This window comes from Eulemur rufifrons, chromosome 21, assembly GCF_041146395.1.
Source record: "Eulemur rufifrons isolate Redbay chromosome 21, OSU_ERuf_1, whole genome shotgun sequence".
NCBI classification, from domain to species: Eukaryota; Metazoa; Chordata; class Mammalia; order Primates; family Lemuridae; genus Eulemur; species Eulemur rufifrons.
The window spans coordinates 16107601-16251019 of NC_091003.1; the positions used below are offsets into that span (position 1 = coordinate 16107601).

Consider the following 143419-nt stretch of genomic DNA (forward strand, 5'->3'; position numbering starts at 1 on the left):
GCACCGCCTGCTTCCCCTCCCAGCCCCGCGCAGGGCGCGTGGGGACGCGGCGCCCTCCCCCGGGCTGTCCACGGCGACCGCCTGAGCGCAGGGGGACAGGTTTCCGCCGCCCCCACCGCGGCCTCCTCCCCGCCGCCGCCGTCGCCTCCCCGCCGCCGCCTCCCCTCTGCCGGGCCCGCGCAGGGGCTGGCGTCCGGGGAGCGCGCCGCGATGTTTCCCCTTTCCGCCCGGCACCACTGCGGCCACCTCACATCCGGGCGCGCGGCGGCAAAGGCGGTGCCGGGGCCGGGTGCGTGGAGGGAGTTATTAAGGGGGAGGGGGCCGACGAGGAGGGGCGGAGGGCTGGGCCGCAGTTACGGCGGCTGAAGAGAGACAGCCGGGGCCGGTGGGGGGGCGAGAGCGAAGGCCGCGGGGAGCAGCGCTTGGACCCGCGCGGGCGGCGGGGAGGCAGGCGGCGGCGGAGGCGAAGAGGGGCCGCCGAGCGGCAGAGGCACCGAGTAAGGGCCGACGGCGGCGGCAGCGGGGCTCGGGGCGCTGCGTGCCGGTGCCCGCGAGGATAGAAGGGGCGCGGGCGCACTGCTCCTGGGGTCGCGTGCGTGAGCGCGGGCGCTGGGGCGCGCGCGGGGGGCGGGCAGGGGCGCGAGGCCCGCAGGGCGGCCGGCGGGCAGCGGAGGGCTGGCGGGGCCCGAGCCGCCGAACCGGGGCGGACGGCGGCGGGCCTGCGCCAGCTCCAGCTCGAAGCGCCCGGGCCGGGGGATTTGGCCTCGCTGCTCCCCCCGGCCGGCCTTCCCTCAGTGAGTACCGTCCCCGCCCTTCCTCCGAAGGAGGCCGCTGGGCTAGGGCCTGCGCGAGGGGCTGGGGGGTTGAGGTCGCGGCCCGGGGAAGCCGAGTTTCAGAGCTGAAGCCAGTGCTCGCCCTTTCCTTGCTTCGGGCTCCCCTGACATGGCCACAGGTGCGGCCGGCTGGGCGAGGGGCGCTAGGGCCCGGTCCCCAGTCCTTGACCCCCGAGTAATAAGGGGCAGCTGGCGCCGTCCATTGGCAAGTGACAGGCACTTTACAACAGCCCGACTTCGTAGATCCCCAAAACCAACCAGTCTCCTACCTGCCCCCACTCCAGGAAACTTCCCCACGAATGGTCCTCAGAATGGTCCTCACGGGTGGCAGCGACTAATCTTGGTTTCTTTTTGTATTAAAAGCTGCCTAAAGGTTATACCTTCAGTTTGACACCTTCGACTTCTGCTTTTACCCTGTTGATGCTTAGAATACTAGGAGAGATAACTAATTACCAGTGGTTCTATTTACAAGTTGGTTCTGACTTACAGCATAATTTTTGGGTGGGGGCTTGTTTTTTAAAACTAGCTATTTTAAGAGAAAAGTTTCAGTTTCTTAAACAGCCAAGACGGCTGAAAACTAACTTCTCAGTGAGAATCTTGTGCTGATTTATCTTCCAGGTGCAAAGAATTGTAGATTAAGGAGCCATGGATAGGAGAAGTGTGGGTGAAACAGAAAATGGAGATGCTTTCCTTGACCTGAAGAAGCTGCCGGCCTCCAAATCCCCCCATCGCTATACAAAAGTAGGCTTTGTTACTAATGAAATAGTGTTTCTTTGTAGGTAGGGAAGTTAGTAACATTGTGTAGGTATTTTACTGGTGTTACTCTAAAGTGGTAGTTTCATTCTGACTCGCTATTTGGATTAAATATTAACTAAATTTAGTAAAGCATTGCTTTGAACATTTTTTTGGAAGTATAAATATTAAGAGTTTAAACTGGAATTTGCTTTAAGAAGCTTTTCTAGGTGAAGAGGATATCAGCTCAGATCCCATATATAAATTTGTTGATCAGTATACGTCCGGCATGTAAATTCTGTAACAGCTGTGTAATTGGTATGTTATTGACTTAGATACTGTAGGGTGAGGATTCTGTCTTTAGAATGCCTCACAAAATTGGTGTCTTCTGTATTGACGTTTCTGAGAGAGGCAAACTGCATAGGAATGTTCTTTAGTGTGCTTGGCCAGGGTAACTGAATTTTTTGTTTGTTTGTTTGTTTACTTTTTTTTTTTTTTTTTTTTAGACAGAGTCTCACTTTGTTGCCTGGGCTAGAGTGCCGTGGTATCAGCCTAGCTCACAGCAACCTCAAACTCCTGGGCTCAAGCGATCCTCCTGCCTCAGGCTCCCAAGTAGCTGGGACTACAGGCATATGCCACCATGCCCGGCTAATTTTTTCTATATATTTTTAGTGGTCCATTTTTTAGTAGAGAGGGGGTCTCACTCTTGCTCAGGCTGGTCTCAAACTCCTGAGCTCAAATGATCCACCTGCCTCGGCCTCCCAGAGTGCTAGAATTACAGGCATGAGCCACCGCGCCTGGCCTGTTTGTTTACTTTCTATCGCAGATTGGATATGGACACAGAAAAGTAAGGCTTCAGTCAAATTTCCCCTAGCTAAAAATTTATGGTGATTTTTAAACTGCTCATCTAGATATCTAATGAGGGGGTAGTCTTATACTAAAGATCTTCAGTACATATCTTATTGGCCACTAAATGTTTCTAGAGAAGTTGACAGGACTAGGTGAACTGTAAATTCATTGCTGGGTCCCTGACATGTATTGGGCTGGATTATATAAAGCCTGTTCAACAGTGTTAAAGCAATTGGACTGTTGGAAGGGTTGGGCTCATATTGATATTACTTTAGTATGGACTCAGTTATGGACTCTAACATGACTTACTGTCGCTGGCTTCCCAGGATACTGATTGGTTAATGTTTTAAAGCCAGGCTTTGTTTGTGTAATAGTGCCACCATTCTTACCTACTTGATAAAGTATCAAATGCTGTCAGATTAATACTCGTTTTCAGCATTTACACTGAACCCCTCCAGGGGGGACAAAAGTTTTCAGGTGTAAAAGGGTTCTTGGTTAATTGCTGTCTTAGCATAGTCTGTTTTGATATGACAGCATGTGAGCCGACAGCATTTTAGTTCTGCATTCAGATTTGTTTTTCTCTCAGACCTGAGAGTGCTTGAGTAGTGTTTCACAACCTAAATTCATTTCCTAAAATGTTGACAGGTAAATTCTGAATGGAGAAAAGCTTATCAAATGAAGGGAAACTGAAATCTCCCAGTACTTTTTGAATTAAAGTTGTAACTGATAGTCAAGAGTCTAGGCAGAGAGGCTTTTGAATCTCTTCACACAGTGATCAGAAGGTGGCATGTATATTTCTGTCTTTATGTTTAAGTTGTATTTAGGAAGATTTTATGGTAGGACTTATGTTTGTTCACAGTAAAGATTAAGAACCTCAATATTGTCCTTTATTTTGTAGAGACAGAGTCTTGCTCTTTGTCCAAGCTGGAGTGCAGTGGTACGATCATAGCTCATTACAGCCTTGAACTCCAGGGCTCACACAAGGCTCCTGCCTCAGCCTTCTGAGTAGCTAGGACTGCAGGCCTGTGCCACCTTGATAGGCTAATTTTTCTATTTTTTGTAGAGATGGGGTCTTGCTGGACTGCCCAGGCTGGTCTCTAACCCCTGGGCTTAAGCAATCCTCCTACCTCAGCCTGCCAAAGCAGTGGGATTACAGGTATGATCCACTGTGCCAGACCCTCATTTTTGACATTCACATGTCAGAATTCTGTCATACTTAGATAAGTGTGCCTTAAAGAACTGGTTAAAAACATTTTGTAGGTTAATGACAATGGCACTTATATTTAACCATCTTCTCTACCAAATTTAGTTGGAAATAGGTTTACTTTCCACCGTATTCAAGAAGATTTAGATAATGGCAATTTTAGGACAGTGTTTAGGCAGTGTCAGAGTAGTGCTTTCATATATACACTCTAATAATTTTATGTGGAATTTGATAACTAAGTCTTTCTCCCTTTGAAGAGAGCTTGAAATGGTCCTGCATTCCTAACACTATAATAAATGTCCTGTTAGTTCCACAATTGGAACAATATTTCAGCCATCCTACTTCCTCCCCTACATACTGAGATCAAACTATGTGAATAAATAAAGAGTTCACAAGCTAGGAGGCCCTGAAGCAGTAGAAGGAAACTGTTCTCATCAGTCTTGATTTTTTTTTTTTTTTTTCCTTTTAAAGGTACAGCACCCAGTATTCCCCAGTGGTCTCCCATCCAAGTACTGACCACACCCAACCCTGCTTAGCTTCTGAGATTGGGTGCATTCAGGGCAGTATGACCATGGACTCATCAGTGATTTTTTTTTTTTTCTTCAATAGGTGATGTAGTCTGTAGATGTGGATGTTTATTCACATGATCAAAAAAAAAAAAAAACACATTGGCCAGATGAGAGGGCCCCTTAACGTTTGACCTTTAGCATTCAGTTGCTTTCTGAGATGACATTAATAGTCTGTTCAAAATTTGAAGATTTTTTTTTTTTTTACCCATGAAGGTGGAAGGGTGCAAATATTTGGTCAGGTGCCTTTCAGGGTAACATACCAGAGTTTCCCTGTGTTGACATCCTTTAGGTCAGCTTCTCAAATGGTTTTTTTTTTTTAAACCTAATTACCTTCCAAAGGGCACATCTCCTAATGCTGCTTTTACTATTTTTTTTTTTTATTTCATCTTATTGTTATGGGGGATACAGAATTGCAGGTTACATATGTTGCCCATGTACCGCCTTTCCCCCCAAGTCAGAGCTCCAGGCGTGTCTGTTCCCCAGATAGTGCGCGTTGCACCCATCATGTAGGTATATATCCCTCCCTTCCCCACCCCCCCTTCCTGAGTCAGCACTTTCAAGCGTTACCATTCCCCAAACGGTGCTCGATGCACTCATTGTGTAGGCATACCCCCATCCCCTCCCCCACCCCCCACCTCAGTCTGATAACCGATTGGTGTCGTTCCCAGATGTGTATTTAGGTGATGATCAGGGAAACCAATTTTCTGGTGAGTACATGTGATGCTTGTTTTTCCATTCTTGGGATACTTCACTTAATATAATGGGTTCCAACTCTCTCCAGGAGAGCTTCTCAAATGTTAATGTGCCCAGGAGATCACCTATAGGCCTTGGTAAAGTATGAATTCTGAGTGGTAGGTCAGGATGAGCCTGAAGATTCTGCCTTTTAACCAGCTCCCAGATTTGAGTATCAAGGCTTTAGTATTCCTTGGAGAACTTGATAAATGGTGTTGGTGTTGTCAGGCAACTCAGATTCACTATTACTCGTCAGGGTTTGGATGGTGTTCGTTGTGCTTCCAACAATATCTTAGGAACCCAAGTTAGAGTCCCATGAGGTACTTTCGGGCCTACTCCTATGCCTCAGTGATGATTAACTGGGATGGTTATAAGTGGATTTATTATATACACCTGTTATCCTGAGGTCCTTGAGCCCCTAATTTATAAACTCGGATCTATTTTGCTAGGCCAGTTTCCAAAGACCAAAAGCTATGTTTTGGTAGTGTTTAAATATGCATTTTAAAGTGACTGGATTGTGTTAAAGGACTTTTGGAGGTTATAGAATAGGGTCTCATCTGAAAGTTGTGGATTGAAAGTGGTTTAGACAGTGGTTCTCAAAGTGTGGTTCCTGAAAAAGCATTAGTGTCATCTCATATGGTAACTTGTTAGAAATACAAATCTCAGGCCTCCTTCCAGTGGTATTGAATGAGAAACCCTGGGGGTAGGGCCTAGCCTTATGCATTTAGCAAGCTTTTCAGGGGATTCTGACTCAGGTTTGAGTTTGAGAGCCATTGGCTTAGGAAACGGGAGGCAGTGGTGCTCATTAGTGGAAAAATTTGGGGGAACTCATGCAACTTTTTCTTTATCAGAGGCCTTTTTTTTTTTTTAAAAAAAATCAGTTCTTGAGTACCTGCTATTTTGTTAGTGATGCTATCTTCTGCTTGAAATACAAAATGGAAACATTTTAGACCTCCTGACTATTCCGATCCATGTGTTTTTCTCCAAGTGAGTAGGCTGACCTTCTTAGATAAGAGTATACATACTTTGTGTTGTTCCTCCTTTGCTCCTGTATTTTGCCACTGATTCCTTATTAAAATGGCTGTCACCTGCCAGTTGGATAGGCAGTTAAACATTCAGGACATTCAGCTCTATACTGACCAGTGTCAAGCATGCTTGTTAAATCTGCCAACCAAAAAGTAGGTGTTGGATTATCTGAGTTTAACTTCATGTGGGCTCTTCATTACTTTGACTAGTTATGAATTGGCTTTGACTGGCTTTAAAAAATAATAAAAAATTTTAAAAAATTAAAAAAATGAATTGGCGCCATTTTAGTCAATGTCTCTGGGGATCTTTAAAGAACGCTACCCTGATTTGTGGCTGGTGGGCCAGTTGGTCATAGTGGTTGCTACAGCCATGTTTGTCTTTGCTTTAAAACTATCAAGAAAACAAACAACTGAAGTGGACTGATTTTAGTAATCCCCCTAGCTTTCTTTGAGAGAGTCAGTTATGAGACTTGAAGCCAGCCCTCTGCGAAAAGAGTAACTGATATAAATCCTAGGTTGAAATCAAGAATCAGATGGTTAGTTTTTCCTATGTAGAAATCTTGTTTTAACTGTATATGTATCTTTCATAAACTGAGTTGAGCAGTAACCTCTAACAGGTGGCATTTCAGTGACATACTTAGCTACAAACTTCTTTTTTTTTTTTTTTTGAGACAGAGTCTCGCTCTGTTGCCCGGGCTAGAGTGAGTGCCGTGGCGTCAGCCTAGCTCACAGCAACCTCAAACTCCTGGGCTCAAGCAATCCTCCTGCCTCAGCCTCCCGAGTAGCTGGGACTACAGGCATGTGCCACCATGCCCAGCTAATTTTTTCTATATATATATATTTAGCTGTCTATATAATTTCTTTCTATTTTTAGTAGAGATGGGGTCTCGCTCTTGCTCAGGCTGGTCTCGAACTCCTGAGCTCAAACGATCCGCCCACCTCGGCCTCCCAGAGTGCTAGGATTACAGGCGTGAGCCACCGCGCCCGGCCCAAACTTTTTAAGCTAGTATAAAAATAGGGATACATATTTATATTGGGGGAGGCAGAATTATAGTATGAAAAACCATTATTCAATCTTAATGTGTCAGCTGTCCAGAAAACCTAGCTAACTGGAAGTTCTTAGACGGAGCTGGCTGGCAAGACCATAGACACTGTCTTCTGCTCTTTCCTACCTGTTCCAATTCTAAGTCATCTTGAAAAGCCGGAATTCAGGGCCCTTGTGCCATGAGTATCTTCTCCTACTTGTTCGTAGTGGGAACTTTTAGCTAGGTAATGAGTCATACATTGCACAACTGGATCCTTTAACATAGAAATTTGTAGAAGGGGCCTACTCAGGAAAAGGTGCTATGAGAGGAGGCTGGGTTAGGCAGAACCTGCTCAAGGAGGTGGCAGTTTGGCTTAGGGTTCCAGTAGTCTCACTGGACAGGGACAAGCCCAGCACTGAGTGGCAGAGGTTCTGGAAGGAGTGATGTACCTTCCCTTGCCCTCAAGAGAAGCATTTAAGAGGAAAAGATAAGGAGCTAAGCCCCACTGCCTGGTTTAGGATTCCCATTGTACCACTTACCTGTGTGACCTTCAGCCATATACTTAGCTTCTCTGAATCTCATCCTTTTCCTCTATAACATGGGAGTGGAATAGTACTTATAGGATTCCTCGTAAGATTTTTATGGGGAATAAGAAAATGGATTTCAAGTGCTTAGAAAAGCACCTGGCACACAGTAAGTGTTAAAAACTCCTTTGGGGCTGGGTGTGGTGGCTTTTGCCTGTAATCCTAGCACTCTGGGAGGCCAAGGGGGCAGCATTGCTTGAGCTCAGGAGTTGGAGACCAGTCTGAGCAAGAGCAAGACCCTGTCTCTACTAAAAATAGAAAAAATGAGCTGGACGTTGTGGCGTGCACCTATAGTTTCAACTATGTGGGAGGCTGAGACAGGAGGATTGCTTGAGGCCAGGAGTTTGAAGTTGTGGTGAGCTGTTATGATGCCACTGCACTCTAGCTGGTGCAACAGAGTGGGGCTCTGTCTCAAAAAAAAAAAAAAAAAATGATGTAATAAGGCTAGGGGGGTACTAAATGATACACCTCCCTTAAATAGCAACTTTAGATCAAGATGCTTATTTTCTAAATGTAATGGGTAACCATCTCCATTTTATTAGGAAACTGGAAAGTCCTATTGAGGATGCAATGCCACTAACCTAAAAGTGATTTTCATAGTTTAAGTTTCCCTCTATTATTTATCTACCTACTTGCTTAATGTTTTACATTGCTTTTATTGGTATATGAACACATTTAAAAACCAAGGTTTACTTTTATTGCTTTGGCCAGATCAACAGAAAAAACATGAACCCAAAACACCAAGCTTTTCTGTTTTTTCTATCTCCATTTTTTTAGTTTCGTATAAATTCTTTCACTAGAAGAAAGTCTTTGCATTGAAATCAGCTGCTGTCGTATGCTTGCGTGAATCCAGGTGCTAAATCGTGTTTATAAACTCTGCGTGATTCCATTGAACTGCCTATGAGAACTATTCTAAATGGTGTCCTTTTAACTTTACGAATGGGGGATGATGGAATGTATCCCACATGCCCCTGTGTTGTTAGCTCGCTATTGCCCTGGCTAACAACTATGGATGCTGTTACCCCGTTGTGATCTATATTTATAGCTTTCTAATCTTTTCAGAACAATTATGTGATTTTGCAGAATGAAACGTCAGGTCAGTTTAACAACCATCTGAGAGCCTGATGAGCCAGGCCTTGATACTAGTGGGCATGTGGAGGGTAGGGACTGGGAGAGGACGTCAAAGATGGACCCAACTGAATCACTGCTCTTGGGACATTTGCCTTCTTGAGGAAGAGTCAGGCACACACGAGTAGGGTACTGGGTCACTTCTAGAGCACTTTAACCATTAACAAGGAAATTTTGGTTTTTTAAAAAACATCCACCTTAATTACAAAAAAATTGAGCTTTTTACTCTCATGAATTGAATTCAGCTCACAAAGCCAAGGAATATTTCCCCTTTAATCCCCTTCTGTGTATATTATGTGTGTGAAATTCTTTGAAGTCAGTGTCATCAGAATGCACAGCTGCTTCTGCAAGGGATTCCTGCAGAGAAACACTGGTTGAGAATTTTAACCATTGTTTGGGGCTTATGTTGAGATTCATTTGCTTCCTACTTTAATACTGATCACCAAAAGTAGGTGTCCACATTATTAATTCCCAAATAAGATGTTTTGGGAGGTTTGACAATTTTTCTTTAAGGAAAGATGCTGCAACTAAGAACACATGTTTATACTTCATTGGGTGTGTGGCTCTTGGGCAATTTGCAGCTTATTCTTGCTTAGTCAGGTTTTAGTAACCTGTGTAAAAAGTGAAATCTTAAGTATTAACTCTTCTATTATTCAGATAACTTTAGTGAATTTGTCCATGATCAGTAAGTTTCTGTGGGTTTTTAAGACTACAAAAGGGTAATATCACATTCTCTTCTGAAATACTCATAAGGAGGAGGGAGCAGCCCCAGTTAGAGAGGGCATTTTCCAAATACTTTGCCTTTAGCCAAAATTAAATTGTTTTCTTTAAAAATATCACAAAGGGGGCTGGTTGTGGTGGCTCATGCCTGTAATCCCAGGAGGATCGCTTGAGCCCAGGAGTTTGAGGTTGCCGTGAGCTATCATAATGCCACTGATAGCTCAGGCAACAGAGCGAGACCCAGTCTCAAAAAAATAAAATATAAAAAATTAGCCAGCTATGGTGGCACGTGCCTGTAGTCTAGCTACTTGGGAGACTGAGGCAGAAGAATTACTTGAGCCCGGGAGCTTAAGGCTGTAGTGAGCTATGATTGAGCCACTGCACTCCAGCCTGGTGACAGAGTGAAACCCTGTGTGTAGAAAATAAAAAGGAAAAAAAGAAGATATCCCAAAGGGGTTCCTTTCCAGGAATAATTGATGTTAAGGGCTCTTGATGAGATGGTAAATTCAGCACTTCTCTTGAGAGACTAGAAGAGCTGTAGGGGCAGGGATAAGGGACATCTGCCTATGCTAGGCATAGAACCCGGCACGCAGGAAAAGTTCTGTGGATAGTTATGAAAAGAGCACACTGTGTATTCACGTAGCTTATGCTTTCTCTCCTCCCTACTTAAGTGGGGGTTCTTCTTGTGCTGGGATGCCATCTTATGCATCTTAGGACGTTGCTGGGAGGTAGCATATTTAGCTTTCTAAACTGCTCGAGGAGGCTTTCTGTTATCTTACCCTAAACATCCCAGGCGGACCTTGGGCCACATTTTGAGAAACATGCTCAATTTAAAGGATTAATTCTTAACCTCTTTGGGATACATTGATGATCTTTTGAAGGTATGAACACTCACTGCAGAATTGTACAAGTGCATACTTTTATATATGGTTTCAAGGGTGGGGGGTCCTTATATTCCTTGAGTCCATGAAATTGGTTTTAAAAGCCCTGCTCTTAAGAGCAGTAAATAGTTTTACCTAGACGTTTATTCCCAGCAGCTTTTACAACCCCAGAGTTGTGTGTTTGTGTGTTTACCCATTTCTCAGCCTATTAGTGAAGAAAATGGCTCTTCATCTTCTACAAACAGGTAAGCCATGCTTCAGCTGTGGCGCTTGGTCAGAGGTGCCCCCTAGCACGAATGGTGCTGCTGATGTGGTTTAAGCCATGGTGCAACTGGCCTGTTACTCTGCCTCTTGTTCTCATAGGCCTTACAGGTTTGTACAGTTGGCCACTTGAGCATTTATTCATACCTTTATATACCAAGCATGTAAAGTCAACAACTACAACAAAACTGGAATAACATGGGAATGAAAGTTAGAATGTTTTTACCAACCTGAGCAACTCTTTCGTATCTGAGAGTAGTAGGCCTTTATCAGTCTGTGATTAGAGCAATAAGTCTATAAGAAGAAAAATTAAATTGAATAAAACATTAACCTCTGGTAACTGAACCTCTTCATTTACCTTTTTAAATAAACTTTTAAAATTTAGATATAATTCACATACGTAAGTGTTACCATTCAGTGGTTTTTAGTAAATTCACAAAGTTGTACGACCATCACTACTAATTCCAGAACAATTTTATCACCCCAAACAGAAACTTTGTACCCGTTAACAGTCATTATCCCCCTCCCTCTGGCCCCTCGAAACCATTAATCTACTTTCTGTCTCTCTGGATTTACCTATTCTGAACATTCTGTATAAAGAGAGTCATGCAGTGTGTAGCCTTTTGAGTCTGGCTTCTTTCACTTAGCGTAATGTTTTCAAGGTTCATCCCTGAACCTTATGGTAGCTTAAAATGAAAATACTTCAGTTCTTTTTACTGCTAAATAATAATTCCATTGTATTCTGTTCAGTGTATCAGTATTTCAATTCTTCTTATTACCAAATAGTACTCCATTAGGCCAGGCATGGTGGCTCGTGCCTATAATCCTAGCATTCTGGGAGGCCGAGGCCGGAGGATCCCTCGAGGTCAGGAGTTCAAGACCAGGCTGAGCAAGAGCGAGACCCTGTCTTTACTAAAAATAGAAAGAAATTATATGGACAGCTAAAAATATAGAGAGAGAAAAAATTAGCTGGGCATGGTGGCGCATGCCTGTAGTCCCAGCTGCCCGGGAGGTTGAGGCAGAAGGATGGCTTAAGCCCAGGAGTTTGAGGTTGCTGTGAGCTAGGCTGACGCCACGGCACTCTAGCCCGAGCAACAGAGCGAGACTCTGTCTCAAAAAAAAAAAAAAGGCAAAAAACCTCCATTGTATGGATATACTAACATTTTGTTTATGCTGATGGACCCATGGGTAGTTTCTATTTTTGGTTGCTGTGAATACTGCTAGGAGCATTTGTGTACAAGTTTCTGTGTTCAGTTCTTTTTGGTATATAACAAGGAGTGGAATTGCTGGGTCATATGGTAACTGTTTAACTTTTTGAGGAACTGCCACTGTTTTCCACAGCAACTGCGCTAGTTTACATTCCCATCAACAATGTATGAGGGTTCCAGTTTCTCTACATCCTTGCCAACACTTGTGAGTTTCCTTTTTTTTCCAGTTATAGCCAGCCTAGTGGGTGTGAATTAGTATCTTACTGCGGTTTTGATTTGCATTTCCCTAATAATGATGTCGAACAACTTTCATGTGCTTGTTGGCCATTGTGTATCTTTGGAGAAATGTCTGTTGAAATCATTTTCCTGTGTTCATTTATTGAGACTTGCTCTGTTTCTGAGGTTGGAGTACAGTGGTATGATCATAGCACACTGCAGCCTCGAACTCCTAGACTCAAGCAGTCCTCCTGCCTCAGCCTCCCAAGTAACCAGGACTACAGGCATGCACCACCATGGCCAGCTGATTTTTTAAATTTTTTGTAGAGACAAGATCTCACAACATTGCCCAGGCTGGTCTTGAACTCCTGGCCTTAAGCGATCCTCCCACCTCAGCCTTCCAAAATGCTGGAATTATAGTTGTGAACCACCATGCTGGGCCTATTTTTATTTTTTTAGAGACTGTATCTCACTTTGTTGCTCAGATTGGAGTGCAGTGGTACAATCATAGCAGCCTCGAACTCCTGGGCTTAAGTTATCCTCCCGTCTCAGCTCCCAAGTAGCTGAGACTATATATTCCGCCACACCTGGCCCCATTTGCCTGTTTTTGTTTTGTTTGGTTTTTTGAGACAGTTTCACTCTGTCGCCCTGGCTAGAGTGCAGTGGCGTCATCATAGCTTACTGCAACTCCAAAGTTCTGGGCTCAATCTTTCCTGTGCCTCAGCCTCCCAGGTACCTGGGGCTACAGGCATGCACCAACACTCTCAGCCAATTTTTCTGTCTTTTGTAGAGATGTGGTCTCGCTCTTTCTCAGGCTGGTTGAACTGATGTCAAGCAATCCTCCCACCTTGGCCTCCCAGAGTGCTAGGTTTACAGGCATGAGCCACCGCACTCAGCCTTGCCTGTTGTTAAATTGCATTGTCTTTTTGTGTTGAGTTGTAAGCATTCTCTACATATTTTGGATGCTAGACACTTATCAGATAGATGATTTGTAAATATTTTTTCCCCATTCTATGGGTTGTCTTTTCATTTTCTTTATAGTGGCCTTTGAAGCACAAAAGTTTTTAAATTTGAAATCCAGTTTATCTTCTTCTTCCATTGGTTGCTTGTACTTACAGGTGTCATTGCTTAATCCAAGGTCATGAAGATTTACATCAGCTATGTTTTCTAGTTTTAGTTTAAGCTCTTATATTTAGATATTTCCTAAATTTTGAGTTAATTTTTATGTACGCTATAAGGTAGGGCTAAACTTTATGTTTTAGAATAATTGTAGACTTATAGAAAAACTGGGAAAATAGTAGAGGGTTCCTCTATCCCTATTATTAACATTGTTAGTGTGGTACATTTGTTGCAGTTAGTGAACCAGTGTTGATATGTTGTCATGAGCTAAAGTCTATGTTCACATTTTCTTAGCTTTAAATTAAGGTCCGTTTTCTGTTCTATGATTCAGTCTAGGATACCATATTATATTTAGTTGTCCTCTCTCCTTAGGCTCCTCATTTCCCTTTTTATTAAGGCAGGATGTTACTTTTGTTATATTGTTTTGATTCCCCACCAATAGGACCAAAATTTGATTTTCCTAAATGTTTTGTGGCTGTGTTAAAGTATAAATCTTGCCCGGTTAACTCGTAAATAAATAGGTAAAAATCATTAGAGTTTCAGCAAACAGCTGTGGTAGTAACTTGGGCTCCCTGTTAACTTTTGGAGTCAGAAAACCCACTGTTTAGAAACTTGTATGTTGAGAATTTGCACATTTAAGTGTGATGGGTATTGCCCTTAGTTTAATATTAATATTTGGATGGGGGGTGGTAAGGGAATATGCAGTAATCTTTGAGTTACTTCAAACAGCAAAAAAATTGCTTTGCAGTATTTTTTCCTGTAGTGTTAAGTATAAGTATTTCCTATATTGCAAGGTCCTTCCTGTTTCTACTGGAAAATTTTTAAGCCCTCCTGTCCTAAGGATTTCTTTACTGTAATCTGATATTTTCATAACTACTATTGGTTCATTCACTGTGGCACACCCCTCAAGCTCCAAATTTGTGTCACCCCCACAGGTCTGACACCGTGTTTGCCCTGCAAATTTCACTAGATTCCTGTCTTTGTTGGTGATTTGCAGGTGGCGTCAGTGCTTTGACAGTTTTTCCAGAATTTTTTTGTCTTTTTTTTTTTTTTTTTTTTTTTTTTTTGAGACAGAGTCTCACTCTGTTGCCCGGGCTAGAGTGAGTGCCGTGGCGTTAGCCTAGCTCACAGCAACCTCAGACTCCTGGGCTCAAGCAATCCTACTGCCTCAGCCTCCTGAGTAGCTAGGACTACAGGCATGCACCACCATGCCCGGCTAAGTTTTTCTATATATATATTTTAGTTGGCCAGATAATTTCTTTCTATTTTTAGTAGAGACGGGGTCTCGCTCTTGCTCAGGCTGGTCTCGAACTCCTGACCTCGAGCAATCCACCTGTCTTGGCCTCCCAGAGTGCAAGGATTACAGGCGTGAGCCACCACGCCCAGCCTGTTTTTCCAGAATTTTGAATAGCCTCTAGATATTTTCTTATATTAGGAATTCTGTTTATCTCAGTAGTCTAAATTTTTCTAGGTATTTCTACCCAATTAATAAATTCTAAAAAAATGCAAATGCCTGACTTATATTCTGGTTTTAAAACTGTAATGTCATCTGGTTCTAGGGCATTTTCCTGTCCTGAAGAAAACATTTAGATGCTTCAGTTTTCTAAAGACACTGAGAAAATTCCTGGTATGCTTATGTGCAATGATTCCCATAGGCTGAGAGAGTAAATCTATCCCTCTGCCCTTACCCCAAGATACGGAAGCAGTAATCTGAGAGGCAGTGCATACTGGCCTATCATGAGGCCTGTGGTAGTGTTGCAGAGGTCACGGTACAGCGCTGTATGCTTTTTTGCAAGGCAGTCGCAGCATTTTACTGGTGCTGAATGTTTGGAAATTGCTTTTTTCACTTTGTCATGAAATTGTATACCAAAAGAAAGTAATCGCTTTTTTGTGTGTATGCATATATGTGAGCCAGGTGTTTGGATATTAGTATATGTGTATATATGCATATATAAATGCATATTTTCTAGTTCTCCAGAAAGGACCTTGAAGCAAAGGAGGACACTCAGTTCCCAGACCTTGGTTTTTTATGCCATTCCCCACATAAAGAGACTAAGACTTCTCAGAATTAGCTGATTCCAGAGCTGGGACAAGATGGGTACAAGATAAGCCAGAAAGTAAGGCTATGCTTTAAAACAAGAAATGATTGGGGCATGTTGAAAGGACACGTAAGCCAGCATGAAGAGGCTTCCACTGGCAAAGTCTGGGACAATTTGAGCCCCAAAATAATGAAGGATGTTAATGAATTATAGGCCACTGGAAAATCTAGGAATCTGCAAGTCTGTATCAATAATAAATAGGTAAATAGGAAAAAGAGAGGACTTGTGTTTACAGTATAATGCCAAGTGCTGGCTGATCAATATAGAGAGAGGGCTGAAGTTAGAAAATGAAGAGTGGTTTGGGGAAGAATTATCAATAGATGCTAAATTTAGGTGGTAACTTTGAAGACCAGGATATTTGGATGATTTAAAGTGTTTCCCCACAGATTGTGTACTAAATGCAAGTGGGAAAGTAGTAACTAAATAATAGAGAAACTGGAGAGCGCCTTGACCAAATTATCAAAATGAACATCTCTAATAATGGGCTGATGGGCATAATGGGCATCCAGAGGATCCAGAGGTGATGCTCTAAGAGGGATACGACATCTCTTAGATGGTTAGGTTAGCGTTCTGCTCCAGGGATGCTTAGTCTCAGTATAATCATGAGAAAACATTAAACTCCAAATGAATAACGTTCTTTTAAAGAGGCTATATTCTTTAGAAATGTCAGTGTTGTAATAGAGAAAAGTGGTAGAAATGTTCAAGATTAAAGGAGACAGAAGAGACATGACAAACAAATATCTGATTCTGGACCGGATCTGATTCTCCCCCTGGAGGGGGAGAAAAAAGTAAATATAAAGGACATTATTGGATCAGTTGACAAAATTGGAATTGGGAGGGTAAAGTATTATTGATAACTGTAGTTATAAAAAACCAACAACCCTCCTATTGTATGTGATGGATTAGCTTCTCCTGTGCATTTGTTATGATACTGGCCACGTACTATCCTTGGGAGAATGGAAAAATTGTCACTGAAATCACTTTCTGTAGGGCCATATTCTCATGGAACCAGATAAGAGGCTATAAAAGAATATCCTCATTAGGAAACAGGCACTGAAGTATTTAGGGATAAAGGATGAAGACTTAATGTAGTTTACTCTCAAATGACTCAAAAAACTCAAATGGGAAAGCTAAAAGAGTTGATCTCATGGAGATAGAGAATAGATAGATACCAGAGGCTGGGAATGGTGTTGGGACGGGGGCAGGTAAGAGAGGTTTGTTAATGGATACAAACATAAAGTTAAATAGAAGGAATAAGTTCTAATGTTTAATAGCAGAGTAGGGTGACTATAATTAACAATAGTGTATATTTCAAAATAGCTAAAAGAGAGGATTTGAAATGTTCCCAACACATAGAAATGATAATACTTGAGGTGACAGACACTCCACATACATAGACTTGATCGTTACACGGTCTATGCATGTAACAAAATGACATGTATGGCATAAATATGTACAAATATTTGTATCAGTAAAAAAATACTCTGCAAAAAGGCTGGGCATGGTGGCTCATGGCTGTAATCCTAGCACTCCAGCAGGCAGAAGTGGGAGGATCACTTGAGGTCAGGAGTTCAAGACTAGCCTGAGCAAGAGCGAAAACCCCGTCTCTACAAAAAGTTGAAAAATTAGCCAGGCATGGTGGCATGCACCTACCTGTAGTCCCAGCTACTCGGGAGGCTGAGGCAGGAGGATCACTTGAGCCCAGGAGTTTGTGGTTCTGGTGAGCTATGATGACGCTGCCACCGCACACTAGCCAGGGTGACAGAGCAGTCTCAAAAAATAACAATATTCTGCAAAAAGAGCAAATGATAAATGGGGGAGATGTTAACAGATGAATCCAGGTAAATAGCATATGGGTATTTTTTGTGCTTTTTTAGTCTTGCAACTTGAAAGAAAAACTATACCCTTGTAAATTGTTACTTAATGCATTTAAAAGTGGTAAGATGAGGTGGAGGCTTTATCTAAGGCTGAAGCTTCCATCCTTTCATGAGCATTCAGTGTTACGGAATATAATCATATCATTGGACAGCAATTATGAGAGAATGTATTTTAGCAAGAAAGTGATCACTTTTAAGTTATTTGATAAATCTGCTTGAGCTTCTTGTAAGATCTTCATCTAACTCTTGTCCTTTATGGAATAAGTCAAGGTATAAGGGTTACGTGAAATGATTAAGCTAGACACTCAGAATTATTCAGAATAGAAATAGGTTGAAAGTATGTGGCCTGAGAAATGTGATTCAAAATCACCATTTGATTTCTCTTTTCAGGAGGAGCTCTTGGATATAAAGGAACGCCCCCATTCCAAACAGAGGCCTTCATGCCTTTCCGAAAAATATGACAGGTATGGCTGTCATTGGGTGTTATTCTAGTCATTAACTTCTTCTAGTTGTTAACTTTTTGTTATACTAAACTTGGTAAATTAAGAATTCTACTGTTTTGAAGTTTTCTGGTAAATTATAAGTGGAAGAGGGATTGCAAGAGGTAATAACATGAGCTTCAACTAACTGGTAATGAAACTAAAATGAGAAATGACTTGGTCACATAGTCAGAAAGCAGAATAAAGACTTGAACCCAGGAGTCTTCACCAGTGTCTTTTCTCTCTAGCAGTGGTTTTTGCACTGTGCTTTGAGGGTACTTCCTCAAGGGCCTGCCCCAGGTGTGCTGATCCAGGAGGGCTCTGAGCCCTTAGACAGAAGAACCATTCAGCCATTCAGATTACCCTTATTGCATCCTAGATTCCTTCATAAGAGGGAGATGGCTTTGGTTTAAGAAGGCTATAGCTAAAAATGGTCTGAAAATGTCCAATAATCCTATATTGTACTATTTATGCTTTTCTTAGTCATTTCTTAAATATGGTAGATGGTTTGTGTTAGCCCACTTCTTTTTATTTATTTATTTTTTTAAGATAGGGTCTTGCTGTTCCTTAGGCTGGAGTGCAGTGGCATGATTATAGCTCAGTGCAGCCTCAAACTCCTGGGCTCAAGTGATCCTCCCGTGTCAGCCTCCCAAGTAGCTAGAACTGTAGGCATGTGCCACTGGAACTGTAGGCGTGTGCCACCACTCCTGGCTAATTTTTCTATTTTTGGTAGACGGGGGTCTTGCTGCGTTGCTCAGGCTGGTCTTGAACTCCTGGCCTCAAGTGATCCTCCCGCCTCAGTCTCCCAAAGTGCTGGGATTCCAGGCATGAGCCACTGCACCCAGCCTAGCCCAAGTTTTTTTATTTTATTTTATTTATTTATTTTATTTTTGGTTTTTTTCGAGACAGAGTCTCACTCTGTTGCCCAGGCTAGCGTGAGTGCCGTGGCATCAGCCTAGCTCACAGCAACCTCAAACTCCTGGGCTCAAGCGATCCTCCTGTCTCAGCCTCCCAAGTAGCTGGGACTATAGGCATGCACCACCATGCCCGGCTAATTTTTTCTGTATATATTTTTAGTTGGCCAGATAATTTCTTTCTATTTTTAGTAGAGACAGGGTCTCACTCTTACTCAGGCTAGTCTCGAACTCCTGACCTCGAGCAATCCACCAGCCTCGGCCTCCCAAAGTGCTAGGATTACAGGCGTGAGCCACCGCGCCCGGCCTTTATTTTAATTAGCACATTATGTTGAATTCCATGGTTGAATAGGATAGACTTTTTAAAATGAGTGTCAGAGAAGCTGGTGTTTTGCTAAAGTTTATAAAGCCTTTTTATACCTCAAGTTGAATTTTATTGTTAAAACACCATTTCTTCTTGGCATAAAATAAAGTTATCATGGGCAGACATAGAGCTTTTATTCTGAAGTGGAGACATCATGCCTAGTAATAAAAAATAAAAGAGAGAGAAGAGAAAGCTTCTCATTCTTTTGTTTCTCTTCTCTCAGAGAATTAAAATTTGTTGGGCTCTTAAACTCCAAGTAATCCTCACAATCACCCTAGAAGGTAGGTAATATCTCTTTCATTGTGAAGAGTTGAGACTGAGAGGTTGACTCACTTATCCAAGAAATGTTCAGTTGGTTCCTGCTATGTGGTAAATAAATACTGTGCCGAGTGCTCTCAAATACTCTCTGCCTTCATGGAACATTGGTCTGTGGAAGGATACAATCAAATCACTACTCGTAAGAGTTTAACATTATAAATATTGCAGTCTGCAAAGGACAAGTGTGGGATACTACACTCACACTTCACTTGTGCTAGTGTATAGCGCAGCCTGTTCTGATAAGGTTGAGGAAGTCCTTGCTGCAGAAGACGCAGCTCAGTAACTTATCCAGAATGCCCCTGGTGGTGGGTGGCAGAGCTAGAATTTGAGCCTAGATGGTTGGGCTCCAGAGCTTTTGCACTGCACACTGTACCACCTGCCACACCATTATTAGGGAATAACAAAACCTAAACTACACATTTTAAGCTCTTAAGAGCCGTCCATTCTGCTTGTTGGAAAAATTGAGACTGTGCATAGAAGTTCTAGAAAAATACACACCAAACATTCCAGGAGCTACTTCTGGTGAGAGGGTTAAGGGATTTTTTTTCTCCCTTGTATTAAACTTCAGTAAACTCAGTCATTATTTATAGAGCATCTTCCTTGCATGTTACAGGTATAGTTATTGTAATTCCTAGGCACCGCAAGGTTTATGGTCTAAATGTTTCAGTGGTGCACAAATCATTGTCCAGTAACTATTGGTATTATGTGAGCAACAACAAAGTATTAATTGATAGTTGTTTTTGTTTTCATCTTAGAAGAGGTAACCATCCTAAAGGCAACCAAGAAATTTTACATTGGAAAAAGGTTTCTATAACTTACCTGAAGAGGTTTAGAAATTAGACTAGCTACATAGTTCTTGGATATAAGTGCTAACTGTTGGTACCTCTTGACCTGTAGTGATGGCGTCTGGGACCCTGAGAAGTGGCATGCCTCTCTCTACCCAGCATCAGGACGGAGCTCACCAGTGGAAAGTCTGAAGAAAGAGTTGGATACAGACCGGCCTTCTCTGGTGCGCAGGATAGTAGGTGAGCACACAGCCACTCAGAAGTGGGGGCAGTGATATTGGGGACATGCTCTTGGCTGCTGTGAGAGTTTTATGCACTGGGTGAAAATGTCATGATAGGAAACTGATTTACCAGTTGGGTCTTTTCCTAATTACAGCAGAGAGTAGTCATAGTCTTCCTACATAACAGTGGTGAGTAAACCGTGTTAGGTTGTGTGCTCTTGCATTAAAAGTATCGATGTCTTTCATTGGCACGAATAACTGAATTAGATGTGATAGGTAGCATAAAGCTGTGCTGGAAATCTGATCATGCTTTGTCTCATATGAGTCCTCAGGTGTGAATCGGTTCTGGCAATTCTTAATTCATAATGGACTGTGATCTAAATACAGGGTTTGGATATGGTTTGAAACTGGAGTAAAGTTTGATCTTCCATGTCTTTACCCCTTTAAGCTAGAAAAGATATTTAAGGGTGAAATGGAGACCAGACAATATAAAAGCTAGTCAAGGAACTTGTTGCCAGAAATCCTTTTGAGATGATAGGAAGATCTGTCATAACAATTTGGAACTGAACAAAGACAAATGACTCTAGTTTAAGCTATTAAGACCCTTCTACACACAGTCTATTAGTATAGCTAGTGCAGTAATGTCCCTCAAGCAAATAATTTATTCTAACAGAATCATTAAAGATATACACAGCAACTTTTTAAAAATGATGAAAACTTAAAAGGAACTTAAAGATTCAATAGCAGAAATAGAAATGGTGGATTGGGAAAACTTTGGAACATTCATATGAAGGAATATTACATTGTCCAGCTGTAAAAACGTGTTACAGACATGTTTATTGGCAACTAATATACTGAGTCATAACCAAATTATACAAAACTGTCCATATTGTATGCTCTTTTTGGAAAAAACTAACTGTACAGAGAAATTCTGGAAAAGTATATACCAGAACATTCTAGGACTTGTTTCTGGTAAGAGCATTAATGCAGGTTTTTCTCACTTGCACTAACCTTCAGTTTCCTAGTTTTTCTAGGAAGAGATTTGTTTATGTGGTGATATGTTTATTTTTTCTTACACCTTTAATGAGATAATTTACATATAATAGCCTGTACATACATTGTACCATTTGATGTCTTCATGGGTATCCACCTGTGAAACCATCACCATAATCAACATCATAAGCACTTTCATCACCCCCAATTCCCTAGTATCCCTATGAGTGCCTCCCTTTCACCCCTCCTAACATTGATCTGCTTTCTGTCACTAGAGATTAATTTACATTTCTTAGAATTTTATATAAATGTAATTATTATATGTACTCTTTGTGTAGCTTCTTTCCCCCAGAATAATTTTAAGATTCATCCATATTGTTGAGCGTAGAGCTTATTCCTCTTTTTTATTTCCTAGTAGTATTCCATTGTGTGGATTCGCTGCAGTTTATCCATTTATCTTTGGTAGACATTTGGGTTGTTTCTAGTTTTTGACTGTCATAACTAAAGCTGCTATGAACATTCATGTACAACTCTATGGACATACACTTTCTTTTTTCTCTTGGGTAAAAACCTAGAAGTAGAATGGCTGGGTCATCTAGTAGATGTTTTTTTAATGTTTTGAGAAACTACCAAACTGTTTTCCAAAGTGGTTGTACCATTTTACGTTTCCACCAGCAGTGTATGAGAGTTCCACTTGCTTCACATCCTCGCCAGCACTTGGAATGGTCAGTCTTTTAAATTGTAACCATGCTCATAGGTGCATAGTGGTATCATATGGTTTAATTTGCATATCCCTAATGACTAATGATGTTGAGTATCTTTTCATAGGCTTATTTGCCATCCATATAACCTCTTTGAAGTGTCTATTCAAACCATTTGTCCATTTTTTAATTTGGCTGTTTTTTATTGAGTTTTTAAGAGTTTTTGTATGTTCTGGATATAAGTCCTTTATCAGAAATATGCTTTGGAATATTTTCTCCCAGTTTGTGGCTTGTCTTTGCATTCTCTAAATAGTTGTCTTTTAAAGAACAGAAGTTTTAAATTGTGAACAAGCCCAGTTTGTCAGTTTTTTTTAATGGATCGTGCCTTGGTGACATGCCTGAGAAAACTTTTCCTAACCCAATGCCACAAGGATTTCCTCCTGTATTTTCTTCTAGAAGTTTTATAGTATTCGATTTTATATTTAGATATGTGATCCATTTTGATTTAATTTTTGTATATAGTACCAGGTATAGATTCAAGTTCACTTTTTTGTGTATGGATATCCAACTGTTCATCATTTGTTGAAGAGACACTTTAATTTTTTAAGCAGTTATTTTTTTCAAATACTGACACCTATTGTAGTTTATTAGTTGACAAAACATTTGCTAATAATTAATAGATAAGGACTTAGTAAAAATGAAGGCATTGCACAGACTAATCATGGAAAATCATTTATTGTGAAGTACATTTGTTGCTCCAAAGAGAAAAGGCAAAAGTCTCAGCCTATTTATAAATATGTAATGTACATGTTACTCTGAATATGTTGATAAGCCCAATTTTAGTCGTGACTCTCTTCCAATCCTCCCCTCGTCAGTCATGGACATACCACCTGAAGAAGAAAAACGATGCCCCTGTTGGTTTGCTTAATTTTCTCTTTCCCGCATCTCTCCAGATCCACGAGAGCGGGTGAAAGAAGACGACTTAGATGTTGTTCTCAGCCCACAGAGACGAAGCTTTGGAGGGGGCTGCCACGTGACAGCTGCTGTTAGCTCCCGGCGCTCGGGGAGTCCATTAGAGAAAGACAGCGATGGGCTTCGTCTGCTTGGTGGACGTAGGATTGGCAGCGGGAGAATAATCTCTGCCCGGACCTTTGAGAAGGATCATCGGCTTAGCGATAAGGACCTGCGGGACTTGAGAGACAGAGACCGCGAGAGGGACTACAAGGACAAGCGTTTCAGGGTTTGTCTTCTGGACCTTTGCTTTGGTACCTCATGTGCTTGGGGACTTGATGTTCACTTCATTCATACCAGATTACCGTGAGAACCTGGATGAACACAGCAGCCAGGGAGGAGTATAGAGAGCTGGGGTGGGGGGTGTACGGGGATGGGATTCACATCTACCGCGTATCTGCATTTCACTACTGAGCATTACTTAATTCGTTAAGCCCTCAATTGAAGTAGAAATGACTAGAATTATTTTAATTTTGCTTTATGAACTTTTCTAGAGGGAGTTTGGGGATAGTAAGCGTGTCTTTGGTGAGCGTAGAAGAAATGATTCTTATACAGAAGAAGAACCAGAGTGGTTCTCAGCTGGACCCACAAGTCAATCTGAAACCATCGAACTGACTGGCTTTGATGATAAGATACTAGAAGAAGATCACAAAGGGAGAAAAAGAACAAGGCGACGGACAGCCTCTGTGAAGGAAGGTCAGTGCAGACTTTGGGAGGGAAGTTCCCTGTTTTTAAAATGAGATGTGATTATCACTGACTTAATTGTATATTTAGGAATGGGTACCAGATGTTAGGAAATGGCAAGTTTTTAATAATGCAGCCTGCTTCCTATGTGAGAATTCCCTAAGTACAGATTGTACTGTCTCCTAAAGTTGTTCTGCCATGCTAAACAGAAAAGTCTCATGTTACCTTGTAAGAGCACTGCGTACATGAAAGGGTTCCTCAGAGATAAGAAACGTGGTAGAAATGAGGAGGAGTCTCATTTATTGAGCAATTATGTACTACTCACAGTGGTGTTTTGTCTTTTCTTAACAATCCTATATGGTGTGGGTACTTTTATGCCCTTTTCATAGATGAGGAAATGGAGGCTCCAAGAGCTTAAGTGACTTAAGGTCACTGTGAAGTAAATAGTAAGGTTGGGAGTTGAACAAGATGTTTTTGGCTTCACAGCCCACCTTCTTCACCATGGTGTTAGACTTTCCCTGGTCAGTTGTTTGTGACTTCCCTCCCCACAAACTTAGTTTTCTCAGCTGTAAGATGATAAGGTCAGGGGTCTCCCTTGCTAAACTGAAGGAGCCAGAGCTAATGTGTATGAAGTGCCTGGTGCAGAGTGAGGGCCCACTGGTCGTAGCTAGTTATTTTCAGGGCAGTCACTTGGCTCTGAGGTGGCCAGCCGCAGGCTGACGGTCTGGGGAAGACGCAGTGCAAGGCCATGGTGAAGAGCAAGGTGGGCTAGCCTGGGTTTTGAGTGCTGGGGTGGCTACTTAGAAGAGGATAATCTTTGACAAAATCTTAACGGGTAGGCCTGTTTCTTTGTAAAGTGAAGCCAATGCCTGTTATAACTTGAGGGTTACTTTTAGCATTGATGATCATATCAGAACTCGGTACACATCAGAAGTCAGCCTCTAGTGGGCACTTACTTAGTAAATTCTAGTTCCTTCAATCTTTCAGGTTTAGTTGAAAAAAACTTTTGGCAGATACTAGGCAACAAAAGGAGAAAGTTATTTTAATAAATGAAAAATTAGTGCCACTTTGAAATTATGAAGTTAAGATGAATTTAAGCAGAAATAATGGGATTTATTTAGAAGGAGAAAGAAGAAATCACATTAGTCATCTTTTAATTTACGGTCTTTATAGTAGATATTACCATTATCTTTGCACTATCACATATTCTTCCCTAGGGTGGTGTAGGAAATTGATAGGTAACTGGGGAGCCTTTGCTTTTATATTGCCTTTGAAATATGTCTTTGTCTTATTCTTGATTAGACTAAAGCAGCAGCAGCAGCAAGTGTGGCTTTTCACCTAATGAGGGGAGGAGCCAGAGGAATGAGATAGATTGGTAGTGGTACCTTCTCACCTTACAGATGCAGAGAGATTGAGACCTGGAGAGAGGGGATGGGTTTCCTGGCAGATCTCGAGAAGAATCCAGGGGTCTTGGCTCACTCCATTAGTTAATTGCAAAAAGTCCCTAGGCCGTCCAACACAAAAATGAACCAGAGAAATATCAAAATTTCTTTTGTAAATGTATGAGCAAAGTACCCTCTCTTCTGGCTGTCATCCTTAAATTGGGAAACTGAATTGCAATAAAATGTCCGTTGCTTGTCCCAAAGTGGGTAGGCAGGTTCTCGTGGATAAAATGGGTTAGGGAGAAGCACTGCTCTAGTGGAAAAGGACATTAATTAGGCTATTAAGTTGTTTACTTCTTCTAGGGCACAGTTTCTTTATAAAGTGGGAATAATTACTCCACCAAAGCAGTCATTGTAGTTTAAATGTCAGTCTTTAAGGAACAGCATTTACCTTTGATTGCTGGCAGTAAGCGTGTGCTGACCCTCTGGAGATACTGCCAGTTGCCTTGTCCATGGCTTACAAATGTGTGTCCCACTGGTTGCCTTGGCCCTCTGAAGGCTTGGGGTTCTCAGGTGGCAGGCATCCCTGTGGAGGAGCAGTGCTGCCTTACCTGCACGGTGTGGTATCAAAGAGCATTGTGGCCGCCCTAGGGTTGAACTTTCTGTCGCTTGCGACTATTGACACCCTGGATAAGTAACCCACTTAATCTTACAGCTGTTGCATTCCTCTGCTTTACTGTCTAGGTTTCTGGAGCATTACTGGAATGAAAGCAGAAGTTTAGCGTTTAGTCTTTCTTGGTCTAGAATATCCTGGCTGACTAATAAGACTGCTGTAATTGTTGCAGACTTTTGGAAAGGGAAAGATCCAGGCTTTGGAGCTGCTTTTTTATCCTCAGAGGACTTCTTGTCTGCCATGATCTTGACACTACCAGCAACTTTTTTATAGATGCTTTTGCAGGGTGGAGCTTTGAGAGTTCAGTTCTTCAAATAAAAACATTAAAACTAAGATGTTAGATGCCTTAAATGTTACCATCTGGGAGCTTCACTTAGCTCTTATCTTCCTATTCTAAAAACAACTGTACATAACAGAGTTTATCTGGCACTACAGAGTAAGGCAGAGCTGATTAGAGCAGGTTACCTGCCCTCAGAGAGCTCAGTTTCATAGAGAGTTACTATAATATGGTGGGATACGTACTCTGAGAGATAAGCAAGGCTCATAGAGAAGGCAGCAATTAATTTTACTGGCTTCCCAAAGGAGATAACATTTGAACTTTGCCTTGAAGGATGAGCTACAACCAACATGTAGGCAAGTGAAAATTGCTCTCCTGCAAGGTTTCACATATGTAACTTAGGTCATTGAACCCTAACTGAAAGTGGTGGTACAGGTACATGGGCAAAGGCAGTGCCAAATTCATTTGGTTCCATTTTTAAGCAGTGAGAGACTTGCAAAGATTATCTTTTCAAAAAAAATTCCCATTGGGTAAAGAACCCATTACACTATAGAACACTTGAAGCACTTAGGAGGGGGGACCATAATTCTTCCCCCATTGTGTTGGTGTTCTGGCTTATTATTAAGGCTTTTTTCCTTCTTTATCTCCTATATGAGGAAAACTGTTTTATTCTTGCAAATGCAGTACCTGAACAAGAATTCTACTTTTAAAGTCATCTGTGGCTCTTCTGCATGTGTGTTGATGGCTAAGGTCAGAGTGAGAGCAGTTTGCTTGACCAGACTATTTTTGTCCTGGTTTTGCTTTCAGGAATAGCCGAGTGCAATGGAGGAGTGGCCGAAGAGGATGAGGTGGAGGTCATCCTTGCACAGGAGCCTGCTGCTGATCAGGAGGTGCCAAGGGATGCTGTCTTGCCTGAGCAGTCTCCAGGAGAATTTGACTTTAATGAGTTCTTTAACCTTGATAAGGTGCCAGGCTTGGCTTCGGTGAGTGTAGCAGCAGCATGCTTATAAACTGTATGATATTAAATTCGACCTACATATTTAAGACATCTCTTTTAAAGTGGTGTTTTGCTAGATGCTTTGGGGATTTTTAGCTTTATTCTTAAATATTTGAATTTTTGTTGGCTTTATTTTGAGAGGCTTAATGGACATGACTAAATGAGACTTCTCTACCAGTTAACTTTATTGCTATGCTAGTGGCATTGCACTAAAAATTCTTCAGATGTTTAAGAACATTGTCTCCTTTCACTTTTAATGAGTTAAGTGTTCGTTGTAAAGACTTACTGTGAAGGTGGCTTGTTATAGCTGGTGATTGGTGTCACACTGACCAGCATTCCTTGGGGGAGGCTGCCTGGTTAGGTAGTTAGTACTTTTGTGATGTGATGGTTCCAAAAACATTTAGTGAAAAGGAACTTGCAGTACTGTCAGTGTTGCTGTTAAACTCTTGAGGTCTAGTCTTTCTAGACTTTAAAAGTAGAAACAGTAAGCCGTCCCTAGTCTTCACTTGATACCTGCCCTTCTCCTGCCCCTTTGGCATTGATGGATTAGTATAGCCTCACCAAATTTTTGGAGAAGAGATACAAGTGTGACCTGTGCACATAGAAATGAGTTTTTTCTGTGGTTGCTGGAAAAAATGCAAAGAACTATGATAAAATAGAATTTAAAAACCATTTGGCCAAAAAAATCTGTACACTGCAGATATCCCATTTATAACACCAGATACATGAGTTTAACCAGTCCTTTTAGAATTGGTGGTTCTTGGAATTTTAACTTAAATGACTCTACTCCTAAACCATAGCTGATCCTTGTTTGATTACTGTGTGAGCAGACAAAACGAGGCATAACAGATCAGGCAACACTGGCCTGACTTCTTTGTCATTTTACATGTTCCTTCCACCCAAAAGATTACCACCAAGCAAGCAGGCACCGCATAGCACTGACAGGTACACTGTCACAGGTGAATCCCAGGGCAGTACTTCTCAAATTCTCCATGGAGAGGGGCCAGGGTTTAGTTCCACTCCACCGAGGACCAGCATTTTAGCATATAAAAGTTTCAAAGCATTTAGCCTCACTTTTTGAACTTATCTCAGTGTAGACCAGCATGGTCCACACTTACCTATGGCACTGTTCACGAGCATGTGGAGTGCAGCTCCAAATAAACAGTGGCAACTGCCTATGTGGTTTTGTTCCTAAAATTCTAGCATTAGTTTTAATTGTAAGTCTCCTAGCTAATAGTTCTTTGAGTCACATCCAGATGTGAGCTACTTTATCCAATGTAAAACTAAGTGGGCCTCTCAAATTCTTAACTTCTGAGGGTACTATAATTTTTTATGTTTACATCAACTGTTTGGTGACCTTTTTTGCATTCTCTCAGAAGACAGATGGAAATCTTATAGAAAGTTTTCAAAGAGAAGGTCAAAATTTAGCCACCTATATTTGGCTCCAAATGTGAGCACTCATGAAACTCACCTGTGGGCTTAGAGGAAGCATTCACTCTTTAATCCAAACTAAGTGCTAAACCTAAACTTTTGATAATAGGCAGCATGCATACAGAGCTGATTGTTCCAGGTTTTACATATAAGTCATTTTATCTTCACAAATCCCTTACAAGATTACTACTATTTCCATTTTACAGATGATAAAACAGGCACAGAATTTAGATAACTTGCCCGAAGTCACATAGCCAGTGAGTGGTGGAAACTGACTTCTAATTTATGCAGTGTCAGTAAGCATTTCTGTCCTTAACTCTGTACAACTATACTGCCTCTGAAGCATAAAAGGTAGGAATAGGAAAAAAAGAAAACAAAAAAAGTAAAACCAAAATTTTTAGAAAGCAAAGGAATAAAAAGAACAGGAATTAGGGACTCAACACCATCCGATCATTTGGCCCTCGCCCTCAACCAAAACTAGGTTAAGTCTGTTGCCATGTTTTTCATGGAGGTACTGCTAATTAAGGTATATATTCTATAATCCACTTAAAAGCAAAATTAGGATCATTAAAAACATGCTCTGGGCTTTATAACCAGCTGAACTCTAATGAACAATGCTCAGAAAACGACCAATTAAGAAAAATAAGAAAGGCTCTAAAAGATTTTGAATATTGGCCGGGCGCGGTGGCTCACGCCTGTAATCCTAGCTCTCTGGGAGGCCGAGGCGGGTGGATCGCTTGAGGTCAGGAGTTCGAGACCAGCCTGAGCAAGAGCGAGACCCCGTCTCTACTAAAAATAGAAAGAAATTATATGGACAACTAAAAATCTATATAGAAAAAATTAGCCGGGCATAGTGGCACATGCCTGTAGTCCCAGCTACTCAGGAGGCTGAGGCAGTAGGATCGCTTAAGCCGAGGAGTCTGAGGTTGCTGTGAGCTAAGCTGACGCCACGGCACTCACTCTAGCCTGGGCAACAAAGTGAGACTCTGTCTCAACAAAAAAAAAAAAAAAAAAGATTTTGAATATTAATTGACAAATACGTAAAATGCTTGAAACAGTATTTGACACTTAGCTCTACAAATGTGTAGGGTATTAATAGATACAAACATAATTTATTACAAAACTAAATATATTTTATATAACTTGATTACATAGGAAATCTCAATGCATAATTTGTTTCATTCAGAAATATTTATCGAGCAATTCTAGGTTCTGGACACTAAAGCTATAATAGTAAACAAAATAAAGTTCCTCATAGAACTTTTTTTTTTCTCCTGGGGGCGGCCACCTTTCTGGCCATGCCCCACTTCCCAGGACAAAGGGCTTTCAGAGGAAACAAAAAGTAATCAAAAAATATGTATACATATACATACACATGTATATATTTATAGGCTACATTCACTAGCATCATAGTACCTTAGAAATTGACAGCCACAGAAATCTATACAAACTGAAAATTTGGATCATGTATGAAAATAATTTGTAAATAAGTAACTAAAAATAAGTTTTAAAAATGATACAACTCTTACTACAGTGCCTAACACATAATAGGTGCTTAAATGTATTGAATGAAGAAAAAGGAAATCAGGCCAGGCGTGGTGATTCACACCCGTAATCCTAGCACTCTGGGAGGTTGAGGTGGGAGAATAGCTTCAGGTCAGGAGTTCAAGACCAGCCTGAGCAAGAGCGAGACCCCATTTTTACTAAAAACAGAAAAAATTAGCTGGACGTGGTGGCTCATGCCTATAGTCCCAGCTACTTGGGAGGCTGAGGCAGGAGGATTGCTTGAGCCCCCAGGAGTTTGAGGTTGCCGTGAGCTAGGCTGACACCACAGCACTCTAGCCCATGCGACAGAGCAAGACTCTGTCTCAAAAAAAAAAAAAGGAAAAAGGAAATCAAATTGGAAATCCTGAACTATTTTTTTAAATATATTTTTCTTCTGTAATGGATTTTCGTTTTTTCTATCAGTAGAGTGATGAAAGAAAGCTAACTATATTCAGAGTAATGAATAGGAACATGACATAGGAAAACCTTGGTGATGTAATCAAAAGTATGTTAAGAAGAAAATGTGTAACTTTAAATGTATTCATTAGAAATTCAGGGGGGAGGAGGGAATGGGCATATACATGCCTAAAGGGTGCGGTGCACACCGTCGGGGGTTTGGACACACTTGAAGCTCTGACTCAGATGGGGCAAAGGCAATATATGTAACCTAAAATTCCAACAAACATCTAGAGTAAAACAAATACAAAAATATAGAAATTTCTATAAAAATGAAAAGAAACCAAGCATTGATCAATAAAACCAAGTAACTGTCAAAGAGCAAAAGTATTTCACAATATTTGTTTGATCACCAGAATATTACAAATCCAAGGAAATGACTTGTCTAAACGACTTTTGTTTGAAGGACCAGATTAATAGTCATACAGGCCGCCACCTTTTTTTTTTTCCACCATAGACTTCCTCTGTGGTGAGTGTATAAGTTACCTTAAATTGCTATTAAAAATCTATTCTAATAAGGACAGCTATGAAAACACCAGAATCCAATTCCCAGGCTCCTTGTCTCAATTATCTGATGGCTGACAAGGATGTAGCAGAGCATGCCCTGACCAAAAAGGCAGAGCTGTGGGTCCAGGTCTCCATTTCCTGCAACCAAGGTACAGGAGGCAAGGCCCTGCTGTTAGAGTGTTCCAGCTTGCTCTGTGGTACTAAATTGACTGGCTAAACTCTTAGGATTCTTGTCAGGTTTAAATTCTTTAGCGGCTTGATGTTAATATTTCCACTAAATGTGTGTAAAAGAAACTTTGTTTCTACTCTTTATGCTTTAGCTATAATGAAACTTCACTTCTTCACCAGAAGCAAAGTTGGACACTGAACAAAATATGGAAATAATTTTCTCAACACTTTAATAAATCTTTAGAAAATGTCCAATTACTTTATGTCCATGTCCTTTGCTTTTTTCTGTTCTTCCTATCTTTTTTCCTATGCAAAATGATCAGGAAATAAAAGGAGTTAAAATACAAAGCCATCATTTTTGCTATTTATAAAATTTCAGTGTTGAACATTAAAACATTCTTTATAACTATATCTTTTAGTTCTTTTATAATTCCTATATTACTAAGGTGGTATAATATTTTTGATACAATCCCCATTTTTTCACAGCGAAACATCACTCCTAATGCTTCTCTTATACTTTAATTAATGCAAAATTAGTGCACTTGAAAGTCAGCATTATTTAAGGTAAGATATTCTACAGGTGGAATGTGATTTAAACTGTGGATAAATCCTCTCAAAACAGAAGCTCTGGAAATAATGATTGAATTAGAGTCTTGGATTAAAATCCCTTCAAGGGAAGTATTTTGTGGCTTAGTTTGGGTATGGATTATGAAAACATTCTTCCAGATAAGAACAAACAATATATCTAACCTTCCCCTGCTGAACTTTGATTGGGAACTGTGGGTTTCAGACTTCAGGTAAACAAAGTCACCAATTCTGTCATCTATGTACCAGTTTTTGGAAAAACATGTTTTCTGTTTATCAGTGGTATCAAAGCGAAAGCATATGCCTTATATTCAAGGATGTGCCTCATTTTTTGATTGATTGCTTTATCTTGTGTTTTCTAAATATTGATAAGACTATTGCAGAAAGATCAATTTGGGTATGTAACTAAATTTATGATAGGATAGGGAAAAAATATAGGATAGAATTGAACATTAATATCTTTATGCTTAAATGTAGTTTTTAGGAAAGATTGGAATATTACTATTCTAAATAATAGAAATTACTATTACAAAATGTTGAATAAATTATTTCTGATAGTGCATTAATTTCCCTTATTTAAAAAAATTTTAAATAATTTTTAAAAATTAAAATTTTTAAAAATAATCACTGTCACCCACACTAGAGTACAGTAATGAAATCATAGCTCACTGTAACCTCAAACTACTGGGCTCAAGCTATCCTTCTGCTTCAACCTCCCAAGTAGCTGGGACTACAGGCACGTGCCACCACGTCTGGCTAATATTTTTATTTTTTGTAAGACAAGATCTTGCTATGTTGCCCAGGCTGGTCTCAAATGCCTGGCTTCAAGTGCCCCTCTTTCCTCTGCCTCCCAAAGCGCTAGGATTACACGCATGAGCCACCACCCCTGGCCCTGTCCTTATTAAACCAAAACCGTGGAGGTCAGATTAGGAAGAAAACAAACACCTGAAAACCCCTTATTAAGCTCAAACAGAATTAGAGATCAGTTAAAATTTCATCTTTCACAATGTGATACTTTCTAAACTTTGACTTGAAATTATGATCTTCATGAGCTGTGTGCTTTTGGCTTCTGAAATTGTCAGAATTTAATTTCATAATGTTCATTACAAACTTGAGACCACCAAGTTTGAAGCAAGGGTTTTTCTTTCATCAGTTCTCCATACTTGATGTTTAGTTGAAGGCCACTCTTCAGCTTGACAGTGGAATGTTTCATTGTGGTGCTGATTTTGACTTTGAAACCACGTCCTCTGAGAACATTCAGTATTACATGGATTTTCTAATGAGGCAAAGAGTAGAAAGCCAAAACACTCTCTGTGGCATAGAGGCTTTGCTTTATATTCTTAGAAAATACATGGTTGGTTGTACCCAAGTTTGGGTTACTCAGAAATGACCCAGGAAGGGGAAGAAAAATTAAAGGTGTTCAAAATCCTAAGTTCCGAGAGTGTTTACCTTCAGGTCAGCAGCATCAAAGGAAGTTTCAAAGTAAGTGACCTTTCTGTAAAATTTGAAATTTTGTGTCCTTTTTCACCGAGAAACTACTATCTTAGCTTCTATTGTCTTTCTCTTCAGATGATAGAAGATGTTTTGGGAGAAGGTTCAGTCTCTGCCAGTCGGTTCAGTAGGTGGTTCTCTAACCCGAGTCGATCAGGAAGCCAATCCAGCAGTCTTGGGTCAACACCACATGAGGAACTGGAGAAACTCGCAGGTAAAATAGCTTCAGAGTCTGGCCTTAAATGTAGACTTGGGCTTTCTCTGACATAATTAATTCTGCCTTCATTAATCAGGGGTCCATTGGGGTGAAAGGGTCTTTGGACACTTTTTAATACTGTTAAAAATAAGTTTTTGTGTTTTATTGGGACCAATTAATTATGAATGTATATTTACAATATCAGGTCTGGAGCAAGCCATCCTCTCTCCTGGACAGAACTCTGGGAATTATTTTGCTCCTATACCATTGGAAGACCATGCTGAAAATAAAGTGGATATTTTAGAAATGCTACAGAAAGCCAAAGTGGATTTAAAACCTCTTCTTTCCAGCCTTTCTGCAAACAAAGAAAAACTTAAAGAGAGCTGTAAGTGTTCATGAGAATCTGCTTTAGATATCTGAAAAGGTTTGTTTCAGGTTTAAATGTTCATTCTTTTTTTTTTTTGGAGACAGAGTCTTGCTCTGTCACCCCAGCTACAGTGCAGTGGCATCATCCTAGCTTACTGCAACCTCAAACTCCTGGGCTCTAGTGATCCTCCTGCTTCAGCCTCCCAAGTAGCTGGGACTACAGGTGCATACCATACCCAGCTAATTTTTTTGTATTTCTGGTAGAGACGGGGTCTCACTCTTGCTCACGCTGGTCTCAAACTCCTGACCTCAAATGATCCTCCCGCCTCAGCCTCCCAGAGTGCAAGGGTTGCAGGCATGAGCTACTGCGCCTGGCCTAGGTGCTAATTCTTTAGACAGTTGGTTCTGATATACTTTTTCACCAAGTTAAATATATTGTGGATTTTGTTTAATGTTCTTCAAAAAAAAAAAAAACACTCATTTTATCAAATAATACCTCCTCTTTCAGAATTTGGTAGTGAGTGGGTCATGGGCCCCATGGTAAGAACTTTTCTTCCAGGTTCTTACCTAGGGCCTGATTATAACACTCCAATGAATGCTTTAGTTCTCTGGAGCATATCTTGCCAGTTCCTCACTACTTTGTCCCAATCTGCCGTATTCTTTCTTAGGTTATAAGCCCTCAACATAAAACCTTAGTGATATTATATCCATAGTGCAAGTATCAATCTTGCTGATGTTGGACTATCTGGGATTCCTGTCCCAGGTAAGAAGTCTCCAGAAGACTCATAAGATGTCCTTTTGCAGGATGCGTAGTAGGATCTTACCATGTTTTAAAGCTTAACACCTCAGGGTTATGGCCCACCAGTTTCTGGCATCTAAATATTTTAGATTTACTTTATGTTGTCTCTTACTAAGTACAAAATTATAGCCTTATTCCCACTAAGCAACTGTGATTTTTCATTGTCTTCAATTTCTCTATTTGGTGTTAGCCGTTTCTGACAGATTCACTTCAATTGTGAAACAAATTATTTTACCCTTAACCATTGTGGTAGCCAAAGAGAATTTCTACCAAATACCTCTTTGTTTGGTTTAACCTGGGCTTTCTCAACTTTTCAGCACATTCAGGAGTTGTACTGTCAGTGGAAGAGGTAGAAGCAGGGCTCAAGGGTTTGAAGGTGGATCAGCAAGTGAAAAATTCAACTCCCTTTATGGCAGAACACCTAGAGGAGACCCTGAGTGCTGTAACCAGCAATCGACAGCTCAAGAAAGATGGAGACATGACTGCATTTAACAAGCTAGTGAGCACCATGAAGGCAAGTGGGACTTTGCCTTCTCAGCCCAAAGTCAGCGTAAGTATTTGGCACAAACCCCAGCCTTTTCTCCTTTTGCCTCTTTCTATTCCACTTCCAACCACAATAAATGGATTTTAAAAAAGGTATTCTGAGTAAGCTGGAGATTCTTTGGTAGTCATTTGGTCCTTGATGCTTTTGTGCGTTCTTAAATTATTGATAAGCTATTTGTCACTAGAAAAAGCAGGTCTGTGGTTTATGTATTGTGGGTGACAGTGTAAAGATTAAAAGATTCAACCTTATGTGGTACCTGTATAGCTTTTTCAAGTTACTGCTAAAAAAGATATAAAACTATCTTTTTGGATGAATTCCAGAGAAAGTTTTCTGGTCATTCAGCTACTTAAGTTCATATAATTTACCATATTTTGACAGTAAAATCTTTATTTTCACACCTTTTAATCACTCCCAGATACCTAGGATTACCTGCTTTCTTGATTAGGCAGTCATGTAAATCATTTGTAAGTATCTAAGATGGATTTTTCGAGATAATTGTATTCTGTCAGTTTACTAATGGGAAAAGTTGTGGCTCAAAATTTTTTAAGCTTTCACACATGAAATTAGATTACAAGGTGACTGCATGTCAGTAAATTCAGGAATGTAGCATGTACTGGTCTTTGTCATAACAATTTTTACAGAGTGGTTCTCAGCCATGGCCTATGTGTTAATGTTGCTCTCTCTTGAAACAGAGTAGTGGGACAGCAAGATAGATTTGGATGATAAAAAAAGAGAATTATTCTAGTTGCTGATTTATAGCAAATTTACCAAATTGGATTTTGCCTCTTTTTTCCTCCTGATCCCTGCTTGTCTGAGAACTACAAATTAGCCAAAGTGTAAACAGCTGTTTGATTCACTATGCCTTCTACCAAAGGAAAGCAAATGATTTTTAGTGTTCTTTATCCGACTAATAGCTTAATGATAGAGATTTCAACCTGTTTGGTCAGACAGAGGTGCCATTATTCCTGGCCATAGTGCCAGGACTGACCTATTCCTGAAAGGAAGCATCTCAGATAAGTAGACTTCATTTCTTTGTATCTAACCACACCATACCAGTTACAGGGGAATGTTCTTATAAACTGCTTTAGTTATTTCCATGCAAAGAATCATTAAATACAAATAACTTTCAAATGAGTACCAGACTGAGATTGTAAACTATCCTGTTCTCTCTCATTACCTTTGTATTTTGGTGATTGGGTACTGACTGAAGTGGTATGGGTCAAATCTTACAATTATCTTCTTTCATTTTTGACTAAAGAAATGAAGGCAGGGGCATTCAGGAGTTTACCTGATGTTTTCCAACATTTTGTTTCAGATGTGATATTTTGTTTCAGATGTGATAATTTGTTTCAGATTTGATATTAACAAAACTGACCCTGAGTTGTAAGGGTAGTTGGTTTGATGTTGGGGTTTTGGTGCTTTAAAGCTGCAGTCCCCAACCCCCTGGCCGCAGCTGGTACCGGTCCATGGCCTGTTAGGAACCAGGCTGCCCATCACCACCTGAGCTCTGCGTCTCCCCCTGCCCCCACCCCCATCCGTGGAGAAACTGTCTTCCATGAAACTGGTCCCTGGTACCAAAGAGGTTGGGGACTGCTGCTTTAAAATATATCTGGTTTCAGCTGAGAATGAGCCTCAAACACCTGCTAAAGGGATGAATGACATAATTCAAGTGGCCAAAGACTAAGACAAACTCAACCTAGGAAAGAAAGCAATAAGAAAAGTAATGGAATAAGCACATCAGGTTATCCCAAAATATTACTCGATTTGCATGTTGTTGTTAAGTCATGGTCTATTTTTTAAATCAATGTCTTTAATTACTACTGTGTGTATTATGTATACTATTTCTGGTCTGCCTCCATCCTCCATCCATTTAGGTTCTGTCATATTGGTTCATCCACAAAATAAGACATGTTCAATCTAAACTCCATTTTAAATTGAATTATAGACTTTATCCTCCAAATATAGTAAGCCATGTAGTACAAAGTTACCTCTTTCTTTTTGTTAGATGGAAGTAAATGATTCTTGAGGAGATTGCTTATTAAAATCGTCAACATTTAGTCCCAGATCCAAAACCAACAACACCACACTTTAGTATCCTTGAGCTGTTTGTCATGCCTAGGGACACTGCTGTGAATTTTGACAGCTCCATCTAGTGGAAGGGAAACTAGAATGGCTTGTTGGAATGGCTCGTTTAAAAGTAAAGCTTAGGCCAGGCGCGGTGGCTCATGCCTGTAATCCTAGCACTCTGGGAGGCCGAGGCGGGTGGATCATTTGAGCTCAGGAGTTTGTGACCAGCCTGAGCAAGAGCGAGACCCTGTCCTATTAAAAATAGAAAGAAATTAGCTGGACAGCTAAAAAAATATATATAGAGAGAAAAAATTAGCCGGGCATGGTGGCGCATGCCTGTAGTCCCAGCTACTCGGGAGGCTGAGGCAGAAGGATTGCTTGAGCCCAGGAGTTTGAGGTTGCTGTGAGCTAGGCTGATGCCAGGGCACTCTAGCCTGGGGGACAAAGTAAGACTCTGTCTCAAAAAAAAAAAAAAAAAGTAAAGCTTAAATTTTCTAAACTGTGAAACTCTAAAATATAACAATTCTGGCCAAACTTGCATGTTGTTTACTAGGTTTTTAAAATCATATGTGATCAATAAATCTTGTTAAAGATAATGGGCAGTGGCCAGGCACAATGACTTATGCCTGAAATGCTAGCACTTTGGGAGGCTGAGGTGGCAAGATCACTTGAAGCTAGGAGTTTGGGACGAGCCTGAGCAACATAGACCCCCCGTCTCTACAAAAAATAAAAATTAGCCGGGTTTGGTGGCCCACACCTGTAGTCCCAGCTACTTGGAGACTAAGGCAGGAGGATCCCTTGAGCCCAGGAATTCGAGGTTGCATGAGCTATGATGATGAGTAGCAAGGGTTGTCTCAAAAATTAAAATCTGTAAATCAGTTTCTGTGGTTTCTTGCTAAATAAGTACTCCTAAATTTCACCTTTTTTTTTTTTCTTCCACCTTCTTTTGACCATGGTGTTAGAAACAAGGAAATGGACTAGGGTTAGCACATAGAGATTCTTTGTGGACTTTGCACGTACATGTGACCAGTCTTTCCATTCCCAGATTTTTTAGGACCTGTGTGATATGAAAGTAGAACCAGTTGGTCTAAGTTTTCTGTGACTTGAACATTATTCTGCTGTTAAGTGTCAACTCCCTGGTGGGGCGGGTGTTTTATGCTTTCTTATGGTGCCCAATCTGTAAGTTAAGTGTGCTAAGAAGGTTAAAGCCAGTTTTTCTTTGACTTTTTTTAGCGAAATCTTGAAAGCCATTTGATGTCCCCTGCTGAGATTCCAGGCCAGCCTGTCCCTAAGAACATCCTGCAGGTACTTCCCAATCTTATACTGTGGCCTTGGAGTCTTGAACAGTAGTCCTCTGAACTGGTTTTGTGTAGTAGCCCATCTTTGGGCCTTAGAGAATGATCCATGTTGCCTGGCAGTCAAGGATTTGAGATTGCTGTCTGACATAGATAGTTCTGTGTCACTGTTAATTTCAGTGGATGGGAGAGGGGGTGGCTAAAAAGTTGACGGTAAGCCTTGATTTCCAGTTTGCAAGTTTGCAATTTCTGTGAAACTAAGTATATAACCTGTATTTGTAGCACTAACTTAAAGCAAATGTTGCAAGCTGAACATTCAGAGAAATGTGTTGCCATATACACATGCCAAGTCCCTCAGTGGAGCATGTGGGAGATTCATCCAGTGGCTTCAAAAAGTTAATCTATAATCCACAGCCTCTGACTAGAAAGAACTAAATTTGTTTACAGGGATTTGGCTTTTCTGCCTTTAGGAACTTCTGGGCCAACCAGTTCAGAGACCCACTTCTAATCTTCTGAGTGGCCTTATGGGGAGCTTGGAGCCTACAACATCTTTATTGGGCCAAAGAGCACCCTCCCCTCCCTTGTCACAGGTGTTTCAAACTCGAGCAGCCTCAGCAGACTACCTTCGCCCAAGAATACCATCACCAATTGGTAAATTACACTTAAGTATAGATGTCTGTACCCCACCTTCTACATAGGTTATACTTCTCCCCTAGAACCAGCAGTCTTTCATGGGCATCCTTAAAGAGTTTAAAAAGAATATGAGAATTTATTATACTTTTGGGGGGTGGAGGAGCAAATGTGGAAGGTAGCTTATTTCTAGCTGCCCTTCTAGGTGAATATGTTCATGTTTAGGTATTTTTTTCTTGAAATTAATCTAAATTGGATCCAGCTCTTCAGTAATCTTCCTTATTTTGGGAATTCAATCCAAAAAAGTTATTTTGGCTTAAGTTTTTCCTTGAGATACAGTAGAAATCAGCGTAGTGTCTCTCTAGCAAGCCATTGAATTTGGTAGTCTTGTGGCCAATTCAGAATGTGAGTGGAAAGAACTTCCAGAAAGCTGTCCTAGGAATGTGTTGGCATAGAATATCATAATGTTCTTGCCATCCTGGACCACTTCAGGTTGCTGGCCACTCTGGCTCCTGCCAGTAATACCTTGAAGAGGCAGTTTTCAAAATCTCCTATCCACAAATAGGGAGATAAACTGGAAGAGTGTGTGAACCTCAGCACTAGTCTCTGCTTTTGTACCAGCTGGCTTAGTGATGACAGGCCAAACTGCTGGCTAGAAAAGCTCTTCTCTACCAGATAGAGAGAGGTCTTGGCTCTGAAAGGGACAAAGCTGATGGCTAAATGGGGAAGATGCATATACTAGGCAATTCAGGCCAGTAAGTGCTCTGATTGAGGTCTGTATGGCCCATTCTGGAGGCACAGAGGAAGAGGGACATCTGTCAACCCAAAGAGTCAATACTGCCCAAAAGAAAATGGTGTTCAGCAAGGAGCAGCACACATTAGTGATAATGCCTCCCTGACGCACATATGCCATCTTGACAGTCACTGATACTGTAACTTTCCCAACAGGTTTTACACCAGGACCACAGTTACTTGGAGATCCATTCCCAGGCATGCGCAAGCCCATGAGCCCTGTCACAGCCCAGGTCAGGCTGAGCTCTTTCTGAAACTCAATCTATTTTCACCCTATTGTTGCTTGTGGGGTGTAAAACTGAATTGCTGCAATTCTTAGAAGTGGTTTTGAACTATAATGTGAGCTCAATGAAGGTGAGAAAATTGCTAAAGTAATAGTTAAAATCCTATTCAGTGAATAGCAGCAGTTGTCAGGTTTGCAGTATCAAATTTTTCTCAGCTGCTGCTTGAACCTTGCTAAAAGCTAAGAGATACTTTTGTAGAAAGTGCACTGACTATGCTCATTCTTCTACTGACCCTCCTCCCTTGACACTTCTATTCAGCAGATGAGCCAGCTAGAGTTACAACAGGCAGCTTTGGAGGGGGTAGCCTTGCCACATGACCTTGCCGTACAGGCAGCAAACTTCTACCAGCCTGGTTTTGGCAAACCACAGGTGGACAGAACCAGAGATGGATTCAGAAACAGGTACTACAAATTCTGCCCATGTGGGAATTTGCAGATACAGTTTTCCTGAGATTAACAAATTAGTTAACTGTAGTATAATTCTGTTGCACGTGTTGATATGTCGTATAATGTATGATAGAAATTTCATCCTCCAAATATTATCAAGAGAAAATAATCTGATTAAATTCTTCAGGGGATTAGGATTTTCATCCTATGGGTTTTGTTTTGTTTTTTTTCTTGATTTATAAGTTACTTTTTTGGCCTCAGTTTGCTAATTAGTCAAATGAAAAGGATGCTGCCTGCCTTATTTACCTCAAGATTGTTATGAGTAAACACATTTTAAATTTTTATGTTTCTATCACTTTTAAAGGATTCATTTTTACAAATGTAACTAGCATACCTCCTTATTACTTCCCCCACAGGTTCCATGTTACCAAACTGTCCCTTAATGCAGGTTTGTTACATCAGGAATTTATTGGTCAGAGCTGTTAACAAGTAGATTACTGACTTCTCTTTTTCTACTAGTTGCAACAGTAGTAAAATGAAAAGAATCATAAGTTGGGGAGAAAAGGGAAAGGAGTAGCAATATTCCTTTTTATTGCAAAATAAAACACAGAAAACTGCATAAAACAAATGTGTAACTTATAAGGCAAACTCCCTTGTTAACCACTCAGAAGTCCTTCATGTGCCCCATGCCAATATTCCTCCCTCAGAAGTGTCTACTATCTAGCCTTAAAAGTGATCTACCTTAATTTTTTGAGTTTCATCACCAAAATATACATCTCTGAACACTACAGTTTAGTCTTGCCTAATAAAATACTAGGTAATTAAGCAGCATTTATGATGTGGTGGCTTATGCCTATAATCCTAGCACTTTGGAATGCCAAGGAGGGGAGGATCACTTGAGGACAGGAGTTCAAGACCAGCCTGAGCAACATGATGAGACCCCGTCTCCACCAAAAATAGAAAAATTAGCTGGGCATGGTGGTGGGCGCCTGTAGTCCTAGCTATTTGGGAGGCTAAGGTAGGACTTGCTTGAGCCCAGGAGTTTGAGACCAGCCTGGGCAACATAGCAAGACCTTGTCTCTAAAAAAAAAAGAAAAAGAAAAAAACTTTCATGAAGACATTGAGACCAGGGAGGTACCCCTTACGTAAGTGCGTCCTATTATAGCACTCAGTAATACATTAACTTATCTCTGTCTGCCCACATTGTCATATTCAGTGTCACAATGTGGAAGCAATGGGGTACTAACTGGTACGAAGCCATCGATTTAGGCTTCCTGTCTACCTATGATTCAGAGAACCTCCAGAATCACTGAAAATACTTGGCCTTTGACCTTTGTGGCACAAAGTTTAACATGGCTGAAATGCAGTGAAACTTTCAATAGCTGGTGAGCTCACATTTTTTTCTCCTCTCAGCCTGTTAATGTTTATGTCAACATCAACTGTTTCCCCATTTTCTTCCCAAGTTAAGGAAGAATGAGTAGAATGGCTAGGGAGAGAAATCTGTTCTTTTTCCTTTATTTGGGAGGCCCTGAGATCAATCTTGTGTGTAGACGAGGATTAGTGGGGAATGCTGCATATAACTGGGTCCTAAAGTAGCTGAAACTCTTGATTCCCTATGTGATTTGAACCAGCATCAGTTCTGTGCTATGTACTGTGCTAATTAGTGTTGCTCCCTGCCCGCTGGAGCATAGCCAGCCCACAGAATGAAGACCCTCCCTAGCTTACCTCCACTTACGATCTACAAATAAACCATGTACCAGCCCTGGATAACCTTACTATTTCCAAGTTCTTCCCAAGTCCCTGTACCTGTTCCCTCTACCCAAACCGTTGTTCTCCATCTTTAACTTGTTGGTTACACTCAGTTTAATGCATCTTCTTCCCCAAGAAGCTTCCGCAGTCCCTGGAGTGCCCTATCGTTCCTTCTTCAGCTCCGTTTTCCCATTGTGCCTTATCTACATGCTTTCATTTGCCCTAGTTTTTTGTCTCCCACGTGGGACTGACAGCTCTTGCAAGGCCAGGGCCATGTTTTATTAAGCTTTTGTCTTCCCTCAGAACTTACCATGTACTTTTGTGTATGTTTGGTACTTACTGAGTGCTTGGGAAACTGAATTAGATAAGGGAAAGGGGATGTTAAATTCCTAGCTGGTCTCCAGTATCATATGGTTTTAGGACTTGGGGTTTGAACAGATTGGGGCTCACATTGATAATTGGTTTGTTCATAGGCAACAACGAGTGACCAAGTCACCAGCACCCGTGCACCGAGGGAATTCCTCTTCCCCAGCCCCTGCTGCCTCCATCACAAGCATGGTAAGTGACCTTTAGTGACTATGAATGACTTAAGGCTTCTCTGGTTGTACGTATGTTGTACCCTTTGTGCCCCTAAATGTCCTTGAGTGCTTTCCACAGGAATTGATCAAGTAGTCTTTCATACCTACCCATTTATTAGATTGTCCCCTTTTAGGTCACAGTGTAACTCTTGGGATTCTAGTGAAGCCCCTGAATTGGGGAAAGTGTCCCAGCAGATAAACAAGCATGGGCCAGGACACACAGGGTGATACAGTATGTTCAAACAAATGAACAGCTGGTGTGGGGAAGCAGGAAGACTAGGGTGAAAGACAGGAGGTGAGGTGGACAGGGGTGAACAGGGGTTGGGGGTGGGATCATGGGGAACTCGGTGAAACATGCTGAGGAGTTCACAGATTCAGATTTGCCGATTCAGGTCTCAGTGATGTGAACTAAGGCTGGAACAAAAGGGTTTGCTTATATGCAGTGGCAAGGCTAGTTTTACAACTGACTAGCATTACTTAAAAAATGTTTTATTCCTCATAGACTTTTACCATCATCAAAGCTGATAAATGGGGGGGACTTGCCATGTGCTTCAGGACCCCAAGTGGGTCTTTGTACCAGTCACCTTGGTAGCTTTTCGGTTCATAAGCCATGACCTGTCATCTCCTGCCATCAAGGATGTGGGGTGGTTTAATGAGAAAAGGTGCTTGCATGATAAAAATCATCAAAATAGAAAGACAGTGGAGAGATGGGAACAAATGATTCCAAGTGATGAATCCTAATGGCTGAGGAGACTGCTGAGATAATTGTGACATTTCTGGTAGCCACATTAAGAAGGGAAATATTATAAGTATGGATTAATTTAGGTTCTGAGGGTTATTGTTGTGCCAAGGTGTATTTCTAGCCGTGTTCTTCCCTTCCCAGCCTAATCCCAGCTGGGGAAATGTGTGAGGCAGGAGGCTACTTAGGCAGGTCCCCATTGTCAGTGTTGTGAGCAAGGGGTGATGCATTTGGGACACTGCCTATTTGCCCCATTGTGTTTTAATTCCAGCAGCTACAGACCACACCATTGGAACTGGACTTTGCTACCATATAGGCAATACGGGGACTCTGTTGAGTAGCTTGGCCAGTTAATCCTGGCTTCATATTAGGAAAAGGTGCTTAGAGAATGTGCTAATGCCAATTGTTTTTCTCCACAGCTGTCTCCTTCCTTTACCCCTACTTCAGTGATTCGTAAGATGTATGAGAGCAAAGAGAAAAGCAAGGAGGAGCCAGTATCTGGAAAAACAGCTCTTGGTGATAGTAAAGAGGATACGCAAAAGGCCAGTGAAGGTACTGCAGAGCTGCTGAGAGTACTGCTCAAGAAAGTATGTGACAGAGAGAACACGGGCCCGAATGCTGACCAGCCAGACCCTGATTCTCTACAAAGCCCTGGGCAACACCCCTGGCTTCTCTGGGCTGCAGTTCTGTGACAGTGAGAACGGTTGGACCAGATCACATTCACTTGGCTATTTAAAATTCTGACCAATCTGAGAGTGCTTCAACATTGAATAATTAGTGATTTGGCAAATGTAGTTCAGCCAGTTTTACATCTGAAAGGTTCTCTCCTATCCGTGGAGACTTACCCAGAAAACACGTGAGAGGCTTTTAGGAGTTACACAGTAGAGTTTGTGAAGGACATGGTGACACACCAATTCTAATAATACAGGTTTAGAGTATTGGTCTGAGAGTTTTTTCCCTGTGCTTGAGAAAGCTGGGGGTGGGAGGGTGTGGAGGAAGTCCTGTTGGACAGTTCAGAGTCTTTGACCAGCGTGTAATTGCTGTTTAAATTTTCTGTTGTGATGGATTTGCATAATTTTAGTTTGATTCCCCCCCCCTTAGGCTGAAAAGCACATTAATCACAAACATCTGACTAGGATGAGACTAGCTCCCATATAGATCCAGGCCACAGCCATTTGGGCAGAGCAGAGTGCCCAACAGTTTATGTTCTGGTCCTATTTATAAAGCAAATGATAGTCCCTACCATGCAGTCCTCTAAAATTGTTAGAGATCAAATAAAATTGTGAGCTTCTTAAGAAATGAGATTTACTTGACCATTAGGAGGACAAAGTGTTTGGGAGAGGTTTGCCAAAATTTTTTGTGTCTGGATCCTTACAGAAAAACTCCTGTCGTCCAACTCTGTACCCAATGTCGATCGAGAGTCTTCTCCCACTACAAATCCCAAACTGTCAACGTTACAGCGGTCTTCATGTTCCACCCCACTGTCCCAGACGAACCGTTACACCAAAGAACAAGATTATCGACCTAAAGCAACTGGGAGAAAAACACCCACCTTGGCATCCCCAGTTCCAGGAACACCTTTTCTCCGCCCTGTCCACCAAGTTCCCCTTGTGCCCCATGTCCCTATCGTTCGGCCTGCTCACCAGCTTCACCCAGGGTTGGTGCAAAGGATGCTGGCCCAAGGAGTACATCCACAACATCTTCCAAGTTTGCTCCAAGCTGGTGAGTTTATGATCTGTCTTGGGTGTGGGTCTGTGGAATTGGCATGACAACAGTTGCTGGCACTGATGAATTGCTATCCTTTGGGGGAGGAGGTTTTATCCCCAGAAAGATGTTACTAGATTCTTCCATCTAACTGGTGAGCAGTGGGTCCAATCCAGTCCATCCCTTAGTCCATCAAAAGATTCGGAACCTAGCTTGAGCACTCTTCATTCTTAATAAACTTGCAGATCAGCAACTGTACATCCAAGCTTGAAAATTTCCACATAACATTAAGACGACTACTCAGTAGTTTGGGTTTTTTGCTCAATAGGTGTGCTTCCTCCTGGGATGGACCTGACTCATTTACAAGGAATTTCTGGCCCAATCCTGGGTCAGCCCTTTTACCCTTTACCTGCTGCTAGTCACCCTCTCTTAAACCCTCGACCTGGGAACCCGCTGCATCTGGCAATGATGCAACAGCAGCTACAGCGCTCAGGTAAGTTCAGGAATGGGCCAGGTGAGTGTGGGATGGGTTTCAGTCATCTTGAAGCTTTTAGGACCAGTTTCTGAAGATAAATTGATACTGACACTTCATTGTTTAACTTGTCCTAGTAAGATTAGGGCAAAGGTTAACCAGAGAATAGGATAAAGTAAACTGACTTCTGTGGAATTTAGGATTACAGTTCCTGCAAAGACAGTGGAAGAGCCAAGTGGGCTCTGGCTTTCCTTGTCCTGTTAGGAGAGAAGGTTGAGAATCCTCCCAACACAGGTTCAGCATAGGACCTGCACAGCGTAGATGCCCTCTCACCAGCTCACGTTACTGATACTGTGATGCAGTTACTTGCCATGGGAAGGTAGTGGTCATGTCATCCAGGGTGGGTTTTCAATATTGATGGCTTCTGAATAGCTCAGCTTTTCAAAGTGCTCTCTTCTGACATTCTTCAGGGGAGTTTTCTAAAGAAGCCCTAGAATAAGTCCTCTGGTAGAGACTTCTGTTTGGATAGGGTTTGAATCAAGCAGGGCCTAATAAAGAACTACCTTCCCTCTCATGCTGTGGACGATAACCCTGCTTATCTCCACAGTTCTGCATCCTCCAGGCTCTGGTTCCCAGGCAGCAGCTGTCAGTGTTCAGACGCCGCCTCAGAACGTGCCCAGCCGCTCAGGCCTGCCTCACATGCACTCCCAGCTGGAGCACCGTCCCAGCCAGAGGAGCAGCTCCCCTGTGGGCCTCGCCAAATGGTTTGGCTCGGATGTGCTACAGCAGCCCCTGCCATCCATGCCCGCCAAAGTCATCAGTGTGGATGAATTGGAATACCGACAGTGAGCAGGGCATGCGGGCTCACTAAGCCTGGACCTATGGTGGTAGGACTCTGCTTCCCCATCTCGTGTTGGTTTACTGGCTTTTACTTTGGAGCACTCTGTGCGAAGCACTCTGCTCAGGGAGCTCATGCACCTGGTGTGGTCTGCATTATGATGGAAGGATCTTAACCAAGCGAGTGGAGCCTATATTGTCTGAATACAGGATGCATAGTGTTGTCAATCCTGGAAAGTCTTTCTTTTTTGTAAGATATGTGAATGAAGTGTTGGTGATCCTCACTAAGAGGTGGCACCTAAGGGTTCTGAGGAATAAATGTATAGACCCTTATGTACAGACCTGTGTATAAACAACTTTTGTATATACATATAGGATAGCTTTTTTGAACTTATACAGCTGTACATAAAAGTAGCTGATATTAGCTAAGCCTGTGTCAACAGTTTGGATTTTTTTTTCACTTGTACATTTGGGATTTTTTTTCTTTTGGTTGATTAAAGCTGCATATGTTAAGTGTGTGGATGAAGTGAAAGGTATTTTGTTTATTTCCTCCCTGAATCCATTCCTCATTTCTAACCAGCTATGCTATGAGGTTCAATGTTTTCCTTGAGGGAACTGATCTGAAGTTTTAATTTTAAAACTCATAGAATTTAACTCCATCTTGATTTAGGAGGATGAAGCTATGGCCTTCTTCCTTGAACCTTAAAGACCCCGGTGGATCATTTTTGGCTGGGCTGATCCTATAGGTAGCCTTTATGGCTAATACCAGGATATCTATAGCTTAATTTCCAAGATTGAACCCACATAGTGAAAACAATTTATTTATTGGGGAATCATGTAATACACTAGTAGTTTCTCCCAAACAAATCATGTTTACTGGAGTATCCTGTTTGTCTAGCTCAGAGTTGTGATTTAACCCATTAAAGTCTAATTTCTCCATGTAGACCCTCCTTCAAGATTCTGATGCTGTCCAGGTACAGTGGCTCATGGCTATAATCCTAGCACTTTGGAGGATCACTCTAGGCCAGAAGTTCGAGACCAGCCTAAGCAACATAGAGAAAAAGTGGGAATAAAATGAATGGAAGTGCAGCCAGGCCTTCTTTCAGGAGATAGCTATTGACTATCTTAAGAGCCAGGCTCTATTAAGAGAGAAGGTAAGTCGGGTCCACTGGCCTTTTCTTTGTCAAAGAGAGGGAAGTACAAACATATAAAAGAATGAAGTTAACTTACAGGGTTAAACTCTGGTTCTTTAATAATTCTATTCCCTTTACCAATAACTGATTCAAGAATGGACATGTGATTCAATTGAGGCCACGAGACACAAGGACAAGCAGGCTAGGTGATTTCTGGGAACTGGCTTTCCAAAAAGATAAGATTCAGCCCTCTTTATTACCTTCTGGATGCTGACACAGCCTGGGACTGCAGCAGACATGGTGTGACTTGTGAGGGGATCCAACTGCCAATAGATTAGTTTGATGGAAAAAACCCTGGACCCTCAGTAACACAATAGCTGCCATGAACCCATTTAAGCTCCAGACAACTTCTGTGAGAGACCAAGTTCCCATCCATTTTAGCTGGCTAAGTTGGTGCTTTCTATTAAGTGCAGCTAAAAGCATTCTAACTAGTTAGTGGCACAGAACAGTGGGCTTAGTTGTACTAAGGTCAGGAAAGAATATGTAAATGGCACCGGAAATTCAAGTCATGCTGTGACAGCCTGTAGAAATGCACCTCCACAGCTGTCTACCCCAGGCAGCATTCCTAACACCAAACTGTACCCCTCTCTCAGAATTGCCAAGTCTAGAGGAGAAAGGAGGGAAAGTAGGGTAATATTCTCATGGATCAAGTGGAGAGGAAAGTGCTGAATGATGGACCCAAGGCCTGTTCATAGCACATCCTGAGGCCTTGGATGAACTAGATTTCAGCAACTTTTCCCCACCATCCTGGCAATGCTAACTGCTTGCTCAATGAAAGGGAATTCTGGCATGAAGAATTCCCCAAAATCCACTATGTTCTGGCTGGAGAGCAAACCATGCTGGAAATCCCGTAGCTCAGAAAGGCAATGTTTCCCTGTTATCCTGCAGAGGGGGCAAGCTCTAGATCATGGCCTCTACCATGAATACACCAGTGATATCAAGGTTTTTATCCTGAAAAGTAACTAGGATACCATACCAGGCCTGAGGGGCTTATTTCGTGAGTCTGGGGATAGTGCTAAGCCCAAACTCTAGGAAGACTATCAAAGGGAAACATTTGTCACTAGGACAGCAAGAGGAACAAGCACTGGACAGAGACTGAGTATGTGAATAATCCCACATCCCCATCCCTCACAACCTGCTAAAAGCTCTAGCTTGCCTTGTTTGAAGACAATCAAATTCTGACTTCCTGCAAACATGTTCCCCCTTCCTGATTTTCTCAGGGACGACCTCTACTCTATCATCTCTGTAGTCCATACTGAAATAACCTTTGACTTCTTCCAAAGAGCAAGTCAATCAGTTACCAAGTTTAGATTTCTCCTCTGTACATATGTGCCCACACCTTCCCTCTGCCTATATTCTCACTAGCCCACCACACCAAGATTTTTGCCATTCCATTTCACATAATCAGAGCAATCCCCTTAAATTCCCTTATTTCCAGCCCCCACAACTGACTATGTCCTTAGCATCCTCTCAAGTAGTCCTGACACCACCCTCCTCCTAACCTAACTTCCTACCTCCATACATACACACGTATGTACACACACAAACCTTCTGCTCAGATCACATTGGTTGCCTCATGTGCAGTGTTCTGCCTTCATGCTTTTGCCCAAGTTACATGGTTGAGGCCAGGACTGCCATGGGGGTTCAAGCAGAAAGGCTGGGCTATAGGAAAGGAGGCTCTTAGTGGCCCAGCTGGCAGTATGGTTCAGCTCAATATTCAGCCCAACACTGATGATACACACCTGTGCTCTGCCTAGGGCAGACAGGGAGCCCACTAAAGGAAAGGGCCTGGGAAAAAAAGAACCATTATTCACTCTGACTACTTATATGCCAGATACTGTGCTAAGAAATTCACAAGTACCATCTCCCTTCATACTAATCACCACCCCCTAAGATAAGTGCTATTACTATCCCCATATTACATGAGGAAACTAATGTTCACAGAGGTTGGGTAATTTTGTTTAGCATTCCAAAGCTAATTAAATAAAGGTTGAACTGCAATTCACACCCCATCTGCCTGGTCAGAGTACTATACTAAAGTGCCACACTACACCATCTCCCAAATGGTCTAGCCTGGCACAGAATAATCAGTTAACTTACATCAAGTCCTTCTTCTCTTCAGTATCATGTGGAAAAGACTATTTGAAAAGACTGAAGGCCACATCCAGTTGGAAGAGTTTCCTATAACTAAATATCAAATAAAATATTACATATCACATTTTATCCATTTCATACTCAAGACCAAGCTCCCAAGTACCCCTTCTGCAGCTGCGTCACTGTACACACCTTGACTCATTCAGCCCATCCCAAAACAAATTCTGACAATGACACATGAACTGCACATACGTTGCTGACCGGCCTACCAGGTCTTTTATGCAGTTCAACATGGAAAGTGACACCAAAGTAAGACAAGTGAAGTTCCAGTTTGGGTGCCTCCAATTCCCTCCCCGGAATCCTGATCCAGTGGCTGCCAAAGCCAGGAGTTAAGGGTAGGGTGCTTGGTCATGGGGAAAGCTGCTATGGTTGGCCCAGCAGATGGGGAAAGGGGAAGGTTTCACTTCTTCACAATCTGAATGACATCCTCGTCCTCCAACGTATGGTCTTTACCCACTTTCTGAGGATTGTGTTTCACAGACAGACCCCAGACCAGAGCGCTGTATAGAAGGGAAAAAAGAACAGTCAGTATAAAGAATAACCTAGCTTCTGACCTATTTGCCTGGGTGCCACCCTTATGTTCAGATTTAGCATCACAGCTCTTAAGAGCCACAGACCTGCAATAGCCAAAAGCCCCTCTCCCACATCAAGAACCACACTCAAAGCCCAGAGGTTTATCTTCACCAGCAACCTGGCACACTAAATAAACCCTTTACAAGGTGGCAAAGACTTTTGGAAGCTGTGTGGTTCTTCTTGTTACAGAGCCAGTTTAAGAAAGACAAAAAGACACAAATGAGTAGTATAAGGAGACTAGTTTAAAAGAAGAGAGTATGGATTTGTTACAAAGAAATACCCTGAAAAATTCAGATTGAAGACTGATTTTTAGAAATGCAAAGTCAGTTACAGACTGTTAAAGAATACCTGTTTTGGTTGGGTCTACTGAAACCCATCAGTGGGTACTGATAAGAAATTAAGGCTAGCCTCCCTCTCTATCAAGAAACTGTAATTGGTATGTCCTCCTGATTTACTGGAATCTATGAAGGTAATTTTTATCCATGGGCCTCCAAAATTAAGAACATGTAGTGCTAGTGATAAAAACTGGTGAACGAGGCTGGGCAGCAGTGGCTCATACCTGTAATCCTAGCACTCTGGGAGGCCGAGGCAGGAGGACTGCTTGAGGCCAGGAATTCATGACCAGCCTAAGTAAAAGTGAGACCCCATCTCTACACAAAATAGAAAAATTAGCCAAATTACGGTGGCACATGCCTGTAGTCCCAGCTACTCGGGAGTCTGAGGCAGAGGAATCCCTTGAGCCCAGGAGTTTGACGTTACAATGAGCTATGATGAGGCCATTGCACTCTAGCCCAGGTGACAGAGCAAGACTCCATCAGTTAAAAAAAAAAAAGTGACCATACTGCTGTTACATTGTCACTGTACTACAACCTCTTTAAAATCTGTATTCCAAAACAAAATCACTAAACAAGATACCACTCTTTTAAAAACACAAATATCAGGAACAGATATAACAATTAGTAAAACAAACATAAAATTTTTCAAATGTATTAACAAGTAAATAGATAAATGCAAGGTGACCATTTTACTATCTTAAACTATGATAGAAAACTAGTTTTTTGCAATCACACTCATTGCCTACAGTCAGGTCACTGCCTCCTACTGTGATGATGACAATGTAAATGGTTCAGCCCTTTTGGAAAGCAATGCAGCAAAACATTTATTAAAAGCCTTATGATCGGCCAGGCGAGGTGGCTCACGCCTATAATCCTAGCACTCTGGGAGGCCGAGGCAGGTGGATCGCTTGAGGTCAGAAGTTTAAGACCAGCCTGAGCAAGAGCGAGACCCTGTCTCTACTAAAAATAGAAATTATCTGGCCAACTAAAAATATATGTAGAAAAAAAATTAGCTGGGCGTGGTGGTGCATGCCTATAGTCCCAGCTACTCGGGAGGCTGAGGCAGTAGGATCGCTTAAGCCCAGGAGTTTGAGGTTGCTGTGAGCTAGGCTGACGCCACAGCACTCACTCTAGCCCAGGCAACAAAGCGAGACTCTGTCTCAAAAAAAAAAAAAAAAAAAGCCTTATGATCATTAATCCTAACTTCTAGAGTAAAGAAATAAAAAGGAAAATGTCTGAAGACCAAATCTACCCAAAGTAGCAAAAACTAGGATATACAGCTAAAAGATGATATACGGTATATCTTAGAACACAAGGAAAACTTGTAAATGATCAAAGGATATATACATATAGTCAAGGACATGAAGGAAATGGAAAAGGGGACAAATGTTACAATTAGCAGGCCTGAAGCTAAAATTTTTCTATTATTAAGATGGCTAAAAATGCTATTTCTGGCCAGCCACGGTGGCTCACGCCTATAATCCTAGTACTCTGGGAGTCTAAAGGGGGAGGACCACTTGGGCTCAGGAGTTCCAAACCAGCCTGAGAGAGAGCAAGATCCCATTTCTACTAAAAATAGAAAAATTAGCTGGGCGCAACGGCATGCACTTATAGTCCCAGCTACTTAGGAGGCTGAGACAGGAGGATCACTTGAGCCCAGGAGTTTGAGGTTGCAGTGAGCTATGGTGACACCACTATACTCTGGCCCAGGCAACAGGGCAAGATTATGTCTCAGGAAAAAAAAAAAAAAGAAGCTATTTCTGCAATAAAAGAGAAAGAAAACAAAATAGGAAAATAGTGACCAAATAAAATTATATTTGGCTTGACATGTCTTTTCTCTACAATATTTTTCTCCCCTCTGCTTTAATTTCCTGGTAGACTTACAGTTCTAGAGACTTTGCACAGTGTTCTGCCACCATGGAAGGTAGGAGCTATACATAAAAATGTATGAATTTTGCAAAAGGACAATGCCTAACTTTTTCTAAGAGTCATCTTCACTAATTCAAGTAATTGCCAAAGTAGAATGCTTTGAGTGTAGTGGAAATTAGCACCTGTACATGGAATATAGTTGTTTTAGATAAAAGAACGTGAAGATCAATGAAGTACTTCAGGCCAGGTGCAGTGGGTCATGTCTGTAATCCCAGCACATTGGGAGGCCGAGATGGGACGATTACTTAAGGCCACCAGTTCTAGACCAGCCTGGGCAACACGACAAGACCTTGTCTACAAAAAGTAAAAAAAATTAGCTAGGTGTGGTAGCATCCTCCTGTAGTCCCAGCTACTCCAGAGGCTGAGGCAGGAGGATTGCTTTAGCCCAAGAGTTTGAAGCTGCAGTGAGTTATGATCACACCACACCACTGCACTCCAGTCTGGGTGACAGAGTGAGACCCTCTCTCATTTAAAAAAAAAGACAAAAAAACCCCTCACTCTCTTAGTATGCTTAGTATCAGAAATAAGTATTTTGAAAACATCACTATTTCTATGCTTTCCTGATTTTCTACAATTATTTTCTATTTTCTTCCTTTGCTTTTAAAACAATTTTGAAATTTTCAGCCTATAAACATGAAAAGAGCTATTCATAAATACTGTAATCCAGTTAAACTATTCCTTACAGGATTACAGGCTGAAATTGTGAACCACTAGAATTTTAAAAATAAGTAAATAGATAACAGATAACAACATGTGTTTCTCATTGTTGGAGAAAAGTTAAAAATAGGAGGGAAGGCTAAAATAAACCCTGTGGTATTAAACTGGAATTGGAGGTAACAGTATAATCTCATGGTTTTCAAGAAAGATGGATAGATGAATAGATAGGAAGGATTAGATACAGAAATATAGATGTGTATGTAAACATGGTTGGTATCCATATATATATATATTTCCTATTTATCTGCTGAGAGGGCCTACAAGCAATGATAACGTACTAAAAAAATGAACAAACTAGTACTGAGATCTTGAAAACCAGGGATCCCTGGAGAAGTGACTGATTCCAGGGCTGGTCCAGGTAAAATCAATGTCAACCAGGAACATCTAAGTAGTGCCAAAAAGTAAGGAAATGCTCAAAAAAATAAATAAATAAAAAAGATCAAAAGAACACAGCAGCCAACATGAAGAAGTTCCTAATGGCCAAAGCTGGAATAATTTGAGTAACAACATACCACCACCGTAATAAATGTCACAATCTTCACCAATAAATTGCTAAAATCAACAGGTAAAAATTTGAAGAGAAATAGTATTTGCGTACTCTCAAAGTATCTCTCCTAAGATATTTATCACATACAAAGAGAAAAATACTATCTACAGTGGAGAAACCCAGCCTGTACCAATTTAACCACATGATCAAGGTAAATAATAGTATCAGTAAGATACACTGACATCATGAATCCCATAATATGATGCACTAAGGACACATCATCATTTTTGTGGGATTACCAAAAACGCATAATCTCACTTCAATCATGGGAGAACATCAGATAAACTCAAAGTGAGGAATATGTGACAAAATAACTGTTGAGCACTCTTCAAAAGTGTCAAGCTCATCAACAACAGTGAAAATCTAAGGAAACATTACTGGGAGACTAGAACACTGGAAGACTATAGACAAATGACAACTAGATGTAGTATAGGTTCTTGGAACACAAAAATGACACTAGTAGAAAAAGTAGTAAAATTCAAATAAGGTCTACAGTTTAGTTAATGATATTGCACCAAGGCCAATGTCCTATTGCTGATAATTATACTATAGTAAGGTGAGCTGTTAACATAAAAAGTGGCGTGAGGGATAAAAGGGAATAGTTATTATATTTGCAACTTTTTAAGTCTAAAATTAGTTCAAAATAGAGCCAAGCGTGGTGGCAAGCGCCTTTAGCTCCAGCTACTTGAGAGGCTGAGAGGGGAGGATCACTTGGGCCCAGGAGTTTGAATCCAGCCTGGGCAACACAGCAAGATCCCATCTCTAAAAAAATAAAAAATATTTTTTAAAAAATTAGTTCAAAATAAAACATTAAAAATTTTCAACCTGTATCAGCAATGAAATCTACGAGAAAGAGATTAGCGGGGGGTTTGCCCATACTTAAGGTTTAGAGGGGGATTCAGACCCCACTGGAGGCCAGTATGACATTGGCAAAAAGAATTAATATCCTTGTTGCCAAGAGGAAGATGAATTGAGGGAAAATCAGGGTCATTTGTACCATCAGCCCTCCTGACCTGAAAAGGTTTTTGGACATCTTCTTGCTCCAACTAGGCACGCTTTTAAGAAGACATTGCAGAGCTCTAACCAAGCAAGCATTTCAGCAGCCTCCCTGCTGCCTGGATTCTTTAATGCTATCCTAAGAATTAGTGAAATCAGTAACTTACAAGAAAAAGAAAGCACTATATGCCCATGATACTTACTATTTAAATTCTTTGATAAGATTTTTGTGAATCTTCATGCAGAAATCCTCCACTGTGGTTCTGGAGTAAGGCAGCACCACTGGAGATGTGTAATCTGGTAACTGGCCTTTGGGTTTGGTGTAACTAGAACAGAGAGGGCACAGAGGTAGCCACCTTAACATATTTCATGTGTTGAATGCAAACCAACCCTCCACCACCCGAGATCAGACCAGGATAACCTCCAACCTGAGGAGGAAAGTGCCTTCAATATGACCTAGTAGATGGTAGGAACCAATTTATTAATTATTTTCAAATGAGCCAGATTTTGTTAATGAGCTTCAGAGGTTATCATTTTTGGACAGTCTGGTTTAATTTCTGCAGCAACATTACCCTATCCACAAAGACTTACATTCTCACTAGTTTCAGATAGTCCCAGATCTTTTCCAACAAGTCATCAAAATTCCAGCGGTGATGGGCTGAGATAGGTACGCAGTGAGGCACCTTATAGATAATATCCAATTCCTCAATGGAGATCTGGTCAATCTTATTTAACACATAGATACAGGGGATATAAACTCTACAGAAGTAGAAGAAATAAAGGGTATTAGTCTACAGCTGTTGACAAAACTGATTGATTACCAGCACTGCCCTCACCCAGACCCAAATCAGAGGCTCTCAAAAGGGATCATAGGCAGCAGATCAGCTTCTCCTCCTCAAAAAAAACTTCCTACCAAAATAAGTAGAAAGTCCAAAAAGTGAACTGTGGGTTGAAAAGTAACAAAATTCAGGCCCTGGTCCCAGCTATAAAGCTAATTGCCGGGAAAGCATGCTGCAGTGGAAGGAATACAAGCTTTGAAGTGCCCAGACTGATTCTAATCCCAGTTCTGTCATCTTCTATATACAATTGGCCCTCCATATATGCAGGTTGAATCCATGGATTCAACCAATTGCAGATCAAAATTCATGGATATGGAACAACAACTGTATTATACCATTTTATATAAGGGACTTGAGTATCCAAAGATTGTGGTATCTGCAGGGGCTCCTGGAACCAAACCCAAGCAGATATGGAGGGCTGACAGTATGTGTCCCTAGGCAAGTCACTTAATCTTTCTCAGAGTTAATTTAAGAATATAAACTGTTTTAAGAATATTTCATAAATTTTTTTTTGAGACAGTGTCTTGATCTGTCACCAGGGCTAGAGTGCAGTGGGGTCAACATAGTTCACTGCAACCTCAAATTGCTGGGCTCAAGCAATCCTTCTGCCTCAGGCCTCCCAAGTAGCTGACACTCCAAGTGCACGCTAGCACTCCTAGATAATTTTTCTATTTTTTGTAAATCCCTGCCTCCCTCCCTCCCTCTCCTGCCTCAGCCTCCCAAGTAGCTGAGATTACAGGCAGGTGCCACCACACCCAGCTAATTTTTCTATTTTTAGTAGAGACAGGGTCTCAGTCTTGCTCAGGCTGGTCTCGAACTGCTGACTTCAAGCAATCCTCCCGCCTCGGCCTCCCAGAGTGTAATTACAGGCATGAGCCACCATGCTCAGCTAAAATACATTTTTTAAACATAGCATCTAGCAATGTCATTCCTAGTGTCCAATAAATATGGCAGCTAAAGTTACTAATAATTAGGCCAAACCACAGCTTCCAGGCTTTAGTTGTCTCACTTGTAAAATGCCTAACTCAAAGCATTCATTAGCTTTTGTCTGTTTGCAAATGAGGATCAAATAAATTCATCCAACAAACAGGAGCAAATGAACAGGAAAGCAACTAAAAAATATTGTATACAAATGCTAAGAATAACTTTAATAATGGTTTAAATTATTATTAATAACAGTAATGTTCATGGACTAGGTATTTAGCTATTTGAGGTTGGAGAAAACAAACACAGCCTGATCTGCTCTGACTTCTGTAGGGCAGCCTATAAGCCTTCTCAGATTGATTAATTCTGGGAGGGCAGATCGACCTACTCTCTTTGACTATCACATAAAAAAGTTTAGGGCACAGCCTAGTTCACAGCAAGTAACTGAAATGGGGGACTTGACTATCATAATCAAATTTCAAAGCAAGAAAGGATGTTAGAAATAAAAACCAATCCCTCATTTTACAGCTAAAGGAACCAAGGCCCACTATTATTTGAGATAGCAGCACAAATGGAGTTAGAATCTATGTCTGCCAGATTTCATGATCCAAATTCAAAATTAGGCACAGACTGCACACTTAGTACCTGTTTCCTTCCACAACATCAATGAGGTCATCAGCTGTGGCATCACTACGCAGAGTCACATCAGCATTATGAATTTTGTATTCAGCCAGAATGCTCTTCACAGTTTCAGCATCCAGCTCACTCTGAGGGCACTGAATGAGCATAGCAAACAATTAGTCAGGGCGCACACACACAAAGAAAATTGCCAAGAGCACCTATCCATGTGGCTGGATAATTCTAGCTAAGATACAAACTCACTACTAAAGACATCTGGATGAGAGTCACTGACTTCTAGTAGGAAATAAAACCTAAAAATTTTTCCAAACTCAACGGAAGATGTTATGGGCTAAATTATATGCCCCCCTCCCAGTAATGATTCATGTAAGTCCTAACCCCAGTATCTCAGAAAGTGACTGTATTTGGAGATAGGGTTTTTTAAGGGGGTAATTAAATTAGAATCAGGTAATTAGGGTACAGCCCTAATCCAGTATGACTGCTGTCTTTATAAGAAAAGGATATTAGGACACACACACAGAGGAAAGACCACGTGAAGACACATCTGCAAGCCAAGAAGGGAAGCCTCAGAAGAAACCAACCCTGCTATCACCTTGATCTCAGACTTCTGGCCTCCAGAGTTGTGAAAAATAAATTTCTGTTGTTTAAGCCACCTGGTCTGTGGTACTTTATTATGGTAGCCCCAGCAAACTAATACAGAAAAAATCCTGAATGCTCAAATTCAAACATTATGACAGGATAATGGGAAAGATCTTCTGGGCAAGATAGCTTAAATATATGCCAGTCAAATCAACTGGATCCTAGAATGTTAAATTCAGTAGGAAATTTTCAATCCTCAATTCTCTGACAAAGCAGCAGCATTTGACAGAACTAGTCACTCCTCCTATCTGAAACACTTTCTTTACTTGGCTTCCAAGATTCTAAACTCTTTTACTTTTCCTTCTCCCTCTCTGTCTGAAAAGTCTTATATCCTTGAACCTCTTTTCTTTTCTATTTATTTCCTTGGTGATCTCAGCCAGGCTCATAGCAGTAAAGCCAATAACCACCAAACTTTTATCTCTAGCCCAGATGATTCCCATACGCCTTCCTGACAGAAACACTTGGATGCCTAATTGGCATCTCAAACTTAACATCCTGATCTTCCCCTCCCCTCCAAACCTATTCTACCCAAAGCCCTACCATTTTAGTATTAATAATAAGAGTTCATTTTTCTAGCTCAGGACAAAACTCACACAATCTCACAGTCTCACTCTCTCACAATCCATATTGAATCTCACTATAATTCCTATCAGCTACTTTCAAATTCTTTCCATAATCAACCACTTCTCATCTCTTCCACTGTTACAACCCTAGTCTAAAAAGCCATCACTTCTTTTTTTTTTTTTTCATTTCATATTTCTCTTTATTCTTAAAACATTATGGTGTTAAATAAAGCCTAAGAGGTATTGGGCTTGTTCTTGTTTGGTCTCTAGTGCTTTAGGTGAGGCAAAAATGAGCCTCCAGGAATGTGAGAGTATTATCTAAAAAAGCCAGTAGCAGCTACTATGCAAAGTTTGAAAGCCCAAGTCAAATCCTGGGCATATCCATGGATACACGTGTGGTAGGGCATGGGCTCCAGCTCTTGGGGAACAACAGGGGTAGAAATTGCTTTGAGAAGACAACTAAGCAAAAGAGGATATGGTACCAGAAGGGTCTAGTGGGGGAAAGTGAGGAAAGTGAAGGATAGGGATCTTCCTCTCCTTTCTGCTATTACCTAAGGGCAGAGGCACATGACCCCAGCAAAAAGCCAAAGTAGGTTGCAGCTACTTGGATCTCATACGGGAAACACCAGACCACTCCAGGGCTGGTCAACTGGCAAAGTCAGGGAGTGGTGAGATGCCACAAGTAGGTGGCAATGCCTTGAATGTGTGTTATCAGGCCTGAAGGCCTCTTCCATCATTTTTTTTTTTTCCAGCTTGTCCTTCATTTATTTTAATTTTTTTATTTTTATTATTTCAGCATATTGTGGGGGTACAAAAGTTTAGGTTACGTATACTGCCCTTGCCCCCCCCACCCCCCCAAGTCAGAGCTTCAAACGTGTCCATCCCCTAGACAGTGCGCATCACACTCATTATGTATGTATACACCCATCCCCTCCCCCTCCCCACATCTGCCCGACACCCGAGCCTCTTCCATCCTTGTCAAGGAGACTGCTAACCTCTCCCTTCATACAACACAGAAGCCATCACCTCTTGACTGGATTATCATAATAACCTCTTAAATGATTTCTCTGTTTCTGCTCTTAACTCATTGCAATCTATTCTCAACACAACAGCCAGAATGATTCTATTAAAACCTAAGTCAAATCACGTTTACTCTGTGGATCAGAACCCAACCAATAGTTACCCATCTCCTATAAAGTAAAAGCATATATGGCCCAATGCTACGACTTCATTTCTTAATACTCTCCTACTTGTTCACCCTGCTGTTCCTCAGCCATGCAAAGGCATGCTCTACCTCAGGGCTTTTGCACATGTATGCTCCCTCTAAAGAAATGCTTTTCTCCAAGATACCTCTTTGATTCACACTTTCTTGTCACCTCAGTGAAGACTTTCCTGACCAATCTACTTAAAACTACAACTCTCACACCAACACCTCTATCCTCTCACCCTACTTTTCTTCTTAGATTTATCATTGTCTAATACACTATATTTTACTCATTTATTTTGTTTGTTCCTCTGCCCGATATAAGAGCAGGGGCTTTTGTCTTGTTCCCTCTTCCATTCCTTCACTCCCCCATTCTGGCCTAGAGCCTAAAACAATGCTTGGCCCATGGTAGGTGATCTATTAATGTGTATTAAATGAATGAAAACACAGGATACTGGCAGCCACCTACTCCATGCGAGCATAAGATGGGTCTGCATTCCCAGATAATTGCAAATAGATAACCCAAAAGAAGAAATGAAGTTGCAAACGTAAGATTCTCCTATCCTAATCTTGAAGTTTTTCTTGTCAGTCATTAAACATCATTGTGTTATCTCAATTAGTGTAGGAATACAGACCATTTTCAAAAGGTCAATGTCCATGCACCTCAATCCATTCCCCACTCCAGCACCTTCAGCAATCTGCCCCATGTCACCTTCCCCACTTACAGTGGCCGTGAGATTAATGCCTCCCTTGTCTTTCTTCTTAAAGCCAATGTTGGGAGGTTTGCTGTTCAAGCGAATGCCAAAGCCTTCCAGCTCATTTTCAATTATTTTCTTGTGTCCCAAGGGTTTCAGGACATCCAGAACAATCAGGATCAAGTTACAGGTTCGGGCCACTGAAGAAACAACAACAAAAAAATTTATAACCAAAAAAGTTCAGTAAAGCCCTAACTAACCAAAATTACACAAACAGAGGTATTTTTTTACCCTACACTGAAGAGATGAAGAATTTTTTTGTAAATACACACAATCCCCCCCCCAACGAAGTTCTTAAGTTTACCAAAGATTTACAACAGAAGTCAATTTGTAGTGTACACCCTGAAGTCACTACATATTTCCCCAAGAGTTGACACATCTTCTAGATAACACTAGTAAAAAAACAAGTCAGAATAAAGATACAAACCAAGAAATAACCTAAATGCCCACAAAAGCTAAGAAAGATCTTAAACAGAAAAAAGAATTCTAAAAGAATAAGATTATCTATTTTTTCGTTCTGTTTTGTTTTGTTTTTAAGAGACAGGGTCTTCCTCTGTTGCCCAGGCTGGAGTACAGTGGAATGATCATAGCTCAATGTAATCACCAACTCCTGGGCTCAAGCAATCCTCCTGAGTAGCTAGGCTACAGGCATGCACCACACTATGCCCAACTCATTTTTAAAATATTTTTTTAGAGATGGGGTCTCACGGTGTTGTCCAGGCTGATCTCAAACTCCTGGCCTCAAGTGATGCTTCAGCCTTGGTCTCCCAAAGCACTAGGATTAGTTAGGATAATTGTGTGAGACTCTGCACCTGACCTTAGTTACCATATTTCTAATCAACTTTATTGAGGTACAGTTTACAAAAAATAAATTGTACCTATGTTCAGCATATAGTGTGATCACAAATGCACACACCTACATAAACCACCACAGCAATCAAGACACAGAACATTCATATTACCTCAAAAGTTCCTCTGTGCCCTTTTCAATCAATCTTTCCCTCTATTCCCAGCCAACAACTGATCTGCTTCTGTTACCATAGGTAGTTTGCACTTTTCAGAATTTCACATAAATGGAATCATACCAAATGTAGTCTCTTATGCCTGGATTTTTTAATTTAGCATGTTTCTGATATTCAACTGTGTTGTGTATCAGTAATTTATTTCTTTTTTAAAATCAAGCAGTACTCCATTTTACAGATATACCATGATTTGTTTATCCATTCACCTTTTGAAGGACATCTGGGTTGTTTTCAGTTTGGGGTATTATGATAATCTGCTATAATCATTCATGAATAACTCTTCCTGTGGGCATATACTTTCACTTCTCCTGGGAAAATATCAGTGAAATTACTGGGTCATATGGAGTTATAGGTTATTAGAAACTGCTAAATAGTTTTCCAAGTACTTGTACAATTTTACACTCCCACCAGCAGTGTGAGAGTTCCAACTGCTCCACATCCTAACACTTAGTGGTGTCATTCTTTTTTAATTTTAGCCATTCTCATGGGTGTATAATGGTATCTCCTTGTGGTTGCATTTCCCTGATGACTAATGATGTTGAACCATCTTCTCATGTGCTTATTGGCCATTCATATATCATCTGAGTTCACTCTCGCCTATTTTTTGAGTTATTTGTCTTGTTATTGAGAGTTCTTTATATATTCTAGAAACAAGTCCTTTGTCAGATATACATACTACTAATGTTTTCTTCCAATATGTGGCTTATTTTCTCCCAATATGTGGCTTGTTTCTCCATTTTTACTATCATTCAAAGAGTAAGTTTTTAATTCCAATAATATGTAATTTATCAATTGTTTCTTTTGTGGTTCATAATTTTAGTGTTCCATCAAAGAAATCTTTGCCTACCCCAAGGTAGCAAATATTTTCTATCTGGTTGGCATTTAATCAGACTGTATGGGCCGGGCGCGGTGGCTCACGCCTGTAATCCTAGCACTCTGGGAGCCGAGGCAGAAGGATCGCTCAAGGTCAGGAGTTCAAGACCAGCCTGAGCAAGAGCGAGACCCTGTCTCTACTAAAAAATAGAAAGAAATTATCTGGACAACTAAAAATATATAGGAAAACTTAGTTGGGCATGGTGGCGCATGCCTGTAGTCCCAACTACTCGGGAGGCTGAGGCAGAAGGATTGCTTGAGCCCAGGAGTTTGAGGTTGCTGTGAACTAGGCTGATGCCACGGGACTCTAGCCAGGGCAAAAGAGTGAGACTCTGTCTCAAAAAAAATAAAAAAATAAAAATAAATCAGACTTTTTGGAACAATAGTTAATCAAAGACTGAAAGTTTTTATACTTGTTTTAACATCAATTTCTTTTTCTGATTAAAAAAATAATGCTAACTACAAAAATCCAAATATTAAAAAAATAATAATTAGGGGGAAAAATCCTCATTAGTATAATGGTGATAAATTAAGTAATTACATAAATAAAGTGGCTATGTAATTTATCATCCAAACAGCCTTCTGAGAATGAAAAAAAGGCACTATTAGCATTACCCTGGGAAAACAGGCAAAATCATAATTTTAAACTTCACAGAGTGAAAGACTTCTTCCAACAGCCCAAAGCAGCACTGAAAATATTTATGCTAGTTCTCTGCATTACATTATCACTTTCATGCTTACAGAAAACTAAAGGCCACAGAAGTATAAGCAACCCTTTGGGAGAAACCTATGTCCAGTATGTCCAATTCAGAACTCTTATGCTTGGCAGCCCTTTATTGAAAAAAAAAAAAAACAAAAAATAGAACTCTTAGAACTTTTTTTTTTTATACCAATACTGTAATTAAAACCTACTGGCTAAACATTCATCCTATTCTGACACATGTCTTGATGATAACATGAAAGCAAACAGGATACCCTAAATAGAGAGTGCATGAAATATAATAGTAAAGCTGAAAAAGAATGATGAAATAAAGTTGTAAATGGAGATGTGGTTCTGCTGGGCAACTGAATCTTTTCAAGAGACCCAAGGTACAAGAAAGAAAGGCTACTGGGAAAGGCCACTAGATACCAGCCCAGAGGAGTACAACAGTGGAACAATGGACTTAAACAGAGGAAGCTTAAAGTTTATACTCTACAAAGTAAGAGTCTCCAGATATCTGCACTTTCCCTTCTTCCAGCACACAACCAAGCAGGGGATTTAAGTATTTTTCTTTGGAGTTACTGACTAGCCACAGGAAAAGAAAAAATAATGTTATGGACATCCAGGGTTCTTCCTCCAAAAAAAACTGGTTCACTGCACATCAACATATAATAAAACCCATTAGTCAAAAACTCTACTCAGTAACAGAGCATCCCATCAACTTTCTAGTTCTTCATTCTTAATCAGGACAGAATATCAAGGATCACCAGACATCTGAGAAAAGCCTCCAATATGAAAAAGACACCAAAACAAAACATAAAAAAAGACCAGAGAAAATAGAAACAATACAGAAAGGCAAGAAAAAATATTTTTTAAAAATCTACCACTGGGATTTCTTTATTCATTCAACAAATATTTATAGAGGATTCAACTGTCAACAAAACTGAAAAGTTTCCCTTCACATAGACCTTATATTCCTATGACAGAAGACAGTAATAAATAAATTTACAAATGAGTATGGGTCAAGTGGTCATAAGGGCCATGAAAATGAAAAAGCTAGGTAAAGAAAGAGTGATCAAGGTAAATGGATACTATTTTATATATCGGCTAGTTAAGATAATCCTTTCTGCCGGGCGTGGTGGCTCACGCCTATAATCCTAGCACTCTGGGAAGCCAAGGCAGGAGGATCACCTGAGGTCAGGAGTTTGGATCCAGCCTGAGCAAGAGTGAGACCTTGTCTCTACTAAAAGTAGAGAAAAATTAGCTGGGCAACTACAAAGAGAAAAAAAAAATTAGCCACACATGCTGGTGAACACCTGTAGTACCAGCTACGCAGGAGGCTGAGGCAGGAGGATTGCTTGAGCCCAAGAGTTTAAGGTTGCTGTGAGCTAGGCTGATGCCACAGCACTCTAGCCCAGGCAACACGGCAAGACTCTGTCTCAAAAAAAAAAAAAAGTGAAAAAATTAATGGGAGAAGGTATTTGCCATGTCCAAAGTTGACTAAGAATTAATACTGGAAGCAGTGCTGTGCAATAGACGTTTCTGTGATGACGAAAATATTTTACATCTGTGCTGTCCAATGTGGTACTCAATAGTCACACATGGCTACTAAGCATATAAAATGTAGCTTATGTGACTGAGGGACTAAATTTTAAATTTAAAGTAATTTTAGGCCGGGCGCGGTGGCTCACGCCTGTAATCCTAGCACTCTGGGAGGCCGAGGTGGGCGGATCGTTTGAGCTCAGGAGTTCGAGACCAGCCTGAGCAAGAGCGAGATCCCATCTCTACTAAAAATAGAAAGAAATTATATGGACAGCTAAAAATATATACAGAAAAAATTAGCCGGGCATGGTGGTGCATGCCTGTAGTCCCAGCTACTTGGGAGGCTGAGGCAGGAGGATCCCTTGAGCTCAGGAGTTTGAGGTTGCTGTGAGCTAGGCTGACGCCACGGCACTCACTCTAGCCTGGGCAACAGAGTGAGACTCTGTCTCAAAAAAAAAAAAAAAAAAAAAAGGCTCCACCAAACATCCACCAAAACGAACTTTAAAAAAGGAAGACAAAAAGAAAGAAAAAACCCAAACCAAGACATAACTTTTTGAAGTAGCTTCTAAGAGCTCCCAGTGAGGGAAAAAATTGGTTATTTACAAAAAAAAAAAAAAAAAATTGTAACAGCATTGGTCTCAACAGTAATAGTAGATGCTAGAAAACAGTGTTCTTCAAAATTCTGAGGGAAAATAACTTCAAACTTGTAATTCTATAAAAAGCCAAATTAATGATTCAGAATAAGAATACAATAAAAACACTTTCAAACATGAAAAGACAGAAAAATTTTTGCCTGTATCATTCACCTTCTCTAGGGAAGTTACTAAAGAATGTGTTTCAGCAAAACACGGGAAACAACCCCCAAAAAGTTGGCACTGCCTCTAGAAAACAGGAGATCCCACATACGAAAAGAGCAGAAATCTCAGTATGGTAGCCATGCAAAATGTCTAAAGCTATATTGTCCAATATAGATTCCACTAGCCACCTGTGGCTATTTAAATTTTAATTAATTAAAATTAAATAAAATTTAAAATTCAGTTCCTCAACTGTACTAGGCACATTTTAAGTGCTCAATAGCCACACACATGGCTAGGAGCTACAGTATTGGACAGTACCGATTCACAACATTTTCACTGTTGCAGAAAGTTCTACTGGACAGCATTGGTCTAGAAAGCAACCAATCCAGATTGAAACACAAAGACAAAGGGTACAGGAGTCTATGTCAGGGTTGCAGGGAGAGAATGAAATCAGTAAGATTGTATTGGAACTGTATTTAAGTATTTAGAAAAATATTGGTTGATAGGCATTTGATCTGTTGGAACACTTGAAAATTATTAACAAAAATACAGAAAAGTAAACAAAAGGAAGAAAGGAATCAAGAATTAACTCCATAAAAAATAGATTTCAAGAGAAAGGAAACCAAGTCATAGTACACTACTTATCTCAGCACTGAACAAAAGTTACATAGGAATTATTAATACATAATAATGTAAACCATGACTGGTGAGTTAACTAAAAAATTGGAATATAATTTCTTTGAAAGAACGGAAGAAGAGAGGTATGGAGTATAAGAGAACTAATTCTCTACCATAACGTGAAACCAACAGATAATACCTAAAAGTAACCATGAAACAGCAATATAAGCATCATTTTTAAAAACATGAAGGTGGCAGAAGGAAGAGCGGAAGAGCTGACAGTGGTTGCCAATAGGAAGTGACAGTGGAGGTAAGAAGAGATGGGATAGCAGATTGCGGCAATGTATGATTAGCATTTTATAACATTTTACTTTCAAAAAAAGAAAAGGAGGAGGAAAGGCATGGAAACCTGAATTCCCGTTCTGAATCTGCCATCAACAATGCAACACTGGACCAAAGCACTTCAATTCTATTTCTCCTTTAATAGAGAGTCTAGACTACCATGGTCTGAGATTCCTTCAAATTCTGGCATTCTACTCTGGTGAGATGTCAGGTGAAACTATATCCTTCACCATAGTATAATCTTCAAACCCAATAGTCCCTGGCTAAAGGAATAATACCAGGGGATGATATCCCGGGATGGTGGCCCTGGACCACTCACCTGCAATGACTTGACGGCCTCTACCTTTCCCATCCTTGGCACCTTCAATGATACCTGGGAGATCCAGGAGCTGTAAGATCCAGGAGAGGAAAAGAAAAACTGGTTACAAATCTAAAAAGATAAAACAGAATTATTTATTTCTGCTCAATTATCCAACATTTGAGACCCAAATCCAATCTTCCTTATAAGTGTATGAATATTACTTTTACTAAGCATCTACTGAATGTCAGCTACAGGCTTTTTATATACTTTACCTAGTTTAAAACGCCTAACTGAAGTTCACAAAGGATAAGAACTTGCCCAAAGTCATAATCTAATACATCAAATGAGATTATAATCCATGATTTTTAGCCAAAATCCATTATTCTACATTAATATAGTTCAATGTTCCCCCATTTTTCAGAAGCTTGAGGCTCCATACAAATTCTTTACTGCAGATAACAGTTGGATCTTGACATTTACATGTGATATATACTGAGACTTTTGCAGATGCCCAACGCACACAAAATTTTTGCAGCCATTCTTAACCAGGCAAGCATTATCAGAATAACCTGAAAAACCTTTAAAAATGCAGACAGCTGGCCAGGTGTGGTAGCTCATGCCTGTAATCCTAACACTTTGGGAGGCTGAGGCAGGAGGCTCACTTGAGGCCAAGAGTTCAAGACCAGCCTGGGCAAAAAAGCAAGACTCTGCCTCTACAAAAAATAAAAAAATTAGCCAGATTTGGTGGTGCACACCTGTAGTCCCAGCTTACTCCAGAGGCTGAGATGGGAGGATCACTTGGGCCCATGAGTTTGAGGTTATGGTGACCTACGGATCGTGTCACTCCACTCAAGCTTGGGTGACAAAGCAAGACCTTGTCTCTTAAAAAACAAACAAAAAGTTCATCATCAACAGTTCCTAGAAATTAAGTCTAAAGTCTGTTCCCTCCGCCCTTCCAATGATTCTGTGATCTATTTCTACCACTTAGTAAATTCCTTCCTGCTTAAAAACAAAACACACACACACACACACACACACACACACACACACCCAAATATCAAAAGGTTTTACTGCATATTGAACCCAACTGAAGTTATCAAGAACCTGAAAGGAAAATCCATTTGGATAATCTAAAATTGTAAAATCTGGAATATGACTGTAACATCAAATAAAAGATCTAAAAAAGAGAATAAATAATAAACTGTAGGGAAAAGAGGAAGTGCTGAACACAGCAGGAAAATTAAAGGCCCCTGCAAAAATAAAAGCAACTTAACTTTAGCTTTTCTTGGAGGGGAAATATTTTAAAAGTTACGTTTAACTATTTAAATGTAGCAACTAAATTTCATTCAATAAAAATAAACAATGCTTTATATATAACTGAATTCAAACTCAAATGCCCTTAGAGGTTAAAGCAGGTAACTTAAATGTGCAAGTCAACTGTGTACAGGACAATAGGAGTTCTAGGGACCCCGGCAAGGTGAACATCCACTCTGCAGACCATTATCTGCCTATGTGATGATACATCAGTCCCCTTTTTTTGTTTTTGAGACAGGGTCTCGCTCTGTTGCCCAGGCTAGAGTGCAGTGGCATCATCATAGCTCACAGCAACCTCAAACTCCTGGGCTCAAGCAATCCTCCTGCCTCAGCCTCCCGAGTAGCTGGGACTATAGGCACAAACCACCACATCCGGATAATTTTTCTATTTTTGTTAGAGATGGGGTCTCGCTCTTGCTCAGGCTGGTCTTAAACAACCAGCCTCAAGTGATCTTCCCACCTCAGCCTTCCAAAATGCTATGATTATAGGCTTGAGCCACCATGCCCATCAGTCTTCTTTATTAACATCCAAGGTAAGTGGCAGTTCAGCCACTACTTGAATACCTTCAGACACAGTAATTGATTAAACAAGAGGTACCATTAAATTTTGGGGCACTTTTACTGTTAAAGATCTTCCTTACAAAATAAAACCAAAATTCCCTCTTTTTAGTTTTTAAGTGGTTCCAATTCTGTATACCTTCCCCTCCAAGTCACAGGTAACAAGTCCTCTGCCATAAAACAGACTTTTAAAAAACATTTCAGGGCAGTCATCATAATCCAGTTAAGCACACCTACTATAACAGTACGCTTACATAATTTCGTTTCTGGAGAAAGCCAAAAGGGTAGGAAAAACAGGCAGAGGGCACAGGAGGGAAAGAAGGCACCATGCAAAACAAGGGACGGGGGAGAACCCTAAAAAGGTCAGGAGAGACTGAAATAAATGAAGGTTTTATGGAAAAGAGAAGGAAAGAGAGGAGTTAAGCAGCTCTCTATTCTGATACACTTAGAAGCCCTGAAAGAGATGTTAATAGCATCCCATCAGCACAGTAGTCATTCTCTGAGCTGCACAAGCTGTGACTATCAACAAGAGTCTGAAACCAACTAGAATCAAGCCAGACATGCACACACATCCTTGCTCTTGTTATATACATCTGGGATCCGAGAGAGGGACATGTCCCAGTACAGGCTCTGCATGGTCACTGAACCAACAGGAAAAAGGCTACTGAAAATACCACCAAGACATAGGTCCCTTCCTACTTCAGATTCTATAATAAAAGCAGCATGAATGCATCTCACAATTCACTGTGTAGCTCAGCAAGGAGAAGAACAAATGCCTACACCACTGGTTCCCAAACTAGGAGCCAAGGCACTCTGGGGCACTATAATGAACTTACAGATGCCATTGGATATTCTAAATTTTCAAGAGAAACATAGCAATTCTTGATTTCTATCAGGCACCAAGAGAGCTACTACTTCTGGTAGCTCACAATTTCAACACTAGATGCCACTACATTGCCTTCAATTACATCAGATCAAAATCTTGGGAATTTGGGTTTTTCAGCAGTTGCTATGGTAAAAAATACGTACCACAAAAAAAATCAATGTGGAAAAGGGAATAAATGTGGCAGTATCCAATCTGAGTCCAAGGTTTGAAGAGTTATGTGGTACCCAACAGGTACACATATCCTATTGGGAAATAGCTGTTGCTATAGGGACATAAATACTTAACATTGTTTAGACCTATTTAACAAACAGACCATTAGGTAGTCTTTTTGGCCTAGGGGCAACATAAAAAATACTGAGACATGAAAGGGTAACATGAAATAATTAGTGAGATATTAAGTATACTGTGAAACAAGAGTTTGGGAACCTCAAACATAGACAGATTAATAAATATCATGGAGTTCAGAACTTTGCATTCTTAGCTCTGTAGCCAATAAGAACATGCTCCATTATATTTTTGTACACCTTCTTTTATACCCACAGGGTCCCCTCCTTTGGGAGCCCTAAATCTATCATCTAAGAACGTCTCAGGAGACCAACTTCATTAGGCCTCACAAACAAGAATTACCTCCTAAAAGGGTCTGATCATGTTATTTATTTATTTAAAAGTTTCTGATGGTTTCTAGTTACATACAAGATAAAATTCAACTTCCTTAGCAGGTATACAAGTCCCTTCATAATTCAGCCCCAACCCACCTTTCCAGATTCAGCCTCTACCACTCCTGCCCTACACCTTTTCTCACATCACAGCAGACTGTTCACCATTATTGCTGCCTGAAATGCCCTTTTCTTGTCCTTCTCTGCCTGGTGAAATTCTATTCTAACCTCAAGGCCTATCTCCAATGTCACTTTCCACATGAAGCCTTCTTTGCCTCACCAGGGCATTCGCCTCATCCTCAGGTGAAAAAGTAGACCCTTCATTCTCTGCATTTGCACAGGCACTATCCCACTGTATTATTGTTATTTATTTACTGCTCTGTCTCCCCTGCTAGATAATAAGGGCCTGATAAACCCAAAGATCAGGCCTGGCATACAGTGAGCTCCCAATAAAGTTCTTCCTAAACGAACAAAAGAATGGATTTCTTCCTTCCTTGGCCTGCAGGCCTGACTCACCTGGATCTTGGCACCTTTGTATCTGATGACACCAGGCACAGTGGTCAGAGTAGTGAATTCATAGGCTGCCACCTCAGAATATACCCCTGCCAGGTTACTGAGCAGCGTTGACTTCCCCACAGATGGAAAACCCACAAACCCAATTCGAGCATCACCTGTCTTGGCCACATCAAAACCTAAAACATCAATAAATATCAGAAAGAGGAGAGTTACCTCCAAGGGTGTTAAAACTCATGTAATTTCTTTCACATTTTCACTGCCTATCCCTCTGGCCCCTATTTCTCCAATTTTTTACAGTTTACCTCTAAATTAGAATTCAAGCCCACAAAACTCCCCCCATAGCAATCCACAACATTCAATGCAGTGTTTGATATAAAAACTGTACTCCAAAAAGCTGGGTTTGGCAACATGTGCTTGTAGTCCCAGTTAATTGGGAGGCTGAAGTGCCCAGGAGTTCGAGCCCAGCCTGGGCAATAAAGCAAGACCCTGTGACCCTGTCTCTTAAAAAAAAAAAAAAAAAAAAAAAAAAAAATTTGAGGCCCAAATATTATATAACAATTATCCAAAAAAATAGGGTTATTTTTTTTCTGGTCTTACAAACTTTGGGAATTGTGAATTGTGTGACTGACTGGATTTTCTTTCTTTTCTCTCTCTTTTTTTTTTTTTTTACAATGGCTACAAATTAAGTTCAGAGGCAAATTTGTGGCCCTTTTCTAGTGAGTACACAGACCTTATGCCATGCCTTTGGGTCCTAACCTTACCTCACTTGGCTTTAATTTATTATTCCTACCTTCGTTTTCCCTTTGTATCAATTTCCTTACTTAATCTTGTCGATGGTATAGATTTATGTATTTCTGTAAGCCAATGTGGATCTATTTTGTACCATGCAGGATACAAATAAATAAAACGATAGTTCACTTAGACAATATTCATTTGCCTCCGAAACCAGAACAAAATAAACACAATTCAAGAATTCACACTTCGAAAATACAATCTACTTTGATAGAAAAAAATTTAATTATTTTTAAAACAACCTAATAGAAATTATACCCCAAAAAATACACTGAAGAAAAACACAAACCTTCTCCTGGGCCACCACCACCACCGCCTTTTGGAGTAATGAGTTCTCGACGAAGCTTAGCAAGGCGAGCCTTAAGCAGCCCTAGGTGGTGGGCTGTCGCCTTGTTCTTCTGAGTTCGAGCCATCTATAAGGGAGGAATCACAGCTATAAATCAGAAGCACTTCCCACAGGGTAAAATATCCAGAAGGAATGCTCTCCCCGCTCTGAGAGAGTAATTTTTCCCCCTAGGTCCTACTGCCGAGAAGAGACAAGAGCAAGTCATTCCAGTTAGTGTCCACAGACTACACTAAAACTCATCTGATGATTCTTTTTCTACTGCTTGTCACTGCTGTGTCCCATCTGATACAGGGTCGCCACTTTCCTAATTTTAAAACCAGGCAATGTAATCACACAATATCCAGGTGCAACCAGCTGCCAACACACATATGTCAACTTACTTCCAAATCCTATTGCCAGACTCAACACTCTAGAAAAGGGGGTCATTCGCGTAAAGATTGGGTTAAGAAGGAGGTTAAAGGAGGGAGAGCAAGGGATGGCAAGGACCCTGAAGTATGTGACCAGATCAGGGCTGGAGTAAGGGATAGGATTCCGTGTTGTTCAGAGAAAAGAAAGAAAAACTGAGAGAAACACTCTCAGGACAGGAACCGAATACTGACGGGGTACGGACCAAGGACCCAAGGTGCAGGCGTGCGGGACGCGGGCCTGGGCAGAGAGAGGCGAGTCCGACAGCGAGGGCGCGGGATGAGAGGAAAGGGAGCCCGGGCTGAGTGGAGTCCGGGAACGCGGGCCCAGGCTGAAGGGAACTGGGGAGCGTCGGCCCGAAATGAAGGTAGTCGGGGAACGCGAGCCTCGGCAGAAAGCAGTCGGGAGCAGGGGCCTAGCTGAGAGGAGTCGGGGGACCTGGGCCCGGTTCCGACGCGGGTGAAGGGAGGACAGGAGCGACGCTGCTGGAAAAGGGATGCTCAGACTGGAAGTGAAGCGCCTACTGAGCCCTTTACCTCGGCTTCTATCTCCGCGATCTTAGCTAAGGTGCTGCTCATGGTGGCGAGTCCCAGGGGGGGCGCAGTGGCCACGACGCTACCTGCCCTCAGACACCGGTCAGCAGACCCGCCGCCACTACCCGGCGCTACTACAGTGCGCCGGCGCAGTACTTCCTAATTCTCGCGAGAGTGTTCCGCGTGCTGTTCACCGCGAGACGTACGGCGTGGAGTGATCTCCTCCCCCGCAGCCGACCCCGCCCCGTCCCGCGAGCCAGTGCGGTGTCATAGAGCCCGCAGGAGAGGGGGCCAGAGAGGCCACCGCCGTCCGGGCCTCCCCGAGCGCGCCGAGGGTCGCGCGCAGCTCGGCCCCGCCCCGCCGGGCCTGCGGCCTGTGTCCGGCTCAGTTCCCGGCGTGCTGTGTTGTAATGAGCGGCTCAGCGCCATGGCCCCCAGATCCTGGGCGTGGGTGAAAAGCATACTCCACTTCTGCTTTGGAGTCAATGATTTGTTAATAGATTGATTAATCCATAGGGAATCTACAGGCCAGCATCTACGGGTCCTTGGCCCCGCTTCTCAGCTGGGGAGACACCCGGACGACTGCCTCGGCCTCCTGAGTTGTCATAGAGACCCATCTTCAGCCTCTTACCCTCTTGGAAAAAGAAAATGTCACCTTTCTGTCACTCAGAACTGTTTTTACCTTTGTTTTGTTTACCCCTGACCCCGAGTAGAGTGTTTGGCACATGGTGAGCCCACGATAAATGCATGATTGAATGGATAATTCCCAGAGAACCGGTACTGGCAACATAAATTGTAATACAAAAAAAATTGGAAACTTATTTTTTTTCAACTATTAAGAAGGGATGGAAACTATGTTAATGCCCATCAGTAGGGAAATGGATAAATAAGTAACAGTATCTCTATCCTGTGAAATACCATTACCGCCATTAAAACGTAGATCTGTGGTCTGACTGAATGCTCGGGACATGTTAATGGAATAACAACTAGCACAACTGCACTTACATAGTGATACCATTTATGTTATTTTAAAAACTGGATGTGCAGTTATATAGGCATACATGTATGAAAGTTCACTGTTTAAAGGCCTGAATATAAAGGATACATCTCAAGCTCTTAACAGTGGGATGAGATGCAAGGAGAGAAGTCTTTCATTTTTCATTCCAGATAATTTCTGTATTTGAATTTTTACAAGACGAATATATCCATGTATTGTGTAATAATAAAATTTAAATTTCAAAAGACTCCTCTTCCCCAATTGTGAAGAAGGAGGCAGGAAGTCTAGGAGCTGTGTGCAGGTTTTGAAAGCGGCTTGCTTTAAGATCACTGAGTTAGCATTGATAGATTGATTAATCCATAGGGAATTGATGGGCCAGGCTTAACCCAAAGGACCAGCCTCCGCCCAGCCCCGGGAGGGAAGTTTAATTTATTTAAATTTGTAAATAAGAGCTATTCTAACTTGTCAGAGACAGAAAAGAGAGGCTTTATCATGAGTAAGGAAGGAGAAAGGGAAAGGAAAGCTTTTACAGAAGGTCCCCAAAGGGCCCAGGAGGTGCAGTTCTCTACTTTAACCTCAGCGTTTTCATAAATAAATTAAGGAGTGATGAGGTAATTAGATCCCGCACCATTAGTAATGGAGGAAGGAAGAAGAAGGGAGGAGTTCCAGCTGGAATGGGACATGATCAAAGATCAATCTTAAAAGACAGATAAAATCAAATCAGTAGACCTTTCCTAACTTAGAGTACTTAAGGAATTAATTGGCTGACAATATCAAGGGCATCACTGCTCTTTGAGTAGATTCTCCTTAGCAAACCTGTCATATGAGGCCTGCAGCTAGGTTAACCATGTCATTGCTCAAGGACACCCCTGGACCCAGGTGTCCCAAACTGCCAATAGTGCACCAAGGAGTAATATTCATCTCCCCCAGGGTGCTAGGTAGCTATCCTATTCATGTAACAATTATTTTCTCAGCTACAAGGCACTGTGACAGGACTGGGAACAGAGCAGAGAGTGAATCAGATACCGTCCCTGCACTTAAGAAATACCAAGGTGGGGAGGCCAAGGCTGGGCCCTTAAGCTCAGCAACTAAGAGCTATAGCTAGTCCACATCTGCTTGGTCCCAACTGCAACAGGGAAAGCTTGTTTTGTCATATGGCTAAACCACTAGTGCCTTGACACTGTATTCCTAAAAAATAAATAAAATGAAGGATTGACAGAAATGCTACATCTCTTGCTGGGACACGCCAACCATTCTGAAATAATTGCATGTCTTCCAATGTGCAGACTTTCCCTAGTACTTGATTATCTGTGCTCAACACACTATTCTACCTCCCTGACCTTCCATCACTCCTATCGGGCTAACTCTTTCTCATCCTCGTAGCCTTCTCATCCTTATATTCTCTGACAAGCATTCCTTGGTACTCAAGGCTGGGTAGGAGCTCTGCCTCTGGCTTCCCCACTTGCAGATTCTTGCCCCAGCTGAGGGCACTCACTCTGTTTACTCATCTGACTACCATTAAACCAGGAATCCATGTGTAAGAAACAGTACAGTGTGTATCTCCAGCAGCAGTACAGGGATAGCTACAGCAAGCTCTTGAAAGATACTTATTAAACAAATGGAAATAGTAACAAGGAGACAAAAAATTATTTTTAAAAAGAACCAGAAAAGGCCATGTGCAGTGGCTCACACCTGTAATCCTGGCACTTTGGGAGGCCAAGGCAGGAAGATCGCTTAAGACCAGGAGTTTAAGACCAGCCCGAGCAAGAGTGAGACCCCGTCTCTACAAAAAATTTAAAAATTAGCCTGGTGTGGTGGCATGTGTCTGTAGTCCCAGCTACTTGGGAGGCTGAGGCAGAATGATAGGGTGAGATCAGGAGTCAGAGGCTACAGTGAGCTATGATGACACTACTGCACTCTCTAGCCCAGGCAACAGAGTGAGACCCTATCTCAGGAAAAAAGAGAGAGAGAGAAGCAGAAAAGATGTGTGAGGTGATGGAAATCCCAATTACCCTGATTTTGATCATGACACATTGTATACATGTATCCAAATATCACATGTACTCCAAAAATATGCACGGCTATTATATGTCAATAGAAAAATGAAAAATAAAAGAAAAAGAAGCATAAAACATATTTTTTTTTTCTAAATAGCATTTATACCTTAACACAGACACCTTAGTAATTGAGAGCCAAACACTTGTGTCTGGTTGATAAAACAAGAAGTAACAGGATAATGATACATGAAAAATTCATGTTACTACTTTTTAAAGCCTAGCTTCTAAACAGATGGAAATTCCAAGGATACTGTAGCAGTACAGAATGGGAAGCCCCTTCCTAGAAGGATAGTTACTAACATCATTACTGAGTGATAAATGTTTTGCTTTTAGAAAGGAGAATCTCCAGACTGTGCACATCTAGGGCATGATGAAAACAATTCTTTCCTACAAACACATGGTCTCTTAGATGTGAAACATAAAAGTGCATAAAAGTCTTCACTAAATCAAAGTCTGCTTCTTTTGCCATACAAGCGGGTGATTCCTTGATCCACATCTAGTCATTTCAGGTTAGTATGCATTATGTGCCAGGGACTGTGCTAGGCACTGGGGGATACAGAGATAAGATACCGTTTCCCCCGTGGACCACAAGAGGGGAGGAGTGAAGGTATGGAAATGCCTGAACCTCAGTAATACAAGGCCCAGTGAGGTTAAGTATCAGAAGAAATAGTAACGAGATGCCTTGTTGAATTCAAAGGAAGAAGTGCTCACATCTGGTTTGGGTCAGAAGAGGGTTCTGGAGGAGATAGGCCTGGGAAGACGGAGATGGATGTGGAAGAAAAAACATTCCAGGCAGGGAAGGGGGAAGCAGGGAACATATCTGCAGAGTCTCCACAAGCTCCACAAGGCTGGAGATAGAGTGTATATGGTAAGAAAGTCCTGAAATAAAGTTATTCTTCAACATCAGCAGACATCCTGCTCACCTGAGATCATGAATATGGCTGGCATGGGGCAGTCGTTTTTGTGGCAAAAAGCAAAATAGTACTCTGCTAAAGGATATAATTCACTTTCCTTCCTTAGACTTGTAGCCTCCTTCTTGAGAAAGTTATAAAAATATCCAAAAACTTGTAATGATTGTTCTAAGTATCTTAACAAAAGAAACAGAAGAAATGAACTAAAGACAAATCCAATTAAAACCCTAGAGTAGAAATATGTCTACTCTAACAAAAGGGAGGTGTCAAGAGGGGAGGCAATAGAAAAATAAATGTGATCTAAAGGCTTAGTCATTACTTAATTGTAATAGGTCAATAAATAAATATAGTCTTGATTATGATGTTAGAAATGGGAAAGTAACCATGGTGGAATTGAAAAACATAGTAGAGACTCTAAACTAGCAAATGGCACAGTGGCTCACACCTGTAATCCTAGCACTTTGAAAGGCCAAGTCAGGAGGATCACTTGAGACCGGGAGCTCAAGACCAGCCTAGGCAAGAGTGAGACCCCACCTCTATGGAAAAAAAAAAAAAAAATGGAAAAATTAGCCAGGCGTGGTGGTACGCACCTGTAGTCCCAGCTACTCAGGAAGCTGAAGCAGGAGGATCACTTGAGCCCAAGAGTTTGAGGTTGCTGTGAGCTTTGGTGATGCCACTGCAGTCTAGCCTAGGAAACACAGCAAGACCCTGTATCAAAATAAAATAAAACAATAAAATAAAAAAAAAAAATAACAGAGGAATGAGGAAATTTGATTAAGGCAGCAAAAGTAAGGAAAAGGAGAAAACAATAAAGTAGAATAAATAGCAAGCATAAAATAGAATGAAAGGAATAACATCTAACATGTCTATTATCACACAATAAACAGGCTGAATTCCCCTTCCAAAACAATAGATTGTCAGCTTGGATTTTTTTTTTTTTTTTTTTTTTTTTTGAGACAGAGTCTCACTCTGTTGCCCAGGCTAGAGTGAGTGCTGTGGCGTCAGCCTAGCTCACAGCAACCTCAAACTCCTGAGCTCAAGCGATCCTCCTGTCTCAGCCTCTCGAGTAGCTGGGACTACAGGCATGCACCACCATGCCCGGCTAATTTTTTTCTATATATATTTTTAGCTGTCCATATAATTTCTTTCTATTTTTAGTAGAGATGGGGTCTCGCTCTTGCTCAGGCTGGTCTCGAACTCCTGAGCTCAACCGATCCACCCACCTCGGCCTCCCAGAGTGCTAGGATTACAGGCGTGAGCCACCACGCCCGGCCCGAGCTTGGATTTTTTAATAATCTAGCTGGATCTTAAATATAAAAAAAAAAATGTGACAAAAAAAGGATGAAAATAAAAGAATGAAATTAGATAACCAAAAATATACCAGATAAGGCTGGATGTGGTGGCTCACACCTGTTACCCTAGCACTCTGGGAGGCCAAGGCCAGAGGATCATTTGAGGTCAGGAGTTCAAGACCAGCCTGAGCAAGAGTGAGACCCCATCTCTACTAAAAATAGAAAAATTAGCCAAGCATGGTGGCATTCCCCTGTAGTCCCAGCTACTCAGGAGTCTGAGGCCAAACAAAACTTAAGACCAAACCTGAGAGGAACAAGAGTATCCACCAGTAGTTTAGCTACCAGAACAAAACTTAAAATCCTTTACAGGAACGCAACAAAATCCAGACTCTATAGCAGTATCTGTATCATTCATAATGTCTATCATATAATAAAAAAATCAGTAGACATATAAATATGCAGGAAATTGAGACATATAATCTAGAAAAAAGGTCAAAAGAAACAGAGGACCTAGATTTTGGAATTAGCAGAAAAAGATGTAATACAACTCTTATAAACATGTTTAAGGATCAAAAGGAAAAGATAGACATCAGGAGGTAACATCTCAGCAGAGAAATGGCAATTATAAAAACTGAGATTTATAGAATAGATAAGTACAATATCTGAAATGAAAAATTCATCATATAGAGTTAACAAAAGATTTAAAAGTACAAAGTAGGGGAACACTCATTCTATGGCATAGAATGAGGTCTTGCCAGATTCTAAAAAATAAAATAAAATATTAATGAAAGATACAGAGGAAAACTAAAATAAACTGAAAGGACCAATAAAAATTATTCACAATGAAAAACAAGGCTGGGCCTGGTGGCTCACACCTATATAATCCTAGCACTTTGGGAGGCCAAGGAGACAAGATTGCTTGAGGCCAAGAGTTGGAGACCAGCCTGGGCAACATAGTGAGAACCCATCTCCACAAAAAATTTTTTTAAAAATTGGCCGGGCATGGTGGTGCATGCCTGTAGTCCCAGCTACTCGGGAGGCTGAGGTAGGAGAATCACTTGAGCCCGGGAGTTAGAGGTTACAGTGAGCTATGATCCTGCCATTGCACCCCAGCCTGAGCAACCAAGTGAGACCCACTCTTTAAAAACAGAAAAATGGGGAAAAAATAAAGAAAGAAAGAAAGATAGGCCGGGCGCGGTGGCTCACGCCTGTAATCCTAGCACTCTGGGAGGCCGAGGCGGGAGGATTGCTCGAGGTCAGGAGTTCAAGACCAGCCTGAGTAAGAGTGAGACCCCATCTCTACTAAAAATAGAAAGAAATTATCTGGCCAACTAAAAATATATATATAGAAAAAATTAGCCGGGCATGGTGGCGCATGCCTGTAGTCCCAGCTACTCGGGAGGCTGAGGCAGTAGGATTGCTTAAGCCGAGGAGTCTGAGGTTGCTGTGAGCTAGGCTGACGCCACGGCACTCACTCTAGCCTGGGCAACAGAGTGAGACTCTGTCTCAAAAAAAAAAAAAAAGAAAGATAAAGAAAGACAAAGGAAGGAAGGGAGGGAAGAAAAAAAAAGAAAACAATGAGGGTGAAATAAAGACATTTTCAGATAAATTTGAGAATTCATTGTCAAGTATAAAAATGCTAAAGGAAGTTCTCCAGGCTGAAGGGAAATGACACCAGATGGAACTCAGTTTTTTAGTAAGGAATGAAGAACACTGGATGATAAATATATAGATATTTTTAAATTGTCTTTTATGGTTTCTTAATTTTTAAAAAAAAGACACCTAACTAAAGCAAAAACAATAATATTGTATTGTAAGGTTCGTATATACCCATGAAATATCAGACTATGATAGCACAAAGGTCTATATTGGGGGTATAATTGGAATAATACTATTGTAAGAATCTCACATTTTACATAAAATGGTATGATATTAAATCTTTTAAAATGGCCACAAGTACTAGAAGATGCATACTTGAAAATAGCTGACAGAGGAGATTTCAAGGGTTCTCACCATGAAAAAATAAATACAGGAGGTAGTGCATATGTTAATTAGCTTGATTTAGCCATTCCACTTATTCCCCATATTTCAAAACATTATGTTGTATGCCACAAATATATACAATGTTTGTCAATTAAAAAAATAAGTTAGGCCGGGCGCGGTGGCTCACGCCTGTAATCCTAGCACTCTGGGAGGCCGAGGTGGGCGGATCATTTGAGCTCAGGAGTTCGAGACCAGCCTGAGCAAGAGTGAGACCCCATCTCTACTAAAAATAGAAAGAAATTATATGGACAACTAAAAATATATATATAGAAAAAATTAGCCGGGCATGGTGGTGCATGCCTGTAGTCCCAACTACTCAGGAGGCTGAGACAGGAGGATCCCTTGAGCTCAGGAGTTTGAGGTTGCTGTGAGCTAGGCAGACGCCACGGCACTCACTCTAGCCTGGGCAACAAAGTGAGACTCTGTCTCAAAAAAAAAAAAAAAAAAAAAAAAAGTTAAGGCCAGGCATGGTGGTTCATGTCTGTAATCCCAGCATTTTGGGAGGCTGAGGCAGGAGGATCTTGTAAAGCCAGGAGTTCGGGGTTACAATGAGCTAAGATTGTGCCACTGAACTCCAGCCTGGGCAACAGAGCAAGACTCTGTCTCTAAAAATAAGTAATGAATTAATTAGTTAGTTAAAAATAAAAGTGTTAGAAGAAATATTAGGAAAATATTTATAAAACCCTGGGTATGAGAAATCTTCCAAAATAAGGCGAACCCTGAGGCCTTAAAGGAAATGACTGGCAAATTTAACTACAAAATATTAATATTTTTGTACTGCAGAAGACACCAAAAACAAAGTAAAAAATAAATGATCAATTGTAAAAAATATTTATGATGCATATGAAAAACAAAGCTTTGTTATTCCTATATTATACAAAAAAAAGTCTCTACAAATTGTTGTGAAAAAAGAGAAACAATCCAACAGAGAAGTAAGCAAAGGATATGAACAGGCAATTCTGAGAAGAGGAAATCCAAATGGTCAATAAACACGTGAAAAGCTGCTCACAGTGTCTAGTGACCAGGGAAATTCCAATTAAAGAAATAGTGAAATAGCATTTTGTCCCCATCATATGGATAAAAATAGAGAAATGACATCCAGTGCAAGTAAGAATGTGGAAAAAGGAGCACTCTCATTCCTTGCTAGGAGGAGGATGAATTATTACAATCCTTTTGAGAAACAGAATGATAGTATTTACTAAAACTTAAAATAAACATGCCCTTTGACTATGCATCCCGCTTTGGGGAATCTATCCTATAATCCCCGTATAAGTACACAAATGTTTATGACTATATTGTTAGTAGTTTAAAAAAAAACTGAAAGAAGTTAAAGCCATCAGCAGGGAAATGATAGAACCCATCACATATTTGAACAATATGGAATATTACATAGTCACAGTTATTAAAAAAGAATTAGTAAGGTCTTCTTTTTAAGGTCTTTATTTTTTACTAGGAGGGATATACATGACAACCTCATTTTTAGGTGAAAAATCAATTTAGGAGAGGGGTGTGTGGACAAAAAAAAATCAATTTACATAGTAATATCTACAGTTTAGCCTAACTTTTATAAAAATACAAACTCCCATAAAATTCTCTATACAAGCTCCCAATAGCCAAATATGGAACAGTTTGAGCACAAACATAAATAAAGAAGTATTGGATTATAACCCAAAGCGTAAGTAATGAATATCCATGAGTCCCTAGTTATAAAAATAAATAATTGAATAAACAGGAGAAAAGAGACAAATCACCTGTGCAGAAGAATTCCAGATGGTTTATATAGATGGTTTATATAGATACTCTGCCCTCAAGAAGGGGGAACATCACTCCCCACTACTTAGATGTGAGCTCTATGTAGTGGCTTTTGAAGAGTACAATGTGGGGCCGGCACAGTGGCTCACACCTGTAATCCCAACACGTTGGGAGGCCAAGGAGGGAGGATCACTTGAGGTCAGAAGTTCAAAACCTACTTGGGCAACATGGTGAGACCCCATCTCCACAAAAAAAAATAAAATAAAAAATTGGCGGGGCACAGGGGCACACACCTGTAGACCTAGCTACTATGACAGCTGAGACAGGAGGATCACTTGAGCCCAGGAGTTGGAGGCTGCAGTGAGCTATGTTTGTGCCACTGCACTCCAGCCTGGGCGAGTGCAGAGTGAAACTCCATCTCTTCAAAAAAATAAAAATAACAAGCACAATGTGAAGAGGGCGAGAGTAACTTGATAGTGGAGAAACCTGACAAACAATTATCTTCGCCAGGTGAATCAGGTAAATATTAAAATGGCACTTTACCTCTGTGGTTTTCCTATCAAAAACTGTAACTTCAATGCCATTATGAGCAAAACATCAGACAAATCCCAATAGGGGGACATTCTACAAAATAGCTCACAAGTACTCCTCAAAACGGTCAAGATTATCAAAAAACTAGGGAAGTCTGAGAAAGTGTAACAGCCAAGAGAGCCTAAAGAGACAGGACAATTAAATGTAACATGGTATCCCAGATGGGATTGGGGACATTAGTGAAAATTAAGGAAATCTTAAATATTAACTATAGACATTAGTTAATAATAATGTATCCATACTATTCATTAATTGTAACAAATGTACCCATACTAATATAAAACATTAATAAGAGGGGACACTAAGTGCAAGGTATGTGGGAGCCCTCTATACTATCTTCTCAAATTTTCTGTAAATCTAAAAAAATACAGTCTATTTTTCAAAAATTCTATATAAACGTGTAGTTGTATTTATTCACAGATATTTGTATGAGGTAGAAAAAGATGTAGAAATATCCACACTAGACTGCAAACCCTGTCACATCAAAGGGGTGTAAATGGAGGGAAGTGAAAAGAAATTATTATTAATAAGATTTATTTCACTTGTTAAAACATGTCCGTACAGGCTGGGCAGTGGCTTATGCCTGTAATCTCAGCACTTTGGAAGGCCAAGGCAGGAGAATCCCTTGAGGCCAGGAGTTCAAGACCAGCCTGGACAACATAGCAAGACCCTATCTCTAAAAAAAATAAATGAAAATGAAAACAAGTACATACAGTATTATTTTTGAAATTTTAAAATATATATTAAAAATAGTAATACTAATACTGATGGAGTATAAATGTATATACCTTAAGGAGTCACTTAAAATGAGGGGTTTTCACTTCATGCCTCTATGGTCCCTTCCCATGTTGCCTTTCTGTGCCAGATGTGGAATCACATGTCCGTCACGTGACCATTCTCTTTCCCAAATCTCTCTCAGTAGGAACCCAATACTGTATTTCATTGAACCTATAGCCATGAAATGAAAGGCATCTCTGGTAAAGTTGGGATTCTTCGGTTCTCTGCTTTTTATTTATTTTTAATTGTCAAAATGATATTTAAACTATTATTATAAAAAATGTCTCCTCATAGACATTTTGGCACATACAAAAGAGTATAAGGAAGAAAATACAAAACACCCTTAGTTCCACCATCTGCTGTCGTTATTTTTGTATATTTTCTTCTAGGTGTTCTTTCAATGTGCATGTAATGGTTTATATGTAAATTTTTTTCTTACTACAAAAGTGGTAAGTATTCAATACATAAAATTTAGAAAACGCAGATAGACAAAAAGAAGAAAGTGAAAAATCACATACATCCCACCACTGTTAGCATCTATGCATGTATTCTGCAGACAGTTTTCTCTGCACTTACTTTTTTTCTAGACAAAATTGGGGATCATGCTTTCTATCTATTAATAGTTTTGTCTCCTTTATTTCTTCTGACTCAATATTATATCATGAGCACTTTTCCCCTTCATTAACAATTTTTGGTTCATTATAATCCCTGTGGGAATTACTTCTGGAGTTCAACTCCCATTCAAACAGATACATGCTGAGCACCTGCTCTGCACTGCAGTGAGGAACCAAACCAACACACTGCCTGCCCTGACAGAGTTTACACTCTGGTGAGGAAGGCAGGAAAAAACCCAGACACACGAAGATACAATCACAACTTGGAGAAAGTGTTATGAAGGAGAGAAACAAAGAAAGGCCAGTGAGAAAGCAATATTGGGAGATGGGACTTGTTGGGCCAGGAAGGTCCTCTTTCAGGAGGTGGCCTTTAAGCTGAGACCTGAAGGATAAGAGAGGATTATCATTAACTTCCATCTCTGAGCCTGCAGAGTAGACCATGAGCACAGTTCAGCCTCCTGAGTTGAAATTATTTATGGACAAGAAATGGTAGCAAACACGTCCAAGGTATATTGCAGGGATATGATCCCTTTATGAAGTTTGTGATACATGAATACATGACAGATGAATGGCAACCACTGGGCAACAGAACAACATTGGAATGGTGGCAATATGAGGAAATAGTATGATCATATTAGAAGCCTTGGAACAAGTATAAATAACAGCTGTTCATAGAAATCCATGTTTTACAATGGTGTTAAAATCACGTCACGTACATTTTCATATCAAAACTTTTTGTTAAACAAACTTTTGTGATAGTAAAAAAAAAAAAAAGAGGAGATGAGGGCAGCCTTTGGGACTGGCAAAGAAATAATCCAATAGATGTCACTGGAACCTGGTGAGGTAATGCTGTTTAATCCAAGGTTTTGCCATAATCAGAGATATAGTTGGAGCCGGAACATGACTCCTAACTCCCTGTCCTTAACAGTTGCTAGTCTACTGTGGGCTCCACTGGACTGAGGAGGGGACAGCCATGGCTGAGATCATGGGTGTGTGACCTATGCAGTCACACAGGGCCCCTCTCTCGGAAGGGCACCAAGCTTGGAGTTTAATGCTCACTGCCACCATCTTGAAATTCTCAATTTTATCTTTGAACCAGTGTTGTGTAAGTGAAGTCCCGTGAGACAATGGAACAGAGGAGGTACCTTCAATATGCTGCAATGCCTTGCTGCCTCATTTCATATAGCATTCTCTGTGCCCCAAGAGCACAGAATTCCAGTGGACCCATGATAAACAGTTCAGTGAGACTCAAAGTAAATACTAAGTGGGTGGTATGGCTTGAATGTTTGTATCCCTCCAAAATTCATATCTTGGAACTTAAAGGAACTTAACCCACTCAACATGACGGTATTAAAAGGTAAGACCTTGAGGATGATAGCATTTCAGGCAGGAGTCTCCATCCTCCTCCCTTGCCGGCAAAGTAATAATAAACTTCTCTTTCCTTCCTCCTCCTCCTCAAAAAAGAAAAAAAAGAGGTGAGACATTTAGGGAAGTGACCGAGTCTGCCATCATAACTGGATTAGTGCTCTTATTTATTTATTTGTTTGTTTATTTATATAAACAGGGTCTTACTTTGTCTCCCAAGCTGGAGTGCAGTGGCACAATCATAGCTCACTGCAGCCTCCAACAATGCTGGGGTTACAGGTGTGAGCCACTGTCCTGGGCCTCTGGATTAGTGCTCGTATGACAGGTTGAAAGAAGCACCCTAGTGCCTTTTGCTCTTTTGCCTTCTGCTGTGGGAGGATGCAGCAACAAGGCGCCAACTTGGAAGCAGAGAGTGAGCCTTCACCAGACACTGAACCTGCCAGTGCCTTGATCTTGGACTTCCCAGCCTCCAGAATTGTGAGAAATACATTTCTATTCTTTGTAAATCACCCAGTCTTGGGTATTTTGTTAGAGTAGCATGAATGGACTAAAACAGTGGGTTACTTTAAGACTGACTAAGGGGGTGGGGCACTGACAGGCCCTGAGGGGCCATGCCTTCCGTTTGAATTAAAACTTGCTTTGCGCCCTCACACCTGTAATCCTAGAACTGTGGGAAGCGGAGGCGAGGGGGGAGATCAGGAGGATCGCTTGAGCTCAGGAGTTTGAGACCAGCCTGAGCAAGAGTGAGACCCCATCTCCACGAAAAATAGAAAAATTAGCCGGGCATGGTGGCACATACCTGTAGTTACAGCTACTGGGGGGGGGGGGATGGGGGCTGAGGCAGGAGGATCGCTTGAGCCCAGGAGTTTGAGGTTGCTGTGAGCTATGTTGATGCCACTACACTCTACCTGGGGAGACAGAGCGAGAGACTCTCTGAAAAAACAAAAAACTTGCTTTAAACACAGAAAGAAGGCAATGGCCTCTAAGAAACACAAATGATCAAGGACTCTTATCATACGTATTTTTTTTACTCATGTGGCTTCCCTGTTCTTGCCAACTACTTATGCTGACAATGATGACAGGGAGGAAAGGAAAAGATAAGGCAACTCATAGTTCTTTTCCTTTCAGTCCTTCCTCACTCAACAGTAGGCAGAAGGTGGAGACTGTTGGTAGAATGTGCGTGTACCAAGAAGTGAAATTAAAAAAACCAGTTGAGCTTGTTTTGTGCAGCATTTCTCCTATTCCAGCAAAAACAAAATGCATACGCATGTATAAGCTACGAGATACAAATTGTGTAAATTTGGGGATTCCACATATGAGTTAAATTCTCTCAAATTTTCATTGAACACTGGCATCACATAATATAAACATGAATGGTAAAAATGTATGCTAATAATTCACATTTTTATTTTTTTCTTTACTTAGAATGATGTTGAATAGCAAATAAATAGCGAATAAAAAACTCCATAACAAATCCAAAGAGAGATCTGAGAAGAAAGGAAAAAGTTTTCTATGTCATTACTTTCAACAGCACATTATTTTCCTGCCTTTTGTGCAAGGGGCCTTGCGTTTTCAGTTTGCGCCAGGTCCCCAAAATTATATAGGCAGCCCTGGGCACCACCAACAAAAGAGAAATCCTGAAAAATCCTAGGTTCTCTGCTTCTGAGTGAGGTGAAAGAAGAAAAAACAAAATAAAACAAAACAAAAAAACCACAGAGACAATTCCACCATTTATTTAGCTTTAGTGCAAGATGATATTAACAGCAACATGTACCTGGACATGTCAAAAGCCCATGCTCTTTGCCCATTCTCCTCTGGGTTTCAAAAATTTGTTTTAAAAATCATCAGAGAAATACAAGCTCTCTGCTGTTAATTCAAACAAAACCTAATGAAGTAATAAGTGAAATGGTCCTTTTGCTGCTCAGTGAAATTCCCCACCCCTCCCAGAAGTAACAGCATTTGGTCTGAGGTTCTGTGCCCTTTTCTAGGGAGGTAAGAACTGAGGCTCAGAGAAGGGAGGTGAGACATCCACAGTGACTCTAACGAGTAAATAAATGAATTGGGAATTGGGATTCGCACTGGGATAGGACGGGTCTGCCTCCTGTATTGAGGGAGCTCTCCCATGCCTTCAGCAAAACCATTAATAACACGACGGGTATCACGAGTGTGTCTGGCCCAGATTCAACTCTATAATGACAGGCCTCCGAGGCTGCATGGGAAATCCCAACTGGATATTAATTTCACCACTGTCAACGGCCTTCATAATACTTTTGTTTTAAAAAAAAAACGATGATTCTGAGCAAAGAGATCAAGTACATTATTAGTTCCCGTGATCTCAACTCTCAGATGAATTCATGCAATTTAGTGCCTCCTGATGCAGTCGAATGGAAATCCCAAAGCAGGCTGTGTCAGAAATAACAGATTTCTAAATGAACTTGACTGATATAAACACACTAGTGGGGAAAGGGCCAGGCAGGATATCAGATCATCTTTGGACCTTCTGGACCTGGCACAGTGTCTCGATCAAGGTGAGTGCTCATTATATTGGCCAGATTGAATTAGTCAGTGTACACAAAGGTTTCTAATCCTGATGTCCTTAAAAAGAAAAGATGCTGCAGTTTTTCTGGGGCTTCAGTGGAAAACAGTTAACCTAGCCCCGCATTTATGAAGATGCTTTCAAGCTTAGCAGCCATGACATGATATAATTGCACCAGGAAGAGCCCTCATTTTGTGAGGTATCTGGCCACTTCATAACAATCCACATTTTCTTTTTTCTTTTTTTAGAGACAGGGTCTTGCTCTGTTGCCCAGGCTGGAGTGCAGTGGTGCGATCATAGGTCACTGTAACCTCGAACTCCTGGGCTCGAGTGATCTTCCTGCCTCAGCCTCCCAAGTAGCTGGGACTACAGGTTCATACCCAACTCATTTTAAATTTTTTCTTAGAGGTAGGGTCTTGCTGTATTGCCCATGCTGGTCTTGAACTCCTAGCCTCAAGCAATCCTCCCACCTTGGCCTCCCGAAGTGCTGAGATGACAGGCATGAGCCACCGTGCCTGCCCCACATTTTCTGAGACCAGCCCTCTCCCCACGAGGTAAGCCAGGGCAGCCATGTGGTAGGACAGGACCCCTTCCCTTCTTCTGGCCATAGGGCATGGCACCAGGGTGGACAAGTGACCTGAGTTAGACTTATCCAATTCTCTTGCCAAGGGATTCAGCATTGGGCTCAACAGTTCCAGTCAGTTTCTAGTGTGTCTGAGACGAGGAACATGACAAAACTTGGGGTCCACGGTGCGGCCACCTTCTGCCATGAGCCTGGATAGATAGGTGAAAGGCAGTCTGTAGAGGGCAACGATGCTCAGGGGAAAGAAGAAATGAGGGCTGGCTCCTGGAAGGCATGTTTGTACCATGGGGTCCTGCAGCTGGGCCAAGCCTTGTCATCTCGTCCTTCCTCCAGGAATTTGGTGAGAGATCCAGTCTTTCTGTGTGGCTAGAACTACACACACGCAACCGGGCATCTGGAGAGCAGGCATGTTCTTCACCCCTATCCAGACCAGAGAAGCAGAGAAGCTGGTCTGCACCCTGAGAAGAGCATGTCAGAGACAAATGATGGAGAGAAAGGACGTCCTTGGTCCCCAAAGTGCTCTTCCCCCTCCTTCTAGGCAGGCTGGCATTCCTGCTTGTGGGTTCCAGGAGACACCTTGTGTCTTTCAAATAGTCCTTTTGGCCAGGTGCAGTGGCTCATGCCTATAATCCCAGCACCTTGGGAGGCTGAGGTGGGAGGATGCTTGAAGCCAGAAGTTCAAGACCTGGGCAACTTAGCAAGACCCCATCACCACACAAATAAATTAAAAATTAGCCAGGTGTGGTAGTGCATGCTTATAGTCCCAGCTACTGGGGAGGCTGAGGCAGGAAGGTCACTTGAGCAGAGGAGTTTGAGGTTGTAGTGAGCTAGGATTGTATCACTGCACTCCAGCCTGGAAGACAGAGCAAGGCTCTGTCTCTAAAAAAAAAAAATAAAAAAAATAAAAGCCTTTTTTTTTTCTTTTGGAAGAGCCTGAGTTGACTGTTGCCTGCAACCAAAAGAGCTCTATCTGATTTTGGGGGCTTCTGACACCTTCCCATGTCTCCTTCCAAGCCACCTGAGGCCCTATTACTTTCGGATTCAGTAGATGTGACAGTGCCCTTCTGATAAATTCATTTTCTGTTCACTTAAGCTAATTTGAATAGGTCTTTGCTATTTGAGTCCAAAAGAACTTTGACGAAAACAACAAGTTTGTTATCAGTGAAGGCATAGACTTGCCTGTATTCAGGTGGAAGTAAACGTGGGACAGAGCCCCACAAGATGTCACTTTGAATGTCAGTCCCATTCAAAATGTCACTCTGTGTTTCCATTGGCCTTCTCTGTGCTCTTGCACAATCTTTAGAAACCACATGTGTATGGCTGGAAGGACGGAGGAAGGCACTGGGGGGAATCCCCAGGGAAGCAAGGAACAGTATTTGGGAGGATCTGCTGTTCAGCCTTGGCTGCACGTCTAAGCTTTAGACGGCACAAATCCCAGACCCACCCCGCCAACCTCAGTCTGCACATCTCCAAAATGGGAATAATAATCCTGCTCATTTGTCAGATCTCCAAAAAAAAAAAAAAATCCTTACTTTCCTGATCACCCAGAACACAGAGTTGTCGGGTGGTAAAAGAGTGGAAGAGATTCAACTGTATAAAGAATAGTTATTGTAAAATGACTACAAGGTGAATGAATATATGATTATGTAGAAAATTCTGAATATAAAGAAAAACATGAAAAGGGAAGAGGAAAAAAAAAAACCTCACCTGTAATTCTGTCCCCCACTAAGTGTCACTGGTAATATTTTGCTACATGTCCTCAAATATTTTTTCTATGCCTACCTTCTTTTTTCCTGACTCAAGTGGAATCCTATTATTTTTATGAAGTGGTAATCCACTCTTTTAACTCAACAACAATTTGTGAATATTTTCTTTCTTTCTCTTTCCCTCCCTCTCTCTCTTCCTTCCTTCTTTCCTTCCTTTCTTTCTTTTTTACAGAGTCTTGTTCTGTCACCTGGGTTAGAGTGCAATGGTGTCATCATAGCTCACTGCAACCTCCAACTCCTGGGCTCAAAGGATCCTCCTGCCTCAGCCTCCCAAGTAGCTGGGACTATAGGTACACACCACCATGCCCAGCTAATTTTTTCTGTTTTTAGTAGAGACGGGGGTCTCACTCTTGCTCAGGCTGGTCTCGAACTCCTGACCTCAAGCAATCCTTGCCTCTCAGCCTCCCAGAGTGCTAGGATTATAGGAATGAGCCACGACGCCTAGCCCCAGCTATTTATTTTCATTTTTAATGGCTGCATTGCATTGTATTTCATCCTAGAGATGAATCTTAATTTCCATAACCATTTCCCCTTAGTTGCCAGACCTTATTTGGACACAGTGGCAGTTTAATGTTGGGAGAGGCCAAAGATACTGCGACAAAGACTACAGATCAAGAAAGACTTTATACCACTTGAATGTGTTTGTGAATGTATTATCTATTAAAATGAATAGATGGATGAAAGTCCAGAGAGGAATTGAAATCTGAGCCAACTGTTGAAAAAATAGGCAGGACTTTTTTTAAAGAAATGGGATCTAGCGGGGTGTGGTGGCTCATACCTGTAATCACAGCACTCTGGGAGGCCGAGGTGGGAGGATGGCTTGAGCGCAGGAGTTGGAGGCTGCAGTGAGCTACGATGATGCCACTGCACTCTACCCAGGGCGACAGAGCGAGACTCTGTCTTAAAAGAAAAAAAAAAAAAAAAAAACGCGAGAGATGGGATCATGCTGTGTTGCCCACACTGGCCTGGAATTCCTGGGCTCAAGGGATCCTCCCGCCTCAGCCTCCCGAGTAGCTGGGAGTATAGGCACCCACCATGGCACTCAGCTAGCAGTTTTTTTTTCAAAAGAGAAAAATGTAGGGAACAGGAATTCCCAATAGAGGACAGTACAAGCAAAGGTGTCATGGTGAGAATTATGGAACAGATTTATTTATCTAGAAAAACACTTAAAGTCAGGACTTGGCAAGTGACAAAGCCAGGCTGTGAACCCAGGCCTGTCCGGCTGCTAAGTGCTCACCGGTAATCACTGTCCTTTTTACTGGGATCTAGGTTCTCCTAGATTTGGGGCAGGTCACGTCCCACTCTGGGTCTGTAAAATGGAGGAATTGTACTAGATGATATCTAAGGTTTGGTCCAGGATTACTTCCTGTGAGTCCAAGTTCTGATTCGCTGCAATTCATCTGTCAGCCACTCTGGGGCAGGTGGATCAGATGAGCCTGCCAAGGGTGGGAGACTCTGCTGCGGTTTCTAGGAATTTTTAAGAAAGCTCTGAGTTTCTGGAGACTACTAGGGACTTGTGCTGAGGCCCAAGCCCCATCTCAGAGCTCGCCTGTAATGGGGGTATGGACCGCAGGCTCAAAGCATTTGACCTTGCCATGGGCAGAGAAGGGCCCAGCCAGGAATCCTGGGAGCAATTTCCAGGTACATAAAATGGCAAACTCTGAGAATAGCCATTCCAGGGATGATACACTTTTTATACATTTAATAAAAAAGTTTTCATACCAACTTTTAGAGGCTGGAGGCTTACTCCAGCCCATTGGCCTGTTTCATTTGGCCAGCACAATGTTTATTAAAAATTTTGGACTAGTTGCCAAACATTTAAAAACAGGAGATTTCCAGATTTCTAGATTCTCATGAAAAATCAGAAACCTGACAACACTGGGCCCACATTCCCATGACTGGCTGGACTCTTGCTGCCCATTTGCTGTGGTGCCTTAGCCCCTGGTTCCCACACGGCCCATGCACCACACCACCTACCCTGGTCCCTGGAGGCACATGAGTGAGTTTGAGACCCCTGATCTATGTCAATGCCCGTGTTTTACAGTTGAGGAAACTGAATCCTACAGAGAGGAAGGGACTTGACCAGCATCACAGTGACTGCAGACTCCAGCTGTGTCCCAAGTCTACACACTCAGTCCTGTGTTTCTTTCAGAGCACAAGCCATGAACCAGAAACCAGGAATCCTTATGCCTGATGTGAAGGTCCAGAGCCTACTGTATGCAGGTGCCTCACATAGAATAAAATAGCAGTTCCCATTGGGCTGGTGCTCCCAGAATCTCCTATAAGCTCCAGGCCCCTCGCCCCAGGGGGTTCTAATGCATCCCCAGGTTTGAGAATCACTTGGCTTTGGAATACACTACATTCTCACCCGGGAAGGTCCCTGCTGCCAGAAAAGAAACATCCTGGGGCCTTTCTTCTTTACCACTCAGAATTTGGCTGTGGCTTTCTGTAGGAAGCCTGCCCTGATCCCACAGGCTGTGTCCTATCACCTTTAATATGACTTCTATAATCCCTGTGCTTCCCCCATCATAGCATTTAACAAATGTATTTTGTTACATTGCAAATAATAATAACAACAAAATAGCTGCCATCGATTAAGCATTTACAATGTGCACAATAATACTCTCACTAATCTCTATAAGAACCCCTTAGGCTCTGGGATGCTAAGTAAATTTGTCCCAAATCACAAAGCTGGAAGTAGTCCAGACCCAACCTGATGCTCTTCCTATTTTCTGCACTTTGGTTATGAGAAATGCATCTCCAGAAACAAGTGAGACACCAAGCCCTGAGGATGTGGGTTTCCTCTATACCTTGACTTTCTAGGTTCTTTACGTGAATTTTGCAGTGTCAGGTCTGCCCAGGTGGGAGCTGGGGAGTCTACCTAGGAAGGAAGCTGAAGGGACTTGGCAGGGTTTTTGTAAACGTGGCCTGTGGATTGCCGGCTCCTGCTTGTCTCTGCCCCTAGCTGGGGCCTGCGCTGAATGACCATAAACCAGCTTGGACTAACACTGCAAATTCCTGAGCTAGAATGGACCTGAGGCTCCTTTAGCTCATCATTCTTATTTTAAAACCTAAGTTTTGGACTTCTGAATAAATGTCTGTTGTTTTAATCTCCCCTTTCCCCCAAAAAAATCTATTTCCTTCCCACCTCTGGCAGAAAACTGCTTGTAAAAGCACCACGGCTCCTACAAGCTGTCTTAGTCCATTTCTAGTGCAACACATGAATTCAGATGCTCATTTTAAAACTTTTGCTATGTTCAATATGCAAAGATGTTCATCTCAGTGCTGACTATCATAGCAAAAAAAAGAAAAAGGACACAACCTAAACGTCCAACAGTAGAAAACTGGTTAAAGAATTATGATCAATCACCCAGTTGGAAAGCTCTGCAGCCAATTAAAATAATGCTTATTTAACATTTACTTATTTTATTATTAATGTTCATGTAATGTGAGGACTGAACTCTGACCTTTTTTTTTTTTTTTTTGCTCTTGCCCAAATTCCTGAGAGTCCTGGCGAGTTACACCTAAAAGCAACAACAAATCTCATCAAACAGGCTTTTAGTAACCAGGTGTAATGTGACTTACTTTCCAAGCTGACTCCAGTATAGCATCACAGGACACAGAAGACCCCCTTATCTTAACTCGAGCATTCCGGCAGACTTCTTATCTTAACTCAAGCATTCCTTTCTACTGACTCTGGGTCTTTAGACAAAGCTTAACTCTTTCAACCAATTCCCAACTAAAGAATCCCTAAAACCCTCCTAGAACCTGTAAACCCCACTTTGAGACGCCCCGCCTTTTCAGACCGAACCAATGTATACCTTCCATGTATTGATTCATGGTTTTATCTGTAATTCCTGTCTCCATGAATGTATAAAACCAAACTGTAAGCTGGCTGACTTGGGTGCATTTTTCTCAAGACGTCTTGAGACCACCTATGTTCTTCTTCAGGCCACAGTTGCATGTATTTGGCTCAGAATAAACCTCTTTAAATTATTTGACAAGAGTTTGGGTTTTTGCAACAACAATGACTTGAAAGATACTCAGGATGTTATGGGTTCGCTATTGCTTTTCAAAGGACAAAAGGAATCCATTTATGTTGTAAAACCAAAATAAAACACTCTAGAAGCGTTTAAGGTAAAAAGCGAAAATGCCCTACAAACACACCTACCTCGAGTCTCAGTGTTAACGTGCAATGTATTCATGATATACTGGTTCATTTAAGCAGCAGGATAGCCAGGCGCAGTGGCACGTTCCCGTAGTCCCAGCTACTTGGGAGGGTGAGGCAGAAGGATCGCTTGAGCCCGGGAGTTTGAGTCCAGCCTAGGCAACATAGAGAGAACTCCATATCTAATTAAAGAAAAAAAAAGCAGGATAAAGTTGTATGTATTCATTATTATTATTATTTTTTAAAAACCTACGCATTGAAAAAAAAAAGTCTAGATGAAAATACACCAACATTTTAGTACTTCTCTTTGGGTGGTGGGGCTCTGGGAAATTTACTTTATTATTTTTTTCCTTCTGCTTTTCCTCATTTCCCCTATTATCCTTTATAGAAAAAATAAACATTAGAAATAAAATTGATGAATAGAACCTTTTGGCCAGGTGCAGCGTTTCACGCCTGTAACCCCAGCATTTTGGGAGGTTGCGGCGGGAAGACTGCTTGAGGCCAAGAGTTTGAGACCAGCCTGGGCAACATAGCAAGACTCTCGTCTCTACAAAAAAAATTTTAAAATAAAAAATTATCCGGGCATGGTGGCATGTGCCTGTAGTCCCAGCTACTCGGGAGGCTGAGGTGGGAGGATCACTTGAGTTCAGGAGTTTGATTTTGCAGTGAGCTACGATCCCTGTCATCTTACTTAGCTTGGGGACTAGTGCTAGGTCAAGATTAGTTTGTATGGAATTTGGCTGCATCCAAGTCAGGCCGACCACTTTCGTGGTGAGGCCATAATAATGACAGCTAGCATTTCGAGCCAGCTTATTGATAATGATGCTGAGGCTCAGAGAAGTGCAATGCTCTGGGAAACGTCTGAGAGATCCAGCAGGGACACCCAAGGGAGGTCACTCTTGCCCATGTCTTGTAGTCTCTCCATTGAGGTCAGTTCAGTTCAACAAGCATGAAATGTACTGAATACCTACAGCATGCCAGGCTCTGTGTCCTGTGCCAAGGGCTGGGACAACAGGAGTGACCTAGGGATCACTCCGCCTTCTCCCAGTCTGGTCATGCTGACACAAAGTGTTCAAAGGGAACTGGTTGTTGAACCACACATCACCCAGGAATCTCACCTACAAAGCTTAACTCACCTAAGCATCATTACCTTTGTTCATGCAACCAACCCTTATTGCTGGGCATTCAGATGGTTTCTAGTTTTCATTATTAAAAACAGTGCTCCTGGCCTGGCATGGTGGCTCATGCCTATAATCCTAGCACTCTGGGAGGCTCAGGTGGGAGGATCACTTGAGTTTAGGAGTTCCAGACTGGCCTGAGCAATAGCAAGACCCCATCTCTACAAAACATAGAAAACATTAGCTGGGCATGGTGGTGCACGCCTGTAGTCCCAGCTACTCAGGAGGCTGAGGCAGAAGGATTACTTGAGCCCAGGAGTTTGAGGTTGCTGTGAGCTAGGCTGATACCACTGTACTCTAGCTCAGGCAACAAAGTGAGACTCTGTCCCAAAAAACAAAAAAGTACAGAAGATATAAAACAAATGCATATGTGGATTTTTCTTTTTTGTGCCTTACGAACTAACAGAGAGAGTGAAGGTCCCTGCTGGTGACAGAGGCAGGAAACATGGCTGATGATAAACCACGGCCCTCCGAGTCCTGGTCAGGCCCTGAAGACCACAGCACAGAGGGGCCGCGATAACTCGTGTGGGGGTGGGAGGCAGGAACTCCTGAGCCTCTGTCTGGGGCAGGATCCCCGATGGAGCTCCAGGAGCTGGCCTCCATGTCAGGTGGAGGATTTGCACACTCTCCCTAGTCCCAAAGGACACTCAATTGTTAAGACAGAAAAGAGGTCCAGGGTGCAGGGTAAAGAGCCTGGCTGTTGGCGTCAGGGAGACCTGTGCTCAATTTGGACCCCGCTCTCCACTGGTGAAGGCTTGGAGGAACCACCTGACATCCCAGTTACCTCACCTATAAAAAGTGGGCACTGATCCTACCCTCAGAGTAAGGCCGTGGGGGCTAAATGAACTGGTGCTGTTCGCCCAAAGCTACACTCACTGGCAGCAACGGGCAGAGCTGGAACTTGAATTTGTGTCTGTCTGGCTCCAAGCCCTGAACCCTGTTCTTGCTTAAGGTGCTGTGATTGCTCAAAAAATGGTCTTGTTATTATTGTTATTAGGGAGCCAAACACAGCCCAGCATTGAAGACAGCAAAGGAAGGGGCTGGCTTCATGTGCTTTCTACTAAGCAAATCTGATAAACACCGAGTGGGTTGGCTTTTTATTTTTTCCCTCTCAACTGATAGAATTGCAAGCAGAAGGCTGGTTTCTTGTCTGGCAGAAAACTAGGGAGCCTCACTCCTGCGCTTCCCTCTGTCACCTCCTCCCATCACCTCCTCAACAAAGCCTGGTAGCCTGGATTTGTGGGGAAAGCCCCAGTAGCAAACAGAGGGCCCCACACAGTCCTGCCCTGCAGCATGCTTTGGGCTTCCCTTTCCCTTCCTCATTTGGTCATGCCTCAGTTTCCTGATCTGTAAAATGGGAATCATCAGAGCACGTGCTCTACAGGGTTGCTGTGAGGATTACAGATGGTAAACTAAGGAGTGCTCTCAGCACCACGGCTGGCACAGGTAGCGCTTGACAAATGTTTGCTATTATTACCCATGCCCTGTCCCTGCCGTTGGGGAACTTTAAAACGTGAGAGGAAGAAAATACATTTTTATGAGATAAGATTATAAAGCAGTATACAAAATATGACCCAATAATGTCCTTAAAAAAGAGAAATATTATGCATATTTAGAAAGAGAAAAAGACCAGAAGGAAATGTTCGCAGCACTTAACTCTTGGTGGTGAAATTACAGATCTCTAATTTTTTTTCTTTGTGCCTTTATGTATTCTCAACAGTTTTCACAATGCACACACCCCTTTTACAATTGTGGGGGGGAAGCACCATGAGAGCTGAGAGAAGCTGTCACTTGGAACTGGGCTCTTGGAGACAATTGTCCAGGGGAAGTGAATTTGAGCAGGGCCTGGAAGGATGGGAGAATTTGAACTGGGGAGGGAAGCTTTTTTGTTTCCTTGTTTTCTCTCTGTCTCCTCCTCTAGACTTTGGGTTCCTTGAGGGCAGGGGCTGTGGTCTAGCTTGTTCACTGCTGTATCCCTATCATCTTAAAAAAAAAAAAGGCTGATGCTTAGTAGGTGCTCAATAAATACCAATCTAGTGAATGAATAAATGACCTGGACTGCTCTGCTTAGCCCAGGAGACAAAGATGCTCTCAGTTCGCTGTTTAGCTGGTGTGCTGCCAAAACTGAGGTGCATGGTTTCCATGGCAACAGAAGAGGGCCCGACAGGCCAGCAGCATGAGGCAGATGCAGGGATTACAAGCTCTGCATCTTTTCGAGGTGTGGCCTAGAAATTGGGACCATGGCAGTGGGCTCTTTCAACAGATGTTGAGGAAAAAGAACTTCATAAATACAGTTAACTCAGTTGTTCACTGGACAGGTTTGTCAAATCAACCAACGAAAACTCAGGAAGGTAGTCCAAGTCTTTAAAGGGGAGGTAGGAAGCTCTTAGTGGTTGGAAGGCCAGGAACCCCGGAATGTTTGCTTTTAGTCTGGACTCTGCTGTGTGTGACCTTGGACAAGTTACTTAACCTCTCTGGGCCTCAGCATGCTCATTCATAAAATGGGAAGTTTGACCAGCTCTAAAATTACTTATAAAGATGTGTGTGGTAGAAATGTAAAATGGTGCAGCCACTATGTAAAAGAGTTTGGTGGTTCCTTAAAAATGATACACAGAATTACTATATAACCCAGCAATTCCACTCCTAAATATGTATCCAAGAGAACTGAAAATAGGTACTTAAATACTTGTGCACAACATTCATAGTAGCACTATTCATAATAGCCAAAAGGCCATCAGTGAATCAATGGATAAAGGTGCTATATCGACACAATGGAATATCATTCAGCCATAAAAGGGAATGAAATACTTATACATGCTACAACACAGATGAACCTCAAAAACATTATGTTAAGTGAAAGAAGCCAGACCCTAAAGGTCACATACAGATATGTATAATTCCATTTATATTAAATATCCAGAATACGTAAATCCATGGAGACAGAATGCAGATTGGTGGTTGCCGGGGGCTAGAGGGAGAGGGGAATAGGGAGTGACTTCTTAACGGGTATGGAATTTTCTTTTGGGGTGACAAAAATCTTTTGGAACTTGATAGAGGTGGTGATTGCAAAACATTGTGAATGTAGTAAGTGCTAGTGAATTATATACTTTAAAATGGTTAATTTTATGTCATGTGAATTTTACCGTAATTAAAAACAACATGAGTTCTCCAAGCATGCCTTCAAGTCTTAAGTTACATGATGAATTCCCGGGAGCCTGAAAGATGGGTAAAGCTGAGGGTAGAGTTGTGGGTGAAGTTGAGAGGACCACTTAGGCTCCCAATTTGCAAAATGGGGCTGATGCACCTTCCCTCTTTTCCTCAGAGCACTATGGATGAGGGTCTTGAAAGTACGTTGTGAACCCACCTTCACAGGGTGAACCCTCTGGAATGAAGCCAGTCATGGCGCCCCGTTTTCTAAGCATGGCAGACTGAGAACCAGTCACTGGTTCATGTGGAGCCTTTGGGGACAAGTCACTCATTTTCTCCTGCTCCAGCGATAGTCTGGGAATATCCATACCTACCTTGGAGAGAGGCTGGGTGTATACAGTAGACATCTAATAATCAGATTCCTTTCCTCTTTCTTTGTGGCTACTCCCAGCCGCACTCTCAAACACAAAATGTACGTTTTCAGAATCTGCCCCAGAAAGCTGTGGCTCAGAGAGGTTAAGGCAGTAGCCCGAGGTGACACAGTGAGTTTGGGTTTAGAACACAGATCTCCTGGCTCCAGGTCCCGGGAACTTTCCTCAAGCCGCTAAGGCTCATTCATTCTCCACGACGGGAGTTTGGCATATACTACGCCCCTGGGCGGAGGTGTGCAAGACGAGAGATCCAGCCCAGAATTAAGCTCTGTGCAGACATGATCTTCCGAGTCCTCAATCACCTCGTGAGACAGGTGCTGCTGTCCCGGAGTGCAGGTTAAGAAACTGACACAGTTTAACTGAGACTCCGAGAGGCCAAGTGAGTGGCACCAGGCCCTTAGACCAGAGGGCAGACCTCTCGGATTCGAACTCGGCCACTCCTGCGGCCCGACGCCCGGAAGCCCCAGGGTGCGCGTGGCTCGGCGCGAGCAAGGCGCGCGGCGGTGGGAATCCCGAGCGGAGTTGGAAGCCGGGCCCGTTCATTTGCATGCTAATACCCAGAATGCTTTTCCCCCCCGCACACCGCTTCTCTTAATGGAAGCGCTCAGTTTGGAACCGTGGAAAGTTTGGAACGCATACTTTGCTCCTTCTTTGCAACTGTGGGAACTTCCCGCCCGCACACGCGGTGCCTGCAGTCTGGGGCTCCGAGCCAGGCGACTCGCCGGCGGCTGCCAGCGCTTCCCCGGCAGGGAAACCTCAGTGTCCAACCTTCGCGCCGCCGTAGCATCCCCGGGCCGGCCGGGGACAAAGCGCCCAGGCCTGGCGGCGGGACCCGTAGCGAGCGCCCGGCGTCTCGTAGGGCTGCGGGCGCTGGGGATGCTCCCGGCTTGGGGAGGCCCGAGGATGTTCCCGACCCCTCTGGTACTCCCTCTTCCCTGGGGACTGCTAGGGCGCCCGGGGTGGGGGGACCTCGATTCTGTCCATCCCCCTCATGTTGTCCCCGGGGCACAAAGCTCGGCGTGCTGTGGTTTGGGGGAGGCTGGACGCTGGCCTCATCTCCCCAGCTCTTCCGGGCGCGCAGCCCATTCGGTTCAGTCAGTGCTCGGGGTGCAGAAGCAGCTCGGGAGGTTCAGCCTCTCCCCAGCCAGGACCCCGGGCCCTCTCTGGGGTTGGAGGCAGAGAGGCAGTCGCAGGCGACTTCTGGGGATTTCGAGCATCAAAGCGAGACTCCGAAGGGTGGCCGACGCCCGTTCGACCTGCGGGTGCGCATCGCAGGCTGGGGGGCCGGGAGCTGCACCCCTCGGTTCCAACCCACACCCCCAACAGCCGCCACTCTCGCCAGGGCGGGGAGGGACAGTGGTTGCTGGTTTGCTGGCTCGGCGCTTCGTTTGCATTGGTCCGGGGGGTGGGGGGGCTGAGACTGCAGCCCCCGGCCCCGCGGGCGGGGTGGGGAGGCGGGGGCCGGACGGGGGCTCAGGCTGCTCTAGCATTGGCGGAGCTGGGGAATGGGGAGGGGGGGCAGGAAGCGGGGGGAGCGGAGCTGCGCGGGGGGGGGGGTGGTGTATAAATAGGGAAGGGGGGACGTGCATCCTCGGCCGGGTGAGGGGGGGGCGCTCGGCACAAAGAAAGTGGAAAGTTTGCAGCGCGGGGCGGCCGGGGCTAGGGATCCGGGCGCGCACGTGCAGGGCCGGGGGCGCTGGGGGCCCCCCACGCCGAGCTCGCCGTTTCTTTTTTTATTCTGCAAGCGAGAGGGGGGGTGTTGTTGGTATCGCCCCCTCCTTCTCCTCCCCCCAGGGGTGAAAGTGCAAGAGGAAGTGCAGCCGCTGCCATCTTTCCTCCGCTCCGAACACACGGAGCCCGGGGCCGCAGCGCCGCCGCTTCGTCGCCGCCTTCGCCTGGCCTGGGGAAGGGCCCACCCTGCCGCCGTCGCTGCCCGCCCGCTCCAGCCGCCGCCGCCGCCACCGCCAGCCAAGCTCCCGGACCCGGCCCGCGCCGCCACCCCCGTGCGCGCCCCTCCGCCGCCGCCTTCGCCTTTTGTTTCCTCCGCTCCGGCGCCCCCGCCCCGGCTCGCGCTTTGCAGGGGACGCAGCGCGCGCCCCCAGCGGGCCCGGGAAAAGCCGCGGCGCGCGCGCGCGCCTGCGCGGCGGACCCCTCCTCCTCCTCCTTCCCGCGTGTGCGCGCCCCTCTTGGCTGCGCGCCGGCGCCGCCTGGCGGGCGGGAGGGGAGGTGGCAGGCGCGTTTGCAGGAGGGGCTCACCTCTTCGCTAGCTTACCCCCCGGAAGGTAGATCGCGAAGGGGAGGCGGGCGGGCGGAGAGAAGAGACGAGCGCGCGATCCAGCGGGGGTGGGGGTGGCTATGTGGGGGGTGGCGCACCCCGCCGTCTAGACTGTCCGATCCGGGCTGGGGGCGTGTGCGCTCGGCGCACCTGCGAGACCAAAAAGCCCGGGGGGGGGGCACGTGTGGGGAGTGTGGACACGTCTGCTGCGCCCCGCTTCTCACTGCCTAGGGGAAGGGAGGGGGCGGGCAGGTGCCGCGGCCCGGCTATTGGGAGGGGGCGGCGGCCATGGAGCGGGTGAACGACGCTTCCTGCGGCCCGTCGGGCTGCTACACCTACCAGGTGAGCAGACACAGCACGGAGATGCTGCACAACCTGAACCAGCAGCGCAAAAACGGCGGGCGCTTCTGCGACGTGCTCCTGCGCGTGGGCGATGAGAGCTTCCCAGCGCACCGCGCCGTGCTGGCCGCCTGCAGCGAGTACTTTGAGTCGGTGTTCAGCGCCCAGTTGGGCGACGGTGGAGCTGCAGACGGGGGTCCTGCTGATGTGGGGGGTGCGACGGCAGCCCCGGGCCCCGGGGCCGGGGGCAGCCGGGAGCTAGAGATGCACACTATCAGCTCCAAGGTGTTCGGGGACATTCTGGACTTCGCCTACACTTCCCGAATCGTGGTGCGCCTGGAGAGCTTCCCCGAACTCATGACGGCGGCCAAGTTCCTGCTGATGAGGTCGGTCATTGAGATCTGCCAAGAAGTCATCAAACAGTCTAATGTACAGATCCTGGTGCCCCCTGCCAGGGCCGACATCATGCTCTTTCGCCCCCCTGGGACCTCAGACTTGGGTTTCCCTTTGGACATGACCAACGGGGCAGCCTTGGCAGCCAACAGCAATGGCATCGCAGGCAGCATGCAGCCCGAGGATGAGGCAGCCCGGGCTGCTGGTGCAGCCATTGCGGGCCAAGCCTCCCTGCCTGTGTTACCCGGGGTGGACCGCTTGCCCATGGTGGCTGGACCCCTGTCCCCCCAACTGCTGACTTCCCCGTTCCCCAATGTGGCATCCAGTGCCCCTCCCCTGACTGGCAAGCGAGGCCGGGGCCGCCCAAGGAAGGCCAACCTGCTGGACTCAATGTTTGGGTCCCCAGGGGGCCTGAGGGAGGCAGGCATCCTTCCATGTGGCCTATGTGGGAAGGTGTTCACCGATGCCAACCGGCTGCGGCAGCACGAGGCCCAGCACGGTGTCACCAGCCTCCAGCTGGGCTACATCGATCTCCCTCCTCCGAGGCTGGGTGAGAATGGGCTACCCATCTCTGAAGACCCCGATGGCCCCCGCAAGAGGAGCCGGACCAGGAAGCAGGTGGCCTGTGAGATCTGCGGCAAGATCTTTCGTGATGTGTACCATCTCAACCGGCACAAGCTGTCTCACTCCGGGGAGAAGCCCTACTCCTGCCCTGTGTGTGGGCTGCGGTTCAAGAGAAAAGACCGCATGTCCTACCATGTGCGGTCCCATGATGGGTCCGTGGGCAAGCCCTACATCTGCCAGAGCTGTGGGAAAGGCTTCTCCAGGTGAGGAAAGACACCCTCCTCCTCCCCTATACCCCCACCACAACCTATCTTAGTCCTGGCTCCTGAGACAGCCCCTTGCCAAGATCTGGGGGTGTGGGACTTGCGGGGGTCACTTGCCCTTACAGGGCCATGCCAGGTTTGGGGAGAGTGTTTTAAGGGTCCTGATTTGGGGATGGTGTGCCCAAGAGCTGCTTTCTCTTCCCTTAGGGAAGTTCTCTGACACTGAGCGTGCCCTACTGTCTCTCCTCCTTGGGGCCTGTGGGAAGGGGCCGGATTCCTCAGGCCAGAGCCACCAGGCCTCACCATTCTTCTCCCTGGGCTCCCTTTGTGTTTCCGGCACCAGGCGTGGGGCCCCCTCTGGGGGCGGGAGACTGGTCTCCTCCAGCAACTTTCCCCGCTTGAATGGAATGGCTGCTGAGGGAGGGACTGGAACAAGTGCATCTGGGACTCTTTACACTCCCGCGCCACCAGATCCCCCAACTCGGGGCTCGGGCAATCCTGGGTCAGTAGACTCCACCTTTGCCTTCCACATGAACCTGGGATCACAGGATGCAGAGTTGGGCACCCAGAGCTGCTGCTTAATGCCCAAATCTTTGATCTGCTCTGACCTGGTGGCTCCAGAGCCTAACGGAACCCACAGAGCCCCTTTATGTTCTTAGGACAGAAAGGAAAAGAGGAGGCAGGATCTCTTTTTAGGTTCACTTTCTAGTGAGCCTGATGGGGAACTGAGGACTTGTCTGGGAGCAGAGGGTTGTTTTGTTTTTCTCTTAGAGAACATTCAGAATAAAAGGCTGGTTCTCACTCGGACCCTGTGTGGAGGACCCAGGGATGGAGAACTCCCTTAGAGGGGCCCCAACCAGGAACCGGTCTTACCGGTCAGGCAGCCCCTGCCCACCTGCTCCGGCGGGCATCTGGCTTACCAGCCCAGCTGGGGACTTAAGGCTCCATGGCTGGCCTCTGGGGACTGAATTCCATCCGGGTGGCATTCATTGGCTGCCGTGGCGGGAGAGGCTGGGGGAGGGGAAGGCTGAGTTTCTAAGGGGCTTTAGTCTGGACAATGAATCACACATACCCCCTCCCAGAAAGGCTGCAGTAAGGCAGCCCTGTCTCATTCAAAAGCCACCGCCTCTGGTCCTAGGAATCATTGAGTTTCTGGTTGGGGGATTTAGGGGGTTGGTAGGCAAGATCAGAGACAAATGCTCACTTCCCTTCCCCCTCTAGAAAAAACCAGGGCAGAAAGGCTGGGCCTGTGGAGCCAGAGCTGGGTGGTGACTTTGTCTTTGTCATGCTGGGGTGAGGGAGAGGGAGTCCTCTCCGGCAGTGTGTGTGCTGGGGGGTGGGTCTGGCCAAGTTTGTACCCCATCTCTCCGTGTCTTGTTCTGAAGTCCTGCTTGGTTCTCTCTTTTCCAGGCCCGATCACTTGAACGGACATATCAAGCAGGTGCACACTTCTGAGCGGCCTCACAAGTGTCAGGTAGGGGTGGGCAGGGCACGGAGGGGCTGAAGGAGGATGCTGCTGTTCTCACGGCCATGGCCGTGAGCAAGCTGATGTGTGTGCCGGGGGCCGGCTGACTGACCACCGCTTTGCACACCTCCCCACTGTCCCTCCACCCTCCCTCTGCTCTCCTTTGTTCTTCACCCCGGCCCCCCTCCCCTCACAGCTGATGTTCCCTCCTTCCTGGTTGCTTGGTCCTGGTTCCCACCCTGTCTTGTCTTCACTCTTGGCTTGGCTTTTTTCCTCTCCTGGTGTTTGCCGGCTCCTTGGATGGTGGCCTGCATTGCACAGATGTTGTGCTAGGGGACCTGGCATCTTGCTCGGCCTGGCTGCTGGTTTCCAGCAGTTTGTAGGGACTGCAGAGTTTTTAAAAGGGCTCCTGGTGGTCTAGCCAACAACTCTTCCCCTTGTCTGACCCAAGGAGAAGTTCCTCCTGGGTCCCCTCAGCTTAGGACACAAGGCAATGGTGGGGGCGGGGGCAGGAGGTAGGGAGTGGGTGGTCTCATCTCCCGACACTGGCACCTGTTTAACCCGTCCTGAGCCAGGGTTTCTGGAGAACTGGAGAGCAAGGTGGTCTCCTCTTCTCTTGAGCTCTCTGCAGAGTAGCAGGGAGGGAAGCCTGGACCAGATTCTTACCCTTGGTTTGTCTGCTTGAACAATATCCGGGGGTCCTGGTGGGCCCCAGAAAATTGAGTGTCCTTTCCTGGCCACTGAGCGTTCCTGTGTGGACAGAGAACATGTTTCTGTCTTCTCCTTGGTTATCTCCCTTCTCCTGTACCAAGAGCCCACCAACTGCGGGCAAGACATGGTTGTGGGGCATTTGCTACCACCTCTGGTAGGATAACCTGCTTCTCCTTATCCTGTTGGTGGCAAGCGGGGTGAGTTCAGGGCGACCTGCAGGGAGGGATGGATGTGCTGTAGGTAGGGCCCAGAGCCCCCAGGGGCCAGGCGTGGAAGGTGTTCACAGACCTGTGTTAGGCGGCCTCACTTGAGGAGGATGACCCAGGGTGGGCTTGCTGGGATCTGTCTTTGCCTTGCTGCCTTCTCTCTGTCTCTGATTCTCTCATCACAGAGCACATTCTGACTCTCTCAGGTAGTGTGCTGAGCAGCCCGGGCAGAGTAGGAGGAGCCCAGAGGGCAGTGGGGGCGTGCCCGGTGGCCTGGGTGGGTAACCTGCACTCTCTGCCCTTTTTCCAGGTGTGGGTTGGGAGCAGCAGCGGCCTGCCGCCCCTGGAACCTCTTCCTAGCGACCTGCCATCATGGGACTTTGCCCAGCCTGCTTTGTGGAGGTCGTCCCATTCGGTTCCTGACACCGCCTTTTCCCTTTCTCTAAAAAAATCATTCCCAGCCCTTGAAAACCTGAGCCCAGCACACTCCAGCAACGCTCTCTTCTGCCCAGCCCCGCCGGGATATCTGAGGCAGGGCTGGGCCGCCCCAGAGAGCAGCAGGGCCTTTACCCAGTGGCCTGTGGGCTAGCCTGGGCCTCCCTGGACAGGGTTCACCATGGAGGGCAACAGGAGTGGCAGTTGGCCTGAGACCCCTGCTTTTGGGAGAGGCCAGCAAGGTGGTTCCTGCCTACCATGCCGAGCTCCTCCCTGGGTGACCTGGGGTCTTTCCCAGCTCGGGGCCCCCAATTGGGGATAGGAAGGAGCACTTTTCTTGGTACCCCGCCACAGCCTCCAAGTTTCTTTCTGGGCTCTCTTGCCTTTCCCCCCGCCCTTTAACAGATGGTACCCCTGGGCATCTGTCCTTGCCTGGGTAATTCTGGAGGTTGGTGCTTTCCCTGGGAACTAAGCTACCAGCTTATCTGTTTCCCCTCCCCTGGCATCACTTCCCATAGGGCATGGGGTTTCGAGAATGGGGCCTGGCTACCCCTCCCCCGACTCTGGGAGTGAATCTGCCTCCCAGAGAAGGCTCTGGCACAACTCCAGCTAGTGTCAACCCGCGCTGCCCTCTTCCCTTCCCACTCAGGCAGGTCCTGCTTTCATCTCTGGCTAGTGCAGTAGACTTTGGTGTTTTTGAGGTTTATTAGCAGGTCTGCTCAGGAACTAATCAGTAGCTTTATATTGGGTCACCCCAGTGTATGGCTTTTGGGGGCTGATAAAGCAGATGTAGACCCCCCCTTGGATCCCACTGGTGTGCCCTTTAGCCCCCGCAGGCTCTGCGGGGAGAACAGGAGTGATGATAAAAGTTTTCATTCTAACATTTGAGGCTTTGTGTGTTTTGTCCTTGGTCTGTGTCATAACACTGACATCATTGTCCCTTGGTGTAAGAGCTGGCTCCCACCCTGCCCCTATGACACACACTCTCACAGACCTGCTGGCCCTACCTCTGCCCCGTAGTCAGAACTCCCCTAATGAGGACCCAGCAGGTGAAGACGTGCTGGCTGGCCAGCCAGCTGTGCCCGGGCTTGGTTAAACAGCAGGGGCCTCTCTGGCATAGCGTGGTATGCTGAAAGCATCAGAGGTGAAGGGATGGCTCTCTGGGAGTTGGTTCCCTTGGCCTTTGTCTGGCTGGGCATAGTCCATACCTCTCGTCCCCCACCGATGCTGCAGAGGATGAAAAGGGCCAGTTACAGAGACCGGTGCCACAGCTTGAGTTGAAAGGCTATCTGAAGGGCGGGGCAGGAAGTTTCAGGCTGGGCAGTGACCCACAAGTCTCTTTGAGGCTTGGCCTGAGTGTCCTTAACCGGCCCAGATGCCCCAAGCACTGCTGGATTTATGAGCTCAATGGGCTGGGACATTGCCCTCTGTGAAGTTCAGCCTGAAGCTGAGAGGCTGGAGCAGGTGGACCTCTCCCCTTGCTTCCAGGGGCTCCACTTCTCTGGGGCCGGTTAGAGAAGGAATGAAATGAGAAGGGCATACGCTCAAGAAGGGGGTCAAAAAAGCCCATGGAGCCAGACCTTCGTGCACTGCCCTTAGAGAGGGCTGTGGGAGAAGGCTGCTCAAGACACCCCTGAGGCTGCCAGAGTTCAAAGTCCATCAAGGGTAGGGGTGTGCACTAGTGCCCTTGGTACCATGTGGGCACCATTTGCAAGCTGCTCAACCCTTGGGAAGAAAAGCTTTAGGAAGTCTGGGAGGGGGGAAATTGGCCAGGGAGGGAAGGGATCGTGACTGGGGTTCAGTGTTGAGTGGTGGTGACCAGAGGTGAGGGTGGCTGGGCCAGGACCTGGCAGGTGTGCCTCCTAACAACAGCAGGCTGCCTGAGCATAGGGCTGCAGGCAGGACAGCCATTCTGAGCATCCTGCCGCTGGAACGCTCTCTTCTCGTCACAGTCCCTCTGTCTTCTCCCTGTCCCCAGGACAGGGAGTGCTTTGCTCCTGAGAGGCCCCAGCATGGAGGTTCTGAATGTCTCCCCTTCTCTGAGTTTCTCCCTCAGCCACATCTCTCCTGGGTGGTGTGGCCAGGCTCTTGCATGTTCTGTGTTGTCTGAACTTCTGGCAGGCCTAGACTCGGACGTGTACGCTTTCACAGTTTCCCCAGAAAGCCTGGGGACTCCAGCCACAGAGGGTCAGTCCTGGCACAGAGAAGCCAACAATCACTTCAGCTTGGCTTTTTTTTTTTTTTTTTTTAAAACACAGTGAAAGCTTTTGTTGTGTTTGTATTTTTTTTCCCCCAGCAGCAGATTTACATTCCTAATTATGTTTGCTCTGGCTAAAGTTAGCTTTCATTCCTTGAGAGATAATCAATGGAGGATGGGGTGGGGGAAGCCTGCCCAGTCTGGGATTTTAATTTTGCTTAGCTAATCCTCAAATGGATAATCCACTTGTGGATAATTGAGGTTTGGCTGTCTGTCATCTTTAGGTAGCAAAGCATGACAGGCAAAGCCTTTAGAGAACAGATCCCAAAAGAAGGTTGGCAAGAGAAACAAGGCATCTCTTTCATATCCCCCCAGTAGCCCCCTCTCCCAGGGACCAAAAAAGACAGAATCCTAAATGTGTGTTTTCAGCCCCATTTTCTTACACCTGGTCCATGTTGGTTCCTTTGAGTTTTGAGGCTTAGAACACTCTCCTCCTCATCTTTGGAGGGGTGGTCCTCAGGTCACTGCCTGGGAAAGCCAGCTCTTGTCCCTGGATAAATTGACAGGTGCACCTCTCTTTCCCAAGGGTGTTTATGGCAGCCCTCGCTCAGATTGACAGGTTGGTGGGTTCGGTAGAAGACTGATCTTTTTCCCCCACTGTGGCCTATCATTGGGTCACAAGATCCCTGACTGAGGTGGCACTCATTTGTGGCCATGAGAGCAAGCGTCCAGGATGTTTTCTGAGTCACCTAAGTGGTGGAATTTCCCTACACAAATCCTTTCACCTTTCCCCATCAGAGGAGTCCTGGCTGCCAAGTACAGTACACTGTGCTAAAAAGTATCAGCACCTTTCACTCACCGGAAGCTACCTCTGCCAATCTGGAGATGATAAGAGCGTAGGCGTGGGTGCTGGTTCCTGTTACAGCTGTCCCTTGTCCTCTCAGGTCCTCTGCTGGCCCAGCTGTAAATTGGGAAAGATAAGATAGCTCAGGGTGGCTGGGAGGATTGGTAGAGTCGTGGCCTGGCTGTGGCAGGGGCGTACTGGGCTTTCTCTAGTAGCTGAGTCTCGTGCTTCAGCCAAGTTTGCTTTCTAAAGTTAGCTTCCTCATTTGTCATATGAATCAACTGAATATATAAAAGAGACAAAAGCAGTGTTTCATTAGCATACATTGTTCTGTTCAAGTTTGTAATGTTTACTTAAAAAGACAATGACTGAGAAGAGCAAGGGGAGGCTATGCTGATGCGCACGGATATTTGGGATTGGAGTAGCAAACAGTGACATTTTCCACCACCAAGCATCACATGCACTTGTCTCTTCTTTGTACAGTAAGGAGATAGATATTTGTATGTGGTGACAGTGTTCAGACACTTACCTTAAGATCTCAGGGTCTCAGGATGCGTTTCTGTTAAAGAGCGATGGCAGGGGCAGCTCCAAGCTAGCACAAGTTAACATTTGATAGGTAATGCACTTAAAGGTGAACGTTGCTGTCTCTTGCAGTTCTGAAACAGTAAACACACACACACATACAGAAAAGAAATGAGTCAGAATTGACTAGAATCCCTGAAACATGGAACCAAAATAGCTTGAAAGCCAACAGATTCAACTCTCCTCAGAGCTTCCCGACATTCCGTGACCCCCAAGGCTAACCTGCTTTGCAAGCCCCAACCGAGGAAGGGATGTTGGGAGGAGGTCAGTGACTGATAGAATATCAGTCAGGTTCTCAGGTATAGGAAACGCCCAGTGACCCAGGGCCTCCTTCCCAGGGGGCTGGTGCTGACCTTTGGCTCCCGAGTTGTCCAACCTTGGGACCTGGCCGTGAAGTGGTGGCCACGTTGTCTTGGAGGGTGATAATGCAGCCTGCCTAGAGGGCTGCTGTAAGGATGGGTTGCATGAGATAAATGCCCCTAAAAGGCTAGGCCTGGTACCTGCCTGGCCAGAATGAGAGCTCATTAATGCAGGGTGATATCGTCATCCTTGTTACTGGCATTTCCCCAACTTAACATTTCACAAATTCTCTCGAATTGTTCTCTCTGCTAATTCTCACATTAGCAGAATTGACACTATCATTTAGGGGCTGCTTTTGCAATTCAAACTCACAAAAACATTATGAAGCATTCTCTCTGTACTTTGTCCTGCCTTTTCTTTCCATTTCCCTGTGGCCAAGGACTAATGTCACTTTTAAATAAAATGAATAAATTGAATTCTTTGTTTGAAGCAACTAGGAGAAACCCAGGGATGGAGAACAGGAAGGCTGGTTTATTTGCCAATAACTCATCTGTAAATCCACTTACAGCCAATGTGCCTAAAGTCAGTGCTTACTGTTGACGAATGAACAAATGTCTCACTCTTCGTTTTGTAGAGGAGTGTAGAACTCGGCTGCCGTGTCTGGGCATGTAGCCCTTTAGAACCAGTGGTTCCGGCTCAGGTGTCCTGTGAGGAGGTATCATGGGAAATCAGAGCAGCTGCTTGGCATTCTGGGTAGAGAGCCTGAGCCACGCCCTGAAGCTCTCTTTGCAAAGGAGAGTCCACATGATGGCCAGAAACCATTCTTGCTTTGCAGTGCGTTTGGTGGGGAGTCAGGCGTGGAATGCTGGGTTTCACCTCATCCCGTTTTCCTTTCTGCCCCCAGACCTGCAATGCTTCTTTTGCCACCCGAGACCGTCTGCGCTCCCACCTGGCCTGTCATGAAGACAAGGTGCCCTGCCAGGTGTGTGGGAAGTACTTGCGGGCAGCGTACATGGCAGACCACCTGAAGAAGCACAGCGAGGGGCCCAGCAACTTCTGCAGTATCTGTAACCGAGGTAATCTGCTCGCTGTTTCCTCACTTCCAGAGGATGGTGTGTCCGGAACCCCCTGCCTCAGACTCCACTCTTTGCACGGCTTTCCCTTCCCACTGAACAATGAGCACCTCCATCGCCCAGCTAGCTGTTCATTACCCACTCCTTCCCAAGAAACTTGGGGTGCTTGGAATGGGAGGTCCCAGGAGACCAGCAGGTGGGAACAGAAGGAGACAGGTTATTCCCAAGCTTGCGCCCTTAGCTCACCTGCTGCTCAGGTGGGAGGATGGATGCATTTTGCAGATACCACTGAACTACTGAGGTTGGTGGAGGAGTCTGTAGGTCCCAGAGTGGGAGGAAAAAAGTGTCCTGTTGAAGAGCTTTTGCTAGCTGATTTGTTGGCATATGAAATTCAGCAGCCAGGGAAGGAGGTCGAGTGATGGAGATAAACAAAGGGCAGAAACTTTCTAGCACAAATGGTCAGGAGAGAGCCCAAACTCAGATAGACTGTGACCTTGATGACAGAGGAACATGGAAGGTGCTCTGAGCAGGGCGGCGTGCTTGAGGACAAGGTGGGCCTAGGTGGTGTCTCACTCTGTGGCAGTGGTGTCGTGTTAGATGAAATCAGGCCAGTCTCTGAGGTTCTGCTGGCTGTTGCAAGTGCTGGAGGTTGGTATTTTGTAAGCACAGTGTCAGTGAGGAGGCTCGCGCTGTATCTGTGCTGAAGGCGGTCGGGCAGCTGTCCGTGTGAGCGTGAAGATGCTTCTGCATGGTGCGCTTGCTTTGGCCAGCTGGGGATATTGTTGGGATGTCTTTATCTCCTGGGGCACTCTTGTCTCAATGCTTTTGGAAGTCTGGGGTATGGCTTGACGGGTCAATCACTGAACCAGGAGTCAAGGAACCCAGGGTGTAGTCCCAGCCTCTCACTATGGCCTTGAGTTCTCCCTTCCCCTCTCTTAAGCTTCAGTTTCTTCATCTCTCAAAAGGGGTTAAGAATCCCCCCTCCCCATCTCATACCTCACAGGGTTGTTGTAAGGATCCCAAGACACAAGGTAGGTGAAAGTTCTCTGAACCCACAAGGAGGTGCACACTTGAGAGGCCAATCTTTATACTTTGCAACAATGTTATGAAGGACACTACTTGCTGACACTCTGATTTGGGCCAGGCACAACACCCCTGCAGGCCTTGGCTGGAATCGCTAGGTGCCTGTGCTGTGTCCATGTGCCCTGAGGCCCCTGGTAAAGGGAGATTGCTGAGTAGCTGGGTGTTCTTGGTGATCCTGTCCTATCCTGTGACTTCACACCTGGGATTTGCCTTGCTAGGACACCTTTGAAAGCAGGGAAGTAGTAATTCAAGCCCCTTAAGCCATCTGTTCTGTTTTCTGACATGTCAGTAGAGCCCATTTCTGGCAGGAGCATCCCCCAGATAGCAAGCGGGTTTGTGTATGCAGGGAGAGTCATCAGGCTGTGGCTGACCATCTTGACTAGGGCTGCCCCAGCCCTAGAAAAAGATGGTTTCTTGTCTTGCTTCTTCCCAACCTGGCTTCCTGACAGCACCCCAAAATAGTCCTAAACCTGCTGTAACATGCCATCAGCAGGGATCTTGTCAAGTTTTCAATGTTGAAATTCCCAGTTTGAGAACTGGGGTCAGAAAACAGAGGCTGAACACCAGTGAGAGTGGAGGACACTAATGGCAAAACTCAGAAAGCCCAGCTGAGATGGCGGAGTAGCACAAGAACGGGACAGGAGACCCCGGGCTACAGCCCTGGGGAGCCCAGCTCAGAAGGAAAGAACTGAGAGCAGCAGGAACAGTGGGAAAGTTGGCCCCGTTAGGAGGCGGCTGATGGGGCAAAGCCAACAACTATTGTACGTCAGAATTTCTTTTCCAACGGCTGGTAAGAGGACTTGGGCAACAGCCACAGGCTACGTGACTGGGATAGCAGAGCCAGAAGAGTAAAACCAGAGTCCACCTTTTCTCAGAAAAGCCAAGACCAGATCTGGATCACAGGCCAAACATCTTCGTGTCCCAGAGTTGCAGCAGGAAGTGCCCTTCCTCCAGGAAGACAAAAGAAGGTGCTGGTCCAACCCACGCTGGGTACTCAGAAGGAAGAGGAAAGGATTGCAGTTTTTATCAGAAGAGAAGCAGGATTCTGCCTCTGGACGCATTCCTTGGGCAGAAATAGGAAGAGGTCAAAAAAGAACAAAAATGAGGAAGAGGGTAAAGTTCCTTTTGGGCACCAAAGACATTGAGACATTGGGATCAGAATGCAGAGAGCTCTGTGTCATTGTTTGCCCTGCTGCCACCAAGGCTATGCGTACTGGAGCTGAATGAATAAATGAACGTTCTTACCCTTGCAACCGTTGAGCAGAGGCTCAGTGTTAGCCCACTGGGCAGAATGGTTAAAGTTGAATCCAGTGAACTTCCAGGTGTCCTCTGAGACCCTTGAGTCCCAACAATTCTTAAACAGTCAACTTAACCACCTACCTGTGGAGCTGCCTTTTTCAGTCTTTGCCACAAAAATGACTCCTGGCGGTGAAGAATGGGGACGAGGGGAGGTAGCTTGACTGCCCTAGCCAGACACTTGAGTCAAATGCAAGTTAATGAGACAGATGACCCTGTTTTTGTCCTAGAAACATATAGGGAGTATGATGCCATTTGAAGAGGAACATCATTTGCAGTGGGGGAAGTATTAGGGCTAGAAAAGTTTGTTTCCTCATTTTTTGAGTTGAAGAAATCAGTGGAGTTGAGCAGTAGAAAAGAGAGACGGGATCATCATGATTTTCTTCCTTTCTTTTAAACTTTCTCTAGCAGGGTCTTTGTATATATATGCATATGTGCTGGTATGGGGAAGAAGGATAGCTCATCAAGAATCTGCCTTTGACAGAGACATTTGGACTCAAACATCATTGCTTAAAAGGTAGAGGAAGCCTTCTCCCCAGTCAGAGGTGAGCACACAAGTGGGTAAATGCAGACAGCCTGCTGGACTGACATAAACCTACTTGGAAGGCCCCCTCCAACACAGGGCAGCTGGGAACAGCCCCTCCAGGGTTTGGACATCAAGAAAGTAGTCCCCAGTCCTTGCACGGATATGGAACCTGTCAGAGGACAACTTGCTTCTGGAATGCAAATGGCAGGTACAGCAGGCAAGAAAACACAGCTGAGCAGCAGTGGCCTTTTGCTAATAAACTCTTCGTCTCTGGAGTGAGAGGGCGGGTGGCTTGTTGGTTGTAGTGGCAGTTATGCGTGCGCCCAGCATCTCCATTGCGTGGACGCCTGGATCAAGCTGCCTCTTTGGCACTTGGTTAATCAGTGGTGAATGGTGGGTAAGTTTAGAATTCCTGCTAAATATGTCTGGCTTCAAAGATGTGTTCTGCTGAGAAGCTCAGCTTCTGTTTCATCCCAACACTTGGCTGCTGAGTTGCTCTGTGTTTAAATTCTGGGCTTTAAGTGGCAGCTGTGGATCCACTCCCACCACCCTGCCATGTGGTTTTGCTATAGATAGTACAGTCTGCAGCTGGGGTAGAGTCAAGAGGACGCAACAGTTTCTCAGACTGTTTTTCAGGAAAACGCAGCAAGTTTGTATTGAGCATCTGCTGTATTCCCCTGGCAGAGCTCTCCCGTGAGAGTGACTATAATAATTCCTGGTGTTCTCCACTGCCTTTCCTGCCCCCTTTGATTGCAGTGGACCTGCTCTGGTACACCACGGGGAGGGCTTCATACTACTTTAGAGGTCCCAAAGGGATTAAAAGCCAAAAGAAAAAATTCCCTCCTAAAGTGCCATCATCATAGTATCAGAAACTTCTGCTATCTTGTGCGGGTTGCCAGGGACCAGCGTCTCCTGGTTCAGCTTGGTTCCACGGTGCCCACCCAAGGGGCAGGGCTGAGAGCCTCTTTCCCACCAGCCTTGTCTACTCATTCCTGACTTCAGCCTCCCTCTGAGGACCATTTGCATGTGACCCTCTTAAGCCAGTCTGTCCCCCAGTGATTGGCCCTAGGCAGACCACTTTGGTCACAGTGCAGGACAGTTCACTCTGCCAGGCAGGACAGGACAGCAGCATCCGGTCCAGGTGCAACTTTGAAGTAGCTGTGTTGGGAAAGGAAGGAAAATTTACCTGATGGCTCGTTTCCCTCCAGAACCACCCAGTGCTGCTGGCAGGGGAGTATTTGTCAAATAAGCTGCCCACAGGCCACCCCTCACTGGATCGGCAGCTTCCATTCTAACCCACCGACATGGCAGAGAAATGTGTGAGTGTCAATGGGGATAGTGAAACCTATTGGAAAAGTCAAAGGATCCAACCCATGGAGAAGCAGGAAAAAAAAAAAGAAGGTCAAAGGGATGTTTCTAGGGCCCAGGGCCAATACACAGGAACCATTAAAGAATTAGCCCAGTGGTTAAGGGCCAAGTTCTGGTGGCACATGGTCTTGGGGTTGGAGTCCAGGCTCTATCACTTAGTAACTGTACATGTGTTATTTCTTTGTCTGTGAAATGGGTATAATAGTAATTCACAGCACCTATATAGGGCATTGGGGGAATTCTACCAAGTAGTGCGTGCAGTGTGCTGGGCGCTGGCACACCATCCGCACCTGCTAAAGGTGAACTTTTACTACAGATCCAGCAGCATTCAAAATGCCAGGCCAATTCAGGCTTTTTGGAAACAAGTCTTGTGCAGACATCACCAGTACTCTCTAGCCTCTGACCCTTAGCAGTGGATCTCACTGTTACCCTATGGCTATGTAATTTTAAAGGAAGTGAAAATACCTGATAACGTGTCAGCCAGATCTGGAGTGGATTAAAGGGACACCATCAGGGCACTGGAGCCTCCAGGGGGCCTTATACTAAAAAGCTTCGGTTCCTGCTTTCTGATCCTGGACCGCAGTGAGGTTCAGCGGCAAACCTCCTTCCCGTGAAACCCCAGCCAACAGCCTTTTACTGGCCCACCTGATTCTATATCCTTGGACTTGTGGCTGCTGTGGAAGTGGCCCAACATCTGCTCTTCCCAGCCTGAGACATTTCGTGGCTCAAACTGACTGAAGCAGGTGGGGATGGGCTAGATTGCCCCTCCCCCCAAATACAGACAAACAGATCATCCCTGTTTCTTCTTCTGGACATGAACCTGGTGGATGCACCAAAATTGAACCAAAAAGACCACCGTGAATGAGAGATGACCGTGTCTCTTTGACGTGACATCCTGTTTTTGTTGTTGTTCTTCAAAAGGTCTAAACAGTTACTAAATCCAGTTATGCTGAAGGTGGGAAAGTTAGCAAAATGGAACATATCCTAACAGTTAGAAGAAGGGGGATCCCTGGAGGCATGCCTTTGGGATCCCTGGTTTGTCAGCCTGTTTACTAATGTTGAGCAGGCATTCTGCTGGCTGGAATCCCGTGGCTGCCCTAAGGCCCCACGTACTTGTCTAAGCACATTTCTAGCCATGGTCCCTGCCCCAGACCTGGGGCTTCAGGATCCACTCAAACCATTTGTTACTAAGGCATCAAACAAGCCTGGAGACAGCTGGCCTCTGGCCCCAGCAGGAGCAGGATCTCAGGCCATCCCACCAGGCGGCCGGCCTAGGCCCCTCACCACGGCCTTGCAGAGTGGGCTTTGCAGAGAAGCTCATTTGTGGACAGTGCTACCCTCTGTCCCAAGCCACGTAGCTCATGTGATTACAGCCTTTTTTTTTGGTTTTCTTTTTTCCCTGCTGGTGCGTTGATCTTGGATACAGCTGTTTTTGAGCCAAGGTAGGGGCCCCTTCTAGGTGCAGCTGACCTGAGAGTACTAGCCAGCGCGGCCAGAGGAGAGGCATGGGGGAAGGAGAGAGGTATCTCTTGCTGGCCACGGGATCTCATCTCCTTTTGTCTTGTTTAGGTTTCTCCTCTGCCTCCTACTTAAAGGTCCATGTTAAAACCCACCACGGTGTTCCCCTTCCCCAGGTCTCCAGGCACCAGGAGCCCATCCCGAATGGGGGAGCAGCGTTCCACTGCGCCAGGACCTATGGCAACAAAGGCAAGCGACCCCTTGCTCTGCACTTTGCTTCTCTGCGCAGACTGTGTTGTGGGGGCGCTGGGCCGGGTGTGGGGAGGCGGGAAGGCGGCCAGCTTTCTGGCTGCCTTGAGGAGGCTCAGAGATCTGAGTGGCAGTGGCCTCCAGGACAAAAGTCACAGTGGGTATCTCACTCCAGGGCAGTGAGGCTTTAGGGCACTGCCAAGATCCTGCCCCCGCCTCCTCTTCCCCAGCCCTCCTCCCTTCCCGGCCAGCCCCCACCGTCTGGAGCCCTGCAGGATGCCCTGGGCCCAGGGCGGAAGAGGAGCCCTGCATGACGAGTCACTTGGGCCTGTCCATTGCCTGTAGCCTTGTAGGACGGTGTGGAGCTGCGGCTGAATGCTTTCTCCTCCTTTGACCCTGTGGGCCAGCGGGAGCCAATGGCTGGCTTCTCCCGTGATAGGGGTGGTTGGTTGCTGTGAACAGCCCTTTCTGGAGGGCCTCTGGCTGTGGTTGTGAGCTGCATGGCAAGAAACGAGCTACCTGACTCCTCTGACTCAGAGCTGGTTTGTGGAGAGGTCCCCAGGCCCACCTTCACTTGTTGGTCAGGTTGTTCTGTGGTATGTCATACTGTTGTTGCCTTGGGGATGAGGCCAGGAGCTTGGCAGATGGTAGAGATGGCAGAGATGGCATGCTCCATGCTCCCATCACAGACCTCCCTTCCCAGCATGGCTCTCTGGACCCAGAAAGGAAGCTGCGGTTGGTAGAGGACTCCAGTGTGGACAGGGCGAGGCAGAGCAGTCAGGGTTGTCTCTTAGCCCAGCTTGTCCTGGGCCCTGGGTGGGGACACCCAGCCGCCTGAGTTGTTCAGAGTTGCTTTTAATCTCTGTGCTTTGGCTGCTCGGCCCTGGAAGAGTTTTGGCAAAAGGCAGGCGGTAAGGGCAAGGCTTACATTGGCAGCATTAGGAAAAGAATTGGCTTCTGTCTGAGCCATCGATAGGGTCTGCCGGGGTTGAGGACCTCATGGCTCTGGTCCTGCCTGGCTGGCTAGGGTGCAGCTACTCTGGTGTAGGAGAGGAAGCCATTGACACACCTGCTCGGCATCATCAACTTAGCTGTTTAACCCCAGAGGCACCCAAGAGAGCGCCCAGGAGTTGGGGTCTCTGAGTTGTTTGGGGCAGAAGCAGTAGAGGTCCCCTCTCCTCACCCCTTCCTTGAAGCAGGCTGAGATGATGGTGAGCAGTCCACGTGCAGCTGCATGAAGCGTCCACAGCAAGGGAGGCTGCCTCACCCTTGTAGGAACTCCAGGCTCCCAGACTTACCAGCCGAACCTCCGTGTGTTCAGCCAGGGCCATGGCTGGCCGTCAGCTGCCTCCCACAGGCCCTGACCCCTCCAGGAGGGGGAATCTCCAAGGCCCAGCCTCATCTCTCCCCTGTGTTTGTTTTTCCATAGAAGGCCAGAAATGCTCACATCAGGATCCGATTGAGAGCTCTGACTCCTACGGTGACCTCTCAGATGCCAGTGACCTGAAGACACCAGAGAAGCAGAGTGCCAACGGCTCTTTCTCCTGCGACATGGCGGTCCCCAAAAACAAAATGGAATCGGACGGGGAGAAGAAGTACCCATGCCCCGAATGTGGGAGCTTCTTCCGCTCTAAGTCCTACTTGAACAAACACATCCAGAAGGTGCATGTCCGGGCCCTCGGGGGCCCCCTGGGGGACCTGGGCCCTGCCCTTGGCTCACCTTTCTCTCCCCAGCAGAACATGTCTCTCCTCGAGTCCTTTGGGTTCCAGATCGTTCAGTCGGCCTTTGCATCGTCTTTAGTGGATCCTGAGGTTGACCAGCAGCCCCTGGGGCCTGAGGGGAAGTGAGGCAGATGCTGCGTCCCCATGGACACAGCCACTCGGGGACTGCTGAGAAATGCTGTGAATGCGGAGGGAAGTGATGTCTTTGGGTTCTGTAGCTGAGAGATTTTTATTCGTTTTTAACTCCCCCCCACAACCCCGACCCAACTCCCTCTCCACCACCCATTCCCCCAGTGGTCTTTAGAAATAGATTTTCTTCTGCTATTCTGCAGAAATATCAGCGAGACCCAGAATGGGACGAGGGCAGAAAACACTACATAGGCCTCCCAGGCAACACCAGTCCCAGCTCCCCTAATGGGTGGAAGCTGGAATTCCTGGTGCTTGATTCTTAGAGACTCCCATCCCAAACCCAAACCCAAACCCCATGGCATTCTGGGACCTCAGTGATTTTGGTCTCCTCCCACTTCTCTGATTCCTCATTCCCCCCTTTCCATATCCCTTAAAAAAAAAAAAAAAAAACACTCAGTAGGGTCTCCACCCACTTATATAACTCTGATGCCCAGCTGTTTTTAAGGAAGCCAGAAGCCTACAGCATCCCACGGACCATGGGGTGAGTGTCCTCCAAGAGCCCCCCTGAGCTCAGCCCTCAGCCTGGAGGGCTCCAGACTTTCCTGAGCCCTGTGTGCAGGGAGGCTAGCACTTTGCTGCTAGGACAAGCTCAGCTATTGAGGACACCCCCACCCCAAATTCCAGTTCTTATGTGATTTTAACCATTCAACTTGCTGTTGGGTTTTAATTCTCTAATTATTATTATTATTGTTATTATTTTTTAGGACCAGTTGTAGTGAATTGCTACTGAAAGCTATCCCAGGTGATACAGAGCTCTTTGTAAACCGCAGTCACACGTTAGGGTTAGTATTAAACTTTGTTTAGATGTACCATAATTAACTTGGCTAGTTGATTGTTTGAAGTCTATGGATGAAATAGTTTTATGCAAAATTTTAAAAAATGCCAGTCTGGTCAGGGAGGTAGGGGGGTTTCAGTGCTGTTGGGAGCCAGGAAGGCAGGAGAACCAGCAGGCAGGGACATTGTGTACCTCGGTTGTGTCACACGTGAGCAAGCCCAGGTTGACCTTGTGATGTGAATTGATCTGATCAGACTGTATTAAAAACGTTAGTACGTTACTCTACCTGCTCCTCTGAGTCCGGTTTTTCAGCTATGGGGGGGTCTTTGGGACCTAGAGGTAGGTAGTCTATATACCCCAGCACCTGGGGTTGGAGTGGGGGCCCAGGAGACCCCTCTTCCTCTTCTTTGTGCCAGTTTCACTGGGATTGACAGGTGGATGTTCCCACTGAAGGCTTAGGCGCTGCAATTCGCCCATTTGTTCAGAAATATTCACTGCTTGGCTGGGTATGGTGGCTCACACCTATTATCCTGGCACTCCGGGAGGCCGAGGTGGGAGAATTACTTGAGCTCAGGAGTTTGAGACCAGCCTGAGCAAGAACAAGACCCTGTCTGTACAAAAAATAGAAAAATTAGCCAGACATGGTGGCACCTACCTGTAGTCCCAGCTACTCAGGGAAGGATGGCTTGAGCCCAGGAGTTGGAGGTTGCAGTGAGCTCTGATGACACCACTGTACTCTAGCCCAGGTGACAGAGCAAGACCCTGTCTCAAAAAAAAAAAAATGAGTTCAAGAGTACAAAGAAGGATAACTGGGCAAGGTTAAGGGGATAGTGACAGCAGGAGGGTAGGTAGGGTGGCCCAGGAAAGTGTGAGGTGGGGTTGGGGCCCTGGGAGAGAAGACCTGGGTTGGAGGGGTCCAACATAGCACCTGGTTAGGACCTAAGGAGGGACATGGGCAGGGAATCCTCATGGCCAAGAGGCTTTAAGAAACTGAGCAATTTGAATCTCCTGGCGCCATGTTGTCTGCCTGGTGTTAAGTGAAAGCTTGTTGCACCATGAGTGGTGAATGTATGAAGAAAAGGGGGAAAGAGAACAGCAAGCAAGATGCAAGAAGTAAGCGTGATGGAGAATGAATGGGAGCAAGAAGCAAGAACGAGAAGGGACAGCAGACTTACGGCATCTTGAGAAATCAGGGAGGAAGGAAACCCCTAAATGAATAGAAACAGCATTTAACCTCCAAACAAAACAGTGATAAAGGAGAGAAAAATAAACACAGACCAAGAGGAACAAACAAAGCACAAAATTATCTAGACCCATATTAGTATCAATAATTACATTGTTCTGGTTTGAAGGCAAAGGCTTTCTGGATATTGTACAAAACATCTCTCAGCCATTTACACAAAATCTTGGGTAAGTTGCTGGGCTTTATGGAGTGTGTGGAATGGAGGCTTGGGCCATTTGATGTGAGTATCAAAGGAAAGGGTGACCCTAGAATGCTGAGGCCCTGTGGACACGTGGCTTTGGGACCACCACAGAACCTGCCAGCTGGTCACACCTGCCAGCTGTTAAAGTAGAGAACCTGGCCTTGAACCAAGGACGTGGCTGGGCTGGCCTGAGCTCCTGAAGGCATTTCTGACCTGCTTCCTTGGAGGCCCCTGGGTCTGTCCATAGCCAGGTGGAGAGCATAATTAGGAGGGGAGCGACAAAGCAAGCAGGCTGCTGCTGCTTCCAAAGGCCTGGAGGCCTGAGCAGCAAGTGAGGGTGCCCCATCTGCCCCCTGACTCCCCATCTCCTCTGTACCCCCATGCCCTTCGGGCCACAGGGAGAAAAGCTGTGCAGAACATGGGTACATAAAGGTGTAGGGACTTTCCTTGCACATGGTCCAGGGTAAAGAACCTGAGCTTAGATTGTTGAGCTCCACCATCTGCCCACTGCTAACCCTGGGCAAACCTCTGAGCCTTCAGTTTCTTCATCAGGTCTTTTGTGAAGACCTCAAGAGACCATCATCCTGTGCTAATTAATCATCAGCACAACCTGTGATGTTGATTTCATTCCTATCCCCCTCCTGCAGATGAGGAAAAAGGCACAGAGAGGCGGAGGCATCCCCCTGGGTCACACAGTAAGTGGCAGAGTCAGGATTCAAACTCAGGTCTGTCTACAACTGAGTCTTTATTCCTAAGCTCCCAGTTTCTTTTTGCACATGCGAATACCCAGTACCATGCTTGGCACAGAGGAGACTTACCCTGCCAGGTCCCCGGGATGAGCACCTGAATAGCACGGCAGAAAAAAAGCCACCAAGGGTCAGAGTCAGTGCCAGAGGAAGGGCGCAGAGGTCCTGTGTGGGTGAGCATGCATTTCACACTGAGACTGACCTTCTGGGGCGATCTGCACCCCGCCCAAAGTGTCCCTAGACTGGCCCCACCGAAATGGAGGTGGGTTTGCCCCAGGCAGAGGTGCCACACCAGGGAGCCAGCCCAGCCACAGCCCAAAAGCCTGGGCCAAGAACAGGCCAAGACTGGGGCACTGTGACCTCCCCATGGCAGCGATTACCCAGCTCTGCTCCTGCAGAGATGAGGGAAACCCCCTGTTACTAAGGGACCCTGGCGAATATGGCCACAGAGAAATTTGACCATTGATAGCCAAGAGTAGGTGGGACCTGGAGGCCCAGCTGGTTGGGAGTGTGGCCAGTTCTGGAAATTCTCCAAGGCTGGGCTTCCTTATCTGTAAAGTGAGGTGACAGGACTGCCAGGGGGTTATAGTGATAACTAATACACATCGGGCTGGGTGCACAGCCAGGCTGCCCATGGGCAGGAGGAAACTGTAGCCCTTACCCCGGTCCCCTCTGTTCCTTCTTTCTGCCTTTCTCCTTCAGCAGCCTTGGAGGATCCCAAAAACTGTCTGCAGCAGCTTGCCTGCCCTGGATGACCCAGGCTACAACCCCACGCTTCCTACTTGGTATTCTCCAAGCACAAACCTCCCCCCGAACGTGTACTTCTATTTTGCATGTATCAGGCCTTAATGCCAACCTTTAGTCACATCCTGTCCCTAACAATAGCCACAATAATAACGACACATGCTGTGTTTACTAAGTGCCAGGCACCCCTCTACACACTTCACCCGTATTAATTCTGTTTGCCCTCACATTCGCCCAGAGGAAGGCACTATTTTTACAATTAAGCGACTTATCCCACACACAGCTGTAAGCAACGCGATGAGGCTCTGAGCCCAGCAGCCCAAGCCCAGGGTCTGTTTCCTCACTGCCACCCTGCACTGGGGACCGCCATGGCTTGCCCACAACTGTCCTGTCCAACCAGAGCTCCCACACTCACATCCTCCCATTTATTTTTAACCGTTTCCCAGAGACTCCACCAAGATTCCCATTATTAACACATATCATCCTATTCCCAGTGCCTGTTTTACAGAACACCTTCTCCCTGGAAGGCTCTTCCGGTGCAGCTCTGACGTCTGATTCTCACCCTTTTCACAGCTGTCCTTAATGCTACTGCTGTCCTCGGACCTTCCACAGCACTGAATCTGCCCCTTCAGTGTGCCTTGGTGGTCTCTGGAGACAGCCAGCCTGGTGCTGAGCCTGGTGCCACCACTTTCTAACTGGGCGACCTTTGGCAGGTGTGTCTGTTTCCTCACGTGGAAAATGAGGATAACAATTCTTATTCTCAGGGCTGCTGTGAGGATTAAACAAGCTGATACCTGTTAAAGCACATTAGGAAACACACATGAAGTTCCCTAAAGTTAACCTGCATTATCTCTCTGACCGGACTACATCGTCATTCATAAGGACTGAATGAACAAGAGCAGGCCTCAGCAAACTTCCTGGAAAGGGCGAGAGCGTAAACATTTTTGGTCTTCGTCACAGCTACTCAACTCTGTAGTTGTAGCACAAGAACAGCCAGACGTAGATAACACAGAAACAAGTGGGCATGGCTGTGTTCTGATAAAATTCCATTGATGGCCGTACAACTTTTACGTGTTACAAAATCTTCTTCTTCTTTTGATTTTTCTCAACCATGTAAAAATAAAACCATTCTTAGCTTGCAGGCTGTACAAACATAGGAGGGCTGGGTTCAGCCCACAGGCTGTTGTTTGCCAACCACTGCGCAAGACCAGCTTCTCTCCCTGCTCCTCTACGCCCTCCCCTGGTTTGGGATCTTGGATTTCACTCTGGTTCAGGTCCCAGCCTCCCGCAGGCTCATGGGTTCGTGTGAGTTAGATTGATCTGACACCCAGAGCTTGTGATTTCTTAGTCTACCAATCAATCCATTGATCCACGCAGAATGCAAGGCCACACCCCCCAGCCAAGGTCATTCTAAGGAACTCCAAACCCACAGAAAGAAGGGTCCGATTTACTCAGAACAAGAGCTGCCTGCTCAATCCACTCTCTAACCCTGTTTTCTGGTCATTTTGTTTTCATTCCTGTCTCCTTTATGGGGTAGGGGCAGAGGAGGAGGAAGGACAGAAGCGAGAGGGGAGGAAGGGCGCGGGCAGAAGGAAGGGCTGGAGGAAGTGGTGAAGGAAGCCGTTGACTGGATCCTGTTACTCTCTGCCTCTGCTTTCTCCTTTCCTGAGAAGCTTGTTCTCTGAGGCACCAGAGACAAGTGGGTGCTGCCAGTTTGGGCAGTAAATTCAGGATTTCAAAGTTCTCTTGAGTGCCCCTTGCAGGAGGACATTCCACAGCCATGCCCTCTCCTACCTTGAGTGACAATGGCCAGCACTCACTCTAAAGGGACCTAAAACTCACCCTAAAGTTACCGCCAGAGTCTCACAAATCCCTCCCAGCCCTAGGAGGAAGCAGGCTGGCAGGATTCCGTCCAGTTTACATAATCTTGTGCCTGGCCTCTGAGCACCTGCCTGCAGTGTCACCAGAATTCCTTACAAACCCCTCCTCTCCCCTGTCTCTCCCATGGCTCAAGAATGGAGGGTGACGATGAGATGATATGAAATGGTTTTCATTGGAGAAAGGGGTGGGGGAGGGCAGAATGATTAATGTCTGGATCTGTGTCTCTTGCTAAACTGCTGTGAAAGGAAATACCAAATATTTATCTAAGAGACTAATCCGTCCTCACAAAACAAGTTTCCTTTGAGGACAAGGCAGTGCGGAGGTAGGAACCCCCGAATAAAGCTTCTTTGTATAGCTGCGAATGGGCACACCAGCAAAATAACTTAGTTTTCCTTCGTGGAAGAATCTGCTGCCCTCTAAAATCTGGTGCCCTACCCCGTGGCCAGTCTATACCAGGCAGAGGTCAAAGCCTGCATCAATGAGGAAGTGGGGACTGAATAATTATTGACGTTTTCCTCCCTCCTTTCAGGGCACTCTCTTCTGATTTTCTTCCCTTCCGAGTCAAAATCTGTGCCCTGAGCCTGCCGCGTGTCTTGGCACCCATGTTAATAAGTACAAATCCCTGGAGCGGCGGAGACTGTGTGTAATTTTTTAAAGCTTTTCTTTGGATGATGATAAACTATTTGCTTATTTATGCAGTTTCCTCTGCCTCTGAAGTCCTTATCTCTTGTCTCTCTGAGGAACTGTCATTCAGAAGCTCAGATCAGATTGCCCTGGTGTGCAAGGCTGTCCCTGGCCCCTGCACAAGGCAGCTTACACGCACTATATCACTACTACATGCCAGGTACTGTGCCAGGCCTTATATACATCCACAACCCTACGGACCTGGTACTATGTTGTTCTCACTGAGACCCATAGAAGTAACGGCCTGTGTCACACAGCTGTGATGTGGCAAAGCCACGACTTGAATTCTGAACTGACTCCGGAGCACAGGACTCCACCACTGTGTCTTCCTCTGTGCCACCTCCCTGCTCTGCACATGTTCCCGCTTTTGCATGATCTGTTTATGGATCTATCTCCCCACGTCAGACCAGGTTTCTTTGCTAATGGGGTTCACGCAAAGATAATTTAGCTCTGTACTTCTCCCAGCCACTGTTTCATTCAACAGATACTCTTTCTGAGTGGCTGCTGTGTGCTAAGAAAGACTTAATTCCCTTTCTCAAAGAGCTTCAGCATACAGAGTAGTACAGGACATGGGACACATACATACATAAATGTCTATAATACAAGAGAAAATGTGACAGGAGAGGGGAGGGACAATACGTGCTCTAGTGATTTGGAGAAAGATGAAATGCCAGCCGGGTCTGAGAAGGGGGTGGCATTAGAGTAGGACCCTGGAGCATGCTCAGGACTTGGACATGTAGGGCTTGGTGGGGGGAGCAGAAGGGAGGGTCACAGGCAACGGAGGACATGGGCAAACTTGCCTTTAAAGTCCAAATGCCAGCTAATGTTCAAAGTGACGAATCCCTTCATGTCAGTAAGGGAGAAAAGAGCCATTTCAGACTGTGCAGAAGCTGCTGGAAAAAGCTGGCCAGCCATCAGGCTGTGATGAAGAAGAGCTGGGTAGGACAGACCGTGCTCCAATGTGGAGGGAGCCTACTGAGGCCAGATGCTACGATGATGTTACCTGTCCACATTCAAGGCCGCATTTCACAAAACCACAACCCCATACCTCAGAATCCCCTTGCAAAACCAGGGCCAGGCTCAGGAGGAAAGGCCAAGCTGGGTCACTGGGTAAAGGCAGAAACCCAGCAGGGGTAGACATCCCCACTCCCTGGAGCCCCTTCCTAGGGCTCACCCCACCCCACGTTATGAGAACATTTTTAAATGCTTTCAACTGTGTAAATAAACAAGAGGCACCTGAGAACTCCAAATGGGCCTTGCCCACGGAAGCCAGGTTCCGGCAGCTTTCACGTCTCCTCCAGCCCTTGTTTAACACCAGTAGCCTAAGCATCTGCCCTGCAGGCCTCCTGCTTTATGGGATCATCCTTCTCATGGATACCGAAATCAGAATGGCTTTGGCCTCATGCCATGCAGAGTGGGAGGCATCCCCTCCAGCATCTCCCAGGAGGCTGTGGGGCTCCTTTTCTCTGATTTCTCACCTTAGTGGAATTTCCTGTGTCACTTAAAGACGGTCCCTTCTCTCCACTGGCATCAGCCCAGACACCACTCAGACTCAAAACTCCCCTCTCTGTACTTGGCGGAGTATGTAGCTCTCTCTTTTTCTAACTCTGAACTTTCCAGAGCAGGGATAGGAGGAACAGGAATTCACCTTTCTTTTCATGTCATAATGGATTATCAAGGTATTTCCTGAACAAAGACAATGTCTTAAGAGAAATTATGCAGCCAGCCTTTTAGATAACCATCCTTCTCTTCTCTCATTGTAAGAAAAAGGACAGTTCTGAGCCTCAAGACCATGACAGGTGCAGTCACCTCCACGTCACAGATAAGAAAACTGAGGCTTGGAGATTTAGCACAAAACAAAAAAGCCTAAAATTTAGAGTCAGAAGATCTTGGTTCCAAGGCTCACTCTTACTGTCATATACTTACAATAGAACTGTTTGGGAAATAATTTGTTAGAATTTATCAAGAGTCTTAACAATCTTCATATCCTTTAAACCAGTAGTAACTCTACAAGTTGGGAGCCATTCCACAAAGTAATGCTAAAAAGCTTAATGTACAAACATGTATGTAAGCTGTGGAAGCAGCCTAAATGCCTGGCTAATATGCAGTCATTTAAAAGTGATGATTACAGAAAATGTTTAATGCCCTTGGGTGGAGGGGGGAGTGAATGCTTATATTAAAAATGACTATGAGCCAGGCATAGTGGTGTCTGAGGGTCCCAGCTACTTGAGAGGCTGAGGCGGGAAGATTGAATAAGCCCAGGAGTTTGAGGCTAGCCTGGGCAAGATAGTGAGACCCCATTTCTAAAAAAAAAAAGTGGTTATGAGAAAATGGCAGGTTGTGAGAAAACAAAATTGCCTTGGTGGTAAGATCTGAACAATGTTAAAAAGATGCATGAAAAAAGGCTAGAATAAAATGCAGTTGCAACTGGTTTCTTGGGGTATATCATCCTGTGTAAACATGAAGCAATTTTTATCATTTTCAATAGCCACCCTCAGTGACACCATGCCAAACCCGTTTCCCACTGGGTAGCTTAATGACGGGTGCCATAGACTCAGCTACTTGCAAGAATTAGAACAGTCTCCATCTGGTATTTAAGATTCATTTTCAATGTTTACACTCAAAATATTCATTTACAAATGTTCATCTCAAGCTCCCCCTCAACACTCTTGAGCTGCCCCTCCCAGGGAAGCTAGACCTGGCCATGGCCCTGGTGGCTTGCATAGAGGGTGAGGGAAGGTGGTCTGTCCTGCACCACTTCCCCACCTGTTCCTCTCTGCTGGCAGGGACAGGGATGGGCAAGCGGAGGTCTTCCTACCTGACAGCCTTGGGGACATCTCTCTTGGTTGATGGCTGCTCTTCGAGACTAACTGACTGTTGTCTTCCTCTGTGTAGTGGCATCCAAAAACTGGTTCTCTTGCACAGAACCTTCCTGAATCTCAGTTTCCTTATCTGTGTAATGGAAAGAATACAAACTACTTTATGTGGGTGATGGTGAAAACAGAATAAGATAACATGTGGAAATATTATCAACTGCAAAGCACTATGCAAATGTTTGTTATTATTCCTTTGAGAATAATAATATCTATTATTATTATTTGAAATACCTACTATTATTTGAAGTGGATACCTCCACTTAGAGATCAAATAGATATTTCTTCACTAATTAGGTCCAAAACAGAACTGGTGATTTTTTCCGTCACACCTGCTGTTCGCCCAGTCTTGCTTGCCTCAGCAAAGGGCAACTCCATCCCTCCAGTGACGTAAGCCAAAAGCTTTGGGGGTAACCTTGGCCTCTTCCTCTCACACTCAACATCCAATTCATCAGCAGACCCTGTTGGCTGGACCTTTAAATCATATCTGCAAGTCAACCACATCTTCCTACTTTCACTACCATCCCATCCAACCCACCTCCCCTCTCTCTTGCAGCCACTCTCCGGCTGGTCTCCCTTCTCCCTGTGGCCTCTTGTGACCAGTCTCCACTGGCAACCAGAGGGAAACTTTTCAACTATAAATGGCTCGATTTTGGCTCAAAATCCTCCATGGCTTTCCATTTCACTCAAAGTGATGTCCAAAGTCTTTGCCAAGGTATACAAAACTCCATACAATTTGGCCCTTTGCTCCCTCTCTGACCTTGCTCCTACTACTCTCTTCTTCACTGAACCAGCTTCAGCCACATTGGTCTCCTCACTTTCCCTCCCACAAGCCAAGCATGCTCCTTCCCCAGGGCCTTTGCACACTCTAGTCCCTCTGCCTGAAATAGTCTTTCTCCAGATAGTCACATGGCTTATTCTTTCACTTCAAGAGAGAAGGTTCCCCTGACCACCAAATTTAAAACAATATATTTTTGCCCTGTCCTTTTTCCTTGGTTTACTGTTCCTCTTAGCACTTAGTACCCCTGGCATACTATTCATTTGTTTTCAGTCTGCCTTCCCCCATGTGCATGGAGGACTTTGCCCACTACTGCATCCCCAGCAACCAGCATAAAAATGAATTCCTTCCAAACATTTCTTTTTTTAAGTCTTTATTTTTTTTTTAGAGCAGTTTTAGGTTCATAGCAAAATTGAGAGGATGGTGCAGAGATTTCCCTTGCAGCCCCTGCTTCCACATATACCAGCCTCTCCCATTATCAACATTCCCTGATACATTTGTTATAATTGATGAACCTACACTGACATCATCTAAAATCCATAGTTCACATTAGGTTCAGTCTTGGTGTTGTACATTCCATGGCTTTGGACACATGTATGATGATATGTGTCCATCATTATAGTATCATACAGAGTATTTTCACTGCCCTAAAAATTCTCCATGTTCCACCTATTCATCCCTCCACCTCTGGCGACCTCTGATCTTTATTATTCATTCTCCTTCAATATTGTGTTGGCTATTCTGGGTTTTTTGCCTCTTTAGAATCAGTTTGTTGATATCCACAAAATAACTTAGTTGGATTTTGATTGAGATCGCTTTCAATCTATAGATCAAGTTGGGAAGAACTGCCATCTTTTTTTTTTTTTTTTTTTTTTTTTTTTTTTTTGAGACAGAGTGTCGCTTTGTTGCCCAGGCTAGAGTGAGTGCCGTGGTGTCAGCCTAGCTCACAGCAACCTCAAACACCTGGGCTTAAGCAATCCTACTGCCTCAGCCTCCCGAGTAGCTGGGACTACAGGCATGCGCCACCATGCCCGGCTAATTTTTTTTTTTTTTTATATATATATTTTAGTTGGCCAGATAATTTCTTTCTATTTTTAGTAGAGACGAGGTCTCGCTCATTGCTCAGGCTGGTCTCGAACTCCTGACCTTGAGCGATCCACCCGCCTCGGCCTCCCAGAGTGCTAGGATTACAGGCGTGAGCCACCGCGCCCGGCCAAGAACTGCCATCTTGATAATAATGAGTTTTCCTATCCATGAACATGGAATATATCTCCATTTATTTATCTATGATGATTGCATGCATCAGAGTTTTGTAGTTTTCCTCACACAGATCTTGTACATATTTTGTTAGGTTTACACAAAATTTGGGGGAACGCTAACAAGAAAGCTTTTAGTTCCTCACCATTAAGTATAATGTTAACTGTAGGTTTTTGTTCTTTATCAAGTTGAGGAAGTTTCCCTCTGTTCCTACTTTATGGAGGGTTTTTATCATGAGTTGGCATTGGACAAATATTTCTTTATAATGACCATTTCGTAGATCATAGCCCAAGTCCAGTGGTATTATTTATGCCCTGGGGTTCTTCAGGGTTCAGTTCCCTTATCGCTATGTCTTGAAGGGAAACGAAAGCCTATTTTCCATGTTCAAATTTAAGTGGAATTATTCTGGCACTTGGGGTTTGGGGTTGGAGAGAAGAGGAGGGGATCTGTCTGTAATGTCTGACCGCTTAAACTCTCTTCCTGATGCCTAGGCCTGGCTGGGGTCTGGAGAGATTCATTCTGCCATGGCCCACTTTCTGGGAAGCCATGTTGTGGAAAAGACAAGTAAGTGTAAACAACTGAGAAATGTGATCTAGAGGGCAGGTAAGTATGGGGAATTTATTTTTACAGAGGGTGGAGGAAGTAGGCCCTGGCAGAAGCTCCATCCAGAGCTCTACAGAGTTGTTAATGGACTTAAGAGTTGAGGGATGAGGTCATGTATCCAATGCAGGACCTGAACTCTGGAGACATTCCCATCCACATTCATCTCCACTATTTATTTACTTATTTATTTGAGATAGGGTCTCTTACTTTTTTGCCCAGGCTAGATAGAGTACAGTCATCATAGCTCACTGCAACCTCAAACTCCTGGGCTCAAGTGATCCTCCTGCCTCAGCCTCCTGAGTAGCTGGGACTACAGGTGTGCAACACCACGCCTGGCTAATTTTTCTATTTTTTGTAGAGATAGGATCTATGTTACTCAGGCTGGTCTCAAACTCCTGGCCTCAAGCGATCCTCCCACCTCCGCCTCCCAGATTGCTAGGATTACAGGTGTGAGCCACTGAGCCCCAGCCATCACCAGCATTCCTACCTCAATTTTCACAGGGTCCTCAGATAAAACACCGTAGGTATGCTGCCTGCATGGCGACTGTGTCTGACTCCAGGCTGCATTGTCTTAAAGGAAAAAGGAGCCCATCTCCATTCTCAATGTAAGATCTGATCCCCACAAAGACCAGCTCACTTATGGGCTCATGTGGTCATGATTCTCATGGTCTTACAGTGCTGCAGACCAGGGGACTGCAGTCCCCATCCCAGCCCTCCTAACTTTAGCTGACTGTGGGACACCTTCCCCACCCCTACAAAGAAAGCTGCACTTCCCACAACTGTTTTCAGCAAGCTGCTCCCTTCCTCCCCAGACATGCCTGGACTGGGTAGGGCGCTCTACAACAATGTCCTACTTTACCTTCCCAGAACTTGGCTCTGGCGCCAGTCCTCTGCCATCAGGGGCACCTGGGTGCAACTGCCCAGGAGAAACCAGCAGAGGGAGCCACAAAAATTCAGATTTTTCAGGAGACAAAGATAAAAGGTATTTCTCAAGAAGCCCCGGGAATTTTCTCATCTAAGATATATAGAACCCAGTGTATTGCTGAGGTTCAGGTGAGGTTCATGGTGAGGTTCAGGTGAGTGGGAAGCCAAATGGAGTTCATCTATTCATCAACTGTTTATTAAGCACCTACCGCACCAGGCAAGACACTGTATATAGAGTAACTAAGAAGACTGTTCAAGTTCCTAACTTCATACACTACAGCGATGAGCTGGGAGAACTGGTGAGTGGAAGTCGAGGCACTTGGGTCAAAGTGAAGATATGCGGGAGGTTCATGGGACTCTGGAGCAGAAGACACATACGAATAGAGTTTGAGGCCAGAAAACACCGTGATTCTATCAATTATAAAGAAAAGCATCAGAGAAAGAATATTCAGCACAGTAAGACTGCTAAAAGGAATCCAAACGAGAGCACATATCCCAGTATTTAAGGAAAATAGCATCAAGAGCAAGTGGAAACTGAAAAATTGATCAATATACTGATTTTGCTTCAAAGTAATCCAGTGGTGGGAGAGAGTGAATAGTGTGCATCGGCGGGCGGCGCGGTTGGTCCTCGCTGGCGGTCGCTCGGCCCGCGCGCCCGGTGTCGCAGCCCCGCGGCCGAGGAGGCGGCGCGGCCGGCGGGGCAGAGGATGCTGGCGGCGCGGTGCGGGCGAAGTGACCCTGCAGCGCACCATCGCGCTGCTCAACAGCGTGGCGATCATCGTGGGCACCATCATCGGCTTCTCCATAATGGGCGCGCTCCGCTACGCCGCGCTGGGCACCACCATCTCCAAATCGGCGGCGACTACGCCTACATGCTCAAGGTCTACGGGCTCGCTGCCCGCGCTCCTCAAGCTCTGCATGGAGCTGCTCAGCATCCGGCTCTCCTAGCAGTAAATCGTGTCGCTCGTCTTCGCCACCTACCAGCTCAAGCCGCTCTTCCCCACCTGCCCGGTGCCTAAGAGGCCGCCTAGCTCGTGGCCTGCCTCTACGTGAGTACCGGCCCCGGCCGTGGGGCGGGGAGTTGTGGTTCCTGGGTCCCCAGATTCCAATCCTTGGACCATCCCCCGCAGTTCTAGGCTAAGGCCACTGGCCCCAGCCCACATGCATTTCATTCATTTACACTTCTCCCAGCAGCTCTGGGAGTACCTCAGTGAGAGGTTTCTGCTTTGCAAACCAGCTTGTCGGCAATCAGTGACACAGGCTGGGTCACAGGAAAACAGTAGTAATAAAATTGCATGTGGGTAGTGGGTGCTGCCTGTCCAGGCTAAGCAGCTGTGTCGAATTCTCCAAAGGTCGCCCAGTGCTAAGAAAGGGGAGCTTGGCTACTGATTAAATGTGTGTGTGTGTTGGGGGTGCCTAGGCTTGGGGGTCCCAAGTTGTGCTGAGAAACAGTCGTTGGGCATAGTCCTAATTTGCTGGGCATGGTGCTAGTACGTTCTTCACCAGGCCAGAGAGAACTGCTGCTTTGCAAAACAGTTTTCTAGTGTGATTTCAGGGGGAAAAAAAGTTTGTACCAAATGCCACGTGATTTTTATTTATTTATTTATTTATTTTTTTTTTGGCACTTGGCAATTTTCAAGCTTATTCTCTGGCCTTGGAAGTGTCCTACTTTCAGAGTTTACGATGGAGCCCTGGCCATGCAAGACTTAGATTTCTTTATTTGCATTAAGAGCTGCCAGCTGATTTAACGATCAGCCTGGATCTTGATAGTGCGTACAGATACAGGGCCGGAAGGGCTAAATGTGTAATTTTGGGTCATGAGTCTTGAAATCCTGGGGACTGTGTAATTACTTGCAGTGGCTTGTGAATGGCAGTGCCTGTTGATGCTGTTGGCATTTTGGAGCCTGCAGACCGTTTCCTGTCTATGCCACACCGTGCATTGTCTGGGGAAAGTATTTCAGTGTGCTCCACTCTGAGGCGTGCTCCAAAAATGTGAGCATGTTGAGAGCAAAACTCAACAGGGTTCTGTTTGGCTGCCTGAGACCAGAAGCTTTCCTGAGGCTCTGAACCACACCACCACGAAGGGGCACATTATTTGCCCTTTTAGGAAGTATCAATGATGTGGGTCTCAGCTTTAAAAAAACTTTGGTCCAAATCTTGGAACAGTCATAGCAGCAGTTGCTCTGCGTCAGGCCAGGAGTCGGGACAGCCCATGGCTCTTGTCTGGGCATTGGAGATGCAGATTTCAGGGGGTGACGTGCAAGGCCCCTGACACAAAAGGAAAAGCCCTCTGGGAGAGAGATTACTTTTGTTTGCCTGTTTTGTCATTAGGAGAATTCGACTTGGCCAGTTTTCACCATTTCTAGGTACTGCTTAATGTTCTGGGTCGGCATGTAATGACGTGGATAACGTCTGTAAAGGGCTTGTGAGCTCGTCTTTAGAAACGGGTCCTTGGATACCCTGTCTCCAACTTCTTCCTGCTGGTGCTAACAAACCAAATCCAGCTGTATATTAAAAGGCTGGTCTCTAACTCCTGACCTCAAACGATCCTCCTGCCTCTCGCCTCAGCCTCCCAAGGTGCTGGGATGACAGGCGGGAGCCACCATGCCCAGCCAAAAGTTGTGTTTTTTAATGATCACACATAAGGCTGGGGTACAGAATTCCTTCTTAGGAAGAGAAAGGGCACTCCGTATCTATCTGCTTTGAGCCTTGTCCTACAGAAGATGCCAGGCGATGGCTTTCAGGTCTGTCCCCGCAGGACACGCGACTCTGAGGCTGCCTTGGGAGAGGGCCTGTGACAACACCAAAGGTGTGGATTTGAGAGCAAAGTTCTCGTCTTTGCTGGTGATCTTTTCATTCCTCTGGGCTCCCACAGAAGGTTTCTTTCTGATTGTTAAGTTGTATTGTTAAACGGTTTGTCTTCAGTGCTTAGAATGACCCTACTGACAGGAAAGATGGAGAAATCCTTCCCTGTAGGTCTGACATTCAAAGATATTAGAGGAAGTCCTTTCATGGCGTGTCTCAGCGATTTTGTGTATTTCATCAGGCATGAAGGTGAGAGGAGCTACCTCCATAAATGTCTTTCTTGATGGCCATGTGAAATTTGGTATGAGAATAGGCTTATGTGGGTTATTTATTGCTTAGTAAAAACTTGGTAGTGTTTACTTGAAAGAAAAAAGAGAGGGAGTGAATAGGGGGTCGAGATGAAACAAGACTGAACATGTGTTGATGATTCCACAAACTGGTGACAGGTACTTGGTGATTCATCATTCTTTTGTCTACTTTTGCATATGTTTTTCAATTCTCATAGGAAAAGCTAATATATATACATCTTTCTCAACAACTTGGTCAATGTTCACATTTCACAGAGGACACTGTATTTGTTATGGGAGGAAACTGAGTATCTCTGCTCATTCAAAATTCCTAACGAGTTCAGAACACAGAGGCTGTGGACTTTTCTCTCTCCTGTCCCCTTCTCTCACAGGTCTGTTGCTAGAGCCTATAGTCCTGGTCCTTTAGAGAGTGGCACAATGTGTATAAGTTATTTCACTGGGGCTCCTTATCTGTGTTATTCATGAGGGGAGAGAGTGCCTGTTTCATATTTGAACCCCCAGACACAGTGCCTGGAATGTAGCCATGATTCACTTAAGTTTGTTAAATGCATATCAAATATGTTCTAATTTTTTTTTTTTTTTTTTGAGACTGAGTCTCGCTCTGTCACCCTGGATAGAGTGCAGTGGCATCATCATAGCTCATTGCAACCTCCAATTCCTGGGCTCAAGCAATCCTGTGCCTCAGCCTCCCAAGTAGCTGGGACTACAGGTGTACACCACCATACCTGGCTAATTTTTCTACTTTTAGTAGAGGTGGGATCTCGCTTTTGCTCAGGCTGATCTCGAACTCCTGAGCTCAAGTGATCCTCCTGCTTCAGCCTCCCAGAGTACTAGGATTACAGCCATGAGCCACTGTGCCCCACCAAATACATTGTAATTTTTTAAAGGACGTGTATACAAAATATGATGTGAGTTGGCTTATGACTCATGGCTGCTTAAAAATATATTCACTGCACCACTACACACCCATTTCTTATCAAAAAAAGAAAAAGAAAAGTGTTGGCAAGAATGTGGAGAGGTTGGAACCTTTGTGTGCCGCTGGTGGCAATATAAAATGGTGCAACCACTTTCCAAATGGTGGAAAAATGGTATGGTGGCTTCTCAAAAAACTGAAAATAGAATTATCATATGATCCAGTAATTCTACTTCTGATATAAACCCACAGTAACTGATATATACCCAGAGGTTACCTTTAGTCATGAGCTCCTAGTTTCTGCACATGCTCCTGGCTGGGAAAAGTCCCTAACCTTAAGTTCTTGCTGTTGAAGGTTTGCTTCTAGATGCTCTTTGGCCTCCTCACATTCACCCCTCTCCTCTTTTCCTGTGGTTAGCACTGCCAACCTGTGCTGGTCCCTAACATTATGACACAGTTAAACCTTGAGGACATTATACTAAGTGAAATAAGCTAGTCACAAAAAACAAACACTGTATGATTCTACTTATACAAGGTACTTAGAGTAGTCAAATTCACACTGTAGGGTCAGAAAGTAGAATGGTGGTTGCCAGGGCCTGGGGGAAGGGGAAATGGGGAATAGTTGTTTAATTGAGTTTCCATTTTGCAAGATGAAAAGAGTTCTGGAGACTGGATAACAATATGAATGTTCTTAACACTACTGAACTGTACACTTAAAAATGGTTACAATGGTAAATTTTATGTTATGTATATTTTACCACAATTGAAAAATATTCACTGCAATACTAAGGAGCCTCGTAGCTTCAAATACCTAGGGCCACTTGCCTCTCCATTTTTTTCACGGGACGTACACACTAATTTTCCTTAGCTGCATATGACGTGGTAGTGACAAAAAGCTATGGAAATCAGGATTGTAAATGTGGGTTAATGAAATCAATCTGAAACCATCTGCTTTCAAACCCTATTTATCACTTGAGCTATAGAATTTAGTTTCACCTTGTACAAATGTAAATTTATTTAGTACATAATAATTTTCAATGGGCACAAAGACTAAAGAGCTTTATTATTAAAAAAAAAAATCTACCAAGGACTTTAGTGAAATAGGCATAGAACCTGAAGTGGAGAAGAGGAAAATCAATTTGATTTCCCAAAAGAGAAGATGAAACTCAAAACTTCCCTTGGGGAAAATGCTGAGATATACATTCTACTTTCTGTTGCCCAATAGGGTAAAAATGGTTAGTAATGAGGAGAAAGGAATTCATGAGGGTGGGGGATGTATTCTGCTCCCAACAGCACTCTGAGGTCACTAGGTGACCTTGAACAAGGCCCATAATCTCTGGGAGCTCCTCCTTTCTGAAGACAGGGAAGTACATATATAAATAGCATTTATAAATGCTTGTACTGGCAGCATGAGAGAGGTTCAAGGGAGAGGTTCTTTCCCACGTGTCTCCTCATGAGTATGACACCTCAGGAATAGTAATTTACAACAAAGCGCATAACAGATCATAAGGCTGGTGCCATTCCTGACCTCTGGAGAGCTCTGGTTTCAGGAAGAGGTTTTCTTAGCAGCTCTTCTATCCCAGAAGTTCAATCCACGACTGGCAGGAAGGACTGGCTCTGAGCTGAGGCAGATGGGAGTAATCCGAGTTTCTCTGAGGATGAACTAAAAATAGCAGTCACCATTCCCTGACATCAAAGGGGTGGGACTTGATAGCTAATGAGTCTGGGTCCAGAAAAAACCGTAAGTACAAACAAAGCTGTCTAGAACAGTAAAAATGAACTCAGAAAACAGGGTGAAATAAGAACCTGGAAAATCCAACCACAGCACTGTAGGCTGTGGCAGCAAAACAAACACTTCTTAATTATTTTAAATAAGTATGCTGATTATGCAAATGATCCATACCAAAGTATATGTTCCAAAAAAGCCAAAAAGAAGAACACAAAATACTGATCACAGTACACAAATGTACTAAAAATCAGAAGCACATGTGGAGTAATAAAAATAGAGTATTCACAAAGCTAAATAATCACAACAGTATGATACTGGCATACAATAGACATATATATATCTCAATGGAATAGAACTGAGAGTACAGAAATAAATGCACATGTGTGGTCGATTGATTTTTCACAAGGATATTAAGACCACTCAACAGGGAAAGTTTAGCCTTTCAGCAAATAGTGCTGGATATCCACATGCAAAATATGACACCAGAAGTATAAGCAATCAAAGAAAAAACAGATAAACTGGAGTTTATCAAAATTTACAACTTTTGTGCATGAAAGGACTATCAAAAGGCCAGGCACAGTGGCTCACACATGTAATCCTAGCACTTTGAGAGGCCAAGGCAGGAGGATCGCTTGAGCCTAGGCGTTCAAGACTGGCCTGGCAATAGCAAGAATCCATCTCTACAAAAAATTAGCCAGGCATGGTGGTGCGCACCTGTAGTGCCAGCTACTTTGGAGCCTGAGGCAGGAGGATTGCTTGAGCCCAGGAGTTGGAGGCTGCAGTGAGCTATGATGACATCACTACATTCTAGCCCAGGAAACAGACTAAGACTGTCTCAAAAAAAAAAAAAAAAAAAGTGTTGGGGGGAGACTATCAAGAAAGTGAAAGGCCGGGCGTGGTGGCTCACGCCTGTAATCCTAGCACTCTGGGAGGCCGAGGTGGGTGGATCGTTTGAGCTCAGGAGTTCGAGACCAGCCTGAGCAAGAGTGAGACCCCATCTCTACTAAAAATAGAAAGAAATTATATGGACAGCTAAAAATATATATAGAAAAAATTAGCCGGGCATGGTGGTGCATGCCTGTAGTCCCAGCTACTCGGGAGGCTGAGACAGGAGGATCGCTTGAGCCCAGGAGTTTGAGGTTGCTGTGAGCTAGGCTGACGCCACGGCACTCACTCTAGCCTGGGCAACAGAGTGAGACTCTGTCTCAAAAAAAAAAAAAAAAAAAAGAAAGAAAGTGAAAAAATGACTCACAAATTGGGAGAAAATATTTATAAATCATATATCTGAGAAGGGTCTAGTATCCACAGTATATAAAGAAGTCTTGTAACTCAACAACAAAATGACAGACAATCCAATTTTAAAAATTGGCAAAGGGCTGGACACAAGGGCTCATACCTTTAATCCTAGCACTTTGGGAGGCCGAGGCGGGAGGATCGCTTGAGGCCAGGAGTTTGAGACCCGTGTGAGCAAAGTAGCAAGACCCTGTCTTCTGCAAATAATACGAAAATTAACTGCATAGTGGTGGGCACCTGTAGTTGCAGCCACTTGGTAGGCTGAAGCAGGAGGATTGCTTGAGCCCAGGAGTTGGAGGTTGCTGTGAACTATGATGACTGCACTTTAACCTGGGCAACAAAGCGAGACCTTGTCTCAAAAAACAAACAAACCAACCTACTGTAGATGAAACAAATTATAATTTTTTTTGAAATTTGGCAAAGAACTTCAATAAACATTTCTCCAAAGAAGATAAACAAACAAGCATACTAGGAAAATACAAATCAAAACCACAATGAGATACCACTTCACATTCACTAAGATGGCAATAATTTTAAAAAGGGGGAAATAACAACTGTTGGCAAGGACATGGAGAAATTAGGATCCTCATACATGCTGGTGGGAATGAAAAATGATGCAGCCACTATGGAAAACATTGGACAGTTCCTCAAAACGTTAAACAAAAAATAATCAGCAATTCCACTTCTAAGTGCATTCCCAAAACAACTAAAAACAGGTATCAAAGAAAAACCTATACATGAATGTTCATAGTAGCATTATTCATAACAGTCAAAAGATGGAGACAACCTAAATGGCCACCACCTGACGACTAGATAAACAGAATATGATACATCCATACACAGGGGTATTATTCAGCCATAAAAAGGAATGAGATACTTACACATGCTACAACTTAGATGAGTCTTGAAAACATCATGCCTAGTAAAAGAAGCCAAGTACAAAAGGTTACATATAGTGTGATTCCATTTATATAAAATGTCCAGAATAGGCAAATCCATAGAGATTAGATAGTAGATCAGTGGCTGTCAGAGGGTGAGGACAAGGGAAAACGGGAAGTGGCTGCTAACAGGTACTAGCTTTCTAGTGATGAAAATGTTCTGAAATTAGACAGTGATGGTGGTTGCACAACCTTGTGTATATATAATCATGTGCCACATAATGACGTTTTTGTCAACGATGGACGGTGGTCCCATAAGATTATAATACTGTATTTTTACTCCTTTTCTGTCTTGATATATTTAGATACACAAATAACTTACCATTGTGTTACAGTTGCCTACAGTATTCAGTACAGTTACATGCTGTAAAGGTTTGTAGTCCAGGAGCAATAGGCTGTACCATATAGCCCAGGTGTGTGGTAGGTAGGCTATACCATCTAGGTTTGTCTAGGTTCACTGTATGATGTTACTGCCTAACCACAATGAAATTGCCTAACAATGCATTTCTAAGAACGTATCCCTATCATTAAGTGACGAATGCACTAAAAACTGCTGAATTGTATATTATAATATGGTGAATTTCATGGTATGTGAGTTATATTAAAAAAGAGCATTTGTAAGGTTTTTCTTGCTAAATTTGCTTAAACTCAGTACATTTTGTTTTAAAATGTACCTGTGTCTTAATATTTTTTTCTTTTTTCTGAGACAGGGTCTCACTCTGTAGCCTGGGCTAGAGTGCAGTGGCATCATCAGAGCTCACTGCAACCTCAAATTTCTGGGCTCAAGGAATGCTCCTGCCTCAGCTTCCCGAGTAGCTGGGACTACAGACATGTGCCACCACACCAGGCTAATTTTTCTGTTTTTTATAGAGATGGGGTCTCGCTCTTGCTCAAGTTGTTCTCGAACTCCTGAGGTCAAGGGATCCTCCTGCCTCAGGCTCCCAGAGTGCTGGGATTACAGGCGTGAGCCACCGCGCCTACCCTGTCTTGTCTTTCAATACCCAACACAAATGTCACAGGTGCCTTGAAGCTTCTTCAACTCCTCCTACTCCGTATCTCAGAAAATGTTACTTTCTCTACACCTGTCTCTTGTATGTTCCTCTACAATGGTATTTCTTATACTATACTGTCATGACTTGGTCCCATGTTTGTCCTCTTCTTCCCTCTTCACTCTTCAGCCCAGACTAGGACCCCAAGGAGGCACAACTTTCTTATTCCACCTTAAGCACCAGTGTAGTGCTTAGAATAGAGTAGTAAGAGAAGAAACTAACGTTTACTAAATGCCTAAGAAGTGCAGGGCATATAACAATTAATCTTCACAACCATCCTGTGATGTGTATCTTACCATTTCCAATTGACAGATGAGGAGACTGAAGTTTAGAAAGGTGAAGTTACTTTCCCAAGGTCATTCAACTTGTTAAGCGGTGAAGTGGAGGAGTTGAAACCAGAATTGGATTTCTGCCTCCCAAATCCAGGGTCCCTCTAGGTAGTACAGAGAGGTAGTGACTACACAGGCTGTGAAATCAGACTGCTTAGGTGGATACTAATATCCTGGATCTTCCACCTTCTTTGTGACTTTAGGCAAATTACTTAACCTTTTTATGATTGTTTCTTCATTTGTAAAAAGGATGACAATAACAGTGTCTTCATGTAGAGTTTTTATGAAGAACGGATGAAATAATATACATAAAGCACTTAGAACAGTACCTAGCACATACTAAGTGATCAATAAATGTTAGCTATAACATTTATTACTGTCCCATGTTGAGCTAGTATTTGGTAAACACTGGATGGGTGGACAAAATATACATCATTCTATGCAGAGACTGCTGAATTATCCATCCCACTGTCAAGTCAGGACTAGAGTCTCTTTGGAATCCAGAGAGGGGATGTGAAAGCCCTAATAAGTATTAATAGAAATACTTAGGTGATAACACTGACCTTTTAAAGACCCTCTGAGGCCCAGCGTGGTGGCTCACACCTGTAATCCTAGCACTTTGAGAGGCCGAGGTGGGAGCAGTTTTGCTTGAGGCCAAGAGTTTGAGACCAGCCTGAGCAAGAGTGAGACCCCATCTCTACAAAATATAGAAAAATTAGCTGTGCATGGTGGTGCACAGCTACAGTCCCAGCTACTGGGGATGCTGAGGCAAGAGGGTTGCTTGAGTCTAGTTTTGAGGTTGCTATGAGCTCTGATGACACCACTGCACACTAGCCCAGGTGACAGAGCGAGACCCTGTTTCAAAAGAGAAAAATAAATTAATAAAACAAAAAATTGAAGACTCTCTGAGCTGGCAATACCAAAAATTGAGTGGAAACAAAATATTTTCAATTGTATTTCCAGATAAATTGGATTTGCTAAGCCACCTAGCATAATGAGAGCAAAATTAAAGGTTCGGCTAAGCTCTAGCTTCTAATCCTAGATGGTGGCAGTAACAATAGTGTTAATAATACTAGCAGAAGCTCTTAGTATGTGTGAGGCACTCTTCTAAATACTTTACATACATTAACACTTTAATGTTCATTAGAACAGATTCTCCTACTGTATCCAAGAGCAGAAACTCACGGAGCAAAAGGCAGATTGCTGGCTGATGGCAGAGCCACTCCACGGATGGGGAGCCTTTCTCATAAATCTGATGACTGGGGAAGGTGACAAAAGGTTAGGCCACTCAGTGCTGGACAGGACAAGATGCTAGAAAGTAGACGTGCTCCACCATTGCCTTGGTGGCAACAGCTTGGCTGCAGCTGGGCAGAATTTCTATTTCCAGGGAAACTGCTGCCACTGCTGCATAAAACTCAAGAACACTTAGCAGTGATGGCCGACTTCCAACTGAGCCATTAAGGTAAATGTAGAAGAAAGCTCCAGGTAAAAATGTCCTTGGGAACTCAGAACGCACTGAGTGTTTGAAGCTGGCACTTAATCTATTATTGAACTCAGGGTGTGCCATTCTGGGGGCAGTTTGAGTGCACTTATGACACTGCCCCATAACACTGCTTACTTCTGTCAACTGGGTTTCACAGAGGGTGAGAAGGGCAGCAATCAGATACGGTTGGGCCTCATAGTAATAAGATGTTGGTTTCTCTTGTCTTTGCATTTCCTTCCAGCTACAATCACTCTGTGATCTCGTTTTGGATTCCTTTTTTCTCTCTGTTTTACTGACTGTAATGGAATAACAGCAGAAGCTCTCAATATATGTGAGGCATATATATGAAGAATATATAACATCTATCAGTATTTCCTGACATACAAAATCTTTATAGGACATCTCCTAAGAAGAGATGAGATGGAGACAACTGTGGGAAAAAAATAGGTGAAGAAAGTTTCCAGAACAGTCCACATGACAGCAGAATGGGAGAGGTGGCCAGAGGGAAACTAGATGATAAAAGGAAGACTAGTCCCTGACAGAGAAGGTATTCAATAGCTGTTTGTTAACTGAAAGATACATAGTAATAGTAGAATGAAATACCAGGATTATGAAGGGGGGACAAAGATATTTTCCCACCTACTTTGCTGTTCCCCTACCCAGGATATATTTAATAGATTAACATCTAATTTATGTATTAGTTACATAAATACAAATGCTAACTATAACCATATATGGTAAATTTAAAGGAATTCATGCCAAACACAACGATCAGGGCTTGGTGCACCTGAAATACACAAATGAGTATTTTTACATTCTAAAGACACAGCAAAGACTGGGGCAAAAGTACTACATTCCTAAAGTTAACCCACAGAGCTCATTATGCCATGTGACTGCATAGACTAGGCCTAGCATCTGGCCAGGGTCAATAGCTCCAGCTCCAAACCCAGGACTCTCTTTTCCTGACCCCTCTCTCTGACAGCTTAGAACCGCTGGACTCCATCCCCGAACATCCCTGTTTATTTCAAATGTTCTTTATAACCTTGAAGTCTGGACTGGAGGCCTGGTTTCTTACCTCTACTTTGAGACCCATTTCCCACCCTGAGTTCACACAACCTCCATATGCTCATAAATTCTAAGGCTAGACCCAAAGCTTATTTGTGCTTTCTTGCCAGCTTGCCTTTTAAAAAAAAAAAAAAAAAGAGAGACAGACAGACAGACAGAGGCTTGCTATGTTGCCCAGGCTGGACTTGAACTCCTGGGCTCAAGCCATCCTCCTGCCTCAGCGTCCTGAGTAGCTAGGATTACAGGTACAGACCACTACTGCTGGCTCCGCCTTTGTTTTAGTACCTCCTATCCCATCCCCACTTACCCGAGTCTTACTCTAATTTTTCTGTCCAGTGATCCCACCACTAAACTAGTCCCATATCGAATTGCTTGCTGGGCA

The 143419-nt window shown here is 44.1% G+C and overlaps 3 protein-coding genes and 4 pseudogenes across 10 annotated transcripts; 4 read left to right on the plus strand and 3 right to left on the minus strand.

The window, feature by feature from the left end:
* The first annotated feature begins 351 nt into the window (after positions 1-351).
* Positions 352-47008, plus strand: EIF4ENIF1 (eukaryotic translation initiation factor 4E nuclear import factor 1). Of its 5 annotated transcripts, none has more exons than XM_069497475.1 (19): positions 352-497; positions 1452-1574; positions 17453-17526; positions 20035-20162; positions 22791-23077; positions 23343-23544; positions 26672-26847; positions 33123-33258; positions 33446-33625; positions 34723-34955; positions 38250-38321; positions 38782-38962; positions 39890-39966; positions 40279-40418; positions 42626-42710; positions 43889-44021; positions 44847-45191; positions 45502-45666; positions 46253-47008. In XM_069497475.1, exons 2-19 carry the CDS (start codon positions 1479-1481, stop codon positions 46492-46494), a joined length of 2952 nt encoding a protein of 983 aa, XP_069353576.1. In that variant the 5' UTR covers positions 352-497; positions 1452-1478; the 3' UTR covers positions 46495-47008. The 5 variants fall into 5 exon arrangements, with proteins under 5 accessions (XP_069353576.1, XP_069353574.1, XP_069353575.1 ...); XM_069497474.1 differs by having other exon boundaries at positions 384-497; positions 40276-40418; positions 46253-46976; XM_069497472.1 differs by having other exon boundaries at positions 384-497; positions 38902-38962; positions 40276-40418; positions 46253-46976.
* A 337-nt stretch (positions 47009-47345) lies between these two features.
* Positions 47346-72816, minus strand: DRG1 (developmentally regulated GTP binding protein 1). The gene is made up of 9 exons (XM_069497588.1): positions 72694-72816; positions 71696-71819; positions 70615-70790; positions 66703-66772; positions 60460-60629; positions 57335-57465; positions 55518-55685; positions 55130-55252; positions 47346-50329 (listed from the first exon to the last, which is right to left on the minus strand). The coding sequence occupies exons 1-9, from the start codon at positions 72733-72735 to the stop codon at positions 50230-50232; spliced, it is 1104 nt and encodes a 367-aa protein (XP_069353689.1). The 5' UTR covers positions 72736-72816; the 3' UTR covers positions 47346-50229.
* Positions 59191-59270, minus strand: LOC138401958 (U6atac minor spliceosomal RNA; annotated as a pseudogene).
* On the minus strand, positions 59485-59544 carry LOC138401957 (U6atac minor spliceosomal RNA; annotated as a pseudogene).
* Positions 72817-84163: 11347 nt separating the features above from the next.
* LOC138401830 (small nuclear ribonucleoprotein G pseudogene) lies at positions 84164-84382 on the plus strand (annotated as a pseudogene).
* A 16341-nt stretch (positions 84383-100723) lies between these two features.
* PATZ1 (POZ/BTB and AT hook containing zinc finger 1) lies at positions 100724-119496 on the plus strand. 4 transcript variants are annotated; one of them, XM_069497207.1, is made up of 5 exons: positions 100724-102732; positions 104143-104206; positions 110377-110548; positions 116388-116525; positions 117955-119496. In XM_069497207.1, the coding sequence occupies exons 1-5, from the start codon at positions 101462-101464 to the stop codon at positions 118371-118373; spliced, it is 2064 nt and encodes a 687-aa protein (XP_069353308.1). In that variant the 5' UTR covers positions 100724-101461; the 3' UTR covers positions 118374-119496. The 4 variants fall into 4 exon arrangements, with proteins under 4 accessions (XP_069353308.1, XP_069353310.1, XP_069353309.1 ...); XM_069497209.1 differs by having other exon boundaries at positions 116453-116525; positions 117955-118096; XM_069497208.1 differs by lacking the exon at positions 116388-116525.
* Positions 119497-130122: 10626 nt separating this feature from the next.
* LOC138401581 (putative L-type amino acid transporter 1-like protein MLAS) lies at positions 130123-132178 on the plus strand (annotated as a pseudogene).
* Positions 132179-143419: the final 11241 nt, after the last annotated feature.

Excerpts from the sequence above, each read along its gene's own strand:
- EIF4ENIF1 (XM_069497474.1), top strand. The coding sequence starts at position 1,479 with ATGGATAGGAGAAGTGTGGGTGAAACAGAAAATGGAGATGCTTTCCTT. Across the intron at positions 38,963-39,889 it reads AAGAATACCATCACCAATTG|GTTTTACACCAGGACCACAG; the intron begins GTAAATTACACT and ends CTTTCCCAACAG. Across the intron at positions 42,711-43,888 it reads CTGCCTCCATCACAAGCATG|CTGTCTCCTTCCTTTACCCC; the intron begins GTAAGTGACCTT and ends TTTTCTCCACAG.
- DRG1 (XM_069497588.1), bottom strand. The coding sequence starts at position 72,735 with ATGAGCAGCACCTTAGCTAAGATCGCGGAGATAGAAGCCGAG. Across the intron at positions 60,630-66,702 it reads AGGCCGTCAAGTCATTGCAG|TGGCCCGAACCTGTAACTTG; the intron begins GTGAGTGGTCCA and ends TTGTTTCTTCAG. Across the intron at positions 55,686-57,334 it reads GATGTTGTGGAAGGAAACAG|AGTTTATATCCCCTGTATCT; the intron begins GTACTAAGTGTG and ends CTACTTCTGTAG.
- PATZ1 (XM_069497207.1), top strand. The coding sequence starts at position 101,462 with ATGGAGCGGGTGAACGACGCTTCCTGCGGCCCGTCGGGCTGCTACACC. Across the intron at positions 110,549-116,387 it reads CTGCAGTATCTGTAACCGAG|GTTTCTCCTCTGCCTCCTAC; the intron begins GTAATCTGCTCG and ends TGTCTTGTTTAG. Across the intron at positions 116,526-117,954 it reads CAGGACCTATGGCAACAAAG|AAGGCCAGAAATGCTCACAT; the intron begins GCAAGCGACCCC and ends GTTTTTCCATAG.